General features: G+C 38.3%; 10 protein-coding genes across 12 annotated transcripts; 3 read left to right on the plus strand and 7 right to left on the minus strand.

The window, feature by feature from the left end:
* The first annotated feature begins 2,094 nt into the window (after positions 1 to 2,094).
* LOC126373708 (probable ribonuclease ZC3H12B) lies at positions 2,095 to 15,074 on the plus strand. The gene is made up of 4 exons (XM_050019941.1): positions 2,095 to 2,442; positions 11,525 to 11,695; positions 11,992 to 12,224; positions 12,631 to 15,074. The coding sequence occupies exons 1-4, from the start codon at positions 2,218 to 2,220 to the stop codon at positions 13,712 to 13,714; spliced, it is 1,713 nt and encodes a 570-aa protein (XP_049875898.1). The 5' UTR covers positions 2,095 to 2,217; the 3' UTR covers positions 13,715 to 15,074.
* LOC126373612 (uncharacterized) lies at positions 14,736 to 16,313 on the minus strand. The gene is made up of 3 exons (XM_050019801.1): positions 15,974 to 16,313; positions 15,759 to 15,902; positions 14,736 to 15,683 (listed from the first exon to the last, which is right to left on the minus strand). Exons 1-3 carry the CDS (start codon positions 16,234 to 16,236, stop codon positions 15,095 to 15,097), a joined length of 996 nt encoding a protein of 331 aa, XP_049875758.1. The 5' UTR covers positions 16,237 to 16,313; the 3' UTR covers positions 14,736 to 15,094.
* Positions 16,314 to 17,519: 1,206 nt separating this feature from the next.
* LOC126373609 (uncharacterized) lies at positions 17,520 to 23,708 on the plus strand. Of its 2 annotated transcripts, none has more exons than XM_050019796.1 (7): positions 17,520 to 17,779; positions 19,257 to 19,505; positions 20,422 to 20,576; positions 21,094 to 21,696; positions 21,785 to 21,897; positions 22,112 to 22,255; positions 22,862 to 23,708. In XM_050019796.1, the coding sequence occupies exons 1-7, from the start codon at positions 17,749 to 17,751 to the stop codon at positions 22,995 to 22,997; spliced, it is 1,431 nt and encodes a 476-aa protein (XP_049875753.1). In that variant the 5' UTR covers positions 17,520 to 17,748; the 3' UTR covers positions 22,998 to 23,708. The 2 variants fall into 2 exon arrangements, with proteins under 2 accessions (XP_049875753.1, XP_049875754.1); XM_050019797.1 differs by having other exon boundaries at positions 19,266 to 19,505.
* An 8-nt stretch (positions 23,709 to 23,716) lies between these two features.
* On the minus strand, positions 23,717 to 25,802 carry LOC126373607 (uncharacterized). Its single transcript, XM_050019794.1, has 2 exons — positions 24,429 to 25,802; positions 23,717 to 24,334 (listed from the first exon to the last, which is right to left on the minus strand). The coding sequence occupies exons 1-2, from the start codon at positions 25,655 to 25,657 to the stop codon at positions 24,097 to 24,099; spliced, it is 1,467 nt and encodes a 488-aa protein (XP_049875751.1). The 5' UTR covers positions 25,658 to 25,802; the 3' UTR covers positions 23,717 to 24,096.
* Positions 25,803 to 26,202: 400 nt separating this feature from the next.
* LOC126373605 (pre-mRNA-processing factor 6) lies at positions 26,203 to 39,028 on the minus strand. The gene is made up of 17 exons (XM_050019790.1): positions 38,804 to 39,028; positions 38,446 to 38,505; positions 38,140 to 38,263; positions 36,974 to 37,104; positions 36,553 to 36,812; positions 36,003 to 36,263; positions 35,306 to 35,499; positions 34,753 to 35,023; positions 34,209 to 34,345; positions 33,953 to 34,030; positions 32,806 to 33,022; positions 30,834 to 30,997; positions 30,038 to 30,214; positions 29,471 to 29,604; positions 28,938 to 29,088; positions 28,067 to 28,177; positions 26,203 to 27,279 (listed from the first exon to the last, which is right to left on the minus strand). Exons 1-17 carry the CDS (start codon positions 38,896 to 38,898, stop codon positions 27,055 to 27,057), a joined length of 2,790 nt encoding a protein of 929 aa, XP_049875747.1. The 5' UTR covers positions 38,899 to 39,028; the 3' UTR covers positions 26,203 to 27,054.
* A 604-nt stretch (positions 39,029 to 39,632) lies between these two features.
* LOC126373606 (centrosomal protein of 162 kDa) lies at positions 39,633 to 52,148 on the plus strand. Of its 2 annotated transcripts, none has more exons than XM_050019791.1 (5): positions 39,633 to 40,143; positions 48,437 to 48,989; positions 49,058 to 49,573; positions 49,656 to 49,870; positions 50,897 to 52,148. In XM_050019791.1, exons 1-5 carry the CDS (start codon positions 39,748 to 39,750, stop codon positions 51,113 to 51,115), a joined length of 1,899 nt encoding a protein of 632 aa, XP_049875748.1. In that variant the 5' UTR covers positions 39,633 to 39,747; the 3' UTR covers positions 51,116 to 52,148. The 2 variants fall into 2 exon arrangements, with proteins under 2 accessions (XP_049875748.1, XP_049875749.1); XM_050019792.1 differs by lacking the exon at positions 39,633 to 40,143 and adding an exon at positions 47,597 to 47,702.
* LOC126373608 (carboxypeptidase B-like) lies at positions 40,235 to 47,412 on the minus strand. Its single transcript, XM_050019795.1, has 9 exons — positions 47,263 to 47,412; positions 45,613 to 45,864; positions 45,345 to 45,536; positions 44,686 to 44,819; positions 44,229 to 44,389; positions 42,869 to 43,000; positions 41,980 to 42,076; positions 41,057 to 41,203; positions 40,235 to 40,602 (listed from the first exon to the last, which is right to left on the minus strand). The coding sequence occupies exons 1-9, from the start codon at positions 47,354 to 47,356 to the stop codon at positions 40,363 to 40,365; spliced, it is 1,449 nt and encodes a 482-aa protein (XP_049875752.1). The 5' UTR covers positions 47,357 to 47,412; the 3' UTR covers positions 40,235 to 40,362.
* A 1,000-nt stretch (positions 52,149 to 53,148) lies between the features above and the next one.
* On the minus strand, positions 53,149 to 58,856 carry LOC126373709 (carboxypeptidase B-like). Its single transcript, XM_050019942.1, has 8 exons — positions 58,685 to 58,856; positions 57,645 to 57,778; positions 57,189 to 57,349; positions 55,976 to 56,104; positions 55,612 to 55,677; positions 55,259 to 55,400; positions 54,553 to 54,699; positions 53,149 to 53,424 (listed from the first exon to the last, which is right to left on the minus strand). The coding sequence occupies exons 1-8, from the start codon at positions 58,854 to 58,856 to the stop codon at positions 53,149 to 53,151; spliced, it is 1,227 nt and encodes a 408-aa protein (XP_049875899.1).
* A 972-nt stretch (positions 58,857 to 59,828) lies between these two features.
* Positions 59,829 to 66,259, minus strand: LOC126373615 (pre-mRNA-splicing regulator female-lethal(2)D). The gene is made up of 5 exons (XM_050019814.1): positions 66,119 to 66,259; positions 65,763 to 65,983; positions 61,679 to 61,803; positions 61,091 to 61,418; positions 59,829 to 60,860 (listed from the first exon to the last, which is right to left on the minus strand). The coding sequence occupies exons 2-5, from the start codon at positions 65,944 to 65,946 to the stop codon at positions 60,580 to 60,582; spliced, it is 918 nt and encodes a 305-aa protein (XP_049875771.1). The 5' UTR covers positions 65,947 to 65,983; positions 66,119 to 66,259; the 3' UTR covers positions 59,829 to 60,579.
* Positions 66,260 to 67,036: 777 nt separating this feature from the next.
* On the minus strand, positions 67,037 to 120,189 carry LOC126373611 (protein lozenge-like). The gene is made up of 6 exons (XM_050019800.1): positions 119,100 to 120,189; positions 111,614 to 111,853; positions 100,719 to 100,832; positions 95,688 to 95,858; positions 67,966 to 68,100; positions 67,037 to 67,746 (listed from the first exon to the last, which is right to left on the minus strand). Exons 1-6 carry the CDS (start codon positions 119,209 to 119,211, stop codon positions 67,232 to 67,234), a joined length of 1,287 nt encoding a protein of 428 aa, XP_049875757.1. The 5' UTR covers positions 119,212 to 120,189; the 3' UTR covers positions 67,037 to 67,231.
* Positions 120,190 to 144,179: the final 23,990 nt, after the last annotated feature.

Below are 144,179 nucleotides of genomic sequence, written 5' to 3' on the forward strand. Positions count from 1 at the left end.
ATTATCACCTACATAAAAACCACCTACGTACGGGACCTACTAAGCCGATTTTGATTAAACTAGCACTATTTCCTAAGTTGGACGATCCTTTATCATTATTTTTGTAACTAGTGTGCATAATATAGAAGAAACCACGATGTAAATAATTTGTATATAATGGGGTACAAAAAGGGAACCTCTCCAAGTTTGTTTTGTTTTTCAAGGTTCTTTATAATAATTATAAATGTTGACTCGCAAAACATAGCGAGAAACAAAACATCAATTTAAATTAAAACGTTTTCAGGCTATGTAACCTTTAAAAACTTATAAAAGAAAACACATAAATTGTATACATCTTTACATACGCTATACACTTCACTGTATAACTTACTGTACGGTCACGAGCATTAATATGTATACACTTTGGTACCATGTCACATTAACTTTTTTGACAAATTGAACTATAAGTCTCACTAAATGTCAAACATGTTAGAGCGACAGAGTCCTAAAGTGGGTCCATTATATTGCTCATGAATGTACACTTTATAATCAACTTGGACGACAATTATTTCTGACTTATGCAATACTAGAAATTAACGCAAAAGCTATTACGAAGAATGATTTTCTGTTTTTTATTTCAATAAATTCTAATTCTTAAATAATTTAGTATATCCAGCACACGTTGGGTAATTTGGATAATAACTCGCGTAGATGGGCGAATCCTTTCATCACAATGAAACTACCTGAATGACCTACGAAGAAAAATTTAGTAGTTGAGGAGTTATTGTGCTCAAATGACAATTAATACTTAGATACCTAACTAGATACCTACCCGTTACCTATGATCTTTCATAATAAGTGTGTTATCTCGAAAATAATAATGATTTAGGCTATTCCCAAACGTGTAGTTTCGCTCAGGCGAGTCGCTCACAAATCCATCGCTTACCGGTGATACAAATCGATTCACGCGAAACCCCACGACAGCTCCGTACCTTCACAAAGTAAATCTGCACAATGACCTAGGTATCTCAACCATTGCCCGATGGCTCAAATTAGCTTATAAACGTTTCTTCGATTCTGCTGCGCACCACCCAACTCCCCTGGTAGTTGCGGCTTCGAATACATCCCGCTTAGGCACAGAACTAAAAAAACGGTGCCCAGAAGATGTATATATACGATCCTGACGACCCGATTACTCTAGCCATAGAGGCGGCCACTTCACTAGCGACAACAGACACTTCAGGACCTCGATACCGACTCCGTTGTAGTGGTTTTAATGATTTCCCATAAAAAATGTGTAGGTCTATGTGAACATTTTTGTAGAAAATACTGATTGCCCTAAGACGCATCGTTTTTGAGACATTAGCTAGAAATCCCAAATCTGGCAAAAAAATTGTCTCTGCTTACCCCAGTGAAATGGGCGTGAGTCTATATTTCCCAAAAATAAGACATTTTCCTACTACACTTCCCGCTTCTGCTCTCCTCCTGTACATGGGGACTTTTGATTTTATAAGTGAACTCCCTAAACACATTTTAATCTATTTGTTGACCGAACTACTAATACCTAATATGTTTGTTTTATTTACTGACTGTACCTTATAGAAGTTTCTCATTCATTTTGTCGTTTTTTAAAATGCTGTAACAAATATTTTTGGTATTGGTAACATTTTATTGATAATATAGCAACCCTAACTATAATTCTCATACATTTCATGAATTATTTTGATGATTAAATTAATGTAACATCCACTATTGCTGGGTTTTTTAGCTAATAAAATGCTATGTTCATTATAATGCAAGCAGTGTACATTGCAGTTTTGGTAATCTTTAAACTGAATATGAAAACATTCATAGAATTGGTCGTGTACTCAAATGTCAAATGAAGGAAAATCATTTCATAGTTTACGATACGTAAGATAATGAAAATAATACGATAGAAAGATTTATTTGAGTTACGTACTCCCTTCCTGAAATAACAAAACCATGCTTTTATGAATAAAATTATAAAAATTGGTTATAAGTAATATATAAAGAGATCCACCGTTACAAATAACTTTTAATATGTTCTATTAGTGATGAAACGACTATGCCCGTAACGAAACGTCACTGTACGTCACAGGCGAGACGAGAAATCTTGTCTTGTTGAAATGGAAGGCTTTGAAATAGTGTTTTGATACCAATTATGCAATTAAATTGCGACATCCGCGTGTGATTTGTTGTTATAACATATGTCGAATAATGTCTCACGAGACCGACTTATTGATATCGGTCCCGCGTGCCAGTATAACTGAGTTTTATAGCAAGTATCTCAATTTGGTAGAAACTTTTTACTATGTCACTTTGTCAGAGAATAAATCCACTGTCACGAAGGAAAAGCCAGAATATGTGTACTTTAACGTGACGTTCAACTTGACTCCTTCTGATGGGAACTTCAATCCACGGGAGCTCGTCGGTAGGATACAGGTAAGTTTACTTGTACTCATAATTAATTGTTCTATATTATCTTGTTGGACACACCTGATCTTAGATCACCCATTGCTAGAACCTGTGTACGTCGCATCATGTATTAGTTTTACCAGCCACTGGGGATTCTAGAACAGTTGCTATTAGGTAACATTTTTCAACTCTATTAAGTAAGACTGATTTGACTGACGGTTGATTGAGAGGAGGCCTGTGCCCAGCAGTGGGACATATATAGGCAGTTTATGTTTTATGTTTATTAAGTAAGAATAATACTGTGTCTTGGACAGGCTGAACTGGATTTTCCCTAATCTCCCTTCAAAACTCATAAAATTTTATTTTTATAACTCTTTTTGCATATATATTTTTTATTTAGAGCAATAACCGTCCGTCCAAATTCTACTGTATTCATATGTATGTCTGATTTAACATAATTATTCGATGAAAGTATTTATTTATTTATTATTATTTCTATCAAAAATACTTTGGAATTGAGAGCTAAATAGATTATTCATTGTGTAAATTTAAGCCTCTTCAAAATTAATTGATAAAAAATATCTTGTTAGGTAGGTATTTCTTTTGATTATCTTCAATCTTTTAAGATTGTTTAGCTATATTTTATTTTATCATTTTAACAACACCTTCCTGATCCTGGTTTATGCTAATTCAATAATTAACTGGAGATGTATGGTTTTCCTATAATTTTTCTCTTGGGTTAGAAATAAATGAATATATTTTCCTTAATAAATAAGCCTTTGGTATTTCCTGCATAAGTGAATTAATATTAAATAACATTAAATCTTAAAATATGTGGTATTTCTTACTATCTATTTTAAAAAGTATATATATAGAATAAGAGCACTGATCAGCGGTTCTAGAGTTTAAAATTAGAATCTTTTAAATGGAAAAATAACCCAGTGTTTAACAGAGGGCAAATTACTAATAAACTTATTAGTCAGCCTCATAATTTTAGACCACATCCACCCACTTCTGGGTAATTGCAACAAAATACCCATTATCCTCACAAACAGAGACATTAAATATACATTTTCGGTTATATTGACATCACAAAAATCATTTAGCTAGAATAGTCAAATAATGAGGTATAATGACAGACAATAGGCTGGTGCGTTGTTGTTATGCAGTTCATGTTTTAGCAACATTATTATTGGTATGTGCAAATTATCAGTTCGCACTCCAAACCCAAACTCCACATTCCAAATTGAAATGAGAAATAACTACTAAACATAAGACACATTTAAAAATCCTTTTATTAAAAGTGCTAAAGTATTCCATAAATTGTGACGATGTCGACCCTGTGAGGACCCTGCTGATGTGTGCAGGTGAAGTTTTAGTATTCGTTTGGTAGATTCAGTAACAGAGTGGCCACTTCCGGATTCGGATGGTCTTGTTATGGGGTCGATGGCGGATGAGACACGCAAAAGATGATATTTGAGTGGCAGAGGTCAGCAGCGGTGGGGCTTCGTGTTTGGGGGCCGGCTTGTGCAGTGGGCGCGCGCGCCGCCGCACCCGGATCTGGCGCTGCCCCGCTCCCCTTCACTCGCGGCCGGCCCGCGACCGCTCCGTGCGCACGCATGCGCCGCACGCAGACCCACAGATAGTCTTACCGCGATCCACGCCGCGCGCGCACTCGCGATATGTCGAGCCGCGTACGAACACACTAACACGTATTTATTATGTACGCGATCGACAACACCCAGGTGAGCGCGAATTGCGACAGCCATTCCTCTGACACCTGCCCGACTCCGCACGTGCCTCTCCCGACACGGATGTACCCAGTTTCACAAAGTGACCATGTTTGCGTACATCGCATTGTAACGATGTTCATTCATGATCGGCCAATATAACGATCCCGGAAGTAGAGCCGGTTCGAAAAATGTTTAACGTCATATGTATGCTAATTAGACGGAGTGTTGTTACATAAATTTGTATAGTTCATTTTGGGTTTATCTAAAACTCACAAGATATCTTGTTGGTAAGTGAAATTGTTTAAGTTTCATAGATCCGCATGGAGTGCATCTGATTGTAATGTCTTCTCGAGCGATTCTTTCAATAGGTGAGATATGTTTTTTATTGGAGTTGATTTATTCATGAGTTTCTTCATCATGGCATGCACATTGAGTTTCGCTTATATCAAGATGTGATCGCGGTGGCCGTTTGTCATCAATCATCAGCCTTTCAACAACACTTGACAGTGTTGCATAGTTAATGTTGGGGCTCGTGAAAGTAAAGCGAGGTGCTTTAATTAATGTTTATGTGTTCATCTGTCGCTTACATCTGAAGTGTCGCAGGCGCAGGTCCGGCGCGGTATCACAGGGTATCACGGCGGACTTTCACTCCGTCGCGTCGCGAGCTCCGCTGATTTATATTCATTCGTTATCCACGACATCTGATCACGGATTTGTATAAAATGGGAACAACTTGATGAGTTCCAGGTCATTCATAATTATATCAAACAGTCATTAATTATTTAAAAGGCGAGATTTATCTTAACAACTTCCTATTCGAAATATTTTAAGAAGATTACGCTTATCTTACTCATTCCGCATTATCAGAGGTTGTTGATAATTAAGGCGAAAAAGTGTAGTAAGCTGGTGCCTGTAAGGTATTAACCACAAATTACGGAATAGAATTATCTTGATACGTCAGCACAATCACGGATGTTTTCCGAACGTAAATAAATAAACGTTTCGAATGCGTCGAAGATGTGGTTAGATCTTGTCACGATATCAAAGATTTGAATACTTAATTATCAATTCTGAGTTAAAATTATTCCATTCAAAAATTCACTAGATATTTTTCAGATATTAAAACGCCTTTGTTTAAAAATCAAACTTTTAAACAAAATCTGTCAATCCTTTAGACAAACTTTTTTCGAACAAAGATTTTTTTAAATCGTTGATACACACACAACAAAATAATATCAACGACATAATCCTTCAAACAAGTCAACCGCGGGCCCGCGGTCAACGCCAAAATAACAACGATCGGCGTGATAAAAAGTGTGGCTTGGCAACCTTCTAACGTTGGAACGTATTAGTTGTATCCGGTATGATTATGCTGTGATGTAATGTCAATAGGTAGGTAGAGAACAAGCTAAATGCGAAGCGCATAAAATGCGAGGCTCACAAAATGCGGGGCCCACAAAATGCTAGGCCCACAAAATGTGGGGCTCACAAAATTCGATCCGTTCTCACAAATGCCAAAGATTAAAATCTCCCCTGTTGTGGTCAAGTTCAATGACGTCAAATGTTCACAATTTAGTAGGTCAGGCACTCATGTAGGTACCTACTGTTTCTATCATTCTACTGACGAAAATATAAAGAATATAATGTTAGACACTTATTCATTCACTAATTAATACTGGAAACATCTTCATCGTTTATTTATTACTTAAATGTTTCACATCCTGTTAGGTATAATTAAAGTCATTGATGGTAATGATTCGCTCGTCGACGTTGATTGTTTTTTGTAAGTATTTTAAGACTCGCTGATCTACTTTGTCTTGATGTAGGTATAAATAGAGTATTAATGTGAGCTATTGTTTTATTGCCTCTAGAAAGATGTTTATAATTATTGATGTTATTGTTTATTTGTCTATTGTTATGTTCATATGTCGTATGCTTCATTGCATTCGTCCGAATACACTGCTAGCTATAAAGCAGCAGCTTCTATTTACTTCAGCAAGTGTGTAGTCGTTTCGTCAGTCACGTCAGATGTTTTTGCGGCCCAATAGTAACCATGACACCAGAGACGAGAGAAGAAGAGTCATATACTATGAAACTTTGTCTCTTTTGCTAAAATATTTCTCTTAAACTGTTTTTCGATTTCGTTGTCCTTTCAGTCCGTTCTATGCGGTATTTGTTTTCTAGTATGGAATTTCAGCCAATCTATATAAACTATCTTGTTGCTGGGCAGGTTTCTCTTTGTCGCGTCGTCGTGTTGGACCTTCCTTATTTTAGTTTCTTCTTTTACATAATTTGGAGAAGTCTGCTTTTGACATCATAAAACGTGCTCGTGGATCTTCGACAACTGGTGTCAGAGTTGGGTAATATTAAGGCCCCGAAGCATCTACAATTCGAACAAAGTACATTTTTATACTCTGAACTATATTACGAGATTAAGAACTATATCTATTGTTAGACAGTCGTTCGGTAATAGTTTCCCCACTCAAAACCACTAATCAGAGAAAAAAACCGACCTAATACCAACGTTTTGTTCATGTCTTTCACCATTAGCTCATTTATATCGCATCAGACATTATAATATAAATAATATTTGTAACAGTGCAATAGTTTGGAGGAGAAACAAAGCGATCATCGCAGAAAGAAAGGAAAGCAAAAACTACATGTGCAAAGAATGTGAAGTGTTCTCGGTAACCGATTGCATGGAAGTATGTGGGTGCACTGCTGCTATCGTGAATATCTTAAGAGAAGTAAAAGTCTTTGTAGCTAGAGCACAATGTGTGTACTTACACGCAGCGATGGCTGAATACATTCATACAAATAGAAGACGTACCTATCTAAATCAACTTCGAAATCAGAATATGGTTTAATGTTATGTTTAATTATGTAGTATGGTATGTACCTATGGAAAAAAAAATATTGATAAATTTGCAATTTTACTGTAAGAGCATAGGTATGTCTTTTTTTAAAACTATAGGTACTAGATTTTCCACTGTTTCTAAGTGGACAAAGTCTTCTAACGAAGCCTTAGTTTGTTCAACCTTTAAACATTATAATATGGTCTCTATCGTCACTGATATGCAAACACAATCAAGTGAGAGTTATCGGTATCAAAACATTACAAACATGATTATTATTACATATGTGTGCCACTGATTGTTCATGTGCGTGTGCGCAATGTAAAGTGTGTCGCGTGCTTGCATCCTGTTCAGCGGTGGCATCTTATTCTGCAATCATTCCGTGTATCGATTCACACGCGGTTCAACATTCATTGCTTCATTATGAACAATATCAGACGAAATATTTTGTGTGCAAGGAATGTACGACGAAACCATATCGGTCAATGATAAAAATTATGGACTCTGCTGGCTCGTGACGACACATCGCACGAGGTGGCGCGATTTGACGTCAACCAAATGATCCCACCCTATTGGTCGCTGTTATCTCCAGCAAACATGCGATAGAATTTCTCGTCCACAAACGGAACTAATTGTGTCCGATATTGTAATCAACGTACAGATTTATGACATTATTATGGGCTCTGAATTTATCGTCTGCAACTGGTTGTTTAGTTCGGTTTCCGCAGATACGGGTGTCGCAGTAAACGGTGCGAATTTATGAGGCGTCACAGAAACGACGCGGTACTAACTGTAGTCTAGAAAAGCCTGTAGCTAACAATGCTGGCTGATTTGAATCGAACGCGTTCCTTTCGCTGATAATTTAAAAGTTAAACAGATTTCTCTGGAATAGCTAATTACCTAACTATGTTTTCGATAAAGTTTAAGTACAAAGGTACTAAGTCGTTCAAAACAATATGCGTGTGTCTAGAAACTGAAAATGGAATTCGAGATCCATATGACGCATTTTGATAACCTATGCCACTTTCAATATCTTTGATGTCGATGAATGTCCTTAATTACGTCTGTGTTTAACTGAGAGGCCACTAATTGGTCGGAAGACGATCTATTGACGTCATTGTTATCTGTCGATTTCAACGTGGGTCGTTGTTTATGATTTCTGTTGATTTTAGTACGCAAATGCCTCAATAAAGCCATACATCGTTTGATAAATAGGATCTTTATGAACAGTATCAATCAAGTCTTGTTATTTGTTTACTTGCCATCGAAGTGGAACCATGTCTTCTGGTGTGTCTCTCGTTAGTGTTACTTGTCATATTATTATCTAACTTGTCTTGCGGTTTTACCAAGAAAGCTCTTAGCGCCCTGCGTGTTCAATACAATGACGCTTTCAGGATTCTGTTGGGGCTGCCTCGCTACTGCAGCGCGTCGGGAATGTTTGCCGAGGCTAGCGTAGATGACTTTTATGCCATAGTGCGAAAGAGGGTGGCCTCGCTGTGGCATAGGACGTGGAACAGCACCAACGGTCTCCTGGAGATTGTAGCCGGGAGGGCCGATGGCCCTGTGCTTAAACGCTGGGTCGGTGTACATGTTGTTGGGGCTTCGCGCAAATTTTAATTATGATTTTTAATTTTAATTTCTTGTTTATAATTTTTATGTATTTGTACTTTTAGTTTTTAACAATTTTGTACTTATTTAGTGTTTATTATTATTTATTTTATTTTTTCTATGGACGTTATTATGGTCTGAAATAAATTATTTGAATTTGAATTTGAATTTAATGTGAACTCAATTTGTGCTTGTGCTATCAAATTGAACATTTAATTTGATAGGTTTAGTATTTAACAGAAAGCGGAATAGTACGTGGCCGACGTCCTACGTTCGCAAACAGCTGATGCAATAAGACCTTCTAAATCAGTTGTACCTGACCACACTATCTACAAATCGCGTTACTTCACCGCTAATGATCTGAATCTGAATGATTCGCATGACCTCCAAATTAAATCGGGCCGGCAAGACAACGTGTATTGCTGTAAACAAAAACATCAAGTATTACTTAATTGTTTTAAATTTTATACTGAGCATAATTCCAAGGGCCCTGTTTGCAGAGCGAAGTAAAAAAAAAACGTAAACAAATGGACGTAAACGGACACGGTTAACGCGGGAGAATCCGGCGGGTTTTTGTCTATGGCAAAATAGTTGTTGCGTCACGCCTCATGAGGAAACCTTCTCGTTAGAGAACTAGACGCTCCGTTAATACTGGCATATCATGACTTTTAGAACTAATCACTCTCTTGAATCTATTCAAGAAATGAGTAATGCCACTATTTATACACATTAGGTATTAAACAGACCACGTTAGTCAATAGGATCGTTTTAACCTGATGGTTATCAAACATACGTACCGACTTGCACCTTGTTGAGTACATTCAGTACGTAAGTACCAATGTACTAAGACTGAGATAACGTTGCGTTGAGATGCGTTAATCTCGACTAGTGCGGAAAGACATTAATTGTGCTACTACTAGACAAAGGAAACATCTTCCACATTTCACTTGGCTCGCCATAGTACAAGATGTATTATTGGATGATGCGAACTATTTCTATTTTCCATCGATCCGGGTTCTGTACAATAGAGAGATCTGTCTCGTTCTCTTTGACGGCGGTGGCGGCGCGCACCATATTTTTTTAGAAAGTCGCATCCGGCTGCGCGGGCGCGCGCGCCTCGGCTGCTTCCGTATCGTGCCGGATGTAGCTCCCGACGAAAGGCCTACTAACTTATCTCTCACCAAACACCGAGGAATTCTCCATCAAGTATAAACTCTTGACCGCAATGAATTTGCTCGCGCTTTCCCGACATAAACTGCATTCAACGCGGGCGTGAAGTAAAATACAATTTTCTACGCTTCAAGAAATTTTATGGCGATGCCGACGCTTTCAATACATATTCGATAGTACTAGTTTCACATTTGTACGATTTCTGTTTCTCAGCCAACTAGGGCTCGATGCGGATGTTGCCTATGACTAACAGTTTAGTTTGTTCAGCTAAAATCAGTAACTGGTTCTGTGCGCGGCAAAGGAAAGGAGAACGCCGCCGCGGCGATACGTGCACGGTTTTTGTTTTATAAGATAAAAAATAAGAGTTGTTTTCGTCAATTCAGTCGAAATAATGAATTACAACCGGTACGCTCGACAGTTGCGCACACTTTAAAGGTCAATGATCATCTGTAGATCCGCTTCGACGCCCTCATGACCCTGTGCTGCGCCGGCGCCTCGCCGGTTCGAACACATCGAATTTGCTTATTAATCTCAGTTCGACGCGCCAAAGTATGTGTTTTAAATAAATTAACATCTTCACAGTTCCGGTTTCAGTTCAAACAAAATAAGTTGCGACGTTAATTATTTAACCACAGCTGTTAAACCTGTCCGTTGAATGAAAATCTGAGGCACCATTATCCTGTTTGGCTTGGGCGCTGCTGCGCATTAACACTTCTACGAACTATGACAAATAGAACAATAGTCGAGGAATATTTTTACTATTTGTTTACAATGCAACGAACTAAATGTTTCAATTAGTTAAGCTGTCAGCCCGCCTTTCGCATAGCCATACGACCACGCGTCGATATTTATCGCGGTTTGCCTTGGTTGCGATTGTGACATAGTTCAGCACTCGATTTGGAAAAAGTACTCCGAAACACGACGGATATTGCACCGACGGATGTCATGCCGTTGGTTCTGCAATACACCACACACGAGTCACGTAAAGAGGACGCCGAATTTGATGAACGATTCGTTTACCAGGAACTTAGCGCGTGCCTACCTCAAAGCACCATAACGAATTGAACTCATTGCATTGTGATTCACTCTTTACTCTTTATAGTCATAAAGATTACGTCCACCATAATCGTTGCTTTTTATAAAATATATTATTTTACCAAGTGATGAAATTCTGAAAGCGTGAAAGCATACATTATAACCGATTTTAATCTTGGTGTTTTGAATACCATAACTTCACCACTTCCTCTAACGCAACTATCGTTTGTAAGAAAAGAAGTCAGCGTCTTGATTTATAAAAAATCGTTTGTGTGGATCATGTCACGTAACTAACGCAATACTTTTTTCGTAAGACTTGTTTAGGTTTGCCTCGAACAGCATTCTCTAAGTCGACCGCTTGACGAATTTCGTAAGCTGCTGAACTGGAAATGGATGTCTCGAAACTATTATCAAATCAACCAATGCGGGCTCTTATTGATAGTTTATACTTGTAACTCGTCCCGTCGCCTGTTCAATTTTTATCCTATTCGTCTAGTAATCGTCTTACAAATGATAACTTTAGGCCGAAACAGCATGCAGATTCAGGCACTACGATAGCTTTCGAGTTAATACTTAAATAAAAGGCAAATAGAGGATAGACTTCCTTATACATATACTAAGATGATAAAGTCTTGGGTCACGTGCGACGGAGGAAACCTACGCTCGGGAAATATCAACAGGATAAATGACGGACGATTTTCCTTGCAGAAATATGTGGAGTCATCGCTGGGGTGGGCGGGGGAGCGCGGCGAGGACTCTAGCTACGACAGCGAGTGCGACGACGATGGCGGCCACCGCGCCGCGTCGCGCACGCCGTCCGACACTCTCGCGGCAGAGTTCGCCGAGTACATCACCCTGGCGCCGCCGCAGCCTAACCAGGTAACATGGCTGACACCAGCTACGACAGCTAGTAAGATGACCACCGCGCCAAGTACGATTAGACTATAGCTGTACCTATATGGGAAAGTACTGTGGTGTTTCAAAGAGAACCCCAACACTTGATTGAATGGGAATTAATGCTGAAGTGCGCCACCCTCTACTGACATTTGCGATCTAGACTATTTTCAATTTGTTTGTTTCGCATTTCAAACGTTTATTTTGCTTTTTAAATCAGACTTGGACTTCATTTCAATCCTCCATAAAACAAAAATCTTAACTCAAACATTCGTCCGCAGGCGAAGATCGAGTTCGCGATGAAGCTGGGTTACTCAGAGAAGCTGGCTCGCACGGCGCTGCAGAAGTTGGGTCCGGACCCGCCGCGGAACGAGTTGCTGGCGGAGCTGATAAAGCTGGCGTCGAAGCAGCCGCCGCGGCTGCCGTCCCCGCCGCCCGCGCCGCAGCCCGACCCGCCGCCCGATAGGGCTCCGCTGAGGCACATCGTCATCGACGGCAGCAATGTCGCTATGAGGTATGACATGAAGCTAATTTACCTAAAGAGCAGTAACGTAAAAAACCTGTCACGAGAGTGCTCACATTTTTGGCCCGTGTAAGGTGTTATTGTAGAAAAAGATACGAGTACCTACCTAGATTTAACCTTCACAAAGGCAGGGCTCAATTGGTTAGGCACGGTTTTTATAAAATACTTACCTCATTGTAATTTAACGCGTTTATCATTCATTACTTATCATAAATGACCTTTGAATTTATGCGAAAATTATCGTGAGAAGCTCGCTGCCATTAGTTAGAGCTATCTTTACAACGAGATTACGCGATGTCCTCGACTAAATCACCATACCGTCGAATGAATGAATCTACCTAAGTAAGAAGTAGGTATAGGGAACGAGTGGAAAAAAAACAATTTTGTTTGTTTTCAGTCATGGCAACAAGGAGGTGTTCTCGTGTCGCGGCCTCGAGATCTGCGTGGACTGGTTCCGCGCGCGCGGCCACAAGGAGATCACGGTGTTCGTGCCCAAGTGGCGCAAGGAGGCGTCGCGGCCCGACAACCCCGTGGCCGACCGCGACGCGCTGGACCGCCTCGAGCGCGACCGCGTGCTCGTGTACACGCCCTCCCGCCTGCTCGGGGGCAAGCGCCTCGTCTGCTACGACGACCGGTACATCCTGCGGCTCGCCGCCGAGACCGACGGCATCGTCGTCTCCAACGACAACTACCGGGACCTCGTCGTCGAGAACCCCGACTTCCGGAAAGTCGTCGAGGAGAGACTGCTCATGTACTCGTTCGTGAACGACCGCTTCATGCCCCCGGACGACCCTCTGGGGAGATCGGGCCCGACGCTCGAGGCGTTCCTCAAGGCGCCGCCGCCCCGCATCGACCCCCCGCCGGCGTGCCCGTACGGCCGCAAGTGCACCTACGGCAACAAATGCAAGTTCCACCACCCCGAGCGGGCCGGGCGGCCGCACAAGTCGGTGGCGGAGAAGCTGTCGGAGCGCGCGGCGCGGGCGCTGCGGCAGCGCTCGCTGCACACCGTGAGCCTGCCGCCGGGCGGCCGGCCCGACGCCAAGCGGCCGCTGGCGCGCGCGCACTCGGCCGCGCCGCGCCTGGCCGACGCCGCGCTGGCCACGCACTTCGACCGCGCGCAGAAGGCCGGGCCCTCGCAGCCGCCGCCGCCCGACGCCAACCCGCACCGCAAGCTGGCGCGCCAGCTCACGCTCAACCCCGCCTGCGACCCGCGCCTGCACGCGGCCGCGGCGCGCGTGGCGTCGGCGCCGACGGGCGCGGCCGGCGCCGGCGCCGCGGCCGCGCCCTCGCCCTGCGCCTCCGAGGGCGCGCTGCAGCACTGGGAGGCGCGCCACCGCATGCGCTTCCACCTGGGCGGCATCTTCCCCGAGGCGCAGGTGGCGGCGGCCATGGCCGCGTACCCGGACGAGGTGGACGCGCAGACCATGTGCGCCATCATCCTGGCGCGCTACCGCCCGAGCGAGGCGCTGCCGCCGCACTGACGCGCGGACCGCGGCCGGCGAGGCCGCGAGTCCGTAGAGGACTCGAACACGTTTGAATTATTCTCGATTTTGGAGAAAAACCGAGATTTACATTCAATTTTGGTCGACATCATGGAGAACAGGTACGAACCGGAGTCGGACGCCGAAGACACCAATTCGGAGAACGACGCGACGATTGATAGTTCGTAGCTGCATGCAGACCGCGGCGACGGACCGCAGGCGCGAGACCGGTCGTGTAGGCATTTATACATTTTGTACATTCTCAGGTATTGTTCGCCGTACGCTTCCGAGAAGTGTACGAAGCTATTTAAAGTGTAATGAAGTGTCTAGAGATGTATAAATTCACACTTAGTATATACTTATATGCATACTTTTTGTTTAAACATTACTAACGCTATTTTATGTATATTAAAATATCTTTGTAATCTAAGGGATTAAGTTCCTTGTATATTCTATCATTTGTTTTGACTATATAATATAATATTATATCTGCCAGTGAATTGTGTCAATACATTCATCTGGATGTTATGAATTGCTTCTTTAGAAGTGTAGCACATAATTATGCATACTTTCACAAAATTAGGTGAAACTAGATATATCGCAATAAATCGAAACTCGTGTGATGGATAAAATTATATTGGTACTGTGTATCAAGATGAATACTTTATTATTCGTTAACATTAAAATTAACAAGGAAGATTGATGATTAGGTTAAATATTTTTATACTTTGATGCAACATGAAATCTATTTCTTGTGTTAAAGTATAGATTACATCTAAAATAAACTACATGGAAATGGCCAAGTGTTCCATGACTACATTTTATATTGACATATTAATAATGTTATGGTCATTTCTGCTTAGTATATTTTAGCTGTGTGTAAGGGCCAGATATTGTGGACTTAGTCATTATTGTTATTAGAGGTAACATTGAACACAATTTGTTGTTTGATTTTATTAAATTGAACTTTATAAAACTAAATGCAATGCATCGATTGAAAATGTAAGATAAATATATCTACTTACATGGTGTACTCTATAGAACAACTTGTTATATGTACATACATCAGAGTTTATAGAATACATCATGACTATTCTAGTATAAAAGTGTACTAAGTTTTACCAATATTGCAATTTGAATTGTTTCTACCAAATATAAGTAGAATTGGTAAAATTTTGTTCCACTGCTCAGAAATGTACTGCAAAGGGAAACTCTATTAGACAATGTATTCAAGAATTTCCCTATGCAATAATTTTTGATAATTACTACACCACATTCCATGAGGAATGCTTATCATAATACATGTCTTTTTTGACATTATAGTGTTATTATCTTATAAATAAAATCTTTTTCTCATTTATTATCTATTTTATTTAGAACTCATGATTTCGCCTTAACCCTGTTAGGATTGTTTGATATCCTTTTGACAATCATCGTCATAAATGCTTTGCTGTTTTGTTTTTCAGACTTATCCGAAAATTCTATGAAGTCTTGGCCAATAAACTTCTTAGGTTCTCTTGAGGCTATTCCATCACTTCCATCCTCTGATGGAACAAATATTCTTCTCTTCTTATTAGTTCTGTACAAATATTGAAACTCTGCAGTCTCGTTTGTATCCATAGGAGTGTTATTCCTTTCAACATTAGTAATTTCAACATCAATTTTATCTTTCACTGGCTGCTCTTTTGGAAGCTTGCCATTGCCCAATTTAAAGACCAATTGACTGATATCTGATAAATAATCCTTCTTAACACCTAAACAGCTAGTAGGTATACCAAAATTGCTTGTGGTAATTTTTCTTAGGTTTTCAACACAAATAACTGGTGTTCGGATATTTGTGCAAGCTTCTAGTACGGGTTGAATGATGGTACGAGGATTCACAGCAGCCTCTATCATAACAGCTGAACATCGGCCACCTTGAATTATATCTCGACACTCCGATATACCGAATATTAGACCATCAACTTTTCTGTGAAAAATCATGTAAAGATTAACATTGAGAAACATAAATGCTTAGATATTCATTTAGAAAGTAATGCCTTACTCAAGTTTAGGTGGCTTTGGCCGCTTCTCTTTAGGTATCGACTCCAAATCTTTCCACAGAGGTTTTTTGTAAACAGGTATGTCTACTTTATGTTTATTTAACACTGCTTCTACCTCTTGCTTTTCATCATCTGTTATACTTGGCCTGTAAAAGACGTAAAATAAGGAACAAAAATAATTAAACCTAGTTTTACACTCACTTGGCGACTAACTCACCAAAACACTGGGTCAGGTCTACAAAGGACATTTTTGATGGTTTTCTTGAGTTTCCCTTTATTAATTTTCTTTTTCTGTAAAGCTGCAGATGTGATGGTTTCCATATTGCATTGAATAATTGATTTTAATTCAATATTGATTAAAGAAAAGGTTTTGGAAGAATCTTTGAATACAACACCAACACAACATGCCATAACCTCGAAATTCGAAATCTTCCACTCAGCTGTTTGACACTGACAGTAGGCTATCGATGTAACGTTCATTTTATAGAAAAAAATACTTCGTTTTATTTCGTCGAAAAAAAACAGATATTTATAATAAAATTCGAATGTATTTTTGAAGACATTTTTATTCATTTCATATTTATTTATTTCATATAATTACCTACTCAATGGGTAAAAGGGTCTTCTTATACCATGGGTAAAAGGATAATCTTGTCAAATTAGATACTTTTACGAAACACGTATGACGTGTTACGTTTAGTCTTTGTTAGGTATGTAATTCTTAATTTAAATTCGCAAAGAAGGCTTTTCGGCGGGAAACGGGAACGGGACAGTTGCTTTCTTCATTGAGTAATCTAAATAATTAATACGAAGTGGTGTTTTGTGGTTAATGATCGCATTAAGTTAGTCGGAAGACATTCGCGAGTGTTATTATATTGGAGTATTCAATAAACAAAGTGTATCTGCCTATTTTCGCTTCGTGCTGGGAAGCCGCTTCATAACTCAAAAGTTTATGCGGACTTTTGAGTTAATTCGTTTGGGGTTCGGAGTAGGAGTCTACTCCGAGGGTGGGGGCTTAGGTTCCATCATCATCACCTTTCATCATTTCATTAATCATCAAGAAAAAAAATACGTCAGACATGGCTGTATGGGCATAGTTCCCTTTGCCTTACCCTTCGGGGAAAACCAAAACAAAAAAAAAAATAAATTCGCAAATCAGTTAAAAAGAAAAATGTTTTTGTTGTATACTATTAGGCTTTTTGGCGGGAGGCGGGAACGGGACAGTTGCTTTCTTCATTGAATAATCTAAATAATTAATACGAAGTGGTGTTTTGTGGTTAATGATCGCATTAAGTTAGTCGGAAGACATTCGCGAGTGTTATTATATTGGAGTGTTCAATAAACAAAGTGTATCTGCCTATTTTCGCTTCGTGTCAGGAAGCCGCTTCATAACTCAAAAGTTTATGCGGACTTTTGAGTTAATTCGTTTGGGGTTCGGAGTAGGAGTCTACTCCGAGGGTGGGGGCTTAGGTTTCATCATCATCACCTTTCATCATTTCATTAATCATCAAGAAAAAAAATACGTCAGACATGGCTGTATGGGCATAGTTCCCTTTGCCTTACCCTTCGGGGAAAACCAAACCAAAAAAAAAAATGTATACTATTAGTATACCCAGTTGAATTTTAGCCTAGTACCATAAAATAAATAATATTATTACGTATAACGGACTTTTGTTTAATCGAATCTTGAAAGTAACTACCCTCATTATTAGTTTTTTACGCACTATGGCGCTCACGTTCATGGCGATATCCGTATGACAACCGTATGATGATTTAGTACTCGTAGTTCAGTTGGGTAGTTACGGAAGTAATAAATTGCTTCTAAGAAGTTTGTCTCATTACTTATACATTAATAAAATATTAGCAATACAATTACTAATGCTTAATTGAATAGGTACTAACGATCCGTGTGCATAACAACAATTAAGTATTTCTACTTACGATATCAAATTCTCATGTGAATCAAATCATAAACGGTTTAGTGGTTCAAAGATGCATCAATTTACCGACTTCCTCATACCAGGTAATTTCCATATCTTCCTTCTCTAATTGTTAACTTAATTACCTACCTACTGCTAACTTATTTATATTTTTACGTCTGTCTAGTCTGTAATTTCCGGACTGCATCATCTGGAAACTTGCAATCACCTATTATAATCTGGTAAATTGGAAGGTTTTAAGTTTATGTACTCTATATAGCTTAATTTAAAGTTCCATTCGTGGTCAGTGAGCAGAAGGTTGGTGGTCTTGTCGTCTTCCAACTACTTGCGGCTCTACCCACCCTAATAAACACGGTAGTAAATGTTTTTGTACCATACCTACTACGTAGAGTCTTATTATGTGGTGCCTATTCAGGGGAGAAAGCACGACTACAACATATTTACGGAACCATAATTATACGCAATGGCAAACTAAATACCTAACTTAGGTACTCAATACCTAACACAGAGTTTGCTTAGGTTAATTAGTAGATAGGTGCCTAACTATTCCTAACACATCAATTCTTCTGAGTAGTGTGTATGCTATTTGAAAATACATAGGAACTAGGTGTTCCTAGTTCCTATGTATTTTCAAATAGCCATAACTCGAGATACATACTACTCAGAAGAATTGATGTGTCATAACACAGTGTTCTGTGTTAACTTGGAGTTCGTAGGTACAAAACATTGGGATGTGTGGTCATGTAAATACTTCTAATCAGATGATTTGAGTTTCTTATGTTTATTCTGAATAATTAGTATACTCACTTCATTACTCGCTGGCATTTACGTCATGACAAAATTATTCCATTTCCATTTGAAATAGGTAAGGAACTAGCTAAAATTGTCAGTTCAATTGCAATATAATGACACGTTCTAATCATACTGAATTCAGTTAATAAGTACTAGACAACCACCCTTAAACATTTAATATTTCCATACTTAGTCGTTGCTTACGAAATTGTCTTCTTATCGTGTGGGTTGTGAGGTAGAATACCAACCTCATCAACCCTGGTGTCAGGGTTATAATTGAGCCGCCAAAGGCCCCTGACATGGCTCATGGTACGATTACTCACTTACATCAGCAAATAGTAACCGGGACCTACGGCTTCACGTGCCTTCCGAAGCACGGATCATCTTACTTTCGGACAATAAGGTGATCAGCCTGTAATGTCCTAACCAAACTAGGGATCACAAAGTGATTTTTGTGATATGCCACCGGGATTCGAACCCGGGGCCTCTGGATCCTGAATCCAACACTCAACCACTAGACCACAGAGGCCGTTATTGTTTAATGATTTTTTATGACTGCGACAAGACAAGGGGTCGGAACTGAACTATAAAAGGAATATAAATCTCCGCTTAGAAACTTACTATGAAATGGCTTGCAAAAAACGATGGGTTTTTTGTTAGAGGCAGCCGTTGGCGAAATCCTCATTGTTCCGAGTCGGGAGGGGCGGGGGATGCAATATGCAGTTGGGGTGCGGTAATGAAACTTTTACCTGAGTTGTAATTCCATAGCATTTCTAGCTCCGCCGGGGGCCGATGCGGTCGTAACCGTGTCTTCAACTTCTCAACTCCGTGCAAAGAAAATGTCTTCGACGAGAAACAGTGAAAAATGGTTGATGTTGAAGTGGGGTAGTGGGGGCACTAGTGTGGTGAACTTGAAGTCTGTGACGAGCCCCACCACTGAAACCAGGGTGGGCATTGTGGTGGTCGCTGACAAGGGCAACGGTATACACGAGGCTGCTACAATCATTGGTAGTTCACGTGAGTATATCTACATAAATTCAAATGCAAAAATATCTTTATTCAGTAGGTAACATAGTTACACTTTGAATCGTCAAATTTACATAACGAACGTCTCATCCGCCTAAAACTACTGCAGCTTCTCACAATCTGTATATCCGGGGAAAACAAAAAAACCTCGACACAGGGCCCTAAACGTTTTTCTACTTTACATAAATATTGCAATGCTGGGACAGCGTACCTTTTTACAGTACACATGATATTTTGTACTAACTATACGCATGTGTATGCTAAGCAGACATTCTGTTACATTCAAACTCAAAATTCAAACTGCACGGAATGAAATACTTATAATTAAGCTATAAAACCTAAATCCTACTAACATAATACCTTATGCTTCATCATATTATATTCTTGCCTATTTATTACAATGGTATTTTTGGTCAAAAATGTCTATGATGTAAGTACCTATATAAATAGTTTAGTTTCCCGCCTCTTGCGTGAATATGGCAGATGCTTTAAAAATAACACGCGCGAAGTGATTTGATGGACTGTTATACTTTCTTAGCTACTCTTCTTCTGTGAAAGTAAACCTAATACCTATTATGTGGATGTATGTTTTTTAATTTTAAGTTGTGTATTATGACTAGGGTACATTTATATCAACTCTTGCTTTTATAAATGTACGATACTTTCCAGCCCGTGGGAAGTTTATTTGAATGGTATTGTTCTACAATTGTTGTTGTACTTACTATGTACTTATACGAATCAGGAAATACAGGTTTTGACTTACTTGCAGTCATGTCATTATGGCAAGTGCGTTGTTTGTATTAGAATTTTACCTTGATGCAACATTGGAACTAATGTAAGAAATAGTTTACGGTGTAAACTATAAGTATTAGATTTTTACATATTACACTCTTATCACATCCAATAGGTGATCGTCAAATATTAGAAAGACATATACCGAAAGAACAAACCGGCGAGGATGATACAGCGGGTCCAAGCAAAAATGAGGAGCCAGAAGACTTCTCAGCAAGCGCCTCCTCCTGGGAACCCAGCGACGACCATCCTTCGTCTGATGATGAAGAGGTACTTACGCATAGTATATTTGCTACTTGACCAAAGCTCATGATTGGGGTCATTACAAGAACTAGGTATATTTTTTAGCATTTTTAGTTTATGGTATATAATGTGTTTGGCAAGACAACATAGGTACCTATTCTTAATTAATTTATTGGGTCTAAATACCGAAAGATTGGGATTCCCAATTAGCCAAATCACCATATTGTTGTTTTGATATGCAATACCTATGCACTTAGGTATACCTAGCTATTTATTGCGTTATATCGCATATACAATTTCTTAAACCATATAAAATGTAGTTTACAATCTCTCCGGCCTTGACGAATCTGTTCCATTGTAAACAACCAAGCAGAATAATAAGTAAATACATCTTTGTTGGATTTCTAAAAAGAGTTTACCTGGCAAGGTACCTCGGTCCTCTTTTTGTATGGAACAAAAACAATTGTATGAAGAATCAGTACCGTTATTAATATCGGAACATCTACGACAAGCTTGGTTATTAAAATTTTGTTCACGTTTCCAGGTAGACCGAAAGAAAATAAAATTGGAGCGAATCGTACACGCTCGCACATATTGTAACAGGAGAACGAGCAAAATACTTAAACCTAGTCACAGGGCGAATGCCATTAATGCAATCATAGCCAAGAATCGAAAAAGAACTTTCGGTAATTCGACACATAAGGAACAATTTAAAAACACTTTTGATAGAAAATCACTACCAGATTCTACAAGAAAGAACAACACTCCTACACCAAACACAAAGTCAGACGTAGTGTCAATTAATGTCCGAGATATAATGCACATGAAGCAATGCTTCCACGAAGTATTCAAAATATTGAACGAGATTAAACCGTGTGTCTCAAATGAAAACAGTAATGTAAGTAACTTGTCTCAAGAAAAGCCGGTGAAAGAAGAAAATAATATTAATAAAATGGATAATACTACAAACGTTGATGAAGGTGAAGACGACATGGAAGCCAGTGACAGAAGTGAAGAATTCAATAGATCTGATGATAATGTTCTAATTACTAATAAATATGAGAATGCTATGAATAATAATAAAAATAGTAACGAAAAAGTACTCGCTGAAAACACTACTAACAAGAAGGAGAAACTAGACGAATGGGTAAGAAAGCTTATCTTACATTTGTATATTATTAAACACAAAAATATTATAATGATAAATATATTATTATATAAACTAAATGTTTCAGATGCCAATTGGAACCGGTCAGACATTGATACACAGAGACCAATATAGAAAAGTAAACTGGAAATCTTATACTATTGCGACACGAACGTTATTGCTGGCTGTATTCCCGAGGAGGTAATTAAAACGTATTTGAAGCACGTAAACCCATTTTGTTTATAGAGTACTTCAATGTTTTTCAACATCACAACACCATGTTGTCTACACGTCAGATTTATTTTCGGCAAATCTGTGGATTCAGAATTGAAATGTAAACATTTATACAAAGTATTATGAATGAACTTCCAGTCAAACAAGACTGTAAACAACAATGTGGGCATATTTATTTCAGGATATTGGCTACTCATTCACTCACGGGGAAGAAATCACCGGCTTTCCTGGATAAACCGGCTAAAATGTGCCTGGACCCAAAAATAGTGACTGACGTCATAATAGAGATCTGCGACCGTTTTAAAGTCAAAGAAAATCTAGTTCGGTAAGTACAAAGGAAGTACGTGAGTATTGATATCTGGAGCAGTAGGCTCTGCACGATAACCGCACCGCGCGCGGCGCGAATTATATCTAGGCCTTCGACCAATAGCCGTTTGACGTCCATCTACGTAGATAGCATTCGTGTCGTTTATTGGTCGAAGCTTTCAATATAATTCGCGCCACGCGCGGCGCGGTTGTCATGCAGACCCGGCTGATATTGATAAAGATATTTGAAACACTACCACTAAACACATCGATATAATGCTGTTGGTGTTTTGGCAAAGGAATAAAAAGCTCTAGGGAGTAGCGAGTTGAGAAATTGAAGTATTTCATTAACTGCTATTGATTCCAAACTTATCTGCTGCACTACTGGGTCAAAGACCTCTACTTGATGTTTCTACTTTTGACTGCAATGTATACAAATATAATACACATGTAGATCCCATCTGTCTAGATCCTAGAGCTTTACCGGTAAACATCGGTGTGAAAGAGTAGATAATTATTTATTAGTAGACAAAAACAAATATGATTGTGAAGGAGAACACAATCCAGTATTGCAACCGATATGGATGTCCATATAGGATGGACTAATATAATGTTTAATTTCCAGGAGCATCATCACGACAAAGTGCGCAGATGAATGCAAAATGCTCAAGACCAGACAGAAGAGGAAGACGCTGCCAGCAAAGCAGCAGCCGACTGTAAAGTCACTTGGAGCCGATGATGAAGCTAATATGACTTGTTAGTACATTATTTAAGGTTGATCTTTTCGTGTCGGTGGTAGGTATTGGTATATTCTTTGGAATTTCATCAGGTATAATGAACTACCGTCATTGAATTGACGACCCTGCAAAAAACATTTTTGCCAAAGCACAATGTGATCAAACTAAAACTTACAAGGTCCTGTTTTCTAAGAAAACTTAAGCAAAGATGTTATTTACGAGGTTTTCATTGATACGAGCCAAAGTGTTATTTTATTTTTTTAACTGACCAAATGTAGTAGGAATAATTATTAGATTATCGTAATCGTTAAATTTACCTAATTTGGATATATTGTTAACGTTCATACATGTATTTTTATAATAGCAATAAAATAATATTGTAATAAGGATGATTATTTAAAAGCTCAGCACACAGACAACATTTTTTCAGACTGCTATGTATAATCGAACTAAAAGTACAAGGTTTTCTTTACTAAAAAACCGTAAAACACAGCAAAAATGTTATTTACGAGTTTTTCATGGCTACGCTGAGCATCTCTGTAGTAGTAGTAAATATAAGCTTATATATTTACTGTGCCATAATGCTTTTAAATACAGTGTTACTACTGTAGTTTTTAAGTGATTAATTAAGTATAATTATTTAATGTTAAATTGTTAATGATTTCACGTACGCAACTTGTCTATTCAGTGTACCGAATTTAAATTTAATAATGACTTCTAGTAATAATTAAAAATATTATAAGAATATCGATTATTTTATTTCTGAGCACATTGTAAATAGAAAAGCGTAAATATTAGCTTCAAATACAAATACGTGATATTATGACTAGATAATTATTATTTTAAAGAGTCCATTTTAAAATCTTAACGTTCTCAGTTTGCGGTGGCGCAATTATTTTTAACGATAAAGTCGGTAGGTATGTATTTTAGAGGGTATTTATTTTTCTATTTTTAAATGAAAGATACTGTTTATTCCATTAGAAAAACTAATTTGAATATTTTTGCCCATCAAGCAGTAGTTCTCTACATACCGACATTATGGTACCTTTTTATCGATCGAGTCGAAAGTTCAATGAGGCCCTTATTTGTTAAATAATAATAAATCCACCCAATAATTGTTACCCTAGTTTCCTTGTTGGAATATTCCAAGTGGGGAGAGTACGAGATCTGTGTTGGTGCTGGCTATGATGGCTCTCATGAGCATCATGTCGTCGGGGGTGAACCTCCATCCGCTGAGTTGCCCGAGGCTCTGCAACTTAGGGCAACACTCCATAAGAAGATCCACCGTGTCCCGTGTAAGGCGGGGAGCATTTGGGAACCAGATGCCTTCCAAATGCTCGAATTTGTACCGCCGAAGCATTCTGAAAATTTTACAATAGAGATGAAAATATAAACAATCGCTCGGAATTTACAAAAACGTGCAATGTAGGTTTTATCAAATAAAAAAGCTCTCACCGTGACATATCGTTGTCATCCAGCTTTACTTCATCGCCGATGATTAGTTTCTTCAGTTTCGGACTGCCGGTCATCAAATACTTCAATAAAGACGCAGATAGATTGCCTTGGATAATTTCAATATGTTCTAACTTATTAAAAGGTATTTCTTCTTCATGCGTTGCGGTCTGGATTTGGTAGAACTCTAGAGTTTCCAAGTTCCTACAAGACTCTGCTATTCTAGTAAAGTTGAAGGACCCAGATGATCCAGAAAGCATAAGGGTCACAATTTTATAGCCGATCCTCTCTAACAGCTGATGAAGCTCGTGGCACTGGAATTTGTTTAGTTTAATTTTGTTTACATAGTTGAGTTCTTTCAGTTGCTGCAATATTCCGGAATCGGGTTCCTCCAAATATACTGTCTCGAGCATCGGGCACAAAGCCAGTATCGCTTTCATCGTCCTCGCATTCGTCTGAACGTCGTGCAAGTATTGTAATTTCGTTTTGAAATTGGGAGGACAATCATTATTATAAATATGGTAAATGGCTTTTCCGACGAACGAGTAACTGCCAAGATTTGTGAGGTTTGGCAACCGCCGGATTAGCAGCGCTGCGTCGGTGTGGTCGATGTTTTCTTCACCATACATTCCGATGTTTACGACTGTCAGACTTTGTGTCAGTTGAGGGTTGCCGGTTAACATCGCATCGATACCGATTTCTGTGATATCAGTCTCCCCCGATATGTCGAGCAGTTTCAACACCTTGTTGTTTTCGCCGATACACTTGAGCACTTCATCGTTAGCAATGTACGGAATATTGAGGACAGTTAGATTTGGTAGATTCTTTATGATGTGATACATGAGTGTCAGATGCTCGTCTTTCACCCACACTCCTTTCAAGTTGAGAGAGGTCAGGTGACGCCCTTGATCGATAATGAGCTCAAGGATTTTCCTGTAATAGGGGCACGGAAACATGCCGGTTGCTAGACTCTTGACGTTCTCTTTGAGCAACAGCCGCATCGTGTAGTACCTCACTGAAGGGTCCAGGTACTCCGAGGTGAGGATTAAGTTTAAGAGGTCCTGGAAAATATCGCTGGTTGCGCCCATAATCTCGTAGTAAGAGGAGACCATCGCGAAAGGCAGAGCGGCGTCCTCTTCTGTAGAGATACGTGAAAGAGTGTGGATCAGCTGCCTCGCCACCAGCGAAAGGGTTATTTCTTGCAGCGGCGGCACGGGACATCTCGGAGACATAATTCACAACACTATTGTTTTTTCACTACAATAAATAAAGATTCCACTATATTTTTAAATCCACTAATTTGTACTAAACGTTGAGCATCACGGTTCCAGTGCTACGTGTTTCGGTTTTGGGTGAGGAAGAACTGAAAAATGCGTGTAGATATTTAGCGCGCGCATGCGCCCGCGGCTGGCGGCGAGCCAACACACGTTTATAATTCAAACTCACACAAACTCGCGCGCATTATTTATAGAACTTTTATAAAAGTGTTTACGACTCGCGTAGTATTGTTATTATAAGCGGATTTCAAAAAAAAAGAGACATAATATGCGATCTAGCGTTAAGTGAATGTGGTACTTTAATCCCATTTATTTTTTTAATGTTTAACAATTAAACCTAAACGAATAAACATTTCTATTTCTTACTTTATATAGGAAGAGAAAGTAATAAAAAAAATATTAATACTTAAATATAATTTATTGGAATTTCCGACCTTATTTCAATCTTTAAATGAATCCTTTAAAGTTATCGCTGATTGACATCCTTAGGTAGGCACAATACACAGTATTTCGATCGTGATATTTCAAACTAAACATCAGTACCTCATTATTAATACCTTCTTACATATGTTCACATAAAACAAGGGCAATGCACTAAAGATCGGAAAAACAGGAATTTACGAATCTGTTACGGAACACATAAAATACTTATTTGTAATGACAGCGTGATGAGAACATGAACGATTATGACGACGAACACGACGATATCATTACCAGCTTCATGCACAAGGATTCACCAGTTCATACATTCGCTAAGGGATTCATTCATTATTCATTCATTCATTCATTTGAAACAAGAACGAACTTTAAGCTACAGAAGAAGAAATAATCATAGGTAGTGAATTTAAATTACTTTTTTAAACATTGTTCCATATTTGTTTCTTTTGAAACTTTCTGGCCTGGCCTGGTTGCACAAACCTTTGTACCATTACCATATTGCACTCAAGCCAGGCCAAAAGAACACAAAAAAGAAAAAAAGAATACAGGAGCAATAATTTAAAAATAATTGCCAATTCACTGCCTACGATTATTTATTCTACAAAAAAAGAGGAGCACTTAGAACGGGTGAGTGTAACCACGTATTGCAAGTATGCAAACGGTCAATATACAAATGTCAAACAAACTACTAAGGTGCTGTTATATTATTGTAAATAATGTTATTCATATTTACTTATAATAACCAAAACATTCACGGTTTTCTAAAAGCGATTCCACTTACCTGTTCAATTACGCTCTTCCTAACTTCTTCTACCGAGTGAGTTGTGAGGTAGATTACCAACATCACCGACCGTAACTCAAAACTTATCAGTTTCTTTGTTTATAAGTCTTTACTTCTGCACTTAAATCAGTCACTACGTCGGCACGGGGAGGTTCTTGGCGACCAGCAGTAGTATCTGTTCTGGATTGAAGCACCAATTGGCGATGTCCTTGGAGACCTTACACCAGTACTCCCCGTGGTGTGGTTCGGCGGCTTTGCAGCGAGACTTCACGTCTTCCTGTTGCTGCTCGTTGCCGTGGAGCAACTCGAACTTGTAGAAGTAAGCCCACGCGTCGCCAAGGTCCGCGTCGATTTTTACCTGTTGCCATAGATATACATACAGGACATCGAAACGGAAAATTTTGAGGGATGGTTCAGACCATGATTCTGAGTAGATATCAAGTGGAATTTTCCACTTACTATTAACTCAGAATAACTATTTATTTTAGAATTTTATTTATGAATTAAGTAACAATGAGTACGATGTTTGATCGCTTTTATTGATGACGCCACAGGACAGTATTTCCATACAAACTCCAAAGAAAATTTTCGTTTTGACGTTTCGTAAAAAGTATTACATTTGACTAGATTGTCAAGTAGCCTATTATCTATGATTCATACATGAATTCTAAATCAAAGTCGAATTCAATGTATTAGAGCCGGAGCCAGGATTCGAACTAGCAATATTATGAAGTCACGCGTTCTTTGAACAGGGTTATCACGGATTCTAACCGTAATCTTCTTCTTCTATCGTGTGGGTTGTGAGGTGGATTACCAACCTCATCAACCCTGGTGTCAGGGTTACTATTGAGCCTCAAGTCATGTAACGCTACGCTACGTTCTTACATCAGTAAGTAGTAACCGGCACCAACGGCTTAACGTGCCTTCCGAAGCACAGATCGTCTTACTTTCGGACAATCAGGTGATCAGCCTGTAATGTCCTAACCAAACTAAGGATCACAAAGTGATTTTTGAAGTGATCGTATAATAAACCTTACAATTAAAAATTTTGTATACATTACAGTGCACAGTACAGTGTGTGTTTTGGTGTTTTTTTTTTTTGTAATTGTGTTTATTTTGTTTGTGTTCGTTGTTTTGTTACTTACAGTCCGGTTGAACCACTCGCGACACTTGTTGATCTTCCTCTCCGTCCAGAACAGCTGGGATACTGCCAGCAGCACGTGAGCGTCGTGCTCACACTTCTTCAGGGCGTCCACCTGTGGAGATAAGACGATATTAGCAAAATTGATAATCTCGATTGTTGACTAAGACCAATCGAACATAGAGATGAGATGTTAAATAATTAAGTCAACTCTTTATTGTTGCGTCAAAGTGATAGCGAGAGAGTGCATATTTATTACTAGTCGATACGTAGTCGGGGCGGAAGGCAAGAGAGAAACTACTGCCCTATTTTTCCTTAAAAAATAGCATGGAGAATGCTACACTGACAAGAGCGTGGCTCTTAAATTGAGTGACCAGTATATACTATCAACTTAAATAGATACTAACACCGGCATTCTAAAATGTTAACACGAATTTTCCTCCATTCTACGACTTCTCACTGGAGTCGAGCATATCATACTGCCAACAAAATAATACGAAAATAATGACGTGGAATAATCTTGAGTCTGAACCTGAGTTTGAGGTGTTCCTTAATGTGGCGTCGACTGTGGATCGAGTCGAGGAACTTTCGAGTTAACGTCTTAGTATACGGTTGAAAGCGTATGTGTGTGTGTGTGTGTGTGTGTATCTAACAATCAACATCTGGGGTGTTAAAATTGCCACATGGATGCAATTCATCTAAGAAAACTTGTTTGCATTGCGCACTTACTTTTATATGCGCAATTGTCAAACTGCAATATTGCTTTCTTAGATGTATTGCTTCGATCATTTTAACCCCCTGGATGGACAACCTACGTTTGTTGAAATAAGTTTTTTTTTTTTGTATGTTAATGGTTGAGTTATAAAGATACTTACACTCTTAGTCTTCCTCTGCGGCCGGGGCTCCATGAAGATGGCCTCGGCCCACAGGCGGCCGGCCGTGGGACACTCCTGCAGGGCTTTCGCCATCACGGCGTTCGCTATCTCCGCGCTCGCGTTCCGCCGCTCTAGCCGCACGCTCTCCAACCTATACACAACACCTATTCGTGTAATTGACGCCGTAACGTAACTAAGGGAGACGAGAGGGCTCATGGTTCTGAGTCTCCGTCGCAAAAATCATGACTGTATTTGTATTTCCACATTATTTTGCATTCCATACTTTGGCGATTGAAAATTTTACTTGATACTAACTGAAAAACAGTCTAAATCATCCATAATACACACATAAATTCACGCTCGTAATCCCTAATAGGATGACAAGTAAGAAAAATAATATGTAAACTCTCCACACACTAGCCCCGCATTTAACCATAGGTATAATAGGGGCCGCAAGTGGACACAATTGATTACAAAATTAAAATTTATTAATTAGTACACATAAGTTCTTTGTAATCCTGCATGGAACATACCATAATTCTGGATTCTTTGGATTCCTGAGTCTCGCCTTTTCCAGGACAGATCTAGCTTTCGTTACATGTTTTAGTTTCTCCTCCAGTTTTGATAGCAATATCCACATGGGCACACTCGTTGCGCATTTCTTCAACTGAAACAATCAGAAGACAATTGGAAAATGTTGAATCTGGGGGATCAAAAGGCCAATTAAGAGTTAAAAAGCAATATTGCTATTTGACATTTGCACTTACTTTTATATGCGCAAATGTCAAGTTGCTAAATTGCTTTTTTTTAGATGCATGGTTTCAATGTGGCCTCTTTAAACCCCCTGAAATAAAAAAACCTCAAATAAATTAAGTCTAATATCAGGAGGGTTAAAAGGCCACATCGAAGCAATTCATCTAAAAAAATCAATATTCCAATTTGACATTTGCGCATATAAAAGTAAGTGCGCAGTGCAAACAAAGAGAAACGAGCCAGCTGTGATAGTGAAAACTGCATAAATTAATAACTCGTGCAAATGCGGTACCGGTGTTTGCACTTTTATTATAATTACAATTATGATTTGTCATTATCATACTTACCCCTTGCGTGTACGTGTTATGCGCGTCATCATCCTTGCCCATTTGTTCCTCAATCTCTCCCTTCATCATGTGCAGTTTAGGATAGTCGCCGAACACTTTGATTGCCTCTTCCAGCAGATTTAGCGCCACGTCTAAATTATTAAGCGCCCATTCTAGTTTTGCTGATTTTATCATCACCTACAAAGAAAAGAAGTTACAATAATTGCCGTTATTGTGTCACGATAAAAAAATACTTCTTTATTTTGGCTAGAGAACGTTCGACTCACGGTCTGGTTGTATTTCGTTCTTCAAAATAACTCAGTTAGTATTTAATGAGCCATTCATGACTCCATAATTACTCACATTTTTCTTTTAAATAATATAATAGGCTCGCGTTTGACCACAATCTCACGTGATGGTAAGTGACAATGTGGTCTACGATGGATCGTTTTCGGAACTCGTTATGACAGAAAAGAAAAAACCGCGAGAGTAACTGATCCTCCTCCAATACTCGAGTACTCGAGGAGCTCAGTGGCGCAGCGGTAAACGCGCTCAGTCTGCGATTGTTGAAGTTAAGCAACTTTCGCAAAGGCCGGTCATAGGATGGGTGACCGCAAAAAAAAGTTTTCATCTCGAGCTCCTCCGTGCTTCGGAAGGCACGTTAAGCCGTTGGTCCCGGTTGCATTAGCAGTCGTTAATAACCACCAATCCGCACTGGGCCCGCGTGGTGGGTTAAGGCCCGATCTCCCTATCCATCCATAGGGAAGGCCCGTGCCCCAGCAGTGGGGACGTTAATGGGCTGATGATGATGACTCACCCTAGGCGTAGGGGCAGATGCTCTAGCTTTAGCCAGCAGTCGTCTCGCTCTGTCATACTCTTTGTTCTCGCTCTCCAGCTTGACAGCTGCCAACCAGATTTCTTCTGAGTTGGGGTTCGCTTGGAAGGCCAGTGAGAGGATACCCCGGGCGGCTGGAACGTCGCCTGTGAAGAGAAAATACTTTTAAAAGGCCCCTGTCTTGGCAACTATCATTCATCAACAGTATCATTGTCTCTACAATAACGCTGACATAAAGATGGAGAGGTCAGCAATAGACCTACATAACAGAAGTACTTTCATAACACAACATAGCATCAGGCCTGTATCCCCGAAGGGGTAGGCAGAGGTGTATAGTATGTACAGTCATGAGCAATATCATGTACCCACTTTAGAACCCTGTCGCACTATCATATTTCACATTTAATGAGACTTACGGTTTCATTTGTCAAAAAAGTTAATATGACATGGTTTCAAAGTGTACTTATACATATTAGTGCTCGTGACCGTACACCCACTCCTAGCCATCCCATATAATAAGAGAACCCAAAAAAAAGGAAAACCAATGCTAAGTTTGATAGCTCACTCAATTGTATGAATAAGCTAGTTTCCAACTAGTCAAATCAGTTACTTTTTACTAAACGTCAAATCACGAAATTATTACGGAATTTGTATGAAAAAGCGGCTATTTCATTTGTCTATTCCCATAATTTAAACAAATCACTAATTCTTTCCGACTCCCTAAGTTGTATTCAAGCTGTCTCATCAAACCTTTTCAGATCCAACTCAAAATTCATCTTAATCTTTAAAATAAAAGATCTGCTATATAAATGCAAACAGAAGGGCATCGAGGTTGTTTTAGGTTGGATACCTAGTCACTCCGGTATCACTGGTAACGAAGCTGCAGACTGGGCTGCTAAAGCGGCCATCCACAACGGTTCTGAGTTACACTCAGAGGTATATTCCCAGGACTTATGCTCCTCAGCATCGACCCGCATGTTCAACCTATGGCAGGATTCTTGGAACTCCTCCAGCCGCGTTAAAGGGAAGCATTATGCTGACATTCAGCCTCTCATCCCTCGGAGACCTTGGTTCTACCGTTACCGTGACATTCCCCGTTGTGTCATAGCCACAATTTGCCGTATTCGGTTAGGTCACTCAAGTACTCCTGTTCACCTCGCGAAAATCAGGGTGCGTGATCACTCACTGTGCGAGTGTGGTTTAGACGAAGGCACGGTGGATCACATATTTTTTAACTGTCCCAAACTTGTTTTTTCTTTGTACGATGTCCTACCTCCAGATATCCCGCGTCCTACCCACATAAAATATCTTCTCTCTCTTATTGACTTCCCCTCTTTTGTTTATTCCCTTGTAAAATTTATTCGTATCAATAAAATTAAATTATGATTATTCAATATTAATATATTCCCATTCCTTCCTTCATATGTATATAAATATATTTTGTATTCTATTGTCTGTTGTATTTTGTCTTTGTTGGAATGTTTAATGTAAAATGTGAATGTCTTTTTTGTTATAGGGCATCAATCTCTATGGATGTCAACAGATGACAGCTACTTGCCTGTCAATGACGAGCACGCTCAACATCTTGCAAGAGGACATACCTAAATAGCTTTCGAATCTTCGTTCAATTATATTTTTATTTCTGCCCTATTGTGTATTTTCTACAAACGTGATACTGGCAGAATTGTGATCACACAGAAGCCATTCATCAAGAATTGAATTGAATTGTATGAAAAAGCACACTGTGACATATTAGAAAAACGTGATAAAATGTCGGACTTCTTATTACGTTTTTCTTCATTAAAATTCATAAATACGTTAAATAGAAAAAAGATTTATTTTTGGGTCAGTTTTAAATCTGTCTTTATTTAGTAATCAGAATTTCATAATTTATCTTTGACTCAGCCAACTAGCCATTTTGTGCACAAAATCAATATCATTTTCAATAACTTACCTGCCAACCATTTGGACTTGGCCCCCATGAGCCACAGCACCTCAGACTTGGGGCAATGCGCCACGGCCCGTTGCAGCAACGCCTCCAGGCTGGCCCTGGTGCCGTGTTGCTTCTCCAAGTACGCCGCCCGCAGCCAGATGGACTTCTTAGACGGGAACACGGAGAGGGCGTACCCGTACACCGCGCGTGCGCACTCGTACGCGCCTTCGTTTGCGCACTACGGGTTAAAGGGATGAGTACTTAATATAGTACGTATTATAATAAACATACACACACGTGCACTTTGTGAGGCCCTGGTTAGGTTAGGACATTTTTTATTACCTTAATGGGTTTGCTCTTGGCCACAGACTTGCCCGAAAGCATTGACGAGGCCTAAGATGAACCTCGCCCAGAAGGTGCCTGTTCACTCTGGCCTTGAAAGCTCCCGGTTTATTTGCATTCGGAAATACAGAATACGGCAGAGAATTCCACTCCTTAGCAGTGCGCATAATGAAGGACGATGCGAAGCGCTTTGTGCGAATAGTTGGGATATCCACCAAATACGAATGGAATATCCATAAAAAGGGGCATCCCCCTTTTTATGGATATGCATTGCAGGCTGATCACCTGATTGTCCGAAAGTAAGATGATCCGTGCTGAAGGCATGTTAAGCTGTTGGTCCCGGTTACTACTTACTGATGTAAGTACGTAGTCGTTACATGATCATGTCATGTCAGGGGCCTTTGGCGGCTCAATAATAACCCTGACACCAAGGTTGATGAGGTTGGTCATCCACCTCACAATCCACACGATAGAAGATAATACATAGCATAGTATCACGTTTAAATCCGCGAAGGTTTATGCAGATGTGTATTAGCTTTGTCCAAGACTAAGCTATTTTAAGGAAAGAATTGTACCTACTTTTTTGGCAATAAAAATTATTATTTATTATTTATATTATTATAGCTAGTTGATATCACATGGTTTACACGATTTGTCTCCGGCCAAGTAGTTAATGCCATCTGCGGCAAATCTACAATAAGTCACGTCAAAAAAAAAAAACACGATTTGTGCCCATTTAATGGTAATAAGCTTTCATATAATTTAGATTTCAAATGTAAGGTAAGACGTTCAAGACTCATTTTCAAGTAAGTAAAATATAACTTACCGCTTCGGCGTCTTCCATCCAAGTGTGTTTCTGATCCTCAGGTTCAATGCCAGTGCCGATGACCGCTCGAATTATAGCCTGAAATAACAAAAAAAAAACATACTTTCGGTAAAAGGTACTAGTGAAAACCTAGTCGTATCCGTAAGTACTGTAACTTTACGTAAAACGCGCGAAAAAACGCGTCGCCTTAAACGCTCCGATCACTCGTCATATGTTTGAATTTTCCGCTTTTATGAAGACTCGTTTTAATGTTTACCTGACAAGTATGCACGGCTCCAGACTTCTCAGCCTCCATAGCCTCTTTGAACCAGTGTTCTCTGTTGATTTCCACTCCATTAGCGCTCAGCGATGTGATAGCACGGTCTATGATCTTCTCCACCATGTGGGTGTTACCTGTAAACAATTGGTAAATATTTGAACCTTGCGAATAACCCTCGTATGCAATCCTCTATTCGTTTCCAATTAAAAGGTGGAAAGATGACCTCATAACAAAGATGGTCAACACGCAACAGATAAGGGTGGCGCAATAAGCGGGGAGGATATAATATCAATATAGAATAAATTATGAAAAAATTATTGTGTCGTTGAATAAAACCTATTTTATTATATCGCTCATCTAGTTCTTTACAGTCATAAATGTAATTTTTTAAATTTTACAGTAGAGCGCTTTAACGATTTTAGTTTTGCCATATCTACGTTAATTACTAAGTTAAATCAATTTCAGATTTTTTGACATTTATGAGTTTTAAGAACTAGATGTGCGATATATTTATTTCATTTATAACAGTTTATTTACTCACCATGAGCTTCTTCCAACTTAGCAGCGGTAACCCAAATCTGCCGATCAGTAGGAATGTTCTCGCGCGCTTTATTGAGCACTTTCCTCGCATTCTCATACGTCTCAAGCCGAGCCAAAGCGAGCCACAGTTCCACACTAGTAGGACAACACTCCACTGCCCTGGAGAGGAGTATCCGAGCGTCTTCCGGGTTTTCAAGCTCTACTGCTGCTTTCCACAATCGAACTGAGTTTGGAATATGTTCCAACGCTTTGCGAAATACGCGGCGTTTTGCCTGTTAAGCAATGAAAGGAAATATTATAAATACTGAACATTCGACAAGTTAACAGTGACTCTGGATAAGTTCTTTATTTTTACGCAAGTTGGATAGTTCATGTTATGAATTGCTCTCATGTAAACTGGTTTCGTTTATTTTCGATATTATAAGTTCTAAGTATATAAGATAAGTTCTGTAATTAATGACAGAACTCATATTGAAAGTTCTATTAAATAACTTCCACTACTTCTAACATCATTGGGATATAAGGATACTTTTGCATAGATGAGCACTACTGACCTTAATCTCCTGCTCCAAGTCGGCCGCCTTCACCCATATGCGCACACTATGCGGCAGGTTCCGCGCGGCGTGCGCGATGACGGCTCGCGCCGTGTCGGGCGGCTGCAGCCGCGCCGCCTCCAACCACAGCTCCTCGGAGCTCGGGTTGATCTCGCAACCCTTCATTATCAGGTTACGCGCTGACTGCATCTTACCTTCAAGTTGTATCATTCATTGACGAAATGCTATCATAAGCAAAATTCTAACGAAGATTTACAATAGACAATAAATGACAATGCACAAAATTGTATGGAACTTGGTTCAGGAACCTCCACTGATGAGACGTGCAGGAAATGAAAGTGTGTACTTGTTGTGTACAGAATTTGATAGAACTTTGCCTGAATTATAGGACAAGCATATGCATCCTTTTCCTGCAAGTCTCATCAGTGGCAGTTGTTGGACCAATTTTTCCCATTGTCCTTTATGATTACATAGATTAAAAAGAAATAAAAAGTAATTGAATATGGTTAATGTGATATAAGACCACACTAGTTGTTCCAAGTTTACCCAAAAAGCAATATGTATAAAGGTTGCCTATCTTGTTCATAATAATATATGTCTCTATTAAACCTTTTTAAAACTCTTACATCAGTATGTAAGTACACTACATAATCAAGACTTTATTTGTCTTAGTTGTAGATGACAAATGATAACTTACCTGTGACTTCTTCCAATCTGGCACTAGCAATCCAAGCAGGTGGATGATTAGGATTAGTTTCCCGAACAGACTTCAGAAGCAATCTTGCTTTCTTTATGTCATTGATGTCTCCTCCGTAGGTAGGTATCATGGACTGCAAGTCTGTGAGGTAGCCTTTAGGATCAACCACTGTTTGACCACTAACTGAGTCCGATACTTGAGACAGTTTCACGTTCATCAGAGTGTTTCTGGCTTGACCTATCTTCCTTAGATCCAAATCCCCTGTAAATAATCAGCTTTATGAAATGATAAGGATATCACTTGTTATATACAGTTAAGGTATAGGGACATAGGGTTGACCAATTAACAAAGACTGTTGGAATTTTCCATTTGTATAAATCTAAAATACCTTAAATATTAAAGTACATCCCAAGTAAAATTACGTTATATTAATTTAAAACTATAATACACGTCATATTATCATTGTTTGTCAAAATTGAATTAATTTTAATAACTTCCCTAACTGTATGTATAACTGTATGAAAATTCTGTATTTATAATTAAGGATTACCTGAAGGTGTCAGCATTCCTGGGGTCATGACGCCAGGCATCATAGACGCCAGACCAGACCCAGGGTCTATAGATGTAGCAGATTCTCCACCCAGGTTTCTGGATAGCACACTGTCTGGCAGTGGAGTGAACTTTTCCGCTCTAGGGTTCCTCTGCTTTCTGTTCCTCGCATCGCCCACCTCAGGGATGGCGGCCCATTCATCCTCCGATACTGACTTCAGCTCTCGTTTCAGGTCTGAGAATTGCTGCTGAATTTTTGGTCTGAAAAAGGTTTATCAGAAGTTTATGTTAAAAGGAGAACTTGATAGAATATTTTTCGTATTTAATTTATGGACAAGTTCTTAATTTATGGAAGTTCTTGATATAGTGACATGATAATTATGGTGTTACTTAATATTTATGTATTAAAAAATATATTCTACCTTTCTTGACGATATCTCTCCAAATCCTCCTTAAGCCGTTTCTCTCTGTACTCTTTCCTCTTCTCATCCATTCTTTTGTCAATTGATTCATAAATGGCGTCGGCTTCTGCATCGTCTTTATCATAAGGATCCTGTAATTAAAAGAAAATACCTTCTACACTAAAATACCTACTACAATAACTAATAATAAGTCATAACTCAGAACAGTCAGACTGATATAATTTCATTTTCATATTTACATATTAGACAGACAATCAGAATAATTAGTCTAAAAAATATGCAGACTAAATAAAAGTGGAACAAGACCTAATTCCTATCTTCATGATAAAGCAAGTGACAAAACTGGCAATTAGCATTATTGTAGACTTATAATAACTATTATTATTATATATTACTAGCTTTTGCCCGCGACTTCGTCGCGTGTTATAAAATTGCTGTTATAAAAGAGAGATCTTTGTGTGCGTGGGAGTGCATATCAAATTTCAAGCATCTAACTTATGCAGTTTAGATTTTTTCATACAAATGTTTCTTCCCGCTAACTCCCGTTTCCGTGGGAATTTTGCAATATCCTGTTGCAACTAAGCTTTAAGTTAGCTATGGTACCCGCATGCCAAATTTCAAGCGTCTAACTTAAGCGGTTTAGATTTTTCATACAAAACGATTTTCCCGCTAATTCCCGTTTCCGTGGGAATTCCGGGAATTCCTTTCTTAGTGCACCTCTACGGTACCTAAGCTACGTCCCTTCCAAATTTCAAGTGCCTACGTTTAGCTGCTTAGGCTGTGCGTTGATATGTCGGTCTGTCAGTTTCTCCTTTTATATTATAAATAAATGTAAGTAAGTGTCTATCCTTCAAGTTATCAGTAATATTTTTCAGTAAAGCTAATTTTTTATTATTATGTTTTTTTCATTTTGGTGCCTAAACATGTGATCTGTTAATAGTGACGTGTAGGAAAAGCCCTTCATTAGTCCGCTGTGTTCATTAATTTGTGTCCTTTAGAAGTGTCTCATGTAGGGTGTCTCACTTAAACTTGATTAATTTATTATACTACTCCTCAGTCAAAACACCTTGCGAATGACATAGATTCAATAATATTAAATTGACCTTCAACAAGTTTAGCCATGATAATTACATTGAATAAATGATTCTGATTATACTGATACTTACTTTAGAGAACAATGAGCCACTATACCCTGAGAACTCATCGTAGTTGGAGTCGTTCAAGTCCTCATCATCATCCTCTTCCTCAGTTTTCTTGCGTTTAGCAGCTGGTGGGGCGTGTCGGTCATCACTGAAAGATATTGTCACGGACTTATTAAAATACACGTGACATTTACATATTCAAACATTTTTTAGTTTTAAGATTTTAAAATATTTGTGAGAAGATAAATATAATATTGTAACATATTGCAAAGAGTAATATAGGGAAGCTGCCGCATTATCTTGGTTATGTAAAATTTGTATAATACTCACGAAACATCATTAGCATCTCGAGCTGGACCAATATCAGATCTTGTTGTAAAACCCGTAGCACTAAAAAAGAATGAAAAATATTAATAAATCAAATGGTGCCCTAGTTTCTACATCTACACATGATCCCAGTAGAAAAAGTCCCAACTCTAGTACACCCTTTTTGAGTAGTGCCCCCGAAATACACTATATCTTTCATTACACAATGTTAAATAAATAAAAAGTATGATACAAAAAATATGAAGCACAATATTCTATTCTATTTAGAAAAGTTTTTATAAGTACTTAACTATCATTCAGTAGACAATAATGACATATCAGCAATATTATTATAATATTTGTAAATGCTAAAAATACTAACCCTCTACCAACACCAGCAACATAACCTAAGGGAGCTGGGATCCCCAGGAAATGTTTCTTATTCTTATTTACAAATGCTTGCGGTGGCACAGACATTATAAATTATTAATAGGATTCACCACTATTGTTAAATATTTTATTTCTGTGCAATACGAGGCGATACAAATCTGCACTTTATTATCAATATTCAATGCAAAATGTCAATTATCATTATCAAACAATCAAAATATCCTTTCCTTGATATTTTTTTTAATATTGCTTTTATTACAAATCGCCGATTGATCGATACCGGTTCTTTTAATGGAGTATTTTCTACTATATTTTAAGATATATTTCGTATGGTATACATGATTTTCCGTTCTGAAACTAAATCAAATCAGGTACTATTACGACTTATCTATCTCATTTTTTTTTATAAAATCATATCATATAGTATTCCACTTAGACAATTCTTCGAGGAAATAGCAAACTATATCAAAATTTAGTTACATTAATAACTTAATCTCATGTTCAAGATCAAATTTGTTAAGTTATACTAGACCACAAACAGGAACGTAAATAAGTTTTTGAATGCACTTGACGAATTAGGTTTTTTAAAATACAAGATTCAAATACTTAGTCCTTGAGTTCTCACATACCATTTATTCAATATATTCGTCGATATTTATTTTTTATAGCAAAAAACGTTTCATTTTTGTCTCTAACTCGTTTTTTTTTATAGAATTCAGGCTAGATACGTGCATAATTATTAACCGGTAATTATCGATAAGAAGTTGTTTGTTGCATCATAAAACACTTGCTGTCAGATAGACGTTGCTAAGCAACGGAAGTTATGTTGATAAAATTTTGATAAAATTGAAGTTATTAAAAATAGACCTATTAAATAGTCGAGATTTGCGAGGAAGTAGTCGTAATAAATACAAAAAAGACTGGGTAGTAGTTAAAATGGCACAAAGTTCAGTAGCACTTCCACAGGAGCCTTTATCGAATGACAATAGTATTTCAACAAAAGAATTTTTGAATTTTGAAAAGACTTGTGAAGCCTATAAGGATAGTGATGAAGAAATTAAAATGATATTTAGCGAACTGACTAAGTTATCTGCTGCTAATAACAAGGATAGTGTGATAGGAGCTGATGTAGACGATGTAGAGTTGATATTAAAAAGAGCTGAAGACATTGCAAATGAGACAGAAAATTTGTTAAAAAGTCCAATAATGACGGCCTCAAACCATGTAATTCCAAACACGGTAGAGCCTTTGGCCATTCCTCAAATAAAAGTGACCAAACCCACTGAATATAAAGAAAATGGAGAAAAAGAGAAACATTCTACAGGAAAGCAGGTATGTTCTCGTTAGTTTAATTCTTAAAATATGAAAATCATTTCACATTTTTATTTTAAATACAAAAACCTTATGAAATGAAAAACAATCGAAATTTTTTATTATTTATTTTAATTACTTGTCTTAAAACTATATAAATAATAAATTAAAAGTTCTGTTGTACTTATAGATAAACACTTAATCTAAAATAAAATGCTGGCAAAACCTGTAAAGGCTATATTATCCCTTGTGTACTACATTGGCTAGTACTCTTAGACCGGCAAGGTTCTCACGAGCCACGGGTTCAATGTATGAAGTTGGTAGGATGAAACCATATTTGCCAGTGTCACTTAGTTCAATAGTGTAAGTGTATTTGATGCCCTGTGCCTTAGCCCAATCGTCTGAACCACCTGCTGCTGGGTATAATAAACCACTTGAAGACCCCACACTGTACTGGGATCCACCTGTCTGTTGAATCGCCTGAAATATAATAAAACATAGGTAGTTAAAAAAATGTTTGATATTGTTTCTATATTTTGCTCCTATGGAGTTTTATTATTATTATTAAGTAAAAGAATATCTTATTTATAAGTATTTTGTATCTATTGTACCAACTTGAGAATATAGACATTTTTACAAAATTTTTAAACCTTATCTGGACTAAGTAATGAAGGTATCTGCTTAAGAAAAATAAGTACAATAGGTAAATAGATTAATGCTTTACAGTGACCTTAGAATTCTTGATTCTAATATCAATTCATGAAGAATTGTTAGTTACTGATTTAGAAATTAACATACTACAGAAAGGTCTGACAGAAAGCTTGGTGAGGTGTGGAGAATTATACATCTTACGGGTTGTGTACCTCTGACAACTCCAATTGGGATAAAATTGTGAGCTTTTATGAAATTTGTAAGTAACTATCATTTGCCTTACCTGTGCAATGTTGTTGCCAACAAGGTTCAATTGTTCGTAGTCTGGAGGGACTACATTGTCATATCCCCATGGGTATAGCAAGTACTGGCCATAGCTGTGGTATGTTAGGTACGCTGTGAAGTTTGAAGCAATGTTCTTGATAAAATTCTGAAAAGAATAAAGTTATTTGAAATTAGAACCAGTAAGAACATATTGACGGACTGACGGTCGTAATGTAATCACTTTAACTATGAATCAAACAATATTGGAATTAATTATTGTGAGTGTAGAGGCGACTATACTTCGATTAAATCCGGGACATTTTAATGTGACGGTTTATCTACTAAAGAGTGTCTGCACCAGGTATGTTAGGGAGCTCCGTAACCGTAACCGAAACTATCGGATATCCGATATAATTTATTATCCGTATCCGGTACAATAATCATTCTTATATCCGTATCCAATCCGCATCCGAAATTTCATATCCAAGACATCCCTGGTCTGCGCCGTCATAACACAGAGCCTGCTTCTCACGCGCGACATGTTAAATAAAGCAACGTTATTACACTATTACACGTTACACTATTGATTGAAATATCGCATCGCACGCCATTTCGAAGAATGATAATATTGATAAGTGAATAAGGTCAAAGGAGGTGTTTCAGCACCATAGTAACAGCTTTTTACTTCACCTAAATTTACCGGAAACAGTTGTTGATCTTAGACAACAAACACATTCTGTAGACATCAGTTTAAAGATGTTCTAGTCTTAAGTGCGTGTTGGCATTAGTCACTTTTAGAGATAAGTAGATGGCGTTTCTTCAATGGGCACTCAGACAGTCATGTCTTAATAGATAAGTAAAATATGTTATCTAAATAATATGAAGTGTTTTTAAGTTCTAAGTAAGTAAGCACTGTCAAGAGTTAATGGCGAAAGTACTTACAGATACCGCTTTAGTCTCGGGCTCCGAGAATGCTCTGCTGCCGCGGTATATCTCGCTGCAAGGGTTGTTTGAAGCTCCTTTACCTCCCCAACGGTAGCTGTTACACAAAATATAATACGTCATATCACCATTATCAGCCCATTAACGTCCCCACTGCTGGGGCACGGGCCTTCCCTATGGATGGATAGGGAGATCGGGCTTTAAACCATCACGCGGGCCCAGTGCGGATTGATGGTTATTAACGACTGCTAATGCAGCCGGGACCAACGGCTTAACGTGCCTTCCGAAGCACGGATTATCTCACTTTCGGACAATCACGTAATCAGCTTGTAATGTCCCAACCAAACTAGGCATCACAAAGGTATTTTTGTGATATGTCTCCACCAGGATTCGAACCCGGGACCTCCGGATCGTGAGCCCAACGCTCAACCACTGGACTACAGAGGCTGTTGTTTACTTAATTCTGTCAGGTTACTAGCCAATATAAAATTTTGCGAGGGTTGTTTAAATTTCTGCCTAAAGTTGACGTGTGTTCCATAAATTTTATGCCTGTCGATTACCTGTCCCGTTCCTTTGCGGCGGATAAGAAAATGACAGATATAAGTTAAAATAAAATTAAACGGTGTGTACTGAGATCAGTGCCATTGGGCCATACAAACTTTAAACGGAATAGGAAACTACAAAGGTCACGAGAGTCTTAAATAAATGTACAGTCATGCATGAGCAATATCATGTACCCACTTTAGAACCCTGTCGCACTATCATATTTGACATTTAATGAGACTTACGGTTTGATTTGTCAAAAAGTTAATGTGACATGGTATCAAAGTGTATACTTATTAGTACTCATGACCGTACCCGTTAAAATGGAAGATGGAACCGTGCTTACCCAAAGTTTCTATTTAAATCGGTGCCGTAACACGCGCGTCCCACCACACCGGGTTTCCTGTTCTTGCGCCAGAGTCGATCTGCCATATGGGTGTACTCGTAACCATCCGGATTCAATACTGGTACGAAATACCTGAAAGTATAAAATATATTTTTAACAGCCTCCGTGGTCTAGTGGCTTGAGCGTTAGGCTCACGATCTGGAAGTCCGGGTTCGATTCCCGATGGGGACATTGTCGAAATCACTTTGTGAGACTGTCCTTTGTTTGGTAAGCACTTTTCAGGATTGAATCACCTGATTGTCCGAAAATGTAAGATGATTTCGTGCTTCGGAGGGCACGTTAAGCCGTTGGTCCCGGCTATTAGCCGTAAAAACACCTCCACCAACCTACATTGGAGCAGCGTGGTGGAGTATGCTCGATACCCCCTCCGGTTGATTGAGGGGAGGCCTGTGCCCAGCATTGGGACGTAGTTTAGGTATGTTATGTATGTATGAATATATTAAACCGCTTTTATATATTCATAAAACTTCTGATTCCAGTACGCAATATCTAATTTTATTTTAAATTATATGTACGTGTTATTTTCTTATCCACCGAAAGGGAAAGGGACGGATTATTGACGGCTGTTAATTTTAAAACAAATGAATAACTCGGGCGAATCAAATAGCAACCCGTTTGACGTGTTCCGTCAACTTAATTCTGACGAGTTATTAGCCGATGTTAAATTTTTAGAGAGTTGTTTTAGATTTCTGCCTAAAATTGACGTGTGTTCCATAAATTTTATGCCTGACGATTACCCGTCCCTTTCTTTTTTAGCTGATAAGAAAATGGCAGATATAACTTAAAATAAAATTAGATGGTGTGTACAGGAATTAGCACCAATAATTAAGTACCTTGAGTACCTTGCACTTACCTAGATCCTTCTATATTAGAGCAGAACTTTGTACTTATTCCTATACTACAATGCTATGTATTAATGGCAATGGCATTATCCTCTGTGGTTCAGTGGTTGAGCGTAGGGCTCACGATCCGGAGGTCCCGGGTTCGAATTCCGGTGAGGATATATAGCAAAAATCACATTGTGATCCCCAGTTTGGTTAAGCCATTACATGCTGATCACCTAATTGTCCGAAAGTAAGACGATCCGTGCTTCGGAAGGCACGTTAAGCCGTTGGTCCCGGTTCCTACCTACTTACTGATGTAAGTGGGTAAGTAATCGTTACATGAGCCATGTCAGAGGCCCGGCTCAATAGTAACCTGGCACCATACCACACGATACAAGAAGATTGCCGAATTCTGCCAAAATCTAAATTAAACATATACAAAATAAGACAATAAGTAGGTAGATAAAATATCTTACCAATCAATGTTCTTAATATCCTCGGATTCCACATCGAAATTCTCAGCGAATTGATTGATAAAGTATGTGACAGTCGCAGGACTGATCCACTCCCGCGCATGTATTCCACCATCAATGAAAACGGCCTTGTTACCCGCCTTGCCGTTCGATATGCGAAGCATCTGTAATCATCATCTTTATTTAGTTTTAATCTTAAAATCAAAAGCTGAGATAATAAGAATCCTTGACTCAAGTACGTGGCACCTCTTTCGTATAATTATACGGATTATTAAAGACGTAACCTTAATTATGCCAGCTAGGTCATGGTTTCCACATATCCTAATTAGTACCTTTAGAACTGAGGATGCCTAAAATTGTCATTTAGCAATAATACCACCGATAGTAATTCTATTGTTATTCTGTTGTGTTTATTTGCAAATAGTTTTGTATTTGTAACTTAAGTCTGTGGTCATCCTACCTTCAGATCTCTGCCTTCGAATGATTTTCCAATAGATTGTACACTGACTATAGACGGGTATGTTTTCGCCAAGTAATCCATGAAGCCGTGAATGTCTGCAAGTCGGTGATATTGCTTCCAAGTCATCCGATGTCCTAAAATAAAAACATAAATTAGAAATCATAAGATACAGAACAGAATGTTCTACGCCTACATATTTCAGTGTAAAATTGCTCGGAACTGTTAGTTAGTTGACAATGACTATACAGCAGTCAACATCGTAATTAAAGCCTCAATAACCTGTAAAAAATAAATTAGTAACAAAAAGAAACACACAATCACCGACATACTTAGAGTTACTGAGACAATATGGGAAAGCGTACAGAGCATTAAAAACCAAGGCACACTTTCCAAACGAGAAAATTAGAACACACATTTTAATGTGCAAAGTCGTGCAGAATCCATGCCGAGTGACAACAACGAACCCCAATTTGCATTTGGCCAATACTCCATCGGTAGATCGAGAGAATTGTAGCCCATGTACACGCCTGCAATACCTAGCCGGCGATTGACGGCCCTGTAACGCCAAAAATTGTAAGCTCTTGCTGCAACAGAACGACAACCCTTGGAATATGTTAATGATCTTGTATCCACGATCGCCCTGAGTGACATTTACAAACCTCGTCTGTCTTGAAGTTCCAACTCGTTTTGGTCAAGCGGAGGGTTCTCTTCATCGATCCTCTTCTGAAGATCATCGATGACGACATGGTAGGTAATATTCTCTCGTTTCATAATACGCGTCACGTTTGTGATAGCGTTGGATTTCACGAGAACGTCGATATATGTTTGATTGCCTCCCCACGTTGAAAGAACTGAAAAACAAATACAACATTAACTACTAATTTGTTTTATCAGAAAAACTGTAAAGACGTATAAAAATATTCTTACGGTTTCTGCGTCGTAAACGGGAAATTATATTCTTGACGCCGGTTTTATCCGTCGGAACTTTCCAAACCTGAGCGCCGCTATAATCCACTTTCTGTACATCATTTTTGGTGAGATCCGCCGCTTTAGTAATTAAAACTTCTTCAGGCGGCGCGTCTTCTAACTCTGATTCCGCAGGAACTGCGTCTTCAGTAGTATCAGTTACATTTTGAATTAAATCTGATGGTTGTTTCACTGATCCACGTTCGGGCCAAACTGAAAAAGTATTTCCACGTTAGCAGTACAAGTTGTTTAGACTTCCGTCTTAAAAAAATACACGTATATAATAATATAATATGCTATATACGTATATTTATTTTGTACACATTGCACTATTAGGTAGTTACCTAGGTGTACCTTTAAACCATTATGTACTTAAGCTCTATTAGATTGTTCGTCGGCTATTGTGTGAAGTTCACGAACGAATCACGAGTGATTACTCGCTATTACTCATGTAGCTATTATATATCTAACATTAATGAACACGATTAAGCGTTTAAGCTACCTGTACTGTATCTACTGTATGTTCATGTTTTCTTTTGTAAGTTTGTGATTGTGATGTAAATTGTATTTGATACTATCTCACTATTGTGTTCTAGCTTTTGTTTTAGAATAATAATCATGATCCTGATCATGCCATGATGCGTGATTCAGTCTATTGGGTGTATTTATTTTACTACCTATATTGTTCCAATTGGATGCTATCAAACAAGATGATATAATATGTAGGTATATTAAATGTCACAGCACAGCACAGGTCTCCCCTCATAATCGGAGGGACTGGAACTCATTTAGTATAACATAGGTACTAGGTACGTAGTTTGTTTACAAAATTACAGTTAAACATTAATCAAACATTCGTCTCACTAGCGATATGTAAAGTTTCACTTGTAGTACTTAATTTTTATGTGCAGTACCTACGCAACTAAATTATATGTCGCAATTTGTGACTGTCAAGTGGCGTTCTTTTCGTTATACTGTACCGTACGGTATCACGCATTGATAATAGTTTCACAGGTCATTAGAATGCGTGTTGTGTTTCCTTTGACATGTTTAATGACTTTCTCTGGCCCGGCTTGATTTCCATTCACAACTGGTTCGATCTTGGTCTAACGGTCTCCTATGAACCAGTATTAGAACTGGATTCGGAAGGGTTCGCGGCTCGATGTCACATTTAGCTCACGTCCGTAGCTACAAGGCAACAGCTCGCCCGGAATTCTGATTTCCTATAGAATACTCAGTTCCGGTCTTTGGAACAACACGTCACTATGTCAAGTTCCTCGTTACAACTTATGTTGATTAAACAATGCCCATTTATTTATTTGAAAATAAAATGACTTCTAATATCAAATTGCATAGTAAAGTTATAATAGAAATGTCACTGTTAACAAGAAAAATAAACTCTTATAAGTTTCTGAACAGATGTTCGAATAAAACTTAGAAATATTGATTGAAGTAAACTTTCTTTTAAACTAGTTTTCAGGAAGTATTTGTTCTTTAATAAGTTTAGTAAATTATATAGCTTTTATTCGATAGTTGGGAGCACATATTGCTTGGTGTCAGTTTTTATGGCTGCATCCTTGGCCTGAGGATATGAGTAGCAAAATGTTTTACCTTGTCCGGGCTCTAGTTCCTTGATGAGGGCGATGCTCGGCACCGCTACCACTGCCAGCAATAGAAGCACGACCGCATGCGCCCGCGACCCCATGGCTACTGACTCTGATGTACCGCGCACCCAACACTGATGCGCTTGCGCACCTCGTTCCCGCCTTTTAAGCTCTCTACTGTACCTAGCGATAAAACCTTATCCACGTTCGATATTGTGGAAAATTGCTACAATGTTGTGGTGTTCCTCTTGTAGGGCTGTTCATTGTCTTATTGTAGCTTGTGTTAGGCTAGCAGTGTGTTAACTCTAAGTGCAATTCATGTGTCGTTCGTGACTTATATTCATCTGTTAGTATAGATATGTTAATATCCTTATATCTGAGATTTTCAAACTATCATACCTACTTACTAACAATTTTCTACAAACAATGAAGTGGCAGTTGAATGAGGTATTAATGCGAAACTTTTGTCCGTATTACAACTCCTACTATAATTGTGATGATGACGTCCATACTGTGATGGAATACCATAACTTGTGGTAATTACATGTATCTCATACGTGCGTATATATTGCGTGTAAGGATATTTCATCAAGTCTTGAACCTACCTACTTTATGGTATTATCCCACTGGCGGACTTTAATGAATATACTTATCGTCAATTGACTAAATAATAGGAATTGCTTTCAATAGTTCCTGGTACTGATTTAAGACTTATAGTACCCGGAATTTCGTAGATATCCTCAGTTCAAATAATGTAGATGCGGTATTAGATATTAAATGACTCTTTTTAATACCTAATTATAAAAAAGCAGGAAGTTCCGTTCGAGACGAGCTTCAAATCAGGCGCCGGCGCCGGTTCAAATGATTGTTTTGGAACCAGAATGACAACCTTTAGCTCGATGCCATGACCGGTCGTTGCCACCAACTTGCAGTTATTTAACGCGGTGACAAATGCTCCTTACAGTAAACACGCTCATAATGGTTTATTTATCTTAAGCTAAGGTGCGCAGACTACCGCTAAGGGTCTTATCGTTTTACAACGCTTTAAATATTGGGTAAATGCCGGTCAATGACCGGTACTTAGAGTAGTATCTGGATAGGCAGGATAGGTACTTAATATGGTGTATGACTTTTCTAAAATAGACTTTTATTAGAAACTTACTGTATAAGAACCATTTCAGGTCAATCATTCACCAAAACACAAGGAAAATGTTAATGAAGCACGACGCAAACCGAAAGCAAGGCCTTTCTCCGCCGGTGTGATTGATTCCAAGAAAAGAGAGGCGACGAAAACACCCAAATATGTGACGAACTCACCCAAAAAGTCTGTTTGTAAACATGAAGGCTTGTTGGAGGAGCTTAAAGACACAAACGAAAGAGCAAAGGGCCTTGAGCTGCTTAATGTGCAGCTAACAGACGACAATAAAGCTCTCAGAAAGAAATTAGACCAAGTCAATGAACAGAAACACATTGCCGATCTAAAACTAGCCGAGTGTGAAAAATTTATAACTCGGCTCGGAAAACAATATGAAAACAGAAATACTGAGCTGAAGGCAGCAAAGGAAAACGAAAGCAGGTTTATGGCAGAGCTCAATAAGGAGAGGAATGAAAGAAAGAACTTGACGATCAGACACGAGAAAGATGCTGCGGTGATACAAGATCTTCAGAGGCAAGTCAAGGAGATGGAATTGATATTGAAAAGAAAACATCCTGATTCGGTATCCGCTTTAATTGGTAAGTTTTAATAATACTTTTTTTATATTACTTTTGAATTGCAATTTAACTCAATTAATTTTACACAGTTGCGTCAAAATCGTCGACAGTAGAAGATAATAAAAAAAAGCTATTGGAAGATCGTATACAAAGGTTGCAGCAAGAACTAAAAGACAAAGAAGATCACTTTCAGGGCATATTACTAACTCTACAAGAAAAGTTCGGTGACATGAAACAGAAATACGAAAACCACATTATTGACGTGGAAAGACAGTTGATGGAAGATCGGAAAGTTAATTCAGAGCTTAAAAATAAGATAAGTAGAGCGAATGTAGTAGATTCAGCTGTACAGACTTTACAAAAACCGTTGCGTTCTATGTCTACTCAAACTGTGATCAAACCAGACCGAGCTTCGTCGGCTGTGAGTAGGATATCTCAGAATTCTGCATTGCTTCTAAATAAACTGAAAGAGGATAGTTATCTAGTAGCTACGATAAAAGGCCTCCAAGCTGAACTAACAGTCAAACAACGCACCATTGCCAAGATTAACAGGGAAACAGAGGAACTACGGAAGAACTTGCGAAATTTACAAAAGGAGAAGGAAGGTAGGTGACATAGGCTCTTTCAACAGTTCCAACTAATACTTCAGGTATTAAAAAGTTCTTTGACATTGTCTTGTTTTTCCAGTGCTGATGAATTTAAACCCGCAGAAGAAAACTGTGTGCAAGCAGGCCAAATCTGCAGACAATCTTCTAGCGCGTATGAACACAGAAATGGAAACGGAGTTAGAGGAAGCTCGCAAACAAAAAGAGTCTTACCTGCTTGAGAGAAATAGTCTCCTAGACTCTCTTAAAAGAACTAACGAAGAGTTCATACTACTGAAAAAGAAACGCATCCAAGACGTAAGTAGAATTGTAAAACACAATAACGTATCAAAATTTTGTATAGCACGGATAATGCTACAATTTACCTTATAGGGGAAAGACATTTTATCGACCCATTAATTTCCATGAATTAGGGGTAAACCCAAACTCAAAACCAAAATATTAATGTAGGTAGGAAAGTCTAAGTGAATTCAATCAAAATGTGTGCGTGCTTTTTGCACCATCAGTCTATGTTTGCACGTTTATGCGAATACAGAAATTAAACGTGTCATCAGAAGGGCAAAATAGTGTAGGTACCTATATTGTTTTTTTCATTTAGTGGTTTTATTGTTAGTTAGGTACTTCCAGTATTATAAATTCCAGTATTATAAATTAATTAAGTTTGGTTAGAACATTACAGGCTGATCACCTGATTGTCCGAAAGTAAGATGATCCGTGCTTCGGAAGGCACGTTAAACCGTTGGCCCCGGTTACTTTTTACTGATGTATGTGAGTAATCGTTACATGAGCCATGTCAGGGGCCTTTGGCGGCTCAATCATAACTCTGACACCAGGGTTGATGAGGCTGGTATTCCACCTCACAACACACACGATTAGAAGAAGAAGATAAGTATTATAATTTTACCATACATTACATAATACGTAATGTATTTACTTCGTCCTTAAAACACCCGTGGATTCTCTTTCATTCTTTTGACATCATTGCATTCCTTAATTAATGGTGACATAATATTCCAATGTTTGCTTAAATTCTACTTTCTGTGCATATTCATTTAAGTATGTATGTATTGATTAAACTATTGTTTGTTATCTATAGGCGAAGCTATAAAAATACATACGTCCATACACAGACACGAGGCTAGCATATAATCAGGTGGCTAGATATAGTCACCTTCCGTAAGGTTCATGATTCTTTGCTTAGGATTATTTCTTTAGGATCCTCTAGGTTCTTTGTCTTCTGACTACTTGATGTTCATTTCATCTGGTCTTCCCATCAGATTAGGTGTCACGGGCGAGTTTATTATGTATATTATTTTCTTCCAGCTTCACACTCTACAGTTGGCGCACGAGAAAGAGCTGATGCAGATGAATATGCAAGTGTATCCGCTCCAAGAAGAGATCAAACTATTGAATAGGACTGTGGAGATACTTCAGGAGCGCATACGCGCTGCAGAGGATAAACTCCTGCGCTACCAGGCAAATGATGTGCACGCAGGCGGTGACACGAGTTCTAAGACCAGTTTCAAAAGAGATTTTCGTTGATTTCGTGCGTTTACATTCAGCCCACTTCTGGCACTTCTGTCAGCAGGAAAGTATGTAAACACTGCACAAGTCCTTCCACTGCAGATGCCACTGTTTGTTTCATTATTGTATTTGCCTATTTGGACACTTGTTGGGGTATTAATGTAAACCTGTTCAAACGGTTTTCGTTTTGGCATGTATTCTTGTTTCTTTCTTACTTACAAATTATGAAATGGTGATGATTAATGAAGCTTATTTTTTTACGTAGGTACGAAGAGTTACACTAACCCCAAAAACATCGAAGTTATTTTGTGCGTGTGTGTGACGGTTTAAGCTTTTAAGCACACTATGCAAAGCAAATAATGTCACTTCGGTTTATTATCGCGTTATGAAAATGTATGCATTGTATATATATGTTCATCATCACTAATTTAAGAGCCATGCTCTTGTAGGTGTGTAGAATTCCTCGCCATGCTACTTTTTAGGGAAAAATAGGGCAGTGGTTTCCCTCTTGACTTCTGCCCCGCAGTACTCTGACGCGAGTGGAACGGCGCCCAGAGTAGTCTATTTCAAAGGCATACTGGGACTCCTGTCCTCCGCCTCTGAATGGTACTGACAGTTACTGCTGCCCTCTGTCAGATTCCAGGTTATGACTTGCCCCTTCCGTCCTGCATTGCCATACCGATGGGGCCCATCTCCGCCTCTGCAACCGTTGAGGTCTTCACCCGTATCAGGGGTATATAATGTTAACATTAAGTAAATTTTAATGTTTAGTGTACGTTACACTGGGACCATGCATAGTCGTAAGATTTCAAGTGTTCTCTATAATGAAGTGCCTAGGCAGATAATAATAGCGATACGCATCATTTTATTGTGATTGTTGACTGTCGATATTTGAATTGACTACTCATGTAGTAAATAGATACGTACTTGATGTACCGAGTGGTTCCTATAATATAGAAGACAAATTCTAGTCAAATATTTTCGTGAGTGTTTTCGCTTTTTTGTGACCACCATTGATGTCAATAATGTATGTGCCTTGTAGTCATTTATTGCAATAAATATCTCTCTATTTGTGTATATTTGGTTTTTCTTATCGTCTTAAAATGGAAATTGTGCCAGTAATTTCAAGCTGCCTGTAAGTAATAAAGGGATTTCTCTATTTTACAACTCAGATTTATGCAAGGTATAAATTTATAAAGTTGTCTGCTGTCCTAGAAAATAAACTTACTTTTGCGAATTAAAGCTTTTCTAGGTAATAAAATAACCATCTGAATTATCCCTAGAATGCGAAAGTAACTGTCAGACTGTTACGCTTTCACGACAGATGAAATTTGGTAGATATAGAGACAGATTATACCATAAGAAAGACCATAGGATAGTTTTTATATTTGGTATTTAAGTGTGGTATAAACATGCCACGCGGGATAACCGAAATCCACACGGGCGGAAAGTTACCTATAAATTCGATTCTATGCCATATGAACAAGGATTATTCATTTTCATTCATATAGTTTAGGGTAAATACCTACACATAAAATACCTCAGAATTTAATGTCCTTAATTGTGACGCAAGAACAGTTAGCAAGTCAAACATTTTGATACAAACCAGTTTCTTCAAAGGAGTAGCGTTATTTCGCAGCTAAATAAAGGATCAACTAAAAACGGAGCGCTGATTGGGACCCCGGGCCGGTACCGGACTTGCACCAATGAGTTATCTTAAGTGTAGTTTTCACTAACGCAGTTGGCTCGACCATTATAGACAGCGATACGGCAGGGTTCACCTAACACGTTGGTCTAACAAAAAGCTCGGTGAGGGTTTGGGTACTTCATTCATCTTGCGATAGATGTACTTCTGACTACTGAGATTAAACACATACTCAGTAGTCAGAGGTACATCTATCTATTTATAATTCGAACTTAGAGCACATAAAATAAATACAGCATTAAGTATTTGTTTGCCAGTTTAGCTAAATTTTACTGAAGGACTTAGGTAAATAGCGAAATTCTTCCAACACAAATAGAACCTAATTATTTTTATGATAATACTGAAATTAAAACCACCTGTGTTGAACACCATCTCTCATCACTATGCCGGGGTCAAGAACTTTGGCTACATGCCTTGCTGCAATTAGCATTTCCTTCCCTGCAATTTCAATCTCATTTGGCGGTAGTAGGAAGCCGTGTCCCCCCGTATCTCTGTTCTCTATGGCATATGACAGTGGAGTTCCTTTAGAATGGAACCAGTCTATGGCAGTGCCGGATACTGGGTACATCAGACTGGGAGGAGTACCGGATCTGTATAGCGCACGGGTTATGTTGTATATATCCTGGAATTAATAAATATATTAGGGCTTTATTGAGCCAGCGAGCTTAGTACCGTAAGCGTGCGACTCTTTTTCGCCTCGACATATATGTACGTCACTCTCTCACAGTACTGCACAGAAAGAGACAGACGATCTCTGTTGCGGCGAGGAGTCGCGTGCTTATGGTGCTAAGCCCGCTGGTGATACCGGAATGAATATAGGATTACGTATTTTACGTCACATAAAAATACATGCCACTGCGGGTTGGTGGAGGTGTGTTTTACGGCCAGTAGCTATTAAGCTTACTTACCATTGATATTCTACAAGTCTACTACTAAGTATTTTATTGTATCTACCGCTGTGTTTTATTCTTAAATAACGTTTGACCACAATCTCACCTGATGCTAGGTAAGTGACGATGTGGTCTAGGGTGGATGACGCTTACCTAACTAATGCTTATTCACTCTAGCCTTAGAAACTCCTGCGTGCAAATGTATAGCAATAGTCCTCCTTGTCGTATCCGACCACGGCGACCTCAGTCCCTTTTCTCGTGCGCTCGAATATGACTAGCAAAGCCAAACTTGTTTTGAACACACGGTCACATTGGAGGCAGAATAGCTGTCCATCCCAATTGAAAGTGTAGCTATAGATGGGTTTCGCACGCATGCATGTTTGGTGTTTGGACGTGTGGCTAAGTAAACAAGCGCCAAATATTCGCAGCATATTTCTATAAAGCGCGGTATCTATGATACCTATATATCATCTATGTTACTTAGCCACTCATAAACTGTGCAATAAAAATAGATCCCAATATGTAAGAGTCACAAACCCAGAAAAAACAAAAATAGCCTTGTTTAATCTGTTGCCCAAAACCTTATCCCGTGACCTTTTAAGTTTCTAAAAACACTTTTAGCTTTACTCCCTCTTCCCGAACACGTCGTAAATACCCACAGAGGGATTGTGTCCTTTCTAACATAGAAGACCATATTACGGGCAAGGGATGGATCACCTGTCACCATAAGATCAATCTATCTTAGGACTTCGTATCAAAAGTAGCGATTACGACGATTACTTGTAGCTCTGCCTACCCCATTACAGATTGCGGGCGTGAGTTTATGTACGTGTATGTTTACCTAATAGGTACCTACTTACCCTTTTAATCCCCTCAGCAGTGGATATTAAGTACTCTCGCCCCGCCTGTGCGTAATCTTTGATGCCCCAAGGGTATAGTACCATTTGTCCGTAGTTGTGCAAGTCGATGAAGGCGCGTGGCGTCGAGCGCACAATGTCGAGCAAATTCTGAGAGTAATAACATTAATTAGTAGACATCATCATTTCGTCTAGGGAGATGATGATAAATATAATTTTCAATAACTATAAGTAGGTACTTAGTTGTCTTCTTTTCAATGTATTTAAGTACCATCTCTTTATTTATTTTTTAATATTTGTACGCCTGCATGCAGGCCGAACACATCACAACACTGATATTATAACCACCTTATTGTATTTGATGTGTTCTCGCAAATAAATTGATTTGATGATCTCATTGAGGGAGACCCCGTGAAAATGGGATACATCCTTACGAATCATCAACATCGCGCTTACCTAACCTAAAGATTTGAGAGGTACAGTTTTTTACACAAGTGACTGCCTGTCTGACCTTCCAAATCAAAGGAAAAACCAGCGCAATTACCAGGGTTTGGTTAATTAGTAGAAATGGTAATTTCTATATTTTATCATGCATTTATGAAAATTATGTCTTGTTAAATTTTACACTTTTAGAAGAGCCTCGTGATCTGTTTTTTTGGATGAGGACGAAGTCTTCCGATCACTTGAGCATTTGTCGTCATTTGCCTACCTCGATAAGGATTACGGGCGTGATTTTGTCCGTCTTACTCACAAGTAAAGCAATGCTTTCTGGTTCAGACAACGGGAACGGACCAGCGTAATCTTCTTCGCATTCGTAATGTTCTGTGACTCCAGGCACTGCCCAGTGTTTTCTGTATTAAAACGGTTTAAGTATATTATAATTATAATATAGAATAAATATTAATACCTTTGAAGGTATTATTATACTACCTTCGATCATCACCGACTAGTTAACTCTCCCCCGCACCTATTCGTGTCAGGCGCCTTCCTCCCCCCTCTGGGTTTTATTTGCTGTAGTCCTAAGGAGTAAGTGGGAGCGTGCGCTGTCTCATTCACACTTACACGTTAGGCGGCACACGGTCAGAATAATATGTGGTATTAAGGGATGCTTTTGGAGAGCAAGGTGTTCTGGGGGAGGGATATTGGGTTTATTATTTATCTACTATAGTATATACCTTCACACGGGAACGTCACATAACTGTACTTGAAGTATGTGCATCTAAGTGTACCTAATGTATATTATATATTTGTACAAAGATACTAGCTACTTATAGGCAAGTAAAGTACCAATGTCGAATAGAACGGACTTTTATACCAGTACTTAGTAGGTAAAGTAGTCGACGTATCTAATAAATTTAACTTTATTTCTATAACGCTATAGCATATTTTACAGACACATTACAATAAATCACGTCAAAAAACGTACGGAAAATTCCTGTTCAGATCTACGCCTGGGCAGCTGGAGTGCCTATTGCGCCGCCGGTTCTTGCGCCACAGCCGGTCGACAGTGTGCGTGTACGCATAGCCGTCTGGGTTCAATAGAGGCACGATGTACCTGAGGGCCAACGATACACAATACTAGGAGGCAAGAAAGAAAGAAAAAATATTGATTCGCCATACAAGAAAAAGAAACGAGTATTTACCAGAGATACTTAGTCTGCGAAAAATACCTAATGTGGATTAGGTAGTCTGCGTTGTTTCTATTTAATGTCATTTTCTTTGTAGTAGGTAACGATAATACAATGAGGGTTAAGTAGTAAGGCTCATGCGATTAGAAAGATTTAATTCGGACACCTTCTCGTTTGGATATCATCATAGTAGGTAAGTATGAAATGGGAAAGGGGTCAGTAGTCAACGTATACAGGTTGGCCGAAGTAAACATAACCTGTCCAGGTGGGGTTTTCTCAACGGATCGGACCTGAGCTGCATGTGTGGTGTTACGCCACAGACTATGCCTCACCTAACATCTTATCCCGCGTGCCCTGATACCTGTACGCGAGAAGAGCTGATGAATGCCACCGGAAATGCTGTCCGGGTGGCAAATACTGGGCTGAAAAAGTCTGAATGCCATCGAAACAATAAGAAAAAGAAGAAGGTATCTATGTAGGTATAATGTACCCTGGAGTTTTGCAGGGTTTACCGGAGGAAGCATTGTGAAAGTTGTGGAAGAAATGGAGGGCTTTGGTACGTAATGGATTATGGAACTCTAGGCGTAAGCTTTATAATAGAATATATAATTCCGAAATTACTAAGATAGATACATTTGGACACTAGTTTTGAAGAAGAGTGAATAGGCGGGAGAAAGCAGTGAAGCAGCCGGCCCAGCAGTGCGTACACCAGGGCATTGTTATCGGCATATGCATAGTATAGCTCTTGGGATAATGTCACCTAACAGCTTCTACATGTCTAGACAATATCATGCCGATTCGTGCTGGAAAGTACGTCACGATTTTCGTCGCTTTGAGGCATGTCTTTGTCTGGAGGGTGGTGACTGGTGACACGACCAAGGACTACCACCAGTAAATGCGCCGCTCGATTAAAACCACCTGGAGTTCTCGAGGGTAAATCTACGGACATGAGCGACTCCAACCCCGAGCTATTGTCTATGTTTATTTCATATTGCGTAACACTACACTTACCAATCTTTGCTTGTCATGTAGTACGGCTGCGTGTCAAACTTGGTTACGATCTCGTTGGCGATGTACAGTGCAGAGGACACACCAACCCACTCCCGTGAGTGCTGCCCGCCCACTATTACGACCGGCTGGTTTTTCGGGTTCCCGTTAGAAATTGATATCGCCTGGAAAAGGGACTCACTAACTCAGACGGTACCTCGAGGGCTCTTTTGTTTTTTTTTTTAATGAAAATGCGCTTCTTCTTTTAACATTACAAAATACTCCCAACTCGCTTATGTATGCATGATGCTTTGTATGACCGGCGATATTTGAATCAGGTTATTGTAGACTTTCTATCAGTTGTCTTAGGCACCACAACTGTGCTATGAAAACGTTGTTTAGTAGAAACTAGTGAGAGTTAGTCGTGATAATGGAGCTAACCTATCCAAGCCTACCTAGGAATATATTCTTTGTTCTTACCTTAATAGATCTGTTTTCTACCGAGTTTCCGATATTGTTTATTTGGCATATCGAACGGAAATTTTCTTTCAAATATTCGTAGTATTCGTCTATTATGTTTGGAGTGGGATATGCTTTCCAGTTCAATCGATGACCTGCATAAAAGTTAATTCATTTATCTACAGTTTCTCAGAGATTTTAAAAACCAGTTAAACATATTCATTGATATGCGTAAAGTTTTCGAATTACGCTCTGTTTCGTAGTTTATATAAATTACGATTCTTTGATAGTTATTAGGTACCATTTTCCGTAAAACTAGATAAACTAGAAGTACCTACTTATATCGAGATATCTCATGCACATGCAATCCCTGTCATAAACCATCCAGAATTACAATCTAACAAAGCGATAAGGTAGGTTGGATGGTACCTACCTACCTAGGTATCTGCAGACGATTAAAACGATTCGACTTATAAAAGATAAGTGCCTAAGCAGGTAGGTACAAGTAGACCACCTGAGTAGATACATACCTAATACATACATAACCACTCCACAAACCCTGGTTTTCCATAGAGCCAGAGATTCAAGATATAATTTTAGAAATTGATTTATAACTTGTGCCACATTTCTAGTCCACCTCAATTTCGCTATGGCTCTCACCTCACCGTAACCGCTCCGACTGGTTCCATAATATTAAATCTAGGTGTATTCCTATCTTTATTAAGTACTTAGACCACTTTCCGACGACGGTATAAAACTAACATGGTACAAATGTATCTAAGTATCTATATTCGTTAATTAATATGGATGTAGGTAGCTGAAGCTCACGTCCATTTACCACCGGGGTAAGCAGAGACTATGAATTCCATTTGCATTGATCCTGACACATTTTTCTTTGTTCCTCCACATTCATCAATAATGAGAGAAATAGACATGAGTTTACGTATGTCTGATATTGTGTACCTACCGCTAAGGTATTCTACATTAAGAAACTGTTGAGTCGCGCATCTGGTCCATCTGATCCAATAATCTTTAAGAAAAAAAGTAATAGGCCACGTTACCAAGTCTCAGCGTGTCTTCGGTCCATTTGATAGCACCACTGCGGGTGTCCTCAATCTTGCGTTGTACGTTGAGTATCAGTACGCTCCGGTTCATCTTATGAGCAAGAAGCTCAGCGAATATTTTGTCCATTTTGCTCGGTACAACCATATAGTCTGCATGGTACGGCTGCATGTTCCATAGTGATACTTCTGCAGAAAATGTAACTTAATGTTGTAAATGTACCTACCTAATTGTGTTTTTTATCTAGCCTAAAGTGTCCCACTGCTGGGCAAAGGTCTCCCTTCATTTCTTAAAAGACTTCTCTCCAGTGCTTCCTCCGACCAGCCTTCCAGGAGTCGTAGAGCCATTTCCACCTCGGTCTGCCACGCCTGCGTCTGTCTCTATTCGTAGACCATTCTGTGGTGATCTTAGCCCACAGGTCGATATGCCTACCCGATGCCTCAGACAGACGTGACCTGCCCAATCCCACTTCAACTTGGCGCCTGCGTGGCCCACGTCCGCAACCTAATTATATTTACCCATGGAAAATTATACATATTTTTTTATATCTCTGGATGTAGCTATTATTTAGTAAGGTGGTAGGTATTTCGAGATTTTCAACCGTTGGTTGGTTTCACACGTGCCGAGAGATGGCGCTGGGTTGTTTCAATTCTTCGATCACACAAACACCTACAAGTTATTTTCGTTTATGTTTCATAATACAGAACTAACCTTCTTTACAAAAATATATTTGCTGTTATATAGTATGCATTGAACACTTACCTAAATTAGTGCTTAGTTTTTTTATAACTTCTGCATCCTGGAAGGTACGCAGCGGAGTTCGCCATACTTGGGCCCCTTCGTACGATACCTGCAGTTCGTCGTACAAAAAACATTTTCCCAGCCGAACTACCACGACTAAAATATTCGGGTGTTATAAATACATTTTATGAATTATATTTAAAAAAAATTCAGACAATGCATTTCCTCTTACCAGCCGAAAAAAATACCCGATATAGATTTGTATTCATCGTATTTTTATCGGTAACAAAAACTTTATAGCGTCGTATTTAAATTAACTTTTGGTTTTACTACTTTCCTTATTTATTTCCCATATTGGAAGTTGTAATGATGGTTGGGTGAAGTGCAATAAGTACGCGCCAGTGATGCCAGTAATATAATATGTTTATTAACATAGCTCTATATACATTCATAGTAATTTAAAATAGAAACATTTCATGTAGAAACCAATTATATAAAAACTTTAATACATTTAGGCTTGGTGTTTCCAATTATTGCTATATTGCTAGTGTCTCAGCCAGGCTCAATCATTTCAATTTCAACTGGCATATCGAGTAAAATAAATGCCATCAAATCATGAAATTCGGCAACAAACTCAACCGTTATTGCTCATATATTATTGGGTTTTTCTAATATATCACAATTAATGCACTTATCATAAATAAATTATAAAATTGTCAACCGAGTGTCTGTTTCAATATTGATTATTAGTATAAAAACAATGTCAAAAAACGATTCACTATTAAATCTGATCACAATGGTCCACCGTTGTGCATAAACGCAAACTATAGTTTACCAAATGTTTCAAGTTCACATTAGACACAATCATCACCAATTCATTGTCAATGCAAATGACACATTCGTCTGTATATTTTGTCTTCTAATGAAAGTACATAAGTTTATAGAATACACTTCAATATGTGCTAATATATAAGCTTTCACGTTTCATAATGAGTGACGGCGTTTCACCTCCGGAACGGATGGACGACACTCACAATAATGAATTCAACGATTTCGAGTCAACGGAACATGCCGACTACTTAAGAAAGGTTCACAGAATGCACTAGTTCATTTTAAAGAATCGTGTTCGGAAGGTGAACACCGAGGCCCTGCGCTAGTCTGCGTCGCCGTTGTGGACGGTGAGCGGCTCCTCGTCCTCGTTGTAGTCGAGCGACAGCACGGACGCGCGCCGCCGCTTGAGGGGCGGGTCGCTGCACTCGCTGCCCGAGTAGGCGCGCTTGTCGGAGCGCGGCGACTGCGGCGAGCGCGCCTCGTGCGCCGCCGCAGACCCGTTCACGGCCGCGTGCGCCGAGCGCAGCTCCTGCTGCAGGAACAGCACCGTGCTCTGCATGCCCTCCACATCCTCGTCCAGCTCCTGCAGGAACTCGTCCAACTCTGCAACACACAACCCTCCCATCATTATCAATGAACCCACCTCAGGTTTTCAATATTTCAAAGAGCAATATTTTATGCACCCTGTATTTTAACGTTATTTAATTTTCTTTTATCACTTGCTTAGCAGCTGAAGGACTCAACCCCGTAACCAGTTAGGACAATACTTTTGGCAATATAATAATGTAGTGACGTAACGTAATCCAGCAGGTAATTATCAGAATAACACAAACCTGACTGTGACTTTTTAACTTCTTCGCTAAAACTTTTCTGGAGTGCTAAATCGCCTTCTAATTTGGCTATTCTTCCACTAGACGTCATTCGACCGAGATCTTCGTTCTCTTGGTGCAACAGCCGACATTTGGCCATCAGTTTCTTCCCTGTATTGGAGTCAGGCGTGAACTTCCACGCTGACAATTCATTTTGCGTTTCCTCTAGTCTCGCCTTTGTTGAAGTTAATTCTTGTTTTAACCTTAGTATGAGAACATTCACGGCTGGGTCTAGAAGTGTCGGTCGGCCGTTGAGACTCGCGTGAGATGATTTTAGCTCCGTTATCTGGCTCTGAAATGGATAATGGAGACATTATACCAGGCACTTAGACAACCATTACATAATATAAAATTAAAACGTTTCCCAAAGATGCTGTGACGAATTTGTTTCGAGGTCTACTTGGTCGACCCTTAAGCTCTGGGTCAAGATATTTTCCGCAAGATTGAATTATTGAACAAAGTGTAAGTTATGCCAGATAACATTGGAGATAGGTACATAATAGCTCGTAAGTTGTCTGTAATAAATAAATAATATATAATAATCGAACTTACTACATAATCCTGAATCTCCTGTTCTTTAGCAGCAAGTCGCCTGACAAGAACCTTTTCTCTGTGCTGAGACTCAGCATACTGTTGTTTTATCCTCTCTTCTGCTTCTTTCGCCTTTTCCAAACTGCCTGTAAATTTTACAAGTTAATGTTAACAATTATTTGCTGCATCACTTTTTCTACATAATAGCAATTCCCTAAAATAGTACTTATTAACACATTACTTATACTGTTGTGTTTGTTAACCATCTTATCTCATGAAATTTAGTCTATGAAATACATGCTTTTGAAGACAAACATTTTACATGATTTCTTATTTTCTAATTTTACAAAATTATGATCGACAACACCTTAACAAACATACAATTGGTTTCAGTAGACAGTGTTTTTTACTTGTATTTCAGTTTAGTTCTAGGTAATATTAAAGTTACCTGAAATAAATTAGTAGTGGTTGATTAATACATACATTAATCTCGCCCTAATGCCCTTCAGGTAAGTGGTTGAGAGTAAACAATAATTACAGTAGTTATTTTACCCTATCCATATTGTAAAGAATTATGTGAGGCCTCTATTTTCTCAGAATACAATACAAATGAGCTTACAAACAAACATTATTATGGTTTTACAACATTCAAATACAATTCATGTTTGAATTACACATAATTCATATCATCAGATTGAAACTTCAGTAATTCCAAAAAAATGCTAAACATTATAAAACATGTACCTAACCAGGTTGCAAATGATTATGCCTATGTTTTTATGGCTAGGTCAACACTCTTTTAAGCGTCATCGAAAGCTCTTTGGATACACTGTAGATGGCTAATGCCACAAATCATTAGAAGACAAATTACAGCCACTATTATATGTGGGATTTTAGTTCAAGTTACCAGGCAGATGTTTGCAGCCTCAAAGGCCTAGTGGTTAAAGCATTAGGCTCACGATTTGGATGTCCAGGTGCAATTCCCGATAGTGACATTGTCGAAATAACTTTGTGAGACTGCACTTTGTTTGGTAAGGACTTTTCAGGCCTGAATCACCTGATTGCTTAAAAAAAATGATTTCGTGCTTCGGAAGACACATTAAGCCCAAAGGCTTAACCGTAAAAACATCTCCATCAACCCACAGAGGAGCAGCATGGTGGAGTATACTCCATACAGTTGATTAAGGGGAGGCCTGTGCCCAGCAGTGGGACATATTATGCTGTTTATGTTTTATGTTATGTTACCAGCCCTTTGAACACATAGTCACATCTTAAAAACAAGTGCAGTGAAGTACACGCATCAGCTCTGAGCTGCTAGTGTACATAAACAAATATAATAATAATAATAATAATAATAATAGTCCATAATGTAGGGCCACAATTCTTTAGCTAACTTTAAAAGATACTTAGTTTGTTGTATAACCCATTATAATGTATATGAGAATGTACCACCCCACCACTCCACAGTGGAGCAGTGTGGTGAAGTATGCTCCATACCCCCTCCGGATGATTGAGGGGAGGCCAGTGTCCAAAAGTGGGACAATAATAGACTGTTTATGTGATATGTTATGTGAATGTATTACCTATTATAATAATATACTGATACATTGAACATAACACACAAATTCTCAAAAGTGTAATGATAATAGTTAAACTTGTTATTGAAAGAAGACCAAATCGAAGTCTCTTCATAAGTAAGAATTTTGACATATTTAAGGTTACACAATTTTTTTTAACTTTGATTTAGTAATATTTTTTTTTAAATTGTCTACCTACCTATGCAGTTAGAGATAGGTACCTTTATAATTAAAACTTATGTACTAGCATTTATGTAGATTATTACATATAACACATATAGGAGCAGATCTAAAGTTTCTTTATAAACTTGAAACTTAATAAGTATTCTTGGTCATATAATGATGTCTCGAATATGATAAATATGATAAATACTTTTTTATATTTTTTTTTTGAAAGTTGAGCGTTATTTTGAAGAAATAGGTATTGCTATAGTTTAAGGTCTTTCAGCCTTATTTTGGAACTATTTTTTTTTATAACATAAGCTCAAGACTATATCCCAATTGGGGTAGTCACAAGATGAATGAAGCACCCACAGTTCATTAAGCTACCTGTTAGACCAATGTGAAAAGTGGTGAGACCTATCACCATTAATTTTTTAACAACACTCACTAATTGTTACAGCCTATCGCAGCAGAAGTACTTGCTGCATAACAGCAAATAGCCCCTTTGACCTCTTGATTGTTTTTACTTTGTGTTTGTGAATAATAATGATTTGACCAGATAAGAATATTCCTTCAAATAAGCTCTAAGAATAACACATTTGAGATGTAAACAATTCAAATATCTAATTAATTTTAATTTAATGTGTGTACTAAAAATCAAATAAATCTTTGCCTCTTCTGTCTATCACAACATGACCACTAAATAATCAGTCAATTCACTGTGTCTGTGATTTAAAATTATGCCTTGTAAATCAGTCTGTCATAATTAAAACACATAATACCGGGTTCTTACTGCGTTATTCAGGAATATGAGGCTCCCAATAGGTATTACATCACTGTTGCAAGTGCCATGAGTGTTGTGAGTCTAAGGTCACATAAGTTGAAAAAAAAAACAAGAGACTGAGACCCGTAGTGGTACATACACATAATATAGTCATTGAATACTAAACAGGTACCTATAATAAATAAATTGTAAAGCTTACACAGTAACAAATATTTGAAAACATTTTGTAAAAATGAGACCATAGTATTTTTATGGTCTCCTTGTTTTGGTGCAATACTTTATTGCACAGTAAAGTAAACATCTATTTGTATATTTGTATTGTATCATTTGCAAAACACACCTATTGTTTTTTTAGACCCACCATACTACTGGGAACAAGCTTCAAGTTACGAGGAGCTAAGACTCCCTACTGCAGGTTGCAGGAAAAACCAGAGACAAGGCATAAAAAAATCTTTATGCCTCAACATCTCTCAAATGATGCCCATTTCCTCAAATGACTTATCATCATTATCTTTCTAGCATTATCCTGCTTTCACAGGGTCTGCTTACCTAACCTGAATATTCGACAGGTCCGGTTTTTCTCAAATGTCTATTGAAACTTATTTATGTTAAATAATTTTATCTTATTATAGCTAGATGTCCCCTTGTGAGAAGTTGAAATGACAATTCAATCAATACCACAATTATAGTGGGCTCTATTACTGAGTCAAAATGCCAAATCAAGTAAAGGTCAAGGGGGATCACAGTCAAGTATGTCAAGTATTATTATATTAAGCAATAATAAGATAAAATCATTTTTGGTATCATAGCTCCATACAATTTTGGGTAAACAACAAATTTCAATTAAAACCAAATGCATTGTACCTATCATTAAATTCTTACATTAGATGCATAATTGTTTTAGGTGTTATTAGTTTGTAATCTTTTTAACATACATTACAATTTCAAAATATGTATGAATAAAAATATATTCCAGAAAATATCTTCAACATGTTAATGTTTAAAAATCATAACATGATTCATGTCAGTATACTCAGCCTGTAAAACTGGAATAAATTTTCTCAATACATTTTACGATAGTTCATATTTTGTAGACACATACATCAAATTGTACAGAAATTAATTAACATAGTTGATACAAAAGGACCTTATTATAGAAGTAAGAAAAGAAACCATATTTACTTTTTTTTGTGAACAAAAGCAAGATGGCTCTGCTAAGGCATCATCGGATGCCACTGACGCAGTAACACCACTGAAAACCATGATGGCAGGCCGGCAGGGAGCACTCACTTGGGGTTCCTTTGACATTTCACTTCCACTGATCACACCACTGTCACAGCCCTTACACAGCATTGCACAGATCTCTTGAGACCATTGAATAGCTTAGAACACCTAGATGGACACCTTGTACCACATTATAACTAACAACTTGATATCACAGTAATTATTGAACCAAATCATAATAGTATCACTAGTTTAGTTAAAGCATTGTCGATATAAAGAGTAACAAGATAACGTTTGCACATAAACAGTCGGCGAGCCGACCACAGGTCACTACCAAGCCGAAACTTTTCGTAAATACCTTCCAACTGTTTGTTCAATGATTCGAGGTGGTCAATGTACAAGTCCTGGTTTCTCCACGCGGCTCGCAGCGAGTCCGCGTTGGCGGCGTCGATCTGGTGCGGGGTCAATAACACGCGATTCGCATTCGTGCCGCCCGCGCCCTCACTCGCCGACTCCCCGTGCCGATCTGTCTCCTCGGACATTGCACTCTCACAAAACCCTCAACAACCCCTTTCTGGACTGCAAGCAAACAACCACGGTTAAATCTACATGGATGAAAATTCATTTGCATTTTTACTATTTGTGTCGCCGTTATCTCGGAAACCTGTTATGACGCACGAAATTATTTCACTAATCTACGTACTGTATACTTACAGTTGTGATATATTTTTGACTATGTAATAATTAAACTTAAAAAATTATAACTAAGTTTATCACTTGATTTCCAGCAATATATTTAATTATTATACGAAAAACTTCTAGCACTCAACAGCCGCCATTTTATCACGTCATGACACGTCATGACGTCATGTCGCGGTTGCTAAATTGTTGCCATTACAATATTTGAAATTCTACCATTTATGTAATTGGCAACATTCATTTCAAACGGCCTGTTCGTTTGTTGGATAAATTTTCCCAACTTTACCGGTTTTTGTATTTCATCAGAATTTCACAGTAGTATCTCTTATTAGTCTGTGCAGGGGTCTCGTAACTTTAAGTTATATCTATAAGTACCTTCAGCGAGATTTGTTATAGAAAATGTCGAAGAAAATTTATGAACTAACAACGGAACGTTATCATTATCAGACATAACCCACACCTGTGTGTGATCCTTAATAGGGTGGGTAGAGGTACTTACAATTTGATTAGAAGGGAGCTATACAGTCACTTTGAATAAGTAGGTATCTACGTAATTTTAAGATGGTTATTAATGATTTGATGAACAGGTACTATCGGTAGGTACCTAAATACCTACCTAAGGTGTAATCCCTTAGTCAACATGATGATCAGCTGAACAGTTTTTGTATTATTATTTTATTCCTAGTCCATCCACATATAGTTTGCCGAATATAATAAGTAGGTAAAGAAAACACACATACATACATACATAAACTCACGCCCGTAATCCCTAATGGGGTGGGCAGAGCCACAAGTAATCAAAGACAACTTGCAGCCACTGTTGATACGAAGTAAAAAACTCTCTCTCTCTCTCTTCGTTGAAAGAAAACTCTCAGGTTATTTTGGTAATAATCATTACTTAGTCATAATTAAGGTAGGTATTGAAACTCGTACTAATTTATTTATCATTTAATATCACTAATAATTTCAATACATTTATTAACACTTAACCACGAATTAATGTTTAACATTAATTTAATTAAAACTTGTTTTATACTTTAAGCTTAATATGTAAGTAGTTTATATCACAATATGTACAATGGAATGTTGATTGTTTTCGTAGGTCTCGATTTGAGGGTGAGCGTACTGTCAATAGGGTCGCCACACGCCTGACTCCTGGTTGGCGGCGGCGTACATGCTATGTTTGACGTCATCACTTTGATCACAGCCCTGCACTAAACCACTTGTCTCCGGCTGTAGCTCGGTCGTAATAGATATCCCTCCGTCTATATCGCTGATTTTAATCTCACTCGGAATGTATTGTTCTAAATGTTTATCTGAACTGTGTAGGTGTACGTGTATTTGATTCTGGTTGACTGTTGAGTACAAGTTCGGTAGGATCATTTGGGGGTTGGGGTTGATGTAGGGCGTGTGGGATTGTATGCAGGCGGGGTTGTTGTTTATGTTGTTGTATTGGTAGTTGTTGTAGTTGTAGGTGTTGGTGGGCCAGGAGTTGTAGTAGTTAGGGTCGTAGCGTTGCGCGGGCGCAGTCGCGTTGAGGTCGGTGAGGGCGGTGCTGGCGCCGGTAGGGCTGCCCTTGTAGCCCGCCGAGCTCGACTGGAAGCCGCTGTACTCCGAGTGCCCGAGCGGGATGTCTGGGAGAACTGGAACGATATAAAGAAACTGGTTACGTTTTATATATGCAAGTGATGAATAGATATGTATGCATTTACGAAAAAGCCTCGTAGACATTATTGCTTATCGTAATTTTTGGTAGACGTATAACGTCTTATAAGAATTAATTGATTGAGGATATGCCCGGCAGTGGGTTTCAGAGTGGTGCGTGAATTGAGAAAGTTAGGCAATTGTTTGTAAGTCCATACCGGCAGGTATGTGCAGCGTGGAGTCAGGCTTGTAGTAGGGCGGCTGCAGGGGTCCGTAGGCGGGTCCGTAGACGGACGCAGACGGGTAGCCGGTGTTCCACTCGCTCGCTCCCAGGATGTTGCCGCTGCTCGACTCTGGAATTTAGGAGGAGAGGATTAGCTCATTTATTTTTATGTTGGACGCCACATTGACAAACTTAAACGTGGACATAACACAATTAAAATAGTAATAAGTACTTATTACACCCTTATTGATTGTTGAATTTGGAGGAAACTAGAGAAATATGTCAGGGTCGAAGTAAATATAATTCCTTAGTCTTTGCTTACCCCGGTGGGAAATAGGCATGAGTCTACATAGCACTACTATATGAACTACGTCTCTTTCTCATTGCATTCTCAAGACTTTTCAAGTCGAATCACAACGGCTCAACGAGCTCATACGCCTTCTAGGCTTTTCTATTTCCCAAAAGTGCTCAATTACTCCAAATTATCGACACAAGACAAGTGCAATCTTACACACAAGGACTACATACACTGCCTGTGGTGAACGAGACCGGGGCGCCCCGAAATCCAGCAGACGAGGAGCTTCAGGTCAGTCCAATTTTCTCTCTTTAGCTATCGAAGTCAAACTCCCTAACATTTATTCGAGTATCTTATACACACATACATACATATGTATGTGTGTATAAGATACTTAAAATACAAGTATGGAGCGCGTTCTAAATAAAAAAAGGACATCCCTCAGCATAATGTGGTAACACGTGCTTAGCAAGTAAGATGATCCGTGCTTCGGAAGGCACGTTAAGCCGTTGGTACTGATGTAAGTAAGATACATGAGCCATGTCAAGGGCCTTTGGCTAACACCAGGTTGGTAATCCACCTCACAACCCACACGATAGAAGAAGTAGGTACTTAGTAGAAGAGACGTGCTTAGCACGCTGAGTCGCGGCGCTGGTTTTATGGGAGACCTATCGTGATGCACGGACATTCCATTTACCTGAATTGTCTTACGTCTATCAAATCAGAAGAATAGAATGCCACGTTTTTGTTTTGAGCACAAACCTAACAACAAACAGCTTGCTAGTAGCAACTGGGCATTAGAAAAGTTGCAAACGATTATGTCAATCAACAGTGACTCATTTCACTCTCATACGTTACGTTACGTTTTATTGCATAAGTTATGTCGTTTGCAATTAAGGTTAAAGCCCTTTGAAAGGTTCATTATATGTTACAAGTTTTAAACTAGAATAAAAGAGAGTGGAGCACTTACTATAATAACAGTCCTTATTTAACGACCATCCTAATTTGAGCCCTAGCTCTGGAGTCTAGATTAGGATGGTCGTATATACGTAGTAAGTGCTCCAATCTCTTTTATTCTAGTTTAAAACTTGTCTAGACTCTAGACCCTAGTTTATTATTTTTTTATTTAAGTACTCTTACAATGATTACTTAAGCTGTATAAGGCACTTCACCATTTCAACAGAAATTCTACAACTAGAACTCTTTGTGTGTTGCAATGCCAATCAGACTCGCTACTCACTATTCAATACCAATACCGTACTTAGAATCAAATTAGTCACCTAACTTCCCAATAAAAATCAAATAAATATTATGACCTTCTGCACATATTATGTTACATAGTTATAACGACCACAATACTATCGAGAACATCAACAAATCAAATCAATATGTCAAAAAACCCAGCGGCGGGTGTCTATAAAAATATTGTCATAGGTAGAGTCACAGTATAAACAGAATTAAGTAGTGTGGTAACTAGTAATAATAATATTACTAATAGGTAGGTATGACCCTGGGAAACCCGCGGCGCCTGAGTAAATTTTAGACACGTCATATCTTTTTTTTTGTAGAGTAGATATCTGTTTCTTCATGTCATTTGGTAAATGGAGCGTTTGAGACGGAATAAAGAGAGATCGCTGAGGTACGTGGATTTTTTTGGACGTGACTTATTGTAGATTTGTCAGAAATGGCATTAACTACTTGGCCGGAGGAGAGTGAAAACTTCTTTGCACCCAGCAGTGGAACAATCCAAAGTAGAAAAAAGTAATCAACTAGGTGATTTAAAGGATAATACTTATCCTCGAACATCCGAGGGCTTAGTCAATTCAATTTAGGATTTAACTTCTCGTTAACAAATAAAGCTATCGTACTGTTTAACTTAAAGACGTTGCGAAGTTAACATAATAAATGGATGTCACGCACGCTCATAGTACGGAACTGTGCGCACACGCGGGGATTGCCGGCTGATTCACCTGCGCGTGAGTTTGCACCTTCGAAAGTAGACTTAAGGCACGCGTTACACTGGGTGCGATAAAAGAACTGAGTAGGTTCAATACGATTTCTTTACCTGTTAGGTTTGTAGAAGTGATTTATGTAAATCAAATTTATTACTAACGTGTAGTATTTAATTGTAGAGATAACTTTTAACATACATTTTTGATGATAAAAATTTGAAACTAAAACTGAAGGACCATGTCTTAGTATTTATTATTGTTTATTCTACACCAGTGTGACAGTTCTTTCTTCTTAACTAACAAACAAGATTAGGTACTTAGGTATCTCTTATTCAATTATCTAAGTAGAAATTATACTAAGTACTCATACCAACTCATCATCTCTCGTACTACAACTAGTTGATATGATACTTAGCGCTCGCTGGAAAAGAATACTATTGGCCGCCAAATTATGAATACAATCATATTACAACATAGAGAACTTATTTGCGGAATCTTTGATGTGTGACTAAACCTTGAGCAAGCTGGTATCCTGGCTGTTTTTAAATAACTGAATGTTGTAAACATCAATGGAGCTTCTTTTGTTTTAAAATAAGTAAAGGATGAGGCGTGGGTACTTAGTTCACCTTGTGATGGATGTTCCTCTGACTACCCCAATTGGGATATAGTCGTGAGATGTTATGTTGAAATATCTCAGCCATACGACGCCCACTGCTGGGCATAGGCCTCCCCAAGGATCTCCACGACGATCTCCTCGATTGCACATATATAAAAGTATATGTTGCTTGTTGTTGTGGGGTTGCCTCATAACTTTATGCTGCTTGAAAACAAGAAATAAACACTTTTTTTTTTAATTTTTTTTTATATGTAGGTAAGTATATTGCCCCAATAACATGGGTTCGAATCCTGGCTCGGGTTCTGCCACTGAATTCGACCTTATGGTATAGAGAATTGACATCACGAGATAAGTAGCAACAAACAGAATTACAAATCAAATCAAATATTATTTATTACACGCACATACTTACACGAAAAATTTTAAAACATACGGCCTTGGTTAGGAAATAGGTCGAGCAAGTGATTGAAACCTGCCCTTAATATACTTACTTCTTATCTTTTAGGTACATCTGTTATTTTTCCGTCTTATAGGATGATTACAAGCAATTTATTGAGTATGAGAATACTAACTTCCCCGTTTCCAACAAACCGAATTGCATATTAATTACACTTTACTTTCCGTGTATTACTAAGTATTATGGTAAATAATCCTTACATAGAAGGTGTTGCCTAGTTATACAGGTAAAATCCGTGCACGCATTGTATTAGGATTAGGACAACGAGCTTACGTACTGGATACGCAGGTCTGAGGTATAGAATGCTTTAGAAAACTTTTTAGCTAATCACTTTCAAAGATATGCATTATTGAAGAGTTGTGGTTACAAAATCTAGATGAACTCGCGACTATATCCCAATTGGGATAGTCAGAGGTACAATCAAAGAGCAAAAGTTTAATCACTGAGCCCAGTGAATTATTTGTAAACAGTGGTGAAATTATGAACCATTACATAATAACATAAACAGCCTATATACGTCCCACTGCTGGGCACAGGCCTCCCCTCAATCAACCGGAGGGGGTAAGGAGCATACTCCACCACGCTGCTCCAATGCGGGTTGGTGGAGGTGTTTTTACGGCTATTAGCCGGGACCAACGGCTTAACGTGCCCTCCGAAGCACGGAATCATCTTACTTTTTCGGACAATCAGGTGATTCAAGCCTGAAAAGTTCTTACCAAACAAAGGACAGTTTCACAAAGATATTTCGACAATGTCCCCATCGGGAATCGGACCTCCAGATCGTGAGCCTAACGCTCTAATCACTATACCACGGACGCAACATGCATGAACCATTAGTTGTCATAATTATAAAATTTGTCTTTTTGTAGGTGTTTTTAGTCTATTACAGAAGCGATATGTAACCAGGAGGTCTTAAGTGCAACCAATTAATTTATTACTTTGCAACAAACTGATTGGACTTTTCCAGCTTTTCCAACGTGATAGTTGGCGAGCCGTATCGCAGTCTATAACGGTCGAGCCAACTGTGCTAGCGAAAATTACCAAACACGTATAACCAAATAAAACACGTACGTACTTATATTAAAAAGAAACTCCCCAGATACTTTTTGTCTAAAGACATAATGCTATAGAACAGTCAGTAGAATCGCACGTGTATAGAACGCATCAGTTCAGTACGATTAGTGATTATATTTCAATAAAGATACCTAACATTTTACAATCGTCTCAATGCATTTTACAATTACACTATAAGATTTTTTGTTTTGGTTATCCCCGAAGGGTAAGGCAAAGGGAACTATGCCCATACAGCCATGTCTTACGTATTTTTTTCTTGATGATTAATGAAATGTTGAATGGTGATGATGATGAAACCTAAGCCCCCACCCTCGGAGTAGACTCCTACTCCGAACCCCAAACGAATTAACTCAAAAGTCCGCATAAACTTTCGAGTTATGAAGCGGCTTGTTGGCACGAAGCGAAAATAGGTAGATACACTTTGTTTATTGAATACTCCGATATAATAACACTGTCGCGAATGTTTTCCGACTAACTTAATGCGATCATTAACCACAAAACACCACTCCGTATTAATTATTTAGATTATTCAATGAAGAAAGCAACTGTCCCGTTCCCGTCAGAAAGCCTTACTATAATAATTAGATCTGTCAAAGTACGTAAGCTAGTGTTGTGACGTTCATAATCATTAGTGATATATCAGTCGATATTAGGTCGATCGTTTTTTTTTTCTATCTAATAATACACCCCAGTTTCCGTACTCTAGTGGTTAGAGCGTTGGGCTTACGATCTGGAGGTCTGGGTTTGATTGTCTGTGGGGACGTTGTCAAAAATCACTTTGTGAGACTGTCCTTTGTTTAGTAAGGACTTGCCGTAATAAACACCCCCAGCAACTCGCTGAGGAGCAGCGTGGTAGAGTATGCTCTATACCCTCTCCGGTTAATTAAGGGGAGGTTTGTGCCCAAGATTGGGACGTATATAAGCTGTTTATGTTAATTACACCCTAGTTATTGAAGGGCAGACACCGCTATAAACTGCGAATCTAGTTATGACAGTGTCACAACTAATATCACTGTACGTGAACCGTTTACGTTTAGCTAACCGTGGGCTAACCATTCCACCATTGATTCAGTCAATTCAATGCACTGATAAAACAAATCGTTATGCTAATTCCTGTAGTAGCATCATATTATATTGTAATGTTGGCATATTGTTATTACAATTACAATGAACACGCGAGACTTGGCACGTAGGCACAATTTTTTTATTGTACTTAAAAGTTTTATTTATGTAAGGAAAGCAGTGAAAGTGTTAAATCATTATCTACCCTATTTCTTTAAGATAAAAATCGTGGGTTGTATGTGTAATTGATTCAGCATTTGAGGTCAATTTACTTGTATTTATAAGTCACATAACTTGTTCACGTGAGCTGTTAGAAGAGTTTATTGAGACGATCTGTTATTATACTTGTCAACAAGTGTTGAGTTGTTATAAAATAACTGCGATGTTTGAGGTTCGTATCTTACCAGGTGAGAGCTCTCACCGCCCCATTTGTCCGGCCAAGACGTTAATGCAATCTGCGGTAAATCTACAATAAGTCAAGTCACAAAAAAAGGTTCGTGTCTACACTTCTTATACAGATCTTTTTTTGAAGTTCTTATTGTAGTTTTGCCTCAGATCAGACTGATGTAGGTATAGGTACTTATACAAAGTAAGTGGAAATCCACAAAGGAAAATACCAAGTTTAACACATGACATTAGGGAGGATCTTGAAACAATGTAGGCTTAATATTTTGACGTCAGTTATTGTAGATTTGCTGCAAATGGTAGCAGCAGTATGCATGCAAATTAACTACTTGACCGGACAAATGAGGATGTAGGTCCCACCCGGTGATGTAGGTCTTACCTCACCGGATGTGTGAACATCGTCACACTCGAATATGAAACAGTCAAAACTATCTACTTAATGAAAATCAGACATAAAGTTTCAAACCCACGGTTTCTTTAAGAATTTTGAGTATCACTAATTTAAGAGCCATGCTCTTGTCAGTGTAGCATTCTCCATGCTACTTTTTAGGGAAAAATAGGGCAGTCGTTTTCCTCTTGCCTTCCGCCCCGCAGTACTCTGTTTGACGCGAGTGGGACGGCGCCCAGAGTAGTCTATTTCAAACTGAGATTTCAAAGTTGTACTAGCGTTTTGGTGCGCAACTCTAAAGAAATCTTATTCAAATTTGTATGCTGGCATCAATGAGGTTAACTATAGTAACATATTTATTATACCTGCATCAATGGCTGGTAGTTTTGTAGAAAAACAATTTTGTTCCACTTCACGACTATTTCTAATAGGCGATTATGATGGTTAGATTCTTGCAATTTACAAGAAATAATAACAAATTGCCTTTTATGATTTATGAACTGACGTCAACGATGGTATTTCCCAGTTCTAATGAATAAAGCTTATTATTGTTTCATTACTTGAATAGAAACGTTTATGTCAATTAAGTATTTTATATTTAGACCACATATTTAAAATTAATAGCTCGATTAATTAAGTAAATACCTTTTCTCTTCTCCGTTTAAGCAATTTTGATTATGATGTTTGATGGTCTCGAATACGGTTTTTACAAAACTGCTTAATATATTACCTGCTCGAGTAAGTATAATGCTCCATATTTCACGAGTAAACTTTTCCGTACTTTCCTTAAACTAAAGTTGAATAAGTCATCATCATATTCCTAGCATTATCCCGATTTCACAGGATCCGCTTACCTAACCTGAAAACAGGTTCAGTTTTTTACAGAAGTGACTGCCTATCTGACCTTCCAACCCGCGAAGGGAAAACCAGTCAAATACAGGTTAGGTCACATACTTCCGAAAATGCATTTCTCGGGAATGTTTCCTCACAATGTTTTCCTTCACCGCAGAGCACGTGATAATCATTTGTGATCCTTGGTTGAATAAGTATTTCCTTGATAATAGAAAACTTGCAGAAAACCATTCTTCGTGATTCATGTCGAGTATACGGTCTTTTCCCATTATAAATCACTTCAACAACAAATTAATTGAATAAACACCTTTTTGCACAAATAATTTACTTACCTACCTACAACCTTATTACCTATTTGAACCTTGACTTTCTCTTTAGGGCTTTTCCAACTGTATTGTAGAAAACCACCTGTACATTACGGAATTACCTTAACCTATCTTTACGAAGAAGTAGGTACGTTCCAGAAAATCACACAACTGATTCTGAGTCACTCTTTGACTCTTTCAATGCAAATAACTCGGCTAACTGGTTTGCAGCGTAATAACTAACCTCACACAACTTATTCACACACTTGTTTCTTGGTTTACGAGATTATTAAGATGCTGGTATTTACTTTGATTTAATTGGTAGAGACAATTAAAACAAAGTGGTTGATAATAGTACTTACTACGATATAGTGTCATGCACTTAAGAGAGAGAGTCAAGTTGTTGAAAGACAATTTGATGCTACTTTCGTATTGGAGTACAAAGATGACAACAGACTTTGTAGTTACCAACCAACCCGAGATTGATCGATCGATTGTAAGCAATAAATCTGATAAGTGAGTAATGTAAGTATAATTGACTCCAATACTAATAAGTTAAGTCCATCAACACGTTAGACAGAAGACGATAAGTAAAGTTTAACTAAGTGTACCTTATTCTTTTTTGATATAATTTCTAGGGTAAGTGATAAAATGCCAACAGAATAACACATCGTTTACAAGATGAAGCAAAATTAAGTGACAAAAATTGTTTTTAATTTCATTTCGGTTGCATACGAAATGTGTCCATTTTAACCTGTGCGTGACATTCCATTTTCAATTTATCCACTATTTTCGTGATAAAGCTTGTTTCATTTGTTGAATATTCGTTAAACAGTGCGATGTTTTGACAGGGAGCGGACGGTAGCGTAGGTAAGGGTGTTAATGTGACATTACAGGAGGGGTGTGGGGTGCAGGGTGCGGGTGTAGGGTAATTATCCCACGTCAACGACAGGCCTAGGCTCCCTGCCCCGCCGTAGCTAGGCTATAGCCTTGTCGAGAAACAGGATAGTGTTATGATGAAAAATGATTTTCTAGACGTGTGAATTGCCTCTTGTTTTGTTGCTATTGGCCTTATTTGAATCGAAATGCTTTTTCTTTATTTCATCGCTGTAAAAAAGTATTCGTAGGGTTAAGAATAAAAATACAAACTTAGAAACGAGAGCTTACGGCAATAATAATACATCGTAATTAACCTCAGGAGTTCGGACCAGTATGTCCGTGTATTTTGTGATCACATCGATGACAGTGGCTGTGATATGGTCACAATGTCACAGAGTCGTATGTAGGTTAACGTATAGAAAACTGTTAAATATTTCGTTGAGTCTGATAAATACCATAACTTTGAAATTGTTTGACACAAATAGATTACAAAAAAATTGTATCACAGTTAGATACTTATTTTGCTTTGTGTTTTTCTCTATAGGCACACACCGGACACATCATACAAACAACCTCGTTTTACACAGACACCACACATTGACGTTATCGTACACGCGCATCTGTGTATGTAACGTTTGACGCCATACGATTGAAGAAGGAATAACACTACGTCCGAGGGGGGTGAGGTAACCTTAGCTCAGCCGCTGGTAGGAAGCGGAGAGTTGCCGTTCTAAACGTAGTATTATTCTTTAATCTATGGTATGGCGTGAATCCATGTAATATACATAAGTACCAATCTATGTGAAAACAGTTCATAATTTAAATGTGATATCAATTTTAAATCTCATCACTGACTAAATTACAATAAACAATACACTTTCGAACACTAACCGCACAGCTCGGCGGTTTTTCCTCTAGCGCAAACTGCATTATTCTGCATGGCAAATTGTGACGCAGCCGCAAGCCCCAATGCACCAACGCTTTTATTTAGACACCTAATTAAATATTTATTAAGTGCATATCTCATTTATACATTAACCCGGTTTTAATTTCATGAGCGAGCGAACAATATTAGGAGCTGTGCGCGGGCGACGGCACGGTGAGCTGGGTTGTGATTAGTGATGGGCAGGGAAAGAAAAAATTGGGTGGGAAAGAAAAAATATCGGGAAAATATGGGAAAATAAAATAAACACCCGAAAAATTCCCGAATCATGGGAAAATATTTTTTATTTAATTATTTTTAATCTTATTATTATTTGTATCTCGTTTCCATATCTCGGGTCGGGTCTGTCATGGAGTCCCGGACTTTTGGAAGGCGTGCGTGGGGCCGAAGCCAACACGTAGAGGCCCCTTAAGACAATTTACTCTAAATGTGTTGTGACACCAACCGGCGATTATCCCTGTATGCACTATGGGAGTGCACCCAAAGACAATCCCTGGTTCGTGTAGGACTATTGCAGATTATGGGAACAAAAGGAACTGGGCTATTGGGTTGAGGGTTAGTGAACTGGGATACTGGGGCTATGGGGGACTATGGCGCCTGCTCGACCAATGTTAATAACAGAGAAAAGGCGTTCGTGCAACGTACAAAACAATATTTTATTCGGAGAGAAAAATGACACTCAAAAAACAGCAGTTGTAGATCTGTTACTAAGCAACATACGTCACACTGCCAGGGCCGGAAAAACCGGGAGGCCACCTATTCAGTCCAAGATATAATCGAACAGGCGCAGCGGCAGCCTCCCGGCTCGCCTTGACCGTGTGCTTCTGGCCTCAGCAGTGTTGGGATGGTTTGTCGCGTCGTCGTCGTTATGGTCTGTTGAGTCAGTCTCTCTTTGTCTGGAGATAGAATCTAATATAGAACTGTCAGTCGCGTGCACTTCAAGAGGAAAAACACGTTGTATTGGTCTTAGTTTTGTTCCTGTTGAAGTCCGTACCCGAACCACTCTCGTCACACCGTCAGCACCAGGATACAATTCCTCTATAAAGGCTAATGGCCACGTCACGCGCTTGCCTTCAGTCTCTACCAAAACAATGTCGCCAACTTGTAGCGGTACAGTTTTTGCTCGCTCACGTTTTTGTATAAGTTCACTCACGTATTCATCCTTAAACCTTTTCCGTAAGTCTTCGCGTAAATTCTGACAATAACGATACCGGATATTTAAGGCCTTTCTATCGACTTCATCAAAGTCAGTTGTATGATGGGACAGTAGAGGCTGGATGAATATTGAAGGAGTCAACGGTTGCAGATCCTTTTGACCGCTTACATATGTGAGGGGCCTGCTATTAATTACCGCCTCGCAATCACAAAGTACCGTCTGCAGCTCTGTCAGTGTGATAGAAGCTCTGCCTAACACTCTTCGTAGGATTTGTTTTAAGAATCCGATCATCCGCTCATAAAACCCTCCCCACCAAGGCGCAGCCGTAGGCAAAAAGTTCCATTTTATTCTGGCAATTGATGAAAAACGTTGTATTTCATCCCAATCTAGTGAACTGAACGCATTATCGAGACCTCGGAAATTTGTGCCGTTGTCACTAAACAACTGTTCCACTCGTCCTCGTCGCGCTACGAAACGCCTTAGCGCCATCAAAAAGTCGCCTGTCGACAGTGTCTCCACTACTTCTAGGTGTACAGCACGGTATGTGGCGCATGTAAACAGAACGATCCAAGCCTTGTCTCCTGAACGCAATGTCAAAGGGCCAGTTAGATCAACACCAGAAAACTGGTAGGTGACACTAGCTTCCATCCGCTCTATTTTGTACGTTGCACGAACGCCTTTTCATCTACCACATTTTCTATAGGGCAGGCGGTGACTCGTCACTCACTGGTTGGGCCACCTATCTAGCCGACGCGACTGGACGGCAAGGCAGCAACATGGTTGTGAGCATCTCTGGGTGTCAAGAGGTGTACACCGCTTTCTGCGAGGCGGTTTACCCGCCTTACCAACTCGCGACTTATGCATCTTTCACTTCCACCCTGCGAGCGTATAGCTCTAACGCCCCACTCTGGCTGGCCAATGAAGGCAAGCCAGAGGTGAGAGTCCTGCGGCCCCCGCTAAGGTCCACTCCGGCCAGCCAGTACTGTCACCATCTTTGTTGATCTTCTTTGGACTGTCTCTAGTAGTGCAATGTCCTTCCTATAGTAAAGTCTCCATATTTGAAACCCATGTTCTAACAGCCATCTGACGTAAGTAAGTTTTGTAAAGCCTAAGAAACAATTCCGTATCTATATGATAAAAAGCTTTTCTAATTATGTATAAGAGGGAGTTATCCTTCTTAGTGATTCCAATAATGTGTTCGTCCCACTTTAGATTATGTGTTATCGTTATGCCAAGGTCATTTTGTTTTTTAACACACTCGAGAGGTTTTGAGTCAATGGTGTAACTCAACGTGGGGTGGTTACTGCCAACATGCAACACAGTGCATTTGTCTACGTTTAATGTGATTAGCCAATCTCGGGTCCAAGCAATCACTCTATCGAGATCATCTTGGATTATATTATGGCTAATAAGTGGATTCCCCGTTATTTTCGTGTCATCTGCAAAGAGTGATATATCAGACATGATACCATGTTTAAGATCTGTAAGGTAGATACTGAATAAAATAGGTCCTAACACCGATCCCTGCGGCACACAGCTGAGGACTTTTCTGGGAACAGAGTATGATTCTCCGATGCGCACAGAGAATATGCGATTTGACAGGAAGTCTTCAATCCACTTCACGACATTGCCTCTGATTCCAAAGGGCTCTAATTTAGCAATCAATCGTGTGACAGGAACTCGATCAAAAGCTTGTTCATAGTCCAAGTAAATAATATCTGTAGGTATTCGTGCCTCCCAATTTCTTGCACAAAACCATGTTGCTCCTCGATGATGACATTCTCTCGTGCCAAAAGCATCCTATATATCCTATAATATGTAGATATCTTTGCATGGAATTATTAAAATCGAACATTCCATTCAAAATATATTACAAAGGAGATCGTCGGCTTTCCATACTTTGGCCGGCCCAAATTTGAAAGTGCCGGTCAGAGAAAAAAAATGTGTCAAACTTTTCGAGTAGATTGTTCTGAACATTTTTTACTATGACACCAGACGTGTATGACCATTAGTTTGGCTTTAATTGGATTTTAAAAATCTCGATTTTTCATACATTTTGTAAAAAATAATATTATGTCCGTTGGGAAAAAGAGGTATACAGGCGTATTACAAAGGACCGTTAGAACATTTATTAGTATAGCGCCAAACTTCTATGACCATTATTTTGACTTTTATTGGAATTTACGTTTTAGTTCAAATGTGAAAAATGCCGACCAGCAAAAATATCATGTTGAGAGTATCGAGTAGATGCCTGTTAACATTTTTTTCTATAGCGCCAAACTTGTATGACCATTAGTTTGGCTTTTAGTGTATTTTAAAAATCTTGATTTCTTATTTATTTTGTATGAAAATAAAGTGCTTTGGGTAAAAAATGCGGTACGGCGGATTAAAAAGGACCTTTAGAACATTTAATAATCTGGCGCAAAACATTTTTGACCGTTATCTTGACTTTTTATTCGTCTCTCTTTCCGTTTTGGTTCAAATGGGAAAATGTCAGCCAGCGAAACAAAATAAGTCAAATCTTTTGGTAAACGACTTGAAACGTATTTTTACTATACTACCAAATGTCGACTTTGGCTTTTATTGGACTTTTTAAAAAAACTTTTTTTCTATACATTTTAACAATGACAACAAGCAGAGCTTTCCCAATGACTAGTTATTAGTCAGATAAATACTTTGTGTTTTTGTTTTGAGTGTTGTTAGGTGAACTTCTATATTAATACTATCTGATTTTAGATATGATGTTGGCTGTAGTTTTTGCATTCGACTCAACGTTACGGCCTAAGTTTAGGTTGAATTATGGTATTGATTCACCTTGACCGTAAATGGTTACCACCCTCCAAAGATAAGCTTGCCATCTAGTGACGAAATTCGTATTTTGGCATGACGTCTGAAGTATCTGTTAGGGAAAACAGGAGTCGGGTAGTTGTACTTTGCAAGTATGCCTATCACAATGTCCTGGTGCTACTCGGCCGATAACATAGTACCTCTATCACCCCACTGTTTATTCCTTGTTTACACTTTTCTTTAAAAAAATAGCTTCTTAAGCGTGTATCACCATCAGGTAAGGTAGTGGTCAAACGCAAACCTATTTTTCAAAAGACGACCACCATATTACGCCTTTAGCAAGATAGTTCCATTATCACTAGATAAAACTTTTTTTTAATTTTTGAAAAATCGATTTAATTTCAAAATATTGGTCATAGTCGTTTAATGCCATAGTAATAAACATTCTGACGATCCTTTAAATAACGCGCCTGTTATATTTTATTTTTAATTATACAAAATGAAACAAAATTCAAGTTTTTTTTTAAATCCAACAAAAGCCAAACTAATTAATGGTCATACACGTTTTTGTCATAGTGAATAATGTTTACAGGTATCTTCTCGATAGCTTTGACATGTGTTTTTTTGCTGACCGGCACTTTTCACACAGAAACTATAACGTAAAGTCCAACAAAAATCAAAATAATGGTCATAGATGTTTGGTGCCCTAATAATAAATGGTCAAATGGATAAGTTCTAACGGGATATACAAATATTGTTCCATGGCCGGCACTTCACATTTTCACCAAAAATGTATGAAAATTCAGTTTTTTTTTTAATTCGAATAAAACCGAAAATATTGACCCTACAACTTTGGTGCCATAGAAATAAATGCTCAGACGGATAAGTTCTAAGGATAATACCATTATTGTTACTTGGCCGGCACTTTACATTTTCACCATAAATGTATGAAAAATACAGTTTTTTAAAATCGAATAAAACCGAAGATATTTACCCTACAGCTTTGGTGCCATAGTAATAAATGCTCATACGGATAAGATCTAACGGAATATAGCAAAATTATTTTTTGGCCGGCACTTTAGACTTCTGGGCCGAAATCCGATGATCTCCTTTAAGTTTTTTAAGAGTTCATACGACACTACGACAGAAAATAAATTGGGCATAAGTAGGCATACATTATATTTAAATGGTCTTTGTTGGAAATCCTTACTTTTAATACAAATATATGCGCTAAAAAATATTTTCCCTTGAAATGGGAATTTTTCGGGTTTTTTCCCTCAGAATTGGGAAAATTCCCAAAACGCGGGAATTTTCCGGGTAAGAACCCAACACTAGTTGTGATACGAGCGACGTGGTATCATAATATTATGTAGATTGGGGGTATTGGGTTAGTTTGTCGAGTTCTTAGGTCTGGAGTTTTTGGGATGCTCAGTTGATAAAGCTAACACTAACTTAGTACCTAATTGAAGGAACAGACGTACGTATAAGATGTTAGAAATTTAACTACAGACATAGAATAAGGAATAATACCTACGTATAGAATGGCAACTCTCCGCTCCCCACCAGTGTCTGAGCTAGGTTTACCTCACCCCCCTCGAACATAGTTTAGACTTGAATCGTATGGCATCAGACGTAACCCGGCTTTAATTTCATGAGCGAGCGAACAATATTAGGAGCTGTGCGCGGGCGACCGCACGGTGAGCTGCGTTGTGATACGAGCGACGTGGTATCATAACATTATGTAGATTGGGGGTATTGGGTTAGTTTGTCGGGTTCTTACATCAGGAGTTTTTGGGATGCTCTGCTGCTGAAAATGGGGAGTGGGGTAAGAGAGAGCCGAGTCTAATAAGACTGAGAGAAAAGGTATAATAATATCATATAATTTAACTTCTTCTATCGAAACATAATGCTCACCTGAAGATTGGGTCGTAGATCCATGAATCTTAATTGTTACCATGTTGTTGCGGAGCTAAGTATATTTTATTGTAATATATTTTAATTTGCGTCGTGTTTTCTCACCAAAGTATTATTATATAACTTGCATACGTCTAGTTGGGTTACAGTCTGAACCTCAAAAAGTGTATTATTTCATAAGATTTGTGTCTGTAACCTGTCACGTGTGTTTATTATTAAATAAATAAATAAATATCGTGTGGATTGTGAAGATGATGAAGCTCAGCAACCCGAATCAGGGTTATTATCCAGCCGAAGGACCCTGGCATAGCTCATGTAACGACTACGTACTTACATCAGTAAGTAGCAACCTGGACCAACGGCTTAACGTGCCTTTCGATGCAGGAATCATTTTACTTCCAGACTATCGGTGGATCAGCCTGTAAATATCCTAACTAGGAATTAAAAAGCGATTTTTTTGTGATTTATGTACCCATCGGGATTCTTGCCTTAAGCCTCCGGATCGTGAGCCCAACGCTCAACCACTGGGCAACAGAGGTCGTTATCGACCGAGCTTAACTAGTGAAGTAGAAGTAGAAAGTAGAGTAGACATAGTAAAGCGAAGCACTCACCTACTACTAAGTGACTTGTACTAAGTAGGTAAGTAACTGTTTGGACTCTTTTATTAATACAAAGTGGTCCGAGTACTGTATGGTAAAAAATAAATAGAAAACGACTGGCAGCCAAACCTGGCATTAAACATTGAACATAAAAAAATCTAAGTAATGATTAAATAACAGTAATGCTTGTTATTTATACATTAATCGTCATCATCAAGAAAAAAATACGTAAGACATGGCTGTATGGGCATAGTTCCCTTTGCCTTGCCCTTCGGGGAAAACCAAAAGAAAAAATATATAATTACCTACCATAGATATATGATATAAGCGCACATTGTTTAATAGTTGCCGCCATAAGTTTGTCTTAAGCACACACAGTATATGGGCCAATCAAGGCTCTGATTAGGAGGCATGGGAGGTAATTAGCTCCTTTGATCACCTCGTTCTTGTCACGAGACATTTCATGTATTACCGCCACGCGTTAATTAATGTACCAGTCGATAAAGCTAACACTAACTTAGTACCTAATTGAAGGAACCGACATACGGTATAAGATGTTAGGAATTTAACTACTTACAGATATAGAACAAGGAATAATACGTATAGAATGGCAACTCTCCGCTCCCCACCAGCGTCTGAGCTAGGTTTACCTCACCCCCCTCGAACATAGTTTAGACTTGAATCGTATGCCGTCAGATGTCACACACACAGTTGCGCGTGTACAATAATGTCAATGTGTAGTGTCTGTGTAAAACGAGGTTGTTTGTATGAAGTGTCAGGGGACAGATATGATTTCGTGTTATATAGCCTAGTTGAAAGAACCCCTCAGTGTGAGGTCGAACCAATGATTATCATGTTGTGCTCAAAGGTGAAGGAAAACATCGTAAAGAAAACCAAATGGTTGAGAAATGCGTTTCGGAAGTACCTATGTGACTTAATAACATAATGTGATGTTTTCCCTACGCGGTATGGAAGATCAGACAGGCAGTCGACTTCTGTGAAAAACAACTCCAATTCAAATTACTCCAATTAAATTAATAAATCCGAGAGGTCCATCAAGTTAGAAAAGACATTGTCATTGTAACGACGTGTCCACCTTAGAACGCCATATCAAAAGTGATCGCAATTTATCTTATTACCTACTTAAATACTTCTGTCTACTCTTTCAAGGATGGAGTCCTTATAGTGAAAACCTCGTAACTAAGTGCATTTTTGTGAAATCACATTCACTTGTGTTTTTTGCGTAGAGCAACACGGACCTCCGCGGGATATTACTTACGAACGAACGAACATACTTTTTTGTTCTAAAACGAAATGCGTTACGTCACTTTATGTCGTTTATTCCACGGCCCGGGTTCGCTTAAGTAACCTAAAGCAATATTTAGTCACGAACTTTTTATTTTATCAAAATATAATACGCCTTATAAAATACACTTTTATAATAAATCCAAGACGGCGTGCTTGTCCGAAGCTGTACAAATCATCTCGGAGTTCTCTCACCCTCAGGGAGCAAGTCATGTAGTTTTTGTCGGCGATCACTTACAACGTAACTGGGTGTAATTTGATACATCCTGTGCCTGTGCTTTGATATCGAGGGGTGATGCTTGCTTCTTCAAGGCTTTGGTTGCAAGTGTTGAGTTTGTTAAGTCATTTAAGAATATGACGTTCCTATGGGTTCAAATAGGTAAGTGTATTGTAAGTTTCATGATGATTCCTAACCACTGAATTGCAGCTACTTTTTCTCGACTATACAGGTTGTGAGGCGGATTAACCAATCGACAAAAATACATTTATGTATAAATTGACGATTCAAAGTACTTCTAACTAAGTATGTTACCTACCTAATGAATAAAGATATTTTTGACTTTGAGTTTGTTAAGACGTCTGACGGGTAGATATGGTTTTGACCTAAAAGTAATTTGAATTGGAGTATAGTTTCGATTTGGTTCGTATTTTGTACACACTTTAATCATCAATCAATCAATAATACTTTATTGCACAACGACATATACAAAGGACATAAACATACGAATAAAAACATAAGTACAATAGGCGGCCTTATTGCTAAACATATCCTACACAATTTCACAGACATCACAACGTCTTAAATGCACAATAAAAGTTACAAGTACAAAATATTTACCGTTGATAGTACTACTTGTAAAGTATATTATTACAATTCAGTCTACTAGTATACTCATTTAAATATGAGGAGGAAACTATAATACTGTATGTCGGCCGATAACCGTAACAAATATACGATGTAAGTATGTTTCCCGGAAAATAACGAGTACAATTAATTAGCACGATAACGGCGGGTCGTGGTGTCAAACCATGGCGTTAAATTTTAAATACCGCAATTCTATCGTAAAAACTTTGTGGTCTGAAAATCTGTGGTCTCTTATATCTAGCGGACGACCACAGGAGTTGCATGGCCTTAGAATGGAAATACTCTTTCTGACATGTTTGTCATTCTATTCATTCAGTAAAGATGCGCTATGAAGAATTAGGAATGAAGTAGAACGAATACGGATCGAGAAATTACGTCTCGTGTGTATTTCTTGGTGGATTTTAAACATAAAGTCCCACTCCGCGACAGCAATGTTTCAGCCCCATGTAATAGGAGCCATTGGTCCCATCAACCGGACAGAAAACCTGGAAACCACGTGATATCAATTACCTACGATCCAAACATGAATGCAAACTCATAAAGTCGTGGTTTAGGGCCCGAGCCGGGATTCAAACCTGTGATGATCTTAGTCACTCGTTCTCCAAACATGTTCAACTGCTCATGTTTCCGGGCATATCTTAACAACTGACAAAAGGGATTGTGTTAATTTGTGTCTTTACATGGAACATAAAGGCAAACAGGGCTATTACGGATGCTTTGAGCTTTAAACTCTGCTAAATATCCAGAAGTAAGTTATGCAGTAGCGTTGATTATTTAGCGTAAGTTACAGTCGAGTAATGTGAAGTACATAATGATAGTAACTACATGACCACAGCATCCTGCATGCATGCGTTCTGCTTAGAACAGGAATGTAGAACTTATCTATCATACTAATACCTTAACGCATAAGGATTTATAGCACCACCCAGTTTTATATGTGTAGGTAGATCGAAACTCTAGGTACACTTATAAAATTGTTGGAATGTACGATTGTGATATTAGTCATGTGAACTGATTCCTATACTACAACCGTGCGTCATATATGTTGATCTGCCGATTCAGTCAATTAAAACTAGGTAATTTATACAGGGTGTTAGTGACATCGTAACGACGGGGGGATGATTCAGACCATGATTCTGTCGTCAGTGAATACAGATAAAAATTGAGACCACAGTTTTTTACCTGGATTAACACGTTCATTGTGTAACTGAAAATTAGATTATGACCCCTCGCGTGTTGTGTTATTTTTCGATAAACACATTGGAATTTATGTACATAGACACACTATGGCAAGAAAAGAAGAATCTGAAAAGCCTCCCTTCGGATTTTCCTATTTCCCATAGTGCCCCACAAATGGGACATGCACGAATTCATTGCCTCACTCACGGCGCTTCTGCACTGTAAATTCGTGAAATGGAAATAATTAATAAGTGGCCTAATTGCCTAATAGGTATTGTTTTTTAATAAATAAACAATGACAGTTGGATCAGTATTGTACTTAATGATTGTAACAAATATGGCAGCTTTAGCCCGTGTTGGGTACAAACGGTTGTGTTGTCCGGTTCAGTGCGCAGGCGTCTTAAGACACGTTCGCGGCCGTAATGTAAGTTGCCGAGATTAAGCGAGGGCCACTAAACATGCGATATTATTCGTTTTAATCTCCTTCTATCGTCAGGTCGATGACCAACCTCAGAAACATATGGTTCATGTAACGACTTCATGCTTCCAGCAAACCGGGTGCCTTCTGAAGCACCGAATCGTTTTATTCGAACAATCAGGTGATTTCAGCCTGCCATGTCCTGGAGAGCTAACAGGGCCACATCAAAACAATTCATCTAAAAAAGCAATATTGCAATTTGACATTCCCGCATGTAAAAGTAAGTGCGCAATGCAAACAAATGTCAAATAGCAATATTGCTTTCATAGATGAATTGCTTCGATGTGGCCTTTTTAATCCCCCTGGTTAAACTAGGGACAGGAGTGGAACTAAGGATCTCCAGATCGTGAGCCCAACGCTCAACCACTATGATTTGTCAGAAGTCAAATGGCTTCCAATTTAATTACCGGTTATTTGAACCATGATGGTCTGCGTGTTATACTTATTCAAATAGGCGCTTATGTCGATTGCGATAAATATACATTTAGGTAGGTAATTCAAATGACTATACATATAGAAGTGATTAAATAAATGTACCTACAACGTGTGCATCTGCTTATCTATCCGGCATATCTTAAAAAACCGACAAAAGGGATTGTGTCAATTTGTGTCGTTTCTAACATGTAGGCAATGGGTTGAACAGCTATCACTTTACCATACGGTTTTAACGACGGGTTCGAATCCCGGTGGGGACATATCACAAAAATCACTTTGTAATCCTTAGTTTGGTTAGGACATTACAGGCTGATCACCTGATTGTCCGAAAGTAAGACGATCCGTGCTTCGGAGGGCACGTTAAGCCGTTGGTCTCGGGTACTACTTACTGAAGTATGTACGTATGAGTCATGTCAGGGGTCTTTGGCGGCTCTATATACAATACATATAGTATAATATTAACCCTGACACCAGGGTTGATGAAATTGGTAATCCACCTTACAACCCACATGATAGAAGAAGACCATACGGTTGTCGTAATTGCTTAATCTTAGTATTACAGGCTTGAGATTATGTAAGTATGTCATCATCACCAGCCCATTAACGTCCCCACTGCTGGGGCACGGGGCTTCCCTATGGATGGATAGGGAGATCGGGCCTTAAACCACCACGCGGGCCGGGCCCAGTGCGGATTGGTGATTATTAACGACTGCTAATGCAGCCGGGACCAACGGCGTGCCTTCCGAAACACTCGAGATGAACTTTTTTTTTGTGGTCACCCATCCCATGACCGGCCGGCCATAAGTATGTAGTTAGGTATATACGTATATTATAGTGCCCCGCCGATCTCGTAGCCGTACGAAGGTATTGTTACACGGAATGGATCCGGGCGATTGACTATTGTTGATACAGCCGGCCGGCCGTAACGTTATATCGCTCACTCGCTCACGTGATCCGCGGATAGCGTTACCTATCACATCTCACATACTACCACGTACAGACACTTATTCATACTCTACTTCATTGTAACATCTTGTATTTGCTCTGTTGTTATATTGCTAGAGACAACGCAACGATGGTGAGAAAATGAATAATGTTCGATGGTAGAATTCGTCGTTAACAGTTGACAGTTTAAATTTTCTATGATAAAAAGGTGACATAAGAAACTTATTCAGTTATTGCCAATTTCTCAAAATCTCTCAACTCCAAATTTAAGGATTTTAAAGTATCTGTTCTCTCACTAAAACTTAGGTACTTACCATATAAATAATTACCTAACTATGCTAAGCTCAATCGTTTAAAAGTAAGTAAGTATTCGCCAGGAGAAATAAAGCCTACTCCATACCACTCCTGTCTGTGCAATGCTGCTCTTTCAGTGAGATAATCAGATCAGTTCCGGCTCACGGGGTTGCTCTTATTCGGGGTTAACCGAATACAACCAGTCTTTTTACTTACTACCATTGAGAGGAACCTTGGTCAATTTAGAAGCATTAGATTGCGAGTTTCGGAACTAATTCGATCTATACGAATTGTGTAAAAATTAATTGAATCTAAAAAGGCGAATTATGACACAGAGCTCCTTAACTTGTAAGACGCAGACACAATTGTTAAATAATGGGGTTTGGATTTAAAAGAACATTTGGTCTTACGACTTGTAAAGAACCCATAACACACCAAAAGCTTAACTTTTTTAGCAAAATTGCTCACGAATTACAAGGATTAACCTTGTAAATTATCCTCCGTAGAAACAAGCGCGAGTTAAGGCCTGCGAAAATTACACGGCTTATAATTTCAGCAATATTTTTTTTACAAACTGAAGCACATTACCGACAGAAGGTAGCCGTGGAACACGTAGAACAATAATTGATTGTATTGAGCTTGGCCGACACCTCAAAAATGTATCGGCCAGTGTAAGGAGCGGTTATTAGTGTTGCGTCCCGCTCTAGCTTAGCTCGCAAGGAGAAAGGTAGGGAGTTATCCGATACGCATTTTCCTCCGAAGGATACGAGTACGTGATTCGAGTGTTTTTTTCGTGGGTGGAATTATTTGTAAGGTTTCGTTATGTGTTGCTCATTACGGTACACGGTCGTATCCTGCCGCGACCGCAAATGCGAGACATTACCAGCCACCTGACCGGCGGCTGCTTAATGCTTCATTCGTGGTACGTGCTCAATGCTTCGCGCGGTGCAGTGCCTCGCGCTATCCGCGCCCATTAACTACTATCGAATCGATATTCCTGCAAGATGCAGCTTTATTTATTTTGGATTTGCGTTAAATGAAATCTATAACTACGGGCTAATGTCTAATCTTTATTTACGACAACAACGACCAACTTATCGCTTTTCAACCTAAGCACATATCATACGTTTATTTCATGCACCTATGTACAGAGTAACAGCAAAACTAATAGTCTGGATTTAGTAAAACCACAATTAAGTCAAGGATGCTTCAAACTGCATAGCGATTTAATATATTTGTTTATTGCCTATGCCTGTAGTACGATTTCCATGTGCGTACGTGCTGTACGAAACGACGATGACTAGGCATGACTAAATCATTTGTCGTTTAGTGACGTCTAAGCAATTAATAAATAATTATTTTATCCCCAATGTCTACGTATTTCTATTACGCATTATGCTTTCTGCTTAATAACGGTTTTAGGAAAGTTTCCAATCCGTAATGCACTTTTGTGATAGTGTTCTTTTCACATTAATGTAAAGTCGCTTAGACATTCGTAATGTTGCGGTCGGCTGTTGAAGCCGCTTACGAATTCATTGTGAACGCGAGAAATCGGCGTTTTAATGGAAAATAGTGGCCGATTGTAATGAGCGAGGGGAAAGGCAAAATAAGCTGAATAATAAACGGAGCCGCGGGATAGAACAGGGCTAAAACGAAGCGGCGGAAGTGACGCTCTTTGTAATTGACAAGAGTTTAGAGTGACGCGCGGGAACGACGTTGTTATCCGCGTCAGGATTGATTCAACAGACACACTGCAAATATGTAACTTGAACACCTCAATATGTTTTTTTAAGGTCTGTACATATTGTATACCTACTAATTTATTTAATCACAAATTAGCACCACTGACAAGCCTAAAAAAAAACACGTAGTGGTGTTGTTTTCGCAAGAAAAAATATCTTAAAAGCCATTCTGCAGCTAGTCGCACTACATGTTGACGAGCTAGGTTATAAAGAAGCTAATTGCCCACCGTACGAGCCCCGACGACGGGCTAACTGTCCAGATGAGCCAGGAGCTGTGGTTTGCGGCTACCAAGCTTAATTCCACGCCCGTTCCGCCCTCCATACATTTTAATAGTTTTAATGCCCAAGAAGCTATTGACTGGATCCATTACCGATTGAGAGCATCTATTTCGAGAATCCTTTTCCAATGAAGACGTTATTTTTATGTCTATACGTGCTTAATACTTTTTTAGGAAACTTAAATGGACGGGAGCAATTTGTGTTGGAATAGGGAATTCGAGTTTGGAATTAGATGTCATCGCTGAGAGGCAGCGCGTGCGGCGGGCGCGGGCGGCGCGGCGTGCGGTGCCGGCGGCGCGAAGGCGGCTAATCCGTGGTCGCTTATTACATCCCACAGTAGCACACGGATTGAAACCGCAGCTATTGCCCCTCGATTTCTGCAGCCCCATCGATCTATAGTTTCGTTATCAAATTTTCACACGGGCCCTCGCTCTCGCGCCAAGATTGACTTTATTTGAGTAAGTGTAACCGCAGAACTACGCGCCGAATCCGACTCGCATCCGATAATCTACGAATCCGATTTTATTTCACAGTACACGGACGAGTAGGTTCGATTTCAATAAAACCGATAATAGTTGGGAGCATTATAATGTAAAATAGAAATATAATAGAAATAGAATCTCGTCGCAAGGTAGCCGGCCGGTAGTCAATCATGGCGCCCGAGATATTGATCATCAAAATTGATCAATCAAATCGAAAATGTTGCACCGGAAATAAGACGAAATATATAATGTTTAAGTTCTTTTTGTTCTGATGTTTTTTGGAGTAATTTTAACATCGCCTTTTATGTTACAATGTGTTAAATTATCAATTTAAAACAATTTCTTAGTTATTGAAACATTAAAGTCGTGAGTGATTCTTGCGATATTCTAATCGCAGTCGTACGCCTATCTCGATTAATATTAAAGTCTAGACACTAATTTCTCTAAATACTTTATAGAATTATCCATTGTGAGTATAAAAGTAATCATTTTATGATTATAAATGATGTAAATTACGAGCAAACGTGTCTGTAGTGACGAGCACGGTGATTACTTCTCTCAACACTGATAGACAAACGGCGTACCTCGGAATCATTAGAAATGACACACGGAATTCGTTGTTTGACGGATGACTAACTAGGTTACTGCGCTGCAAAAGCTGGGTTCGATACGCGAACTTTAGCGGATACCAGGGTTGATGAGCTCCGTCATTGACCTCACTGGTGATTTTCGACTGATAGTCGTATACAGACCTAGGTAAGCTGAGTCATTGATAAAATTAAGAGAAAAACAGTTTACTCTTCATAAATTAAGGACCGAGAATCGGCCAGATGGTCGAAGTAGGTACATTGTATAGAGGTGGATGGAAGGGCGAAGCAAATACAAGATGGGAAATAGGCGATTAGATAAGATTTCGTGATATAAGGCACTATCGTCTTTTGTGTCTCAAAGAGTGCTAGCTCTATGGCTCACGACGCGCCTCCGTAATGACATTGTGCCGGCGCTGTTTTTTCTCGGGATCGCATCAAAATGTTATTGTTATTATTTCTCCTCTCCGTCCAGGGTTCGATGACCTTTCCGTAAACTTATTTAGTCTATAGTCACACTTTCCCGTTAGAGTAGAGCAGCACGAGATGTGAAGTTGCGTGGAAAACAAATGAGCATCGAATGTCTTCATCACACTTAGTCAAACGAGTGGTATAATCTGCAAATATACTGATAGCTAGCCGTAGGTATATTGCACAAAAGTGATGTACCTAATTATATTTTTAATGGTATAGGTATCAAACCCATTGGATTAATAAGTCAACTATTGCCAAGCCATGTCAATATAGGTTACACAAATTACGCAAACACTGATTTGTTACAAGTATTTCTAGTCACGCGTGCGTGCCGTCTATATTTATATTAGAGATATCAGCTCTTAGGCGTTATCGCCGATAAACAAGAGAACTATAAGGTAAGGTATATGGCTGGATATTCGGCAGGTACGGAGGGACGCGGGACAATCGGAACCGTTCAATTACGATGAAAACACCTTGCGCCGGCGCGTGTGCCCCGCTCATTTCCTAAACAACTTACTGCCGTCAAGTGCCGAGTGCCGTGTCTCGTTAGGAAGCGATTCGCACAATCACGATAGTTTGTGAGGTAGGTACACGATGTTGTTTGAAATAACGTCAATTCAGTTTTATTCTGTAACGGTAATAGACTTTTTTTATAAAATTCAGTAAATTTTCCCATAGAAATAGTAGAGTAGGTACATGCGGAATATACCTACTGAATAAATAAAGCCTGTGGCACAGTAGCGCATAAAATGAGCTACTAAAGTAGGAATATACTTTGGATTTAAATCGTGTATTAACTATTTAGGCCTTTATTATTTTATTTACTATTATTATTTACTTTAATGCATACATTTACACCCTCTATAAACACACATATAGCGCGTATATTTTTTATATTTTTGGGATAGTGAAACCCTCTATGACATAATTCTGTAAAACATTTCCGATCCAGATAGCACTGACGTTATCGCAGTCAGTTAGCACGGGCATAGCACTACCACTAGCACCGAGCATTCAGCACTCGCTGAGCACTAATAATGTGCGTAATGGCAGCTCGTCATTAGCCGCGTGCGCAGATTGCCGCGCGGTGATGAAAGTCGCTGGGATTGCCTTGTAAACGCCCCCAGTCTTATGAATTTGTGCTTGCAACGCTTAGATATGGCGAGATACCAAAATTTATAAAAGAAAGAAAATATGAAACTAAAACTTTTTTTATATTTGGTACCTATTTCACGACTTCTCGTATTTTGCTAGTTTGTCAAGTTATGGCTTTCAAATTTGTCGCGTTGCAATATTAAAAACTGCGTAATAAAAGTAATGTATGAAATATTACTTCAGATAATAAATCGAATATTTACCATATGACTATTACTTATAATATAACCTATTTATAAGTACCTACCTATTATGAAAGTTCGAATTAATATTTATTTTCCATGATCAATAAATACGTCATGACCGGGGAAAACCGTGGCAACTGACTAGTCATGATGACGAAGCGAATCCACTGCTGACCCGTCATGATTGGTGGGTTTAAGAATGATTAGTTTTGACTATTTGTTGACATGAAAACGAGGCTTGGGATTACTTGAAACTGATGAAAATAAATTTGCAAAAAATGCTGAACAATGAAAAGCATCTACTCGTAGGTTTGGTTTGATAGATTTTGAAATTATGTTAAGTATATCAATATCAAATTAAAGACCTTTAAGTAAGTTGTTAAGTAGGTATGTAACTACATAGTCCGATATTTTATAAGCCAAAAAACTTAGGTACGTAGCTATCTATGACGTAGGTTGCCTGGAAGAAATTGCTGCATGAGCAATAAGGCCGCCTGTTGTGCTTTTCTGTATATGTTGTCCTTATCTCTGTATTTTGTGTCCATTGTGCTCAATAAAGTATTTTATCTATCTATCTATCGACGGAATCATCTGCTTGTGAGCCGACTCTTTTGTTTTTGATGTGGCAATGGCCTCGGTTGGCATCAACCTGAAATCCTTACTTGGATATGCTTGGATGGTTGCTAAATATGTACAGTTGGTTTATAAATAGTGTAACTTAAAAAATATTTCAATATTTTATTTGTCAATTCTAATAGAAGTGTAAGCAAAGTGGTTGCAGCTCGTCGGCAAATAAGGCGGCAGTCAGTTAGAGGGTCGTGATTGTAGCGAGTAATGAGCGCGGATATTAATACATTTAGCGGCGCTGCGCCCGCGCTGCGGACACTTTACAGTTATTTAGGGTAATTACACCTGAATTACACCGCCAGCATAACATGAGTTACGGGGTTATTTCAAATTGAAATATAATCTGTGTGTAATCTCGTTTTTTTTAAAAAAAATAGATTAGTTTTGCCAGATTTAGGTTTGCGAAAAATTTTAAAAATATAATTAACGCGGTTCGAAGCCCAATTGTCTTGTATTTATTTAGTGATAATTCTTATTTCCTGTTTAAGCGTTTATAAATGCGATTTAAATGTCATCATCACTAATTTAAGAGCCACGCTCTTGTCGGTGTAGCATCCATCGTGCTACTTTGTAGGGAAAAATAGAGCAGTGGTTTCCCTCTTGCCTTCTGCCCAACCAAAAAATAATTAAATATACTTAATACTAATTTTCTATACATATTATAATTCTGTTTAAATCTCAAAAAGAATCCGATTCATTTGTTTCTATTCTGTCTTACTCATTAAGTACTTAGTATTTCATACATAATATACATAAACTCATGCCTATTTCCCACCGGGGAAGCGGGAATTCCATTTGCTTTGATCCTGAGTCCTGACATAGGTACTTCTACTGCTTCCTCCACAATCATCAATCGTTTATACACGTATGCCGATTCTGAGAACAACGGAGTGTGTAGTATGTGTGTGGGAATGTGGTTCGGTACAGGGTATTATATTATTTTTTTATAAAAAAAAACTATTTTAGAAACGAAATTTTCATAAAGAGAATCTACATACCTGCAGCAGGCAGATTGGCGTTAGTCTTGTACTCTCTATCCTCGTGTGACAAGGAGCGTATGGTCCGCGCGCCTCCCTTGTACTCCATGGAGTCCCGGAGCGCCAGTGAGGGGTCCAGGAATGACCGCTGGAAGGAGATGCTTCGGATGGGGTGGGCAGACGCGTTCGTACCTGCAGAGGGACGATTGGGTTACTATTTTGAAAACTTTTGTCGATAACCCGCGTCTAAACGGAACTGAACCTGACAATAACTTTTGTTTAGGTAAGCGAAACGCGGAATTAGAAAGGATAGGATTAATGCTAGAGAGATGGTGACATTGTTTACATAGAAAAAAGATAGAAAAAAAATACCTTAGTGAATTCGAAGTTCACTTAGGTATTTTTTTTCTATCGTTTTTTCTATGTCAAAAACCCAAATATCGAGTATTATGTTAAGTAATAGTTCTATTGTATAATATATTTTAATCCTAAACTGAATTTAACGTTGACTTATTAAAAAAAGTGTATTCCGTATTTCGATATTTTTTACAAAACAAAGTAGCTCAATATTGAGTTTCTAACGTCATTTAAAGATCAAATTATCTAAACGAAGGCTAACGTAAAATAATAGGCAAATTATTCCAAAAACACCCGAACTAATTCAAAATAACAATTTCCTGCATTCGATATTCAATTAAATAACAATGTGTCAATCACCGCATTAAACAGAAAAGGTGGCTATTTTTTTTCTAACCAAAAAAGTCCAAAAACGGCCAGGAATGGTTGTCGGCGGCCGTTTGTAAAGGCCGAACCGCCCAATTATGCCGAGCCGGTAGAGTTGGAAAAAAATATGCGCATAATTAGTTTATGAGTTTACACAATGAAACAAAATGTATCCCGCCGCAATTATTATGCATCTACACAAACAAACGCAACCAGTTAATTATTATTAAAATATGTTCCGTGAAATACTAGACACGTGTGTGGTCAATTGTCTATAATATATCATCTACATTTTGTTGGTGCACAGTACGTTTTTGCCAATGAACTGATTTTGCAATTAAAATGGAATTATGTGGGTAGTTATCAAAACCACATCGGCTACCTACTGTAAAATGATAAAAAAATAAAGGATGTGACAATTGAATTCGTGTAAATTACGAAAACCACATTTGTTTTTAATTAGGTTTCGCGACAACAGCCTCTAGTGTTTCGATCGCCGATGGGGACACTGTGAGGACATTGCAGTCTAGAAGTACCAAATTATCCGGAAAAGTAAGAAGATTCCGTGCTTCGGAAGGCACTTTCAGCCGTTGGTCCAGTTGCCCAGCAACGAGGCGTGTAGGCTATTTAAGTTACCTATGTACTTAGGTAAGTATAGGCTTCACCAAAAAATGTTTATGCGCAGTATGCGCAGTTTAGTGTTACCTATAAGTAAATCGAGCGTTTATAACAAAAAATATTCGAACTGCTTGCTAGAAGTTTTTTTTCTTCACGCTTTGTAAGAAAGCTAACATAAAAACCGGGTGTCAAAAGCATTCGTTTTAATAACATGCACCATTATTTCTATCGTGAAGTAGCCAGTATCGATATTCGATACAGGTCGCAGGCAGCCCGAGGGTCACTCTGAAGCGGCTTATGCCTGCCAACCTACAAATTAAGTCTATTAACTCAAACTTTTAAGTCCCTTTGCACGCGAGATCCTTTCTTGTGCCTCCGAGTTGGGGCTTATTCGCTAAGTATGGACCGCTTTGTCCGGCCACTCTTTGTTTAGGGATATCGTTTTGTACATTAAACGGGATTCTCGCTTTTCAAACGTTGATTAGTCTCGAGCTCAACTCTGATGTTGTTCAAAGGGTGATAATACTAAAGATCTCTCTAAAAGGGACGCACTTCTAAGTTTTGTTGTCCGTTTTCTTCAGTCAAAGTGCATAAACCGCAAATCGTTACTTGTTACGTCGAATACTTATTAGCTATTTGCAAGTCATTATAGATGTTTGTTAAACATAGTGGTTGTTCAAACATAATGTGTTAGCTAGCTGCATTGTCATTTAGAGTCGAATGTGCAGTGCTTCTTTTTAGTCGACTGCGGCGAAGCAAAAACGAGAGTTATAGATTTATCTATTTATTAATAACAAGAAAGGTAAAAAAATATTTTGATTTAAATAATAAAGCAATTGCAATACAATTCTTTTACTTCACCTAGCAAATATCGCAGGGAGTTATTTACTGATCACTAGTCAAAAAATGTATTGAAATTAATTGTATTATAAGTTCTTTAAGTATACAACAGCAGCCTCTGCTTCACATATTTTTTTTTATAAGTATACTTTATATATTATATTTACGATTCCCAAGTTGTGTCTCCAGTTGACTGACAGAACGAGGACTCACGACTGGTGCACAATGCTGAGCAGTTGCGAAGGTGCGTGTTTGGAACTTATTACCGATATAATTCCACTATTGTTTGCCCCGGAGCCCTCCATATGGCGTAACGTGTTTTTTTCGCCAATAATTTTGAGTAGGAACTCCTTTTCAATACACGACGGAAGGAAGATGGAAATTTAATAAATTAAAGTATGAGTGAAGGAGTGTTTGGCTTTAATTTTGTCGTGTTACGTTTTGGTGGAAGATTTGAGTTTGTTAATGGTCTAACGCCTCTACGAGTATGGGCGACATTGTGCACAGATGAAATTGAATTTGAATGAAATTGAAATTGAATGAAAGTGTTACAAACACATTACAAAAGCATTTCTTATAAATTCTACAAGGCTTTGGTAATAATGTACACATTCTTATAGAGCCTGTAAAAGAATAACCAACCGCCTGGGTACCCGGTATTACAGGTTGTGTAAAGCTGCAGAGTTTGAGGCGGATGAGACGTTCAACAAAATATATACCTACGTATAAATTGAGAATTCAAAGAGTAACTATGTTACCACTAAAGATATTTTTGAGTTAGAATCGAAAAGAATTTCAGTTATTGTTAATTTCAAAAGAACATAATTCCGAGAGAGCGTGTTCCTATAAATGTTTCGTGGTCGATGTTCAGTAGTATCCTTCGGAATGGTCGTCAGTTTCGCGTGACCGACGCCGGTTGCATCCCCGACGGATGCCGGAAGACAACTTTTATAGAATTCAGCGTATTAATTAGCTAGACAAGCGATAAATTGCATTTGAATTTGAGTAACAAATTGCAATATAGGTACACAATTCCACGAATAGAAAATACCAATTTGTGAAGATCATTTAAAAGTGGGTAGGTGCTGAATTTGGACAAAATATAAGCAAAGATAGATAATTCTATAGAGGTAGATTGATAGAATAGTCAATACATCTATAGATAATTTGTCGAAAAAGAAGAGATTGTGTTTTAATGTAACTTAAATTGAAGAGCCTATATAACATCTGAGCTCCAACATAAGAATTCTTCAACCTACGTTTTATCTTACTAATGAACCTCAAAGTACAGGCTTTAGCATGTATTTTGTTTTCATAAATAATATAAGTTCGCGTTTGACCACAATCACACTAATGGTGGATCACGCTTACCTAGCAAATGCCTATTCAGCCTTGAAGACCCACTTATAACAAGTTGGAAAAAACAGACGACGGCAGACAGTTCCAGTCCTTTACTGTTCGCATCAAAGAGGAAGAGGCAAATCGTTCATCATGAGTCCACTATCGCTTTATGAACTTCAAAATTGTTGCCGATTCAATCTATTCCAAAAAAGCTTAAACTTTACTCTTCTTTATTTTATATTAGCTTTTAAGCTCTCTGTGTTCAATAATTTTTCTTTTTCTAAAAAAGCTTGCGGTTGTTTAAAATAAAATTTGACCGATATTTACGTAATTTTTGTCCTGTTTACACGATCGAGAATGTCGGAAGAGCGGCCTTCGGCGATAGCACGCGATAGCGGTCAGTCCCGTGGGAAGGCTACTATCGGCACAGATAGCGAGTGGTATTGCCATGCTATATAGTAATTGTACCAGATCCGTATAAAATTATCACACATACATTGTATTTATAGTTACGCTCGATTTGTAAGAAATTCTTGTAAATGTTATGTAACTGGTTATATTGGTTGAAGTCAATTCACCAGACAAAGCACCTTATGGGTATACCTATATAATCGGGTAGTTTCCAACTAGTCACATTAGTTACTTTTTACTAAACGTCAAAACACGACATTTCCATGGAATTTGTATGAAAACGCAACCTGTGACGTCATAGAAAAACGTGCAATAATGCCGCACTTATTTCTTTATCACATTTCTTTATTAAAATTCATAAATAAATAAAAAGAAACGAAAACAGAAAACGTTTTTTGTCACCTTTAGATGTATCTTTATTTAGTAATCGGAATTTCATAATTTATCTTTGACCTAGGAAACTACCCAATTGCGTCGGTTGTTTCGTAACTAAGTATTTATCTACCTATTAATATGCTGTTTGTGTGCGTGACACGAATCACGCGTATGCGCTCTAAGCTGTGTTACTGTATATAATGTATATTAGTTGTGGTATCGAATCGTTCCGAATTATAATATATGTGATAATAATAGGACGTCCGTATTATTTTAATTGTCCCGGGCCGTGCGGTTGGCGACACAAATTGGCCCACGGTTGACATGTTGCAACGAGTTATATGTTTAATTTTAGTTTTTAATTAACTGATCCGATAATTATTTATCGAAATACGATAGCTTATTACTCGTTGGGGTGTTTACTTGCATTATTTACCCATCCAGTTTATGGTGACCAGAGAGTTAAGATACGCAGTCACTAAGACCCTGCCTCTCCAGCGATGTAGGTTATTTAGTCCAAAGTTGGCTCAATTTGCTCCCTTCTTAGGCTAAAATCTGCCCTGACTCATCTCTTTTTAAGCTAAAAACTGGTCTATTATCCCCCCGTCTTGGTCTAAAAGCTTGTCTGATTTACCCTCCCCTCTTTGCGTCCATATACCGAGTTAAATGTACTTAGTAACGTAACAGTGTTCCAAACTATGCATTAAACATACTATACACAACTTAATAGTATGAAACCCTTACTAGTCTTGGATCTTGGCTCCCGTGGTCCGTCCACCGTGACCTTGATGGCCTTCTGGTACGTGGCCACCTGCGGTGGCGACGTCTCTATCATTATCGTCAGCGAGAAGCTCTTCCCTGGAACAAAACACAACATTTCAATTATTAATTATTAATATTATTTTGATCTATACATCAAAATATAGTATAGTACTTATATAGTTAGGTAGTAGTGATGGAAATATTTAGGTATAGCTGTGGTGCAAATACTCGGTAGCGTCGTTTTATACCAATGCATATCTTACTTCTGACTTATACATTTTGCTTACACAAAAATGTACCCTGTAGAAAATATTACACTAGATACTAATAATTTTCCACCGTACTACTAATACTTCGAAGTGAAAACAACCATTGGGAGAGGTGAGTCAGGATCGAAGCAAACGGAATTTCATAGACTCTGCTTACACCGGTGGTAAATAGGGGTGAGTTTGAGTATGTATCTATGTATGTACTAAAACTTACGTAAATAGAATGCAATGTAAGTATCAAAATATATGTATTTATAAGTAGTTGAATTATGATGAATCGTTCGATTCTAAAATGCGCTCACCCAAAATTCAGTTTTGGCGAACAATTTTACCTGCAGAATAGAGTTAGAATTGGACAAAACGAAACGAAACAGTCAATAACAGGTGCTTTAAGTTTAATTATATAATTACGGCGAACTAGTGAAGTGTAGTGGCATTGCGAACTATTCCCGTACCCAGCAATGGAAAATGGCGAGCTTTTTGGGCGTCCGATTTGCGGTCGCCAATAATGAATGCGCTGATAAATACGGAATAAAATTACTGTTAAAATGAGTGGATTAACATGTCTAATGCAGATAATTCGTGTAGCGAACTCTTTGTTGCTGTAAATGAATGGTTTTGGCCGCGTGTGCCACACGTGCGTTTATCTATCTGTGTTTTAAATCAAGTTAAAACCCAGTAACTGGTTGAAGGTGGGAAAATTACAATTTTGTTCTACTGTGGTTTAAAAGAGGGACACCTAGATTTGACTAGGATTACAACTTGGGACTATGATTACAAGTTGGGACACTGACTACAAGCTGGCACACTGATTACAACCTGAGTCACCGGTTACAACCTGGGACACTGATTACAAGTTGGGACACTGATTACAAGCAGGGATACTGATATTGCATTCATTGTTGCACGTTGCACCATACATTTTATCAGTCTTTCGAATGATAGAGCTACTGTGCGTCGCTAATTATTATATAAATGAAAATGTGAACTGTATTATTTACATTGAAAAAGGTATAGAAAAAGCAACACCCCGTTGCATTGCCATCATGTTATAGGATAGAAGACAGAAAAAAACGCGGTGTTGCCATAATACAAAAAACACAAATGACAATGGGCACTTTTGTATGAAACTTGGTCCAAGAACCTCCACTGATGAGACTTATATGTAATGAAAGCTTATGCTTTCCCTATGATTCTGGCAAAGTTCTATCAGATTCTGTCCCGGGGTTCTTTTTTTACGGCCATGTTTGTCCTGGCTAAAAATGTGATAAAATACAGTGGGAGCTAAAATCGACTCAAGATTTGTTGCTGGATAACTAAGTCTACATAAATAATTATGTATCATATTGTATATCATTTTAAAGAGGATCTTTTCCAGAATCCGAAACATAAAAAAAAAACAAAAAAAAAGTCTTTATGTAAGCGAATTATAGTCAATTTATATCTGCAGCGCCATTGTTTCTCGGTAGCTAAGTTCAAGTTTCATGCCTTTTACCCCTTCCAAAAGTATCTTACCGATTTTTTTTATATTGCTTCCTGAATTTGATCTGAGTGATAATAACAAGAAAAATAAATAGACACCTCTCCGATAGAGACCGCCTAAGCTATTGCCTATTGCAAGAAATCGTCATCATTAGCAAGTCATATACGGTATTGCATATAAGCTTATCAGCAACTTGGAACTTGGTCCAAGAACCTCCACTGGTGAGAATTGCGTGTAATGATAGCTTATACTTGTCCTATGATTCTATCAAAGTTCTATCAAACTCTGTCCTAGGGTTTTTTTACGGCCATGTTTGTCCTGAGTGTACAGTAGTGGACTGCAAAATCACCTCAGGATTTGTTGTCGAAAAACTATTTAACTAAGTCTATATACATAATTATATATCGTAATGTATATCAATTTTAAAGGGGAAGGTTATCAGAATCAGAAACACAAATAAAAAAAAAATGTATTATGTAAACGACTTTTAGCCAACTCACGTCCGTAGCACCATTTTTCTCAGCAGCTACGTACGAGTTTCGCGCCTTCCAACCTTTCCAAAGGAGCCCAATCATTTTTTACTTCTTCTGATACATTTCCGTCCTGCCGCATTCTGATACATTTCCGTCCTGCCGCATTCTAATCTTGTTACGTCTGTTGGATTATAATGACTAACTAGCCTTTGAGTACGTTATCTTGCAATAGGTCCATAGCTTACGCGGCCTCTATCGGAATGGTATCTATTTTATTTCTTGTTGTTGTCACTTGTCAGGTTAAGAATGCAATATCAGAAGAAGGAAAAAAATGATTGGGCTCCTTTGGAAAGGTTGGAAGGCGCAAAACTCGTACGTAGCTGCTGAGAAAAATGATGCTACGGACGTGAGTTGGCTAAAAGTCGTTTACATAATGTATTTTTTTTATTTATGTTTCTGATTCTGATAACCTTCCCCTTTAAAATTGATACACATTATGATATATAATTATGTATATAGACTTAGTTAAATAGTTTTTCGACAACAAATCCTGAGGTGATTTTGCAATCCACTACTGTACACTCAGGACAAATATGGCCGTAAAAAAACCCTAGGACAGAGTTTGATAGAACTTTGCCAGAATCATAGGACAAGTATAAGCTATCATTACATGCAAGTCTCACCAGTGGCGGTTCTTGGACCAAGTTCCAAGTTGCTGATAAGCTTATATGCAATACCGTAATGACTTGCTAATGATGACGATTTCTTGCAATAGGCAATAGCTTAGGCGGTCTCTATCGGAGAGTTGTCTATTTATTTTTCTTGTTATTATCACTCAGATCAAATTCAGGAAGCAATATAAAAAAATCGGTAAGATACTTTTGGAAGGGGTAAAAGGCATGAAACTTGAACTTAGCTACCGAGAAACAATGGCGCTGCAGATGTAAATTGACTATAATTCGCTTACATAAAGATTTTTTTTGTTTTTTTATGTTTCGGATTCTGGAAAAGATCCTCTTTAAAATGATATACAATATGATACATAATTATTTATGTAGACTTAGTTATCCAGCAACAAATCTTGAGCCGATTTTAGCTCCCACTGTATTTTATCACATTTTTAGCCAGGACAAACATGGCCGTAAAAAAAGAACCCCGGGACAGAATCTGATAGAACTTTGCCAGATTCATAGGGAAAGCATAAGCTTTCATTACATATAAGTCTCATCAGTGGAGGTTCTTGGACCAGATTCGCCCATTCTCCTTTTAGTGTGAATATACCTACTACACACGTACCTAATCGTAACGTAACACAAAAATAATCATAATTACATGTTTGAAAGGAAAATATGTAAGTAATTTGTAAATTCATTGTTGATAACAGTGTTTGACATATTTCCTTTATTTCTAACACGTTATTACATGTTTATAGATACGATGTGGCATTAATTTTATTATTTAACGTTAGGTATAGGCCCCGATTCCTGCAGACATCTCTTAATTTTACTTTAAGTTCTACCTGTCATTTTCTTATCCGCCGAAAAGGAAAGGGACGGATGATTGACAGCTCTTAATTTTAGGAAGAATGAGTAAATAAATGAATAACCCGGGCGAATTTTTAGACGGTTGTTTTAGATTTGTGCTTAAAATTGACGTGTGTTCCATAAATTTTATGCTTGTCGATTACCCGTCCCTTTCCTTTTCGGCGGATAAGAAAATGACAGATATAACTTAAAATAATATTAGATGGTGTTTACAGGAATTAGCACCATTGCTCTGCTTATTTGTATCGGGGTATCTATAGACTGTAGACAGGTAGTGTGGTGTATGGTATTCTGCGTTATGGCGGACAACAATTGATTCCTTAGTCGATTTTCAAGATATGCCGGGGATGATAAACAACAGTATGGAAATTCTAATTATTTACGAACTTATTAGGCATAAAATAAAATTTTATGTTCACAGCTATTATCTCGTAAACGATATTACCTTCACGGAAAATTACTAAACGACAACATTGTTTCTGTTTAGGTGATATCTTAATATCGGTGTCATCTTCGAGAGAGAACTTCAAAGTGAGCGCGATTCTTGCGGAAACAAATCATCATAAAACGTGCGTCGCTAAACTCTAAAGGCGTGTTGCGGACCATTTCAAATATTGCTTTTTAAAGTCGCTATTAAACTTAATGCAACTCGCATGATCAGTCATCAACAGTTTAGGAGCTAACACAATACGCGCGCAGCTATAAAACATAACATTGTATGCGAACGAACATCTTCTGGAGGTGTTGAGAGAGGTGCGTGAAATATTCAATTATTGTGCTCGGGCGCAGGTGGGCTGAGGGGAGCAGCGTCGGAGGAACGGCCGCCATCTTGATTTACGATCGAGCGTAAATCCTCAGTGACATTTGTTAGTGAAGGCGAGTCGCACTCCGTCTCGTATGTGCTTGACTATGACACGTTTTTCAGGAAAATCCTTTGCGGTTTCGGTTATATTGCTGGTCGGGCAAGCAGTATGTGCAGTTAGCTTGGCCTTGCAGTGTCAATGAAGAGCGTGCTCGGAGTAAAATGAGAGTCGTCCTGGGACTCAATATGACATTGTTGGAACGCCCAATGTGCATAAATACCAAATGTTATAGCTTCTCACGACATGTGAACGACTTCTATATCATCCCGCCATCCTCGTGGATATAGAATATATAACATAATACATGATACAATAGTACATAATTCGTGACAAATGGTACCATCATTACTCTATGTAACAATATAAGTAATAAGAGCGAAAAATACTTTTTTATTCTTGGTAGGTATGTGTTGAGGCAATACAAAGTCGTATCTAATGGGACGTATCTAATATTCTTTCTTCATTGCGTGTTAAATTAGACATAAGATGAAGTTATAAGAAGATGAAGACATTGGCAATGAAGGTATTAAGTAAATACAGAATATAAAGTAAAATGAGGAATTCCTTCAATCTGAACATCGTTTTTACTGAGAATGCAAATAAGGGAATCTCTCTACCTAAGAATACCTACAGACAAAGACGTATGTGTTGCAAACAATAAAGAACTTAAAGCTAATAAGAAAATTAAATGGCAATACCTATTTCTTTACTAACGCTAATGTGTGACCATAATTTATTCAGTGCGTGACCACAAGAGACGTTGTTCTGCCACATCAGACAACGCTTTACGTAAATCCTATACCAACCTGTTACCTAGATGACAAGAATGGAAAGATGCAAATAATTTATAAGTACCTATTGAGGAAATCAAAATATAGGAACAAATTGACATCTTATATTTGTAAATTTCATGTTGGCACTTCAAAAAAACAAGAAAAAAGCTAGTGCAGATTTTTTTTTGACGTTACTTATTGTAGATTTGACTCAGATGGCATCAACTATTTGGCCGGACAAATGGGGAGCACTGAAGGCTTTCACCCGGTACAACGTTTAAGACAACAGGCCTGATGGTACCCAGTTGGGCGCGTACCTCGGCTCAGGGCGGCGTCTGAGAGGAAAAATATTTGAAAGAATTAATCGATGCTAGTGGGTCGATAGCGATAAGCGCTGATTGAGGGAAATCGTCGACCACGCCGGCGGGGTCAGTATCGGGGTCCTAAGTGCAGATTTAATTCTTATGAGTACTATGTAATTCAAATCGCAAAAAACTTTCTTACAAATCATAACGATGACTATTTCAATTGAATGAAGATTACAATTTGCAACTCGTTTTGTACGCCAGGCTCTTTTAAAAGGTTTCAACTTCCAAAATCCAGCATTAAAAACATTTTTCTATTAACTTGTAATATTGATGTACTTATTACAAGTAAGATCTTTACTAAAAGAATTGTACGTTCCAATTTCAAGTGTAATAAGCGACGGAACAAGAACAAAAACGTCACCGTAACAGTATGATGACCGCTACACAAAATGATTTGGTCACACTCTGGTCGTGTCGTTTACGTCCGACCGCGGTCCTAATTACGCATCCACTGATGACAGGGACTCTCTCTTTACATTTAAGTACAGCTAGAGATTGCAATGTCTTACTTAATATGAGTAATTGTGTAACTGACTTACTGACGAGCTAACTTGTAGCAAGACAAGCATTAGATGCGCGATGTCGCTTTGCGTTAAAAATGTACTTAACAACATTATTGGAAACTAGTTTCCAATATCGTTCAACCGGATTTCAGTAAGGATGACTTCATTATAGTTAAATACTGGTCAATAATTTTGTTTTATTAGTACTGTGTACTGAATTCATAGAAGAAAGAAGCATTAAACAGGTACACTTTTTCACACACTTACCTTGGAAACATTTCTTTTTAATCATTAGTTTCTATGGAGAGAATGTTTAACGAAGCTTATGTTTTAACGAAGAAGACTTCCTAACACGTACCTACATTAACTTATATCAACTCCAACTGTATTGAATTTTAAGTTGTATAGTTTTATGTTGTTCACACTTAAGTTTAATAATTATGTTATTGTTTATATTGAAAGTTTCACGGTGCATTGGCGCTTCTGCACGGTAAAGTCGTGTAATGTAAATAAGTAATAAATAAATAACTCTATTATAAGTGGTGGACCCGCACTGGATCACACTATAATGACAATATCTCTAAGCTCAAAATACAGAGAGCATCATAAACTAACGAGCACTGTAAGTCCACCGCTAAGCAATATGAGCATGTCGACAATATCGATGTCCAAATTTGGTGCAGGCCACTGGTTCCGTCTGTCCGGTCTGATCTCGTCACATTACGATGCAGTGTTGTGACGAGCGCGTCACATCCGTGGCAGATCAAGGCTTTGGCACACCAACAGCAGGAGCAGGTTAGATGCAGCGCGGAGGCAGATTCATCGAGTGCCCACATTACAACCGCGCTCCGTTGTCATATTTTATAAAACGTCGTGTTTCTGTAATATTTTACATTCTTCTTCTATCGTGTGGGTTGTGAGTTATATTACTAACCGCATCAACCCTGGTGTCAAGGTTACTATTGAACTGCCAAAGCCCCCTGACATGGCTAATGTAACGACTACTAACTTGCTCAGTAAGTAAAGTGATATGCCCCCACCGGGATTTGAACCCGGGACCTCCGAATCATGAGTCGAAGCTCCAACCACCGAACCACGGAGGCCGTTATACATGTATTTATACACGTTATACATATATACATTTATTTTTGCGTACTAGTTCGGTTTTTTTCGTGTAAATCCATAAGGCACACTGAACTGCACTACCAACAGATTGCTTCTTATAAACAACATGCGTGAATGCGCAATCTCAAACTGCGCTGCTTCTGACCTGCTTTTGGTGTGCCGAAGCCTTCGTTCCAAGCTGGTGTCGGATTTCAAACAACCAACTACCAGCATTAATTGACCTCTCAACGCTCTAAACAAATCTAGAGATCAATAAAAAACTGTCAAAACATACAATTGTCAATCTATGCTGGTCATTCAAATTGGTACTTGGTAGCAAATTGCGTCAAACAAGACTTACAGGTTTATTACGGTTTTTATTTCCAATATTAAAGTATGCAATTACTTTCAAATGAGAGGAATATGATACAATTATATACTCCTATATTTGTAATCATATTGATAAACTTTTTATTTAACATAATAGTTACAATGTTAATAAAATATATAACATAGTTTGGGGCTTCCTGACACAGGTCTTTACATGAGGCTTACTAGGAAGTCCCAATAACGAGGTTATATATGATGTACTATTTAAAGCAAATAAACTATTTTGATTTTGATAGTCAAATTAAATACCTGCACAAAAATACGTCAAAACACATAAACAAACATTATTTAAATAAAAATTATTTTGGGCGTAAATAACAAGCACTTGGTAACTTGCCCGTTTGGTATTTTAACGAGATATGAAGTACCTAGTAATTATTACTAATTATTTTTGAGTTTGTGTTAATATGTGTACTTGCAAATACGGCATATATAATAATTTTACACGCGCATTCAGATAAAAAGTTGCAGATATTTTTATATCTTTCGAGTCCAAAGATGAATAGATAATGATGATGATGATAGGTACTTTCCTAACGTTCCTAACATTTTTTACAGAAAGTTACAATTCTAAGGCTTGCAATATTCATTATTGGAAGCTATTCTTAGTGTTTATGTTTACTGGCTCATGAGCCTGAAGGGTCCGAGATTTTACAACTCAGAACTTGTGGGTTGCAACAATGGGACACTAAAGCGAACCGTTTACTACTGCGGTTTGGAAATTAAAATCCAACTTGTCCTGATATTGAGGGAGGTGTGTGAAAGGTACGCCAGATGTGTTAGACGGTTGATGGAAATAATGTGACGTTGACAGTAAAAGGTTTGAAGAAAGATCATTTAAGATATGCGAAAGAAAAGTTGTAGTGTCGACCTAAACTCTAAACATTGATTGCTTATAATATCAATAAAGAGATTAAAGTGATATTCAAACACTGATGAACAATCTGAGAGTGAAATTTCGTAAACAGCCTGTAGTGGTTAAGCGTGCGTAGGGCTCTCTCGGGTTCGAGTCCTGGTGGGGACATAACACAGAAATTACATCGTGATCCCTAGATCGGTGAGATTAGGTTTGTCTGAAATTAAGATGACTTCGAAAGGCACGTTAAGCAGTCGGTCCTGGTTGCTATTTACTTAATATATGTAACCGTTAAAGGCCCCTGACTAGCCTTTGGCGGCTCAACAGTAACTCTGACACCGCGGTTGATAACGTTGCTTATTCATCTCACAACCCACTCGCTAGAAGAAGAATCAAGTAGGTAACTAATTTTATCCATATTTTGATATCTTCACATTAGGTAGCCTAAATCTTGTTAGATAGAAAAGAATCGATCGACTTATTATCGACTGATACATCACTATGCTCATAAACGTCACAACACTAGCTTACGTACTTTGATAGATCTAATTCTTATCGCGCATTGAGACGATTGTAAAATGTTATCTTATTGAAAATATTTATTAACTGTACTGAATTGGTCGTTATGTTTGATTATCGATAAGTACAATTCATAATTTCCCTTCATAAGGGCTACATCTCACTAGGATAAAATGGATGATGTCTTAGATGAAAGAAACCTAAACGCTATTAAAGCCTTCACAAGCAGCGACAGCAATAAACAAAATAAGCGTTTGCGGTGACAAACGGTTTCCACATCACGAATGTGAAAAGTTGCTATGATGGCAACACTGGAATGCACGACTGCCAACCTCACAGGCTGGTCACTTCCGTCATAGATCTGATACAGTTAAGTTAGGTAGGTTACTTTTTTTAATAAAACCTATTTTATCAAATGCTTCATAATTGGAAAGAATACGTACATCTAACAGTTCTAAACATAAGTATTTTGTCACATTGTAGTCATCATCATCAATTTAAGAACCACGCTCTTGTCGGTGCAGCATTTTCCATGCTACTTTTTTAGGGAAAAATAGGGCAGTGGTTTCCCTCTTGCCTTCCGCCCCGCAGTACTCTGTCTGACGCAAGTTGTAGTAACCAACTATTTTTTCAAAAACTCACATTTGCTGCAAGTGCAACAAATATGTGCCGATGTGCCGTTTCTGGGAACGTTGCCAAAGTGGGAATGTTCGTGTTGTAAAAAATCTTAAATAGTAAAGACACTGGCTGCTTTTCTTTTCCAAATTGTTCCTTTTTTGTACTCTGATTTTATCTGCCTAAATGTAGTAACTAACATTTAGGCAGCTCTTTGTGCATAGCATTTGCGCCTTTTTACTGCCAGGATAAACACATAACTGTGCAAGAGGACGCTATTTACTTCTTCCCTTTTCAGCGCTCATCACTAGATTCGAATAATTCCCACACATCTGATCCTTTCAGACGACGCCCTGAGACAAGCGTTTTGCGGCAAATCACGTCAAAAAGTAAGTTATTTACTTAATACTCTGAAATAACTTCTGTAGCTATATTTAAAAAAACAACATCATACCATTACGCCTATATTCCCGAAGGGGTAGGCAGTTATGTACACCCACTCCTCGCCAGCTATATTTTAATAAGCATAAAATACGTCTATAGAATTTATCTCAAAGTATAAAAATTCGACTTTATGTCTAAAGTATTTTGAGTCCATTCCATCGTCAGTTTCAAACTCGTTATTTAAACCACTACCGAAAACCCCCTCCGAACTCGAATCCACTTATGACCACTAAAACAGGAAGAATTAATCGTCGAAAGCGCTCCAATCCGCAGGGGATACGATTAGACTATAAAATCAGTAACATCGTTATCAGACACTCAGGCGCACAACGCAAATCATCGGCTCGCTGGATTAACCAGTAATTATGCAACTCAGCACTAATAGACTATAATGACATACGGTGCTCGACCGTAGATTGTAAGCCTAAATGTATGTGGGTAATGCCGCTGGAATATTAGAGGGGATACGAACACCTTAGCTTGGAATTGGAACTGCACCTAATGAATAATTCAAAAAGGTGTAGATTAAATGACTTTCCAAATATAGGTACCTAATAATTGCAAAGCTAAACCGATGAGACTATGATTTCATTGTGTATTGATATATAAATAATAGATGATTACACAAGGTCCAGGGTCGAAAAAGAACTTTATTGAAGATTATAGAACTCACCTCTCCCGCTCCTCCCAACGAACCTCAGGTCATTGAACTTGGCGACCCTGCTCTTCATATGCGCGACGTTATTCCTCAGCTCGGCGCAGCAGTTCTCGTCGTTACCAGCGCGGATGGTGACCCTCGTGCCGTCCACCACGTCGCCCAGGGCCACCACCTTGAACCCAGTGGGTAGCGTCTTGTTTGACCGCCAGTGGTTGGGAAGCATCGTACACATGTAGTCTGGACTGCCGGTTCGCACTGTTGGAAAAGAAATAACTCATTTATATCTCTTTATTCAACAGTTTATTAAAGGGGGTTAAAAACGGCCACATAAATCTAAAAATCATAAAATATATTTTTTTATAAAATATTGTGCACCGTGGCTAATTAAACCTCCAGAACAAAAAAAATACAAAAGTTTATGGCAGACAAACGGTGCAATCTTTTCCAGCAGACCGTTATTTAAATTAGGAGAGAATCTAGGAACATTCATGATTGGGGAAATGGTCTGACAAAAAAGTGATTCGATAAGGTTGGATTTTTAAAAAGCCTACCTAATTAAAGCACATAATAACGGGTTCTCACCGCGTTTAAATGGGGATATGAGACTCCCGATATTAAAACAATGTAAAAGCCTACCTATTACTTGATGATACCAAATAGGTTAAAGGGGTATATTGGGGAATTTTCTTCTCTGCGAGAAGTAAAGGCAAAGAGTAGATCGATTATTTGTCCCGATGTCGTACAAGGCGATTAAAAGATAATGTTTTCTTGTACAACAGTACGCGATGTATAATCTGCATATGGATGACGGGGCTGATAACGGTTTCGGGCCTATCTCACTAGGAATCCATGGTAACGCCACCACAGACGCGTCACCAATAAAATGGAAGCAGTTGTATTAATAGTAGTGAGATAGGGCTTTTAGGATTCCAATATCGAGTGTGTAAGCATTATTTGGATATAAATTTATCATCTGACAACTTTACTGGTAACTTGATATGTGGGAAGTATCATATTTTGTTAATTTATTAAAATTAAGATTTTTCTTAAGAATTCCATAATTTAATTAATTCAAGAAATGAGCAAGTTTTGAAACTAAAGAATTAATGACTTCTTTGTCACTTTTCCAATTCTATGAAATATTGTTTATTATATAGTAGGTATTTAAGTAAATATATTGATTCGTTAATATTACGTCATTTTATATTATGCTTTAGGATTTAGGGAAAATTACAATTGAAATCCAAATTAAATGGTCTGGAAAAAGACTCATTATTCTACATGTAATTGTAAAATAGTCAGTCCAGGCAATTTTACACTACTCACAGCTATTGACGCTTGAGAAGACGCTCTCGGCTGTTGACAACCGAGACAGATCGAAACATAATCGAGTTGAAAATGAAATCTGATAAAAGATAATTGAAAAAAAAATTATATGAGCTACTAATCATCCTAATAAACACTTAGAGCCGATTTAGGATGTGGTCGTGGCTCAAAACTCGAAATCGGCGTGTAACGGGTTATGGGCTATAAAAACATTAATAGTGGTTTCTATGGTTTCTCTATTTACGGAAGCAGAAGCTATGTACAAATTACAGGCCGCAGAACGCTGCGGTTGCAAGATAAGGGCTCGACTTGACTCGATGCTCAGGTATCGGGACTGAGACTACCGAGGGTAACCGAATGAAGATACTGTCATTGCATTTTTTATAGAGAGCTTTGTAATTAATTCTAGTTTATAGGTCTTTTTATAGGTTATTTTTCTATTGATGTCTCGAAGTGTTGCTTCAAGGTACACTGGAACAGCCTACTGTACTCGTAGTCTGTGTTTCTTAAACATTATTCTTGGAGTTTTCAAGGCTAGAGTGAATAGACATTTTGCTACGTAAATGTGTTCCACCTTAGACCATATCGTCACTTAACAGGTTAGATTGTGGTCAAACCCTCATAGAAAATTAAAAATACGTTTGCATTTAAAACATGATTGATTGTTGCTGGCTGTGTCCCTTCTATCCATCGGAGACGGTATGGAGTATACTTCACTGCTCTTGGTGGGTTGGGAGGAGCGGGAGAGGTGAGTTCTATTATCTTCAATAAAGTTCTTTTTCGACCCTCTAGATCAGCAATACGAAAGGACCTTGTGTGATCATCTCCTATTTGTATATCAATACATAATGTAATCACAGTTTCATCGGTTTAGCTTTGCAATCATTAGGTATATTTGGAAAGTCATTTAATCTACATTTTTTTAAATTAATCATCAAGTGCAATTCCAATTTCAAGATAAGGTGTTTGTACCCAGACTTAAAATAAAAAAAATCTTGGTTTCCTAACTCGAGCCGACGAAACCGGGAAATGGACCCTGCCTAATTAAATGGTTAAGGTGTAAACCATAGAGATTTATACAGTTCAGAACAAACTATAACCTATTTGATCCAATGTTCTTACTTTAATAAGTACAACATTTTTGATTGTTACTTGCGTACTTATAATCAATAAAAGCGTTCAAAACAAAGTATTATCTACGAATACCAAGTTTTGGACAACGTCCAGTGAAAGTCGATAATTGGTGGAAAGCGACGGGAAATCGCCGGACGGAATGTACTTGAAGGGAAAATATTTATGTAGGTATATTTAAGCACATTCGAAAGAGTAAAAATACCTAACACCAGAAGCTAAAGATATACTACTTATTTAATAATTATATTGGTCCGTCGGAGGATCATGTTTCTCTATATATTTGATGTGTAATACTGCATAGAGCTATAGCATTTATTATACATCAATGGCTCTATGTACTACAGCTTCTCCTCTTTCTTTCTTCTTCTTCCTTTTCTGAAAATGGGACAGAATGTACGGCATTACTGTAATATAAGCGGGTAGAAATATTTATGAAAATGATAATCTTCTGAAAATCCGTCGCCTTTTTTCTTTTTAATTTTTTGACAACGGAGGCAGAAATTTAATTTAAAAATAAAAAAGAAATAAAAAGGGTTTATATCCAAGTTTGCTAAATATTACTAATGGTGGGGCGGCGTGACATGGCATTACATATTAAAAAAAAATACGTTCGCGTTCTACTTGGTACCGGCAAAGCAGACGGTAAAGCAAGGGAGTTGAACATATTCTGTAGTACTTATAATTTGATTTAATTTTAATAAAGTGTATAATTTATAAATTACTTGTTATGTACAAATCGTGTGAGTTTTTCCTTGAACGTCATTGTATCTACGCGCAGCAGATCGGGCGTCACGCATTGAGGAATATCAATATCAATGACGTTTGTATTTCGGAAAAACCCGATTTATAAATACAAAACAAAGATTATTCTTGTCTATTACTGGAAATAGAACGTCATGTGTGATATTTAACTAGCATTTTAATTAATGTTACAGTATTTTTTTTTGTTTCTATCATGGAAATTTTTATTGTTTATTTATCAGAATTGAATTTGGAATTTTTCAATGTATAAATAATGCGGTTTTTCTTTTAAATTAGTTATAATGGCAACACCACTAGCCCATAAAAATAACAAAGGATCACAAATAATCCATATCTTGATAGAGTATGTCCCGTACTCCTTACTCAATCTACAAATTCAAATTCAAAAATATCTTTATTCAGTAGGTAACATAGTTACACTTTGAATCGTCAATTTTTACATAACGAACGTCTCATCCGCCTTAAACTACTGCAGCTTCTCACAATCACACTTTACTCTACTCAATGTAGTGGAGCTTAGAGTCTAGATGATCCGATGTCTAAGGTTTATGGCGTAGATATTTCTTTCTTTTAGCATTACATTCAGTATAAGGAAGGAATATAGGTAGTAACTAGATAAGAATAAGGAAGGATATTAATAACTTCAAAATGTAAGAATAGAGTATTGTAAACTTATCGCTCCATCTCTCCCGTGTTTAATAACAGTTTAACTCGACGGCATCCGTGGTCCAGTGGTTGAGCGTTGGGTTCACGATCCGGAAGTCCCGGGTTCGAATCCCGGTGGGGACATAAAACAAAAAGGTTGATCACCTGATTGTCCGAAAGTAAGATGATCCGTGCTTCGGAAGGCACGTTAAGCCGTTGGTCCCGGTTACTACTTAATGGGGGGTTAAAATGGCCACATCGTTGACATTTGTTTGCATTGCGCACTTACTTTTATATGCGCAAATGTCAAATTGCAATATTGCTTTCTTAGATGAATTGCTTCGATGTGGCCATTTTAACCCCCCTGATGTAAGTACGTAGACGTTACTTGAGTCACGTCAGGGGCGTTTGGCGGCTCAATAATAACCCGGACATCAGGGTTGATCAATGAGGTTGGTAATCCATCTCACAACCCACACGATAGAAGAAGAAGAAGAAGGCGATGATGCCCAAAAATGTTACTTAACATAGGTTTTGTTTGGTAGCGTATCAACTTGTCTAGGTCCTCAGACAGGAAAATCCCTAAATAAACTTTGAATATTGTTACCTAAACCAACTTTGGTCACGTGAGGAACAAACCTGACAGGTTTTGGTTTGTTATGATGTTTGTAATACAGTCGGTAAAATGTATCATTTAGCTAGGAAATGTAGACTTGAGGTGGTTTAGCGGTCCAAAGGCGTATCTGTAACTTTAAAAATGGCGGGATTGAAGTTTCTGTCATCAATATTTCTTTTTTGTTTTGGTTTTCCCCGAAGGGTAAGGCAACGGGAACTATGCCCATACAGCCATGTCTTACGTATTTTTTTCTTGATGATCATCATTATTAATTTAAGGGCCACGCTATTGTCGTTGTAGCATTCTCCATTCTTGTCTTTCAAAGGTCAATTCTTTCACTTTCTTATAAGACATGATGTTCACTACCGCCTTCTCTTTCATCTGTGCCAAGCCCTTCTTGGTCTCCCCTTTCTCTCTTTTATTGTAGCTTCCCTTCTATTATATTTTTAATAAATTCATAGTGTCTTATTGAGTGTTCAATCGTCTTGCCTCTTCTGTCCTCAATAACTCTCAATATTTGCATCGTTTCCATAACTCTTATTACATTTAGCACTTCCTAATTAGTAACCCTTTCTGTCCAGCTTATTTTTTCCAATCTCTCCAACACCACATTTCAAAGGCCTTAAATTTTCTGTATTGATCATAAATTCATATTACATGCTTGATGGTGAAGAAAAACATTTTCAAAGAAACCATACGAGTATGCCCGAGAAAACATATTTTCGGAACAATTATTTGATTATAATAATATGATTTAACCTGTAAATTGCTGTAGTAACTTCTTTGTCCGGCCAAGTAGTTAATGCCATCTGCGGCAAATCTACAATAAGATACGTCAAAAAAAAAAGCTGTAACTTAGGGTTCGAAGGTCAGTTAGTTGTTTCTGCAAAAACTGGTCTAGTATATGTTTATATGTTCTTTGTATACAGGGTATTAGTGACATGTATCGTACCAAATACTGAGGGGGATGATTCAGACCATGACTCTGAGTTAATATCAAGTGAAATTTTCTGGCGATACGGCTCACCACCTAACAGATAGCTCGGTGAGGCGTGGGTACTTAGTTCATCATTCGATGGATATATCTCTGACTAACCCAATTGGGATATAGTCGTGAGCTTATGTTATGTTGACAAATGAATAAACTTGTACCCCTGGACCAAATGCAGGCTATTTTCTGTAAGCACGTGGAATTACGTTTGGTCCATCAATGCCCTCATTAGCCGGCATTGAATGACCTCATTACCATGAGTGCTTTTACAGGCTCTAACACTACCCACGTCCAGCCAGTGTTACTGCTTTATCGGGTTACAAATACTCACTGTTATTGGGGTCATTTTTGTTTAGTATTAACAGGGCACATTCAGCCATATTACATGAGAGGTGGGTAGGACTAGGACCATAAATCGTCAAAACGAAGATAACTCGCAACTACTACTGAGATTCGTTCTTCATGGATATATTTAATATACTTAGTTGGTGACGAGTTAGGGGGCTTTCACACAACATCCCACATCGACGCGGTCGGCAGTGAAGCGGTCGGCAAGGTCGCATTGACTTGTATATGATCCGCTGATGTCTAACACACGAACACCGCCGCGCGGTGCATCGCTACAAAATTCGCATCGTGTGACAATCGTCTTATAAATACAAACGGTATCGTCAAAATAATTCATTAATCTAGTAACGGTCTCCGTAGTCCAGTGGTTGAGCGTTAGGCTCACGATCCGGAAGTCCCGGGTTCGAAACCCGATTGGGACATATCACAAAAATCAAAATCACTCTGTGATCCCTACTTTGGTTAAACATTACAGGCTGATCACCTGATTGTTCAAAAAGTAAGATGATCCGTGCTTCGGAAGGCACGTTAAGCCGTTGGTTCCGGTTACTACTTACTGATGTAAGTACTTAAGTAGTCGTTACAACCATGTCAGCAGCCTTTGGCGGCTCAATATAACCCCTGGTGACAACCAGGGTTGATGAAGTTGGTACTTCACCTCACAAACCACACGATAGAAGAAGAAGATTAATCTAGCAGAAAAGTGCAAAAGTGTTATTATAAAATCTTTGACTATTATCTGTGTAAACTCTTCCTTCTTTCAATAATATTCCCTTGCTAACATTTTTAAAATAAGTTTCTTAAGAATCAATATTCTAATTAAAGTTGCGTTGATGTCTTTTACATGAAGAAATTTTTTTTTAACGTAAATTGTAATATTGTAGGTTAAAGGCCTTATAATTATTGTGTAGTTCAGAAATAGTTCTATTGTTTCTCCGGCTACTAATATTCGTAAAACAAAAATGAATTACCGGTTACAAATACATTATTAATTATTACTTTATACTTCTATATAGCCTAAAAGTCTAAGGTAAACTCAAAATGTGAATGAGTTTGTGTACATGTTACATGCAAATCATACATAATAACCCGAAGGTCAATGAATGTGTGTTAACAAAAAAACGGAATAAATTTGAAGCCGGCTTTTTTGTACAACGCTGTGTGTATTTAGGAAACCAAATACTCAGTTACAATAATTACGATATATTTTTATACTCTTATTTTTATAAAGTGATTTGGTATGACAAGATTTGGTATAATATTTGCATCAAGACGTGTCAATCCCACAACATTCTATTCGATTACACTTTTGTCCTAATCGTTTGCAACTAGCCTAAGCCCCTGATATATTCCAATAGGCTCAAAAATTCTCTCTCGTTTAACTATATAAGTGACCTAATAATAAAATGTTGTTTGTTTTCATAAATATCACAAACTCACGTCCATAATCTCTATCGGGGTAGGCAAAGACAAAAGAAAATGAGTTGTTTGTTTGTCTATGGGTAATAATCATTTATGGTATTTGTGACTTCAATTAATCCATAGAGCAACAATCATAGTAAGATCAGATGTGCTCAGCTTGTGCCTTACGGGGTAGGCAGAGCCACAAGTTGTAGCAAATCAAAATATTCTAATTGAATGATTTCTAAAGGCTAAATAGAAAAAGTAGCGAGTCTCACCAAGGTCGGGGTGGTCGACCAGCGTCTCCTCGATGATGGTCTGCAGCCACCAGGGCTCCAGCTCGGCCATGTCTCGCCGCCGTCGGCCGCGCGACTCGTACGGCAGGTGCATCCTTCACCGCATCACACCCCTCGCTGCTGCCACACACCCACCGACACCCACCCGCACTCCCAACCAGCGATGGACGTCAAACCAACAAATATTCTCACTCAAACTAGCCCAAGGTCACTATCGCTGTAACAGTTTGGTAAAGACGTCGGTGGTAGGCTGGCAACGAAACTTTATTAAACTTTCTCCAACTCGGGATTTCCACTTTATGTATGTATGAGTAATTTATTTATTATCCTTGAAGTTAGTAAGTAATAGTTGGCAAAGTTCCAGCGACACCTTATTTTATTGTTTTGTTTGACAATATCAATCACCTCTCGTGGGTCGGTTTAATATGTATGAGTATTCAATTTGACGCTAGTCTTCTAGTGATTAGGTGATCTTTGGATGTATTCATATGCTTAGTTACTTCTTGATTCAGTCTTCAATATAGCACGTTCTGCGTGCTCTCCTTACTCAGTTATTATCAATACTGATTATCTGGAACTTAGTGTATGCAATATAGTTAACTTATTTACACTATTTTTAAATTCGCACTTATTTCAATGTCCTTATGTGCGTCACAATCGTTTTTTTCCTCAGTCCGCCGTTATTTAACGCACTACTTTAAAGTTATTAGAGACCTTGAAGATTTCTGCTTCAACTTAACTTTCGTCATTTTAGATGAGTCACGAGCCTCCAGAGGTTTTGGGAGGTTGTCCAAATTCTCGGCATTCGGCCTAAGAGTTCCGGTCGAAGTTCGCAGAAGTAGGGACTAGGTTGTATCGCAAGTTTGTGTCAACATCAGCCGAGAGTTCAATTATGCGAGATGTTTCCCGCGTTGCGTCAATCGGCCGCGGGTTTGTGTATAGTAAACAGGTGTGCGTCGTCGGTGTAAGTCCCCGTCGCGCGTCGCCGCGGTCGCGTCAGCGGTATTACCGGCGGCCGGCGCGTGAGTCAACGTCTGTCGGCGTCGGAGGCTGGGCGCGTGTTGTCCGCTCGCGCGACTCTCTACTACTGAGCCGCCGCCATTCTGTCACTCGCTGCCTCCATTCTCTGCGGTCAATCTGCGGTTTGGCCACGCTTCATTTGTCGGGAAAATGCGCCGTGCCCTCCTCCCGCTCACACACGCACTGAATACGAACCGTGCGAGCGGGACGCGTGCAAGTTTTGAGCCATTAAACATTTTTGTTTAGTTCCATTGTTGAAAGGGAAATATTATGAGCTTTTTCATTTTGAACTTGGCTGTCGTTTCTCGCTCTTTTGGACGTTTCCCTGCGGTTATTGCGGAGAGAGACCGCTATAAGTGTCCTCGATAGCTACCTCTTAATTGCGAATAAAGTTTTCAGTCTGTTGAACTATCTTTTGTTTTGCTTTACCAAAAACCTTAAAATCATTATGCAATCCAAAGGCAATAAATACGTTTACGTATTAGTGAAACTAATCACTATGTAATACTCCAGCTTAATTAAATTGCAATCAGTCGGATAATGGAATACGATATCGACTAACGTGTTCCATAAATGAAATGAAACTGGTAGCAATTGTGCATTCTATTTGGGTTTTAAAATTCAATCGAATTGATTATAACACTTTGGGGGTTTACTGTAATAATGTACCTACTTAGTTAGTGTCTTTCTTCGGTAATGAAAGTATAGTGAGTGGTGGATATTCTTGCTCTTGAAGACGCAATGGGCGTGTTCTGGAGTGGGCGGGGCTAGTGGCGCCGCCTATCGTCGTGAAGACGCGCGCGCGGAAAAATGCGCGACAGTACATCGCGACACTTGTTGCATGCCACGTGGAATGGGTTATGTTGACTATTGACTATGAAATGTCATGTCACGAAGAACAATTCTACGCTTCCTTTGAGGGCATTTTTCACCTCTACTTTTGACTAATACGTTCTTTGACCAGTTTTAAGTCAATTTGATTCAAAATACATGATTCTTATCTCTCTCCGCCCCTTATTACCTACTTTGGGGATAGATGAGGATAATTGGTTAGTCACATTTTACTGTCGGAGCTTTGTCTCGGATTTATTCATTTAGAATTGATTATTGTCGCTATCACTTCTCCTGTAAGTAGGCCGGTATGTAGGAATTAACCTACCGTAAACGTTTTATCTGCTTTTCCTTCACTGAACGACTTTCCAACGACGACTCAGAACAGACCACTCTGGCGACCCCAAATAGAAATGGGAAAAGGCCGGAAGAAGAGAGAGAGAGAGAGAACTATGACCCTCTAAATTTTTGTGTCATCTAGTTCAAACTAGTTCTCTAAAACAAACTATTCATTCGTAATTTAAATAATTTAAAGGGTATTGTAAATTCATGGTTACAGACAATAAAAAAGATTTGAATATTTAAAAAAAAACACAATAATGTTCATTAAAATATATTAGAAGTTACTTTTGTAATGCAGTTATGGTAATACATTGTGAAGCTGGTTAGAAAACCACTGAAAAATAACCCTTTATCAGCCTACGACACGCCCGCCACAACCACGTAGAAGTATCGAACCTAACACTCGTAAATAATGAAAACAAACAAAGACACCACGTGACATAATTATAAACTGACGGTGACGACTGACGACTGATGACCGCAAACGATGGATTTTTGCGAGAGTCGACCACAGGAGGCGGGCTGAGGTGGTTGTATCAATTAGATACACCTTTGGGTCGATATGTTTCATCTATTAGCCCAGTCATATTAGGTAAAAAAAGGGGTCAACCTCGGAATGAGAGATAATAAGCTATAAATTGGTATGGACCTTTGTTTTGTCGTTTTAAATGTTATCTCAATAGTCACAAATGATACCGTGTCCGCGTCTTAAGATATTGAAGGTCAAAGGTCATAAAAATTGGTTTTTTGTGAATATCTCGCTTCCTATTGCTTAAATGATATTTTTACCTATAATAAAAGTTGTAGAGTATAAAATTCTCTACAATTTTTGTTTCATGTTTTTTTTTATACGATCAACCGTTTTTGAGGTAGAGCGCGAAGAGTGCGCAGCGCACAGTTATAAATGGTCCAATGCAAGGTCAAGCGTGAGTTACGCTTATCAGTACGTGATATAAAGTCTATTATTTATTAAATTATTATAATTATTAAACAATGGCCATTATTTATATTTTTGTTGATATTTTATTAAAATCAGTAACTTAATTATTTATATTTAACTATTCAACTTTAATATATTATTAATTCTGGAATATATATTTTCAGTTAAAAAGGCAATAAGGGGATATATTTTATGTATATCTTTATTTATCATTAAATATGCCATACTATACATTTGTTGAAATGTCAGTTTAAATATCATAAGAATTTTTATTGGTTTTAATTATAATAAAATTGTGAATAGAAGCTAGTTATCTTCATCTTCTTCGTCGTCTTCTTCTTGTTGTCGCTCGAAAACGTGTAAATTTTTCAAAGCTTATATACCTGGATATACTTGTCCCTACCCTATGACCTTCTCTATTGACCTTCTCATCATCGAGACAGCTATTGCATTATCAGAACATCAAAAGACTGCCGTCATCATAGGAGAAGATATTGATTTGCTCGTAATTTTGCAAAAATGGTTGTGGTTCCCGCTGTGGATGTCGAAAATCAGGGCTACTATGTTCTTTAGCTTGTGGCCAGTGCAATGGACAAGCTTGCCTGAACGCTGCACAATATCCAAGTAATCCCGATGAAGAAAACGCATACGATCCTGAAATTCTGGAGGGTTTGGAGATGAATATGACCGATAATGAGGATGATGACAATGAATTCAACGTTTTCGAGCGACAACAAGAAGAAGACGACGAAGAAGATGAAGATAACTAGCTTCTATTCACAATTTTATTATAATTAAAACCAATAAAAATTCTTATGATATTTAAACTGACATTTCAACAAATGTATAGTATGGCATATTTAATGATAAATAAAGATATACATAAAATATATCCCCTTATTGCCTTTTTAACTGAAAATATATATTCCAGAATTAATAATATATTATAGTTGAATAGTTAAATATAAATAATTAAGTTACTGATTTTAATAAAATATCAACAAAAATATAAATAATGGCCATTGTTTAATAATTATAATAATTTAATAAATAATAGACTTTATATCACGTACTGATAAGCGTAACTCACGCTTGACCTTGCATTGGACCATTTATAACTGTGCGCTGCGCACTCTTCGCGCTCTACCTCAAAAACGGTTGATCGTATAAAAAAAAACATGAAACAAAAATTGTAGAGAATTTTATACTCTACAACTTTTATTGTAGGTAAAAATATCATTTAAGCAATAGGAAGCGAGATATTCACAAAAAACCAATTTTTATGACCTTTGACCTTCAATATCTTAAGACGCGGACACGGTATCATTTGTGACTTTTGAGATAACATTTAAAACGACAAAACAAAGGTCCATACCAATTTATAGCTTATTATCTCTCATTCCGAGGTGAAACCCCTAAAATGACTGGGCTATATAGTGGCAATTCCATAGACTTCGAATTTTTCTCGCTTTAGGTTAATTATTTTTCCATTTTTCGCCACTTTGGCAAGCGTCCAAGTCGTCGCGCCATCTCTTTTGAGGAAATGGAAAGAGGAAGGCCGTGCTCAGTGGTGAACGAAAACATCGTGAGGAAACCCACGTTCCCAAGAAATGCATTTTCGGAGGTATGTGACCTAATCTGTTGGGCTGGTTTTCCCTTCGCGAGTTGGAAGGTCAGACAGGCTGTCGCTTCTGTAAAAAGCCGGACATGTCAAATCTTCAGGTTAGGTGGACACAACGGGATAATGCTAGGTGGATGATGGAACGAGGAAGGGGAGGCCTTTGCCCAGCAGTGGGATCTTGTAGGCTAGATTAGATTAGATTAATTCTGAGTTTATAGTTCACGTCCAAGTCCCGGGATTTTCGTATCTTTCAATATCTTTCGTAACCTTTATTGTATCCTTACTGCTACATAAGTGCCAAATTTTTAAATAGTATGATCATTATTGATCATGTTTCCTTTTTTTATTGAGCTCATAACAACAGCCACATTTCTTCACATATAGAACTTCGCCAGTTTGATTTTTCATGTATCTTCCTTTACAAAAACCTATCTCGATTACTAGAAAGCACTCCTCAAACTATTGATTTAATATAGAATAACTTTAAAAATCCCGTTAACATCGAACGGGCTCCGTGGTCCAGTGGTTTGAGCGTTGGGCTCACGATCCGGAGGTGCCGGGTTCAAAACCCGGTGGGAACACATCACGAAAATCACTTTGTGATCCCTAGTTTGGTCATAGCACATTACAGGCTGATCACCTGATTGTCCGAAAGAAAGATGATCCGTGCTTTAGAAGGCACGTTAAGCCGTTGGTGCCGGTTACTACTTACTGATGTAAGTTTATAGTCGTTACATGAGCCATGTGGCCTTTGGCGGCTCAATAGTAACTCTGACACCGGGGTTAACGGGGTTGGTAATCCACCTCACAACCCACACGATAGAAGAATCCCGTTACGAAAACAGCGGGATGAGCACGATGCCGGTGAAACTGATAACTGTCAATACGTAGTGATGTCTCATAAACAAATCAATGTCAGATTAGTGATGTTCCAGTTCAATCCGTTGCTTCATTTTACTTCATAGAGCAACACGGACCTCCGTTGTTTTACTCTAATGTGTTTAATAATATCTAAGACAATTATTTAAAAGATTAGAATAACAATTTAGGTAAAATCGAATTTGAATCACTTAAGCAATTAATCTACGTCGAATAAGAATGGAATGTACATTGTAATGGTGCCCTTACAAAACCTAATCTAAATGTATTATTCAATAACATGACCTTTATAGAATTTAAAGTGCCGCTTAAAGTATTTAAAGTAAACTAAGGTTTCTAATCAGACTGCAATACTTTAAATTATTTTGTTATAGCCGTCACTTTTTATCCATCGAAAACGAAAGGGACGGATGATTGACAGCTCTTAATTTTAGGAAGAATGAGTAAATGAATGAATAACCCGGGCGAATCAAAAAGGTTATTATGCAAACCGTTTGACATGTGCTGTAAACTTAATTCTGTCGGGTTATTGGCCAATGTAAAATTTTTAGACGGTTGTTTTAGATTTGTGCTTAAAATTGACGTGTGTTCCATAAATTTTATGCTTGTCGATTACCCGTCCCTTTCCTTTTCGGCGGATAAGAAAATGACAGATATAAAATAAAATTAGATGGTGTTTACAGGAATTAGCACCACTAATAATATAACCTAATATTTTAACTTAGTACATTCACCCACTCCTCGCCAGCTGTATAAGACCCATGTAATAGGGGCGAACCTGCTACCAACCGGGCACAAACCCTGGAAACCACGTGACATGAATTATCTATGATATCAGTAAGAGAGCTTTTATCAAATGTAACCAATCTTTCACCGGGTTCATCATCATTATCAGCATTAACGTCTTCACTGCTGGGGCACGGACCTTTCTTATGGATGGATGGGGAGATTGGGCCTTAAACCATCACGCGGGCCCAGTGCGGATTGATGGTTATTAACGACTGCTAATGCAGCCGGGACCAACGGCTTAACGTGCCTTCCGAAGCACGGAGGAGCTCGAGATGAAAACTTTTTTTTTATTTTTGTGGTCACCCATCCTATGCGAAAGTTGCTTAACTTCAACAATCGCAGACCTAGCGCGTTAACTGCTGCGCCACCGATCTCCTTTCGCTTTCACCGGGTTAACTAATCAATATTCTAACCTAATCTAACATAACTGCTAAAAAGTCTGTAATATTTATGTTTGAACTCGTGATAGCATCGGAGAAAGCCTGACTTACGTATTGTGGACGTAGTATCACGGGTTTGAAACTCGGCTGGGGCACTAAAATATCATCATTACCAGCCGTACGACGCCCACTGCTGGGCATAGGCCTCCCCCAAGGATCTCCACGACGATCGGTCCTGCGCTGTCCGCATCCAGCGGCTTCCCGCGACCTTCAGCAGATTGTCGGTCCACCTAAAAAAAAAGACAAACACTAAAATATAATTCAACTTTATGTGTTTAAATATTCGTGGTTTTCAGAATTTGTGCCCAGTTAATGGCAATAAAGTCTCGTGTGTAAAGCTTGTTAGACCTCCAATAACACCTTACCATCTAATCTAGTGCAAGCGTGTGGTATGAACAATATTGCTTCAGATTGCGTAGGCTGTATGCACGCACCCCAGTGCCTAACTAACCCGATTGTTTACAAACAAACGGTCTTGCCCACAAGTCCACAACATATGTAAATGGTATAATCCTGTAGTCCGCAGTAGATGCAATCGGGTTTGATTCCTATGTACCTAATTATGGATTACAGCTAGCGTGTAGAAGTTTACATAACATAAGTTCACGACTACATCGCAAAGGCGGTAGTCGGAGGTACGATAAGGTGAAAAAGTCCAATCAGTTTCTTGAGACCTGGTTACATGTCATTTCTGTAATAGGCCAAAAACACATACAAAAACAAAAAAATTTATAATTGTGCCAACCAATGGTTCATAATTTCACCACTGTTTACAAATAATTCGCTGGGCTCAGTGAGCAGTGACTGCAGTTTTGCAAAAAAAAAATAATGTATTTTTTTATTAATTTCAGTTCCATACTTTTTTTGTATTTTTTTTTATTAAACTCAGGATCATGGTCTGAATCATTTCTCAAAGATTTCGTTACGATGTCATTAGCAACCTTTATAAAAATACTTAAATTAATGTACAGTCATGAGCAATAATAATGTACCCACTTTAGGACTCTGTCGCACTAACATTTCTGACATTTAGTGAGACTTACAGTTCAATTTGTCAAAAAAGTTAATGTGACATGGTACCAAAGTGTATACATATTAAATGCTCGTGACCGTACCTATGGCAATACAATTTTTGATAATACCATGATTCACACAGGGCTGACGCCCACGTCCCGTTTCTACGTGCGACGTGCGTTACCAAATGAATCACATTTATTTTATTGTTCTCTTGAGGTCAATACAATTCTGAGTAGGTGCCTATGTCTTTGTATGTCACTTTCTTTGTTCTTATTTGCCTTATTATGAGAAGGCATTAATATGAATATTACGAATTATTAATAACGTAATCCTTTCAGATTTCAATGTAGCAATATAGGACACTTGGTATTATGAGTATTTTAATTGTTATTTTACATCCTACTCTCTATACGCAAAACCTTATCTAACTGGTTTCATGATTGTATGATAACCAGCAACATTTTATTTACATGACCTAAATGACATACACCCTATTCACACATACACACACGCACTCTTACACACCCTCTTAACGAACATACGCACACACATCCTAACAAAAACACGCAAATACACTCTCTACATGCATTGTAATCCACACATTATTAACGCAGTTCATTAATTTTAATTTGTTTGATTATTGTTTAGATTTAAGCATTTATATTTTTTTAGTATTTTTGGGGCACAGGTGAAAATCAGCGTTGTGGCTCTCCACCAATGTCGGAGTGTCACAACATATTGCTGAGCTGACGTCTCTTTTTTAGAAATAAGGTTTAATTATTATGTTCACTCCTACTGTGTACCTATACCTACTTATATCTAAAATAAATGATTTCTATTCTATCTCAATTTTATTTACCTAATGGCTGAGAAGAAAACACGATACAGTAACTCTACAAAGCTGTTAAAATACCTGTTATGTCAACATAACAAAAGCATACCATTGGGGTTCTCAGAGGTACATCAATTGCAAGATGATCTAAATTAACTAAACCCGACTTTATTAGGAATGTCCACTGTAAATAAAATTGCTTGCACAAGGAAATAAAAATTGTTTACTAAATCCGTTTTAAGTTCTAAGCCCTTGACATTCGCCCATTGTTGTGTTAATCGGTTTACAAAATGCTTATAATGAACTCTACTAAATGAACAGGGGACTAATCTCTTTGAAAACAATATAAGGGAGGGGTGGTCTTGAAAAATAATTGGTGTTAGAAGGGATAATAAAATTTTGGTACAGACCCCAAAATAGAAGGTCGCTTATTACGCCATCTAACGGAAATAGTTAGTACTTTTTTTAAATCGCCATCTATTGGAATGTCAAATAACTAATGTAGTTGGTGGTATCTTACTTATATAGTCATTGAAATAGTTTCCATATTCTTACTAGATGGCGCTACATGTATAAGTAGTATCTAGTTACAAGTATAGATGGCACCACTTTCTAAGTTACGTATAAATGTTGATAGATGGCGTTACAAGCAAAATTTTGTTATAATTATCACTTTTTATGAACTTTGTGTTTGTGAAAAAGTTTTAGTAAGTTTTTTTGTGCGAGATTTATTTAGATATTTGAAACTTGGTACTAGGTTTTTTAGTTAGATAAGAATTTTGTAAATGATGTACTTCACGTAAAATTACGCCCTTTTCTAATTGGGGTACGCAGCCACGGAATTCCACTTATTGCGATTTTGACACATTACTTTCGCTGAAACAATAAAATGAAATGGACTAGGTACCTACTTGCCTGTTATAGTAAACCTAAGCCTAAGACCGTATCTACCTGGTTTAGAGCTACCTAGAATGAAAACATTATAACACAGCAGCACGCCCGTATCCCCGAAGGGGGAAGCAGAGAAAACAATGAAATTAGAAAAAAAATATATTAGTAAATAATAAGTAGTAGTAGATAGAGAATGAAAATAGTGAAAACATAAAAATATAATACTAGTCAATAATACGTACACAATTCTTAATTGCGCAGAATGATTATAATAATACAGCTCAGCAATAAAAATTAAATAAAAGTACAAAAGACGGCCTTGCTAGAGTAGCAATTTCTTCCAGGGAACCAACATTGGTTGTTGTTTTAAGAAAATCTTCGGTCCTCGTAAGGAGATGCTTGCTTGTTATGCATTAACACAGAGCATTCTTATATCATTCAAAACCAGGGGATGTGCCGTTTCCGGGGAAAAAAAAGCGCAAAACTTATGTAAAAAGAGCTTTATTTCCTAACCTTTAGGCAGATAAGACCAGAGTACAAGAAAGTACCTAAAATTATTCTTATTCTTATTCTTAAATCTAAAAAAGAAAAGCAGCCAGTGTCCTCATTATTATTTTTTTTTTTATTTGAGTTTTTCTGTCATATCTTTAGGTTACGTAAGCTGACCCTGTGAAAAAACGGGAAAATGCTAGGAACATGATGATTATGGGAACATTCCCACTTTAGGACCCTTCCACGAAGGTTGGTGGTTTATTTGAATTAGGTATTTTCCCTTTTTGTTTAAAAGGTCAGATTAAAAGTGGCTTCTATGAAAAACTGGACCTGTCAATATATTAATACTAGGTACCTACGGAGCAAAAGGGACTCCGGATTTTTTTTTATAAATGAATAGGTACTTCATTATGTTAGGTATAATATTTTGCAATTTTTACGTTATTATACTGTACGAAATAATTCATTCTTATACCTTTACCTATACCACTCGCAATTGATGTGTAATTTTTCATAAAATTCTATACATAACACACGAAAGTAAGCAATAAATCTTGACATTTTTTGAAAAAATTGCCGAACATTTACACGACCAAGAACATGAATTCCAATGGAACGTCTCATTCAACGTGGTCGCGAATAAAAAAAGATTCTGGGTAAGTAAATATTTGGATAGTGTTGTTCACAATATTTTCGGGATAGTTTGCCGGTCACGCCTTCTGAAGACGCGATGGACAATACCGAGGCCAAACGGCAAATTGTTATTTCCACGTCATAAAATTTAGTAAAAACCTCTTTTCAGCTCAAAACGAGACCTCTGGACGATTAATCTTAACTCAATGAATGAACAGATGCTTCGAGGAACAGCGGATTAAATAAAAAACTTAATGTTGTTTAATTTTTTTGGTGATAGAACTAATTTTATTGGCCAAGAATGTCATTCTCATTGGTTTATGTTGACTAGCGAATGCATTGGTCTGGTGTTGACATGAATGTCTTATAAGTTATCCTACATTTGGAAAATACCCTACTTTCTGCAGATTCGCATAGTTTCCAAAGATGTACTCGCATCAAGTTCCAATAATTTTTATTGGTTTATCTGTAGTTTGAGTATATGACTTCTAAAGATCGTTTTTTTTAGTTCGAAGGCCTTACCTTACTTGAACCTTAACTAAACTTTACATTCAGAGCTCTACCTTGCATTTAGTCTGGGGTTATCTATTCTGTCCCCAGACCATTTTCTATAAGAATCAGTTAGCTATCAGTAGCTCATTGTAGCTTTCTATCAACATTCGCCATTTATTATCTGATATCAATGGCTTGTCGCAGCGCGCCCAAACAAAGCTTTCTGAGGTAACGCGACCATCTACCCTTGACCTCTTGATTTCCATTAGCTGAATCTTTTATGTAAGGGACGGGGACGTGTGGCGGGTCTGTGTAGGCTGGTAACCATTATTATAATGCGTTTAATGGCCTGTAATGAATGGCATAACATCCATAACGCACAATACGGCCACTCGAACAAGCCCTTTTATAATAAGTTCTGATTTATAGATCAGAGACGGCAATGTTTTGCACGTGTTTAGAATGCAACGCCTTCGATCCGAGGCCAAACAAATGTGGTTGACACCATAACTCAATCTAGGAATAAAAAGAACTTTTATGTCATTTATATCTTTCACACGTCGTAAAAGAAATGTTGCTAAAAATAAGTCGTTATTTCTTTCACGCCTATGGTTAGATAAAGTGGTTGTGGAAGAAACGATTTGCAGACAATATATAACTTCATACCTAAATATACATAAAACATAATATATAATATTATGTGTATATTTCCTTAGTACTTCAAAGCAATAAAAAGTATACAAACAAACAAGCCTACCTAGAATAGTACGCAAGATATATAAAGATTGTTCTTCCTTTTTCTTTTTCAATATTTGGGAATAAATACATACTTAAACAGTTTGTATACGTTCCACAAAACCGCGCAAAGGTTTCTCCTTATTAACTAAAAGCAGTACTACCACAATATTTTATTAACAATGTATAGAAATAGAAACTTTTTTATTACCAGACTTGAACTTGACACACTTTACCCATCTAGGATTTCAGTGTCGTAATATGAATTTCTTGTAATTGTCTATTTGATTTTTAAATGAATAAAAAAGAAGTTAAAGGATTGTGATTTGACAATCGAGTTACTTACTCATAAGTTGCATGACATAAATATAACTTATTTACAGTTGAAAAACCACCTGATTGTCCGAAAGTAAGATGATCCGTGCTTCGGAAGGCACGTTAAGCCGTTGGTCCCGGTTACTACTTACTGATGTAAGTAGGTAGTTGTTACATGAACCATGTCAGGGGCCTTTGGCGGCTCAATAATAACCCTGACACCAGAGTTGATGAGGTTGGTACTCCACCTCACAACCCTCAAGAAGAAGTTGAAAAACATACTACAGTACGTATCTACATAACTTTCAAATTGTGTTTATGTAACTATTATCCATTTCCAAAAAGACCTACATAAGTTCTATTTCCTTTATCTTTAAAAAAATATATACATAACAAACCTCACTTGTACCATCGGTTAACAATGTCTATAAAAAGATTGCTCTTTTTATTTCCTTTCTTAAAAGATAACGATCCTTTTGGCCGCGGATTCCACAAAGCAAAGACAGATGTCCAAATTGTGTCGCACTTTTTAAAACGATTCTATTGCAGGATAAAAAGTTTAGAGTTTTAAACTTATTCATTGCGAACAACACCTACGTAACGAGACATATTGTTCCATTTAGACAAAAACGGGCTAAATACGACGTGAAATCTCTTCTGTTAGGCATAATCCACTTAGAGGCATGTCGACGCTTTTTGTCAAAATAGACCCGTACAGTTCATTGGGCCATAAAAAATGCGTAAAAAACTAACGCCGCGGGGCACCTTGTGTGCAAACAGGAGCACTGAGGGCGCGACTTGAGCAGGGACGGACGAGAGCAAACACTGACAGATGGAGTCGTCATGTGTGATTTTCAGCCAAAGAAGTTCTTTGAAATCTAAGGTATTGTGTAGGAGTCAATCACAAATGGAAAGGATTTTGTAGTTATACATAATTAATAAGACTTAATTTTCATTATGGTGTGGTTTCTATCTTGGTGACAGTTCTATGTAGGAGTTTTCTTCCTGGACAATGTACGAAATTATAATATTATATTATATTGAGTATTTATTAATATAGTATGTACGTATAGTATTAAGTATTTATTGTGTTAACTTTAGTTTTTGTTGCACCATCCCGCATCCAAGTTTGTAAATGTTCATTTCCTTTTGGTGGTTGCCTGGAAGAAATAGCTCTAGAGCAATAAGGCCGCCCAAATTGTACTGTATTCATGTGTTATGTCTGATTGTTTAAATGTAGTTCTGTGCAATAAAGTATATTTGATTTGATTGAAAACGCTAGCACCAGATGGCGCATTCTCATTATGATAGCAAGTTAATCACAAATCAAATCCAGACCAAATAATATGCTACCGACGCCTATGTAGAAGACCAAGAAAATTTTCCTGAGTGAAGAATGTTGTAGAATCTAATATATTATAACGTTCTGCAGATTCTTTACAAGATAAGCAGCATAAGTAATTAATCCATTCAACAGTGCATTTTTTGTAGGTAGATAATATGTAGTTCATTTTCGAATAACTGATGTATATCCGGCACGCATATCAATATGGCATTTAAAGCATCTCTATTAATAATCCTGGCTGGCCATGCTAATCCACATACTGGTGGGATCCTGAATAGAATGTCAGGTCGCCCGCAAAGGCCGCACCATTCAAACCTCCCACAATAGTTTTTGTCACCTCGACCGTACCTTAATATCTTGTTCAGCTTTGATTTATGCGCCAAACTCATACGCATGCCTTTACAACTCGTCGTGCGAACATTCCTCATCTCTATTTATATTTAGTAGAATTCTCATTTTTTTTAGATCACAGATTTTGGTAGAATTCTTTTCGTAGTAAGTAGATGGATTGTGGGCACTTACGGGCTATTAAGTTGTGCGATGATTAATGGCGTGTTACTTGTGCAGTTTTGAGTCAAAAGAGTGATTAACGATCGTGTCTTATCAGTGGATTTTTGTCTGGTTTGAGCACGAGTAGCTTTTAACAGCGTGAGGTCCATTTTAAGTTAGGCCAAAAATAAATAGGTACTTCTGACGCCTTTACAATTTATTCAGTAGGTTTCTTGAGTTTGTATGTTACAAATGTCACGAAGGAAAGTACCTCTACCTATATACGAAGTGAGGTGACTTTATTTATACTAAATCGTAACTGAAAGTAAACTTCAAGACGAGAAACCGCTAGCAATCAAGCGAATCTCAAGAATTGAACACAATATGTTTACCAAAAAACTTCCATGTTACTATGTAATATCATGGCATGGCTATAAAATAAATTGAACGCTCTTGGTCTGTCTTAATGCTTCTTAACGAGTGTATTTTAAAAACAAACAAAATAAAAACTCAATAGCAGAATTATCAATTAAAAAAAGTTATGAATGGGTATCTTAATAAGTAAAAAAGCAAGTACTTATATCAATCATCTTTCTTAAATCTCTTGTTAACAACATTTGCTTTCACACCGCCGAGTTAGGTATCACACCGCCGATGCTCGAAAGAAAATCGCAGCGCATTGCCAACGGAGTTACAACTGCAGTGCTTTAATAACAGCTTACGTAACGGAAACCATCACAGTCGAACCCTACAGACTCGCCTGTAGAATATTTCGATATTCTCAGGAATTTTCCTCACAACAAATCCGATACAAATCTATCCCACCAATAAGCCGGGAGTTTACGTCGCGTAGAATATCAGTTTTCCCGACTTTACCCAATAAAGGGTAACCCCTGATCCGTTAAGTAAACAGAAAAAAGAAGGCAGTGCGACGTAACGAGTAAATCACGGTAAGTCCCGGATCCTACGTCGCGCCACCGAGTAAGCCTCCAAACCCCTTAAAGTTCACCTACGACCCGAACGCCATATAAACGGGATGGCTTTAGACTTTTTCTGACTCCAACGCGTTTTTCTACGCAATCTGCTAGATCAGATTTCGGTCTGGCTTAGACTCAACTTTAGTGCCATTTACAAATCCGACGCGAATAAGCGTTTTGTTTAAACTAGTATGTTTCGGCAAACATGATATATTCTCGTCAAAGTATGTTAGTTCTATTCTGAAAATATTTTGTTTCTATAAAAAGACCCTGAACTTCGTTTACGATTTTACGCCAGTGAGTAGTAAAATTTAAGTTAAGTTGATGTATTGGTAGGTTGTTCATTTTCTTTTAGCGTTATTAGGTGACTTTGTATCGCCTGGGCGCTGGGCGCTGGCGCTGGAGCACAATGCCGGCGGCCGCAGTGACCCGCGCCCTCAACTACTCCGAACACCCTTTACACAAATTGATTTTAAATGGCGATTTATTTCCGCCTCATATCGCCGATCCGATCTTCGTATGAGTTTTACGGGCGGCTTTACCCCGGGTTAAGGAAGTCCAAGTTATAAAACGGTTTATTTCTTTTTCAGGCCCGCACTTAAGCGCCCCTAATTATACCGGATTAAGCCCACCAAACCTACCCCTCCATTGTACGATACGCACTTTATATTGCCATCAATTATTCAAAAGCAAAGAGTAGCTAACTGTAAAAGAATAGTTGCAAATTACACAGACGAAGGCCACCTAAACGAGTTATAAAACTCTAACGGTAACTACGCTATTTTTGTGCAATTCTGTACATAACGGGTGTTTGAAATAAAAGTCGACTCTGACGGAATTTCACCCTTTTGCGAATTTGTGCAAATTACTTTATGAGCGCGCTTTCAATGGAGCTTGGTTGTTTTTGTTCTAGTCGTTTACAACTGCAAGTCGATGCTTTGACTGGCACAACCGGCCGAGTGCAAGCGGACTCTGATTTTATGGAGCCTCTAGTTGAAACTGTCGAACCCTAAACCGTCGGCTAATAGAAATAAATAGTAACCCTTCGGTGGCGGCGCGTTTGCTGCCGAAAGGTTTACTTTTATTGCCGGTGACTTTCTTTTACTGACTACCCCTTCATAATTGCGAGGGTTGACTCCAAATAATAGAAAAACTGATTTTTTGCACAAATAATACTATGCTCACTTTTTAGCAAATTGCTGTTTTTTTGACGGAGTAACTTTCTATGTAATAAGTAACAATAGTTACTTATTACATAGAAAGTTACTCATGGTTAGTTATGGTTAATAAACCATCCTCATAAATACACCGAGAAAATATATTTTTATACTTAATAAGTAAGAAAGCCAGTACTTATAGCAATCTTCTTTCGTAAATCAACAACAAGCTGCTGCTGCTGTTGTTGTTAACAAGCTTTGCTTAATTGTAGTAGGCGGCGGAGTTTCATGTCTTAATATATTGATGTGCGCAGCGGGGGTCATACCTGCTTACTGGAACGGCGATGCCTCGCAAACGTTAATAGCTATATTTCGAGCTGAGATTTTTTACCTCGTCTGCTTCTAGATTGAGACATTTTCGACCGCAAAGGGCTTTGCAGCGGGGGGTGTGTGATTTTTTCACTTTCCGAGTAAGTTGTCAATGCGAATGTCAGGGAACATGGTAAGTGTCTCCTTGTGAGTAATGTGACGGGTGCGCAATAATGTTGGCACTGCGTGATGAGAAAGTTACCGTGACAATGCTCAGATTTTGCGGTCGACGAACTACAATGGACAAGTCGACAAGTGTAACGCAGGTATTTGTAAAGAATGTCATGATATGTCACAGTATCGCGTTCGATGGCTTTTGAATGGAGTACTGATTTTAGTAATTTACAGCACTGATTTTATTCCCAAGCCGTGGTAGCCCAGTTGGTAGAACGCTTGACTCTAACGAATCATGTTTGGATCATAAATGATTATCATGTGCGGTGAAGGAAAACATCGTGACGAAACCCACATACCCTAGAAAACTCCGTTTCGGGGGTATGTGACGTAACCTGTATTGTGCTGGTTTCCCTTCGCGGGTTGGAAGGTAAAAAACCGGACGTGTCTAATCATCAGGTTAGGTTCGGACCTTGTGCAGAACGGGATAATGCTAGGAAGTTTATGATGATGACAGCACTGTTTTCATTTCATGAGACATAAATATCCTATCTATTTCTGATCGATTAAAAAATCTCAGTGTCTGGATTCTATTTCCGATTTAGAAAAAAATCGTTTCGTAACATTATTTTATTAAAAATAAGAATTAAATTAAGAATAAGAATTAAATTTGATTGCCAGAATCAGTTTTCATTTTTCTTTAAGAACTAATTAGGTATATAAATAGCATGGAGAGGAGCGTGACTCTTAAATTATTGACGATGATCTTCTAGTTCATCATATGAACTTCCAAAGCCCATATTAAGACGCCGTTACGATAAACTATGTCTTTGACAGGTATTCCTAATTTCTTTTTATATTCACACCGATGATAATCAGAGGACATTATCATAAGATTTTACGAGTCTCGGAAAGCCTTTGCCCCGCCTTCTTACTGTTGGACCACCGTTGACTATTTAATACTGTTCAGAGCTATTTCAGACTATTTGAAGCTATTTATTGCATTTAAATGGTGACTGTTTGGAAGGCGTAACAATAAGGGGTAATTAAGTGGATCGCTCCGGCGTTTACAAAAATAATCGTCGGTTAAGTATAGTCTAAAATTAGTGCGACGAACTCCACTTATAAGGTTGGCTTACATGCCGGTGTGTTCGACTTTTATGATTATTTTATCCTACAGCCTCGGTGACGCAGCGGTAAACGCGCTCGGTCTGCGATTGTTGAAGTTATGCAACTTTCGCAAAGGCCGGTCATAGGATGGGTGACCACAAAAAAAGTTTTCATCTCGAGCTCCTCCGTGCTTCGGGCACGTTAAGCCGTTAGTCCCGGCTGCATTAGCAGTCGTTAATAACCACCAATCCGCACTGGGCCCGCGTGGTTGTTTAAGGCCCCATCTCCCTATCCATCCATAGAGAAGGCCCCCGCCCCAGCAGTGGGGACGTTAATGGGCTGGTGATGATGATGATTATCCTACAGCCTCAAGTGATCCACTGTCTGGTTAAAGGTTTCCTTCCATTCCTTAGACACTGTTCTACTAAGCTTTTTTCTGTGTAAAGCCAACTTCAAGCCAATGAGGGATTTTCCAGTCTACGTTCTCCAAAAATAATGTAGAATTACCTATTTTCTCATTACTCGGGTACATAATTATTCAAAAATACAATGTAATGGCAGAAGCATAATAAAAATATTTTTTGCTTGATATTTGGATCACATTAAATGCAGATTATGTTTTTACCTATATTGTTTCTCTTTATTTTAATCAGAATAATAATGGGTGTAAGATGTAATTGTGCCTGGGCGTAATAAAAAGGGTCATCATTTATACCCAAAAACAAAGATAAAAGATGCACATGTCTGTTCTGTGTTATCCATGAAATTAGACGGTTAAACGAAGGAAAATCTTTACAGCGCCTTCTATATGGTTTTTGTCAAACGTAGCATGGAAATTCCCTCATTGTAACAATGACAATTGGTTGTCATCGCTTGGTCATCGCGTCTACTGTCCTCCCACCAAGTTTATTAGACTTACATTTTTATTACTTACTGTAGGTATATTTTGTTGGCAGTTTGCTTCATAATAATCAGAAACTATTATCTGAATATTATGTGACATTAATTTGCTATATAATGCATAATTATTGCTATTTTATACTAATCCCCATTGTTAAAGCAACGTATATCTAAAATAACAATGTTACTCTTGGCTTAGCCAATGGACATATTTACGACAAAACAAATATAAAAGTGATTTGGACATGTTTACGGCGAAACAAATGTGCAATTTGTTTTTACGAATTATCATCTCACTCAATCAGCTGTTAGGTCAACGATATTTTACCAGACATCTGTTAATAATTGTAGGTATGACTAAGACTTTTAAAATTAGCTGTCTCCCGTAGACATCTTGTCTTTGTATTAAAATAAGCATGCTTCAATGCTGGTGAACGTTAGGGCCGCCTATGTACAGTCATGAGCAATATCATGTCCCCACTTTAGAACCCTGTCGCACTATTATATTTGACATTTAATGAGACTTACGGTTTAAATTTTCGAAAAAGTTAATGTGACATAGTTACAAAGTGTATACAAATTAGTACTCGTGACCGTACTATCACAATGTTAATGAAATAATATGCAGAAATATTAAGTACGAATTTTGTGCTGAATTGTAGTAAGACTATGAACATTTGTACTTAAAAGTTTTGAGTGCTAAATGGCATCTCATACGGCATGCTGGAATGGGAGTAAATAAAAAACATAAAACGCGTTTAGCATCTTTCCGGGCAAGCCCGGTATAGCTTTTTTGAACATAATGGGCGATGGACTGTTCACTTTTCTTTTAAGTATGAATTTCAAAATGGCATAAAATTCCATGTAAGCCGTCCCCGGCTAATAACCGATGGGACGCATTAGGGCGGCTACACACTAGCGGCGCGGCGACGTTCGGAAAGTAGCGTGCAATCGTTAAATTTTATCACCTCTAATGGCTACACTGATTTGTGGCGCCCTATCCGCGACTAACCTCAATGTTGTGTTCCGCTTACTTTAGTAACCTTTGGGATGGAAGATTATTAAAACTAAAAACAAGAATAGAATAGATCTGTACTAGGAAAATAAGTAACTTTAGCAGATATTAAAGAAAAACAAGGTAAAATAGTTGTATTCAGTTTTTAACCATTTATTGCACGTAACGTAGTTATCGCACAGGATACTCAAATTGACTAAAGAAATATAACGAACAATCTGATACCACAGCATCTTGGAATGAAACCTTAGGGTGCAATAACTTTAAATTAATTCGTGTACTTATTAATTTAACTAGTTAGGTACATTTGTATTTTCTATATTTAGAACACGTTATAAATTGAATCGCAATGGCTGTTCAAAATTTCATACATCGGTAACTTCAACAACTGGAAGTGAAAAAACAATCCCAAGTGTAGGTGGAAATAATCGTTCATCACAAACATTTGTGTCACACAAAATACATTATTCGTAATATTTATAGTAAAAAGATCATTTGTTGAAATGGAGCCAAATTTCCGGAGCGAGCTTTCAACGGAATTTCACAAAAAGCGCCATAAATTGGCAAATAATCCCCCGCATAACGCAACCTTTGTTTGGCCACACGTGCTTTTAATATCTGCCTCGTATCGCGAGTGCAACAAAAGCCGGATTTAGTCTTTGTGCAGCCACCTAAAGTAAACACTCGTAAAAACTTCCTTCGGATGCGATCGCGGAATCCGAACACATCTGAAATTTGTACGTGTTAATAAATTTTATTAAATGATAGCCGGACAATGGGCCGCGATTCAGTTGTCAGTCGACAATCGTCCGTGTCGAATTTGTCATGATACCGTGCGCTTTGTTTGCGCGTATGAATGGCGTGAGAAGGAAGAGCTTCCGGCGCGCTCGTACGGGATCGATGCCCGGGGCGATATCTTCGATATCCTATACTCGCGTTTTTTCTCCTACAATTTGTACGGTTGTCAATACATCATTCATCGAGATATTCTCACAATTTTCAGCAAAAAATGCGTCCAATATTGGTATCAGGTTGCTTTATATCGAGAATGATTGCAGTACAAAAGTACGTAATGCGCCAGAATAAGACGCATTGTGCGAGTAATCTTAATAAACAAACATTCAATCAGTTTCCGATCCCTTCTAGAGCTGTTACACATATTCCGTTTAGACCGCACAATTTATTGCCCTCTAAATAAAGCTATAAAGCTAGGATTTGGTCATTCGGTACGGTATACGCGTTTTGTCATTCAAACATCATAAAGACTTTACTAACAACAATTCTGTCGGCATTTCGGAAACAGGAAAAATCCGCACGTCGATGGATCGACGAGTGCCGTCGGTATGATACGCGAAAAAAATGAAACCACGCCGGAACAATCGAAGCGGACTTATAAAATATGTATCCTCCTGCTGGCTTTTGAAACTTGCACTCCGACTATTTTGACCGCGATCGGGATTTTTGATGGGACTAGGGGATAAAAAAGCCAAGAGCTGTATTGGCGCGGCTTTCTTTGTTTCCCACCGATTCATTTGACTTTCATTCTATACCTTCCTATCATTGTATTCAATGCAGCACATTTTTTTCAAATCATATCGATTCCATTTGGAAGCTTGTCACCACTAGTCCATCAAGTGAATAATATGCTAAATAAATTTTCTTCTAAAAGATCAGAGATAATAATATACGTATTTAAATGACATTCTAAGGCCAATAAAAAACGTAAAAATATCCCTCCTTGCACGGGAGCTGACAGCAGACATCCATATCACATAAGATGGCAGATTGTGATGTCTGCATCCGCGCCCGTGCCGTGTCCTGTTGCTGAAAAAAAAGCAAATAAAAAGAAACAAAAAGCGCGCCATTACGCGATGTCATTAATTAAGTGGTCGCCCGACGCCATGTTGTGACAATAGAACACACGGTGTATGAACAATGTATTCATTTTGTTCGGGTTTTAGATAAATTATACAAGATACAAAAGTAAATTAAATACACAAAATACGTGTTAATTTTCGCCTGTCCATTCTTTTCCAGTATCTATTTGAATATGTCTGAAATAACAGCTTATTGATATATAATTTAAGGTCTATAAAAATGAGTTCCACCACCACCACCATCACCACCGTTCTACACGGCCTATCTATAGAGTAATGGCGATTATTCCACCGACAAGAGCGCAGCTCTTAAATAGAGAGAGAGAGAAAAATGAGTTACATATTCGCACTTATTAAGTAAAACTAACAAGTAAGTGAAATATAGCGCCTTTTAGTTGTTGGTTTTATAAGAATGTACTAATTACTGAACAAATTGTCAAGTATTATAAATTGATGAGCAGTGTCGCCGGCACGTCGCCATTGCATTATTCCAGTCCGCACATCCGAACGTCATTTTTCCCCGTCATCGCTAATTTGCCATTGTTTTGCCCACTGACGCCACCTTTTTGCTAAAAAACCATAAAATAGATAAGCTTTTTGTTATTTGGGCACCCTTAATTGATTATAAACGTTAGAAGTGATGTTCTGTTAAAAATGAGGAAACCGCGAAAGGAAATAGCACAGTAATTTATCATTAGCACGCTGTTGAGAAGTCGTTTATCATTCCCTTTTATTGGAGCTCACATAAACTTAAGTATTCATTTGGGTGCGTCGCTTTGAAGTGAAATATTAGAGGCTGAAAGTTGTGAAACAATAAATTATACACAAGACAAGTTGCTTTGGTTTATTTCATTATGAAATAGATTCTGCTGGATCGACTTATAGATGGGGACAATTTTAGTAGAGTTCACATTGAGATGCGAGAGTGTGCAATCAGTAAATCGCGGGGGCTTGGCATGAAGCGTCGTGTGTGCGATCCCCGGCGGCGGGCGGCAAAGCACGGACTCGAGCAATATGTTAGGCACCTACCGTCGCAGCATCAAGGCGACAGTGCGCCTGGGCTGCATAAAGCACGGTGCAATAAAGAGAATAGATGCCGCCCATCGGCAGGCTCCGGCCGCCGGCAGGATTACCCGAATCGCCACTATTTATCGCCCCCGAGCCTTGCGCCCAGGTGCCATCAATCTATTTAATGATCGGGTCAGCACATACTCTTGGTCTTTTTGCCGACGCCCGGCGCGCAAAACGAAGCAAAGGCTCGAGATGGACGTTTGATGAGGCGCTTTTGTGTCGATCGCTGGCGTTAAAAGGGTTTCAGACGCACTATCAGCGTTTAGGCGCAAGTTTTGCTCATTTTTTAGCAATATCACGTCGGCATATGGAATTGACGGTGGCTGTCGTAATAGTATTATGAGATTCCTTGTAAAGGGTTCCCCTAAATATTTATACCGTGTTTAATAGAAAGCGTTATATTGTTATAGCTTCATGTAATGGGACGTAATTGAGTTTTATTGATGACGTGAAGGAAACTGTGAAAGATGCAGAGACCCTCTTTGAGTGTGTCGTAAATCTTTTGAATTGATTTCAAGAGATGTTTGGATTATTCGTTGGCCACCATTGAAGTGACATAAGTGAGCGGTCAATGGCGTATGGTCAACGTGGTCACAATGGTCCGGGTCATACATCTGCTGGGGTCGTGAGCTGAGCAATGGCCGGGGGGATTTGACGGTAAAAGCCCACCTTTGTTTAGTGCTCTTTGTATTTGTACGGACAAACAGCATGGGTAACTTGATAGCCGCTAGTCGTTGTGACTCATTACGTGTATAAAATTAGGCTTATGTAAACATTTGGGCACATATTACAATATTGGAGTATGATGCTAAGGAGCGTTATGATAAGATTTTTGATAAAATAAATATTATAATTAAAAAATCAAATGTTACTATGGTGGAGTACACACGTATTTTGCGTTAAGCAGTCGGTCAGCTATTTACTTGAGTAAGTAGTCGTTACCTGAGCCATGGCGGCTCAATAGTAACCCTGACACCAGAATTGATGACGTATTTTTTCTCAATTGATCACTAAATGAGTATTTGACAAATCTACATATCTATAAGCATCTTAGACCAGTTTAACAAACCAATCTACATAATTTCTCTAATAAAACCGAAGAAATTCCTGTCAGTGTGAATCCTCGGACTCAGCGAGCTATGTGAACAATAGAGGAAGATTAGATCAAATATTTGGTCGGTGGTCAGCGGTGTACAGTCGGCACCTCAATACGTGCGGCTGGAGCCTGAGCAAACTGCGCGCTACAGTGACGATGTGCGCGTGTCCCTTGTTTATGACGATACGTCAATTATTTTCCATCTTGCCTCTAATCTTGCATCGACTATACTAATGTGTTGAATCCATTTCATTACAGAGGAAATTCGACATTACTTGTGAGCACTCGTTATTTTCCATCCTACTTAGGTACATCATTCGCTAAGAGACATTACTGACGTCATGTACACAATGTATATATGCAATCAATGTATATATTCTTTTGATTATACTCGAAATTCTTCACCTTTCATGTGGGTTGTGAGATCAGTGACCGATCTCATCAATCCTGGTGTCAGAGTTACTATTGAGCCGCCAAATGCTTCTCATATGGTTTAATACATTATTTACTTAGGAAAATAGTAGCTGGGATCGACTGCTTAAAGTCCTTCTGAACGAAGAACCGTTTAACTTTCGGACAATCGGGTGATGAGCCTGTAATTTCTTAATTACCAATTAAGGGATCACACAGTGATTTTTGTGATAAAGTCCCCACCGGGATTTGAACCCGGGACCTCCGCATCGTGAACACATCGCTCAACCACTAGACACCAAGGCCGTTAACTACCAGAACTGTCACTCGAAATTCAAAATTAATAAAAATATAATCTTTTGGTGGATACACCAATGGAAACGCGTCGTAAGACCCGCAAAGCGAGCGCGGGCCGGCGCGGGTTCCGGTCAAGTCGCGGACGCCGCATCCGGCCTGCCAATTTGGCCACATTCAGCCGCGAGGGGGGAGTGAGAAAGGGGGGAGGTACGTAAGACGTTCGTAACCCCTCCCACTGGCTTGCTCCTCGCGGGTTGGAGGTGGCATTCAAGGTACTACTTCAGATTGCGTTCTAGTTTTGGTTTCAGATGTAGTTCATAGTTTTTGACGTCGCGTAAATTGTTGGTTTTGAAACACAAACTTTAGTTGAGTTATTATTTAACTTTTCTTTTATATGGTTTTATATTACATTTGTAATTAAGTAATAGATTCGTAACACACAATAATTTCGTCAAGCTGTAAGCGTTGTAGGTTGGTGAACGTGTGAATCTAATAGACTGGATTTAAAGGATTTATTTATATAATTTAGGTTGAATTGTAGCGTTGACAGCGACTTTCCGGGATG

The sequence above is a fragment of the Pectinophora gossypiella genome, chromosome 16 (genome assembly GCF_024362695.1).
Source record: "Pectinophora gossypiella chromosome 16, ilPecGoss1.1, whole genome shotgun sequence".
Taxonomy (NCBI): Eukaryota; Metazoa; Arthropoda; class Insecta; order Lepidoptera; family Gelechiidae; genus Pectinophora; species Pectinophora gossypiella.

Coding starts and splice junctions, on each gene's coding strand:
- LOC126373607 (XM_050019794.1), bottom strand. CDS start 25,657: ATGTCTCCGAGATGTCCCGTGCCGCCGCTGCAAGAAATAACCCTTTCG. Junction 24,335..24,428: donor GATGACAACGATATGTCACG/GTGAGAGCTTTT, acceptor TAAAATTTTCAG/AATGCTTCGGCGGTACAAAT.
- LOC126373708 (XM_050019941.1), top strand. CDS start 2,218: ATGTCTCACGAGACCGACTTATTGATATCGGTCCCGCGTGCCAGTATA. Junction 11,696..11,991: donor CGCCGCCGCAGCCTAACCAG/GTAACATGGCTG, acceptor ATTCGTCCGCAG/GCGAAGATCGAGTTCGCGAT. Junction 12,225..12,630: donor GGCAGCAATGTCGCTATGAG/GTATGACATGAA, acceptor GTTTGTTTTCAG/TCATGGCAACAAGGAGGTGT.
- LOC126373611 (XM_050019800.1), bottom strand. CDS start 119,211: ATGCACCTGCCGTACGAGTCGCGCGGCCGACGGCGGCGAGACATGGCC. Junction 111,854..119,099: donor GGTCGACCACCCCGACCTTG/GTGAGACTCGCT, acceptor CTTTTCCAACAG/TGCGAACCGGCAGTCCAGAC. Junction 67,747..67,965: donor CACGCTGCACATACCTGCCG/GTATGGACTTAC, acceptor ATATCGTTCCAG/TTCTCCCAGACATCCCGCTC.
- LOC126373605 (XM_050019790.1), bottom strand. CDS start 38,898: ATGTCTGTGCCACCGCAAGCATTTGTAAATAAGAATAAGAAACATTTC. Junction 38,506..38,803: donor GTTGCTGGTGTTGGTAGAGG/GTTAGTATTTTT, acceptor ATTCTTTTTTAG/TGCTACGGGTTTTACAACAA. Junction 35,024..35,305: donor ACTTGGAGCAGGAGATTAAG/GTCAGTAGTGCT, acceptor ATTGCTTAACAG/GCAAAACGCCGCGTATTTCG.
- LOC126373615 (XM_050019814.1), bottom strand. CDS start 65,946: ATGTCCGAGGAGACAGATCGGCACGGGGAGTCGGCGAGTGAGGGCGCG. Junction 61,419..61,678: donor AGGAGATTCAGGATTATGTA/GTAAGTTCGATT, acceptor TATCCATTTCAG/AGCCAGATAACGGAGCTAAA. Junction 60,861..61,090: donor AGTTAAAAAGTCACAGTCAG/GTTTGTGTTATT, acceptor TGTGTGTTGCAG/AGTTGGACGAGTTCCTGCAG.
- LOC126373608 (XM_050019795.1), bottom strand. CDS start 47,356: ATGGGGTCGCGGGCGCATGCGGTCGTGCTTCTATTGCTGGCAGTGGTA. Junction 45,865..47,262: donor GGAACTAGAGCCCGGACAAG/GTAAAACATTTT, acceptor ATACTTTTTCAG/TTTGGCCCGAACGTGGATCA. Junction 44,820..45,344: donor GGAACTTCAAGACAGACGAG/GTTTGTAAATGT, acceptor TTTTTATTTTAG/GACATCGGATGACTTGGAAG.
- LOC126373612 (XM_050019801.1), bottom strand. CDS start 16,236: ATGAACGTTACATCGATAGCCTACTGTCAGTGTCAAACAGCTGAGTGG. Junction 15,903..15,973: donor AGACCTGACCCAGTGTTTTG/GTGAGTTAGTCG, acceptor CGTCTTTTACAG/GCCAAGTATAACAGATGATG. Junction 15,684..15,758: donor CCAAAGCCACCTAAACTTGA/GTAAGGCATTAC, acceptor GATTTTTCACAG/AAAAGTTGATGGTCTAATAT.
- LOC126373606 (XM_050019791.1), top strand. CDS start 39,748: ATGGCACAAAGTTCAGTAGCACTTCCACAGGAGCCTTTATCGAATGAC. Junction 48,990..49,057: donor TTCGGTATCCGCTTTAATTG/GTAAGTTTTAAT, acceptor AATTTTACACAG/TTGCGTCAAAATCGTCGACA. Junction 49,574..49,655: donor TTTACAAAAGGAGAAGGAAG/GTAGGTGACATA, acceptor TTGTTTTTCCAG/TGCTGATGAATTTAAACCCG.
- LOC126373709 (XM_050019942.1), bottom strand. CDS start 58,856: ATGCAGCCGTACCATGCAGACTATATGGTTGTACCGAGCAAAATGGAC. Junction 57,779..58,684: donor CGAAGACACGCTGAGACTTG/GTAACGTGGCCT, acceptor ACTTTTATGCAG/GTCATCGATTGAACTGGAAA. Junction 57,350..57,644: donor TAGAAAACAGATCTATTAAG/GTAAGAACAAAG, acceptor TCCCTTTTCCAG/GCGATATCAATTTCTAACGG.
- LOC126373609 (XM_050019796.1), top strand. CDS start 17,749: ATGCATCAATTTACCGACTTCCTCATACCAG. Junction 20,577..21,093: donor CTTCGTCTGATGATGAAGAG/GTACTTACGCAT, acceptor TCACGTTTCCAG/GTAGACCGAAAGAAAATAAA. Junction 22,256..22,861: donor GTCAAAGAAAATCTAGTTCG/GTAAGTACAAAG, acceptor TTTAATTTCCAG/GAGCATCATCACGACAAAGT.